The sequence below is a fragment of the Rhipicephalus microplus genome, chromosome 7 (genome assembly GCF_043290135.1).
Source record: "Rhipicephalus microplus isolate Deutch F79 chromosome 7, USDA_Rmic, whole genome shotgun sequence".
Classification (NCBI taxonomy): Eukaryota; Metazoa; Arthropoda; class Arachnida; order Ixodida; family Ixodidae; genus Rhipicephalus; species Rhipicephalus microplus.
The window spans coordinates 97,235,755-97,379,933 of record NC_134706.1 but is presented as its reverse complement, the minus strand read 5'-3'; the positions used below and the strand labels follow the sequence as shown (position 1 = coordinate 97,379,933).

General features: G+C 46.1%; 3 protein-coding genes across 8 annotated transcripts in view; all 3 read right to left on the bottom strand.

The window, feature by feature from the left end:
* Positions 1-19,625, bottom strand: part of LOC119179128 (uncharacterized) — a 240,185-nt gene extending 220,560 nt beyond the window's left edge. For all 3 annotated transcript variants that reach the window (XM_075869518.1, XM_075869519.1, XM_075869520.1), the window contains exons 1-4: positions 19,489-19,625; positions 12,597-12,691; positions 11,242-11,297; positions 147-290 (exon numbers count right to left, since the gene is read on the bottom strand). In XM_075869518.1, the coding sequence (XP_075725633.1) occupies positions 147-290; positions 11,242-11,297; positions 12,597-12,663 (267 nt within the window). In that variant the 5' untranslated portion in view covers positions 12,664-12,691; positions 19,489-19,625. The remainder of the gene's footprint in view (positions 1-146; positions 291-11,241; positions 11,298-12,596; positions 12,692-19,488) is intronic.
* A 5,034-nt stretch (positions 19,626-24,659) lies between these two features.
* LOC119162996 (transcriptional regulator protein Pur-beta) lies at positions 24,660-25,436 on the bottom strand. The gene is given in 2 exon segments (XM_037414889.2): positions 24,660-25,067; positions 25,070-25,436. Coding segments are annotated over 2 exon segments (741 nt in total). The 5' UTR covers positions 25,403-25,436.
* Positions 25,437-79,802: 54,366 nt separating this feature from the next.
* LOC119179129 (uncharacterized) lies at positions 79,803-142,462 on the bottom strand. 4 transcript variants are annotated; one of them, XM_075869514.1, is made up of 10 exons: positions 142,252-142,462; positions 125,859-125,953; positions 124,232-124,287; positions 118,587-118,730; positions 117,693-117,724; positions 100,531-100,592; positions 97,862-97,951; positions 92,005-92,055; positions 81,986-82,030; positions 79,803-79,973 (listed from the first exon to the last, which is right to left on the bottom strand). In XM_075869514.1, the coding sequence occupies exons 2-10, from the start codon at positions 125,923-125,925 to the stop codon at positions 79,822-79,824; spliced, it is 699 nt and encodes a 232-aa protein (XP_075725629.1). In that variant the 5' UTR covers positions 125,926-125,953; positions 142,252-142,462; the 3' UTR covers positions 79,803-79,821. The 4 variants fall into 4 exon arrangements, with proteins under 4 accessions (XP_075725629.1, XP_075725632.1, XP_075725630.1 ...); XM_075869517.1 differs by lacking the exon at positions 92,005-92,055 and adding an exon at positions 82,614-82,749; XM_075869515.1 differs by lacking the exon at positions 92,005-92,055.
* Between the last annotated feature and the right edge of the window lie 1,717 nt (positions 142,463-144,179).

The following is a 144,179-nucleotide window of genomic DNA, read 5'->3' as shown; positions in this document are numbered from 1 at the left end:
ATTTCTGCATGGAAGCCCTAAGAAGTCAGCCTCTGATATTATTCCATATTGCTAAACAGTGAAACCCAAATAAAATCTATAGCGATCAAAATTACGAACTATAATGAAGAGCAAAGAATAATCATGGTATTCAAACAAACACTTACCCTGGGTTGTTGCTCGAAATAACTTAACTTATGCATGTACCCAGAGAGTGTGAACATTTCGAAACGAGAACGCACACAGATGGGGTAATCGTTGTTCGAGTAGAAGGCACGGCTCACGGCGATAGGCTTTCTCTGCTCCAGAAGCTAGGAGAGACGAAAAGAACCTGTTAAGCAGAATAATTGACACACAATAATTCGGAGACATCACATTCAGACCTGAGTATGCGTCAGTATTGATGCCGAGAGATCCAGTTGTACTCTGGGCGGCATATTACTACAACAAAAATGGGCGTGTGTACAGTCGATCACAAAAGAATGCGGGTTACGCGAAGGTGTCGCTAAGTCATCGCCTGCATACTTTAGTGTCTAGCTGCGTGCTGTAGACCACAAAGTTCTGGCCCGACAATCACAACACGGATGTCCCACGCAGCCGACGGCTCGTTACTACACGCCGGAGACAGAGACTTTGCCACGTGCTCCCGTGGTTTGGATTACTTCCTGGTGCAGGGTACATGAGTGGCTAAGAAGCGTACTCATGAACGTTTGTCGCCAAAAAACATGAATGTGGGGCAGCAATACGATCTGCTGTTCGGCTAAGTTGAACGCAGCAATCAAACATAGCCCCATTGTTCTTGAACCACTCGTTGTTTGTGAACCTCAAGGTCATGATTAAACTGCTCTTACGACGTATTGGACGTTTGTAATATCTTTAAATCATCTGTTTTAGGGGCTAAGCTCATGAAGCCATGGTTCTGTCTCTCTTAGCTTGTGGGTTACACCCTAGTTCAATTAGTCACTCAGTAGGTGCGAATGAACGGACAGAGTTACAGTTAGTTTGGCTGAGCATTTATGGACATGAGAGTCAAGTAGGCCTGTGCCCGCTCATTCTATAGAGCTGCAAAGCTCTTTCGCGATCTTTATTACTGTAAACCAAGGTAACACAAAGCAATTTTCAATGTAACGGTCAATTAACAAGCATTGTGGCACTGAGAGCAAGAACCTTTTACATAGTAAGTGAAAACCTGAACGAAAATACAGTAAGCGTGGTTCACTTTCTTGCACCGCTGTTACGGCGCACTCAAACGCTACAGACATGCTGATATACCAGTGTGATTCACCTCAAGGCCATCATGGCGCGCTCGCGTCTCACAAGAACTCATGCAATGCAAGTGGGCCTACGCGGAGTAGCTTAGATGCTCGGCTGTACCGTGAGTGCTAGTGCCTCACACAGAATGGTCATGCTCGTACCAACAGTGCACGGCTCTGTGCGTCTGTACATGTTCGATCTGGTTGCCATGCAGTACTTTGGCATTGCAAGTCCCTATCAACCCAACACAAACAGCACTAGTGATTGTCGGGTGCCAAAATCTTTTACCAGTAGAAGATAGTGGTGCAATGGCAAGAAATCACTAGGAACTGGTACAACTGATAGTCAGTTAGGCAGCAGCTCGCAACAGAAACAAGGCACAATCCCGAATCTAACAGGCTGGGTGGCCCCGACAGCCCGTATTGATCGCGCAACTGACGTCACCGCCCTACTTGTCTCTCTCTTCCGTGCTCCACTCTTGCACTCCGCTCGCAACGGGGCTTCTTGTCGGTCAAAGTTTGGTCGTTTATACCGCCATTGTTCGTTCGAAAATTGCGAAAAAGAAAACATCGTAGCGTGGTTCTAAGAAGTCACCTATACTGAAGTCACAATAAGTTCAAGATTGCGAAACCACTTCAGTGTCGCTATAATATAAATGTGTCATTACCAAGTTCTTTACGCAAGATAATTGCAAAAAAAGCCGGAAGATCTCAGACATTGTGGGGGGTGATGTAACACGAGACAGCCAGCAACGAGCAAATTATGTTGTAGGTAACAAGCACTTCATGATGTGCATATTAGGACTTGTCAGTAATGTTTCCCATAGAGTCCCGTTACGCAATACCGATTTCGGCGCATATCAAGCAATCAAAACGGCTGTGAGCGCATCATGAGCGTAGGATGCAAATCCACTTGTTCATGACATGGATGTCATGATTTTATGTCACCACCTGTCTGTTATCTTCGTCATACAGTCCGGTAACGCAACGCCTACTTTGTTTATATCAAGCTAGCAAAACTGTAGCTAATACGGTGTATATAATGCAAGCAAAACGGCCGTGAGATTGCCCTAAACGTGGCATGCAAGACATTTTGCACGTAAAAAGCGATGATATTCTCATGTCCACTTGTCATTTTTGTTTGTGATAAAGTCAGGTCACGCAATATCAAATGTGTTGTATACCAAGCAAGCGAAATGGCCACGAGTGTGGCCCGCAATTCATCTGACATATCACATCTCATGGTTTCCGTATCAGCCCTTGTTGTTCAGTTTCGTCATAAAGTCACACCATGCAATGAAATGTTTGATGTATAGAAAGTTAGTGAAACGGCTATCAGCGTATCTTAAATGTTGCTTGTAAATCAGGCTGCACATTACTTTCACTAGATGATTTTCAGTTTACCGCCGGTTATTTACAGTTAGGCGGAAATGTCCCATCATGACACTTTTTGGATATACCAAGCTAAAAAAAGCCGCAGAAACGCGATAGGCACTGCGCGTAAAGTGAAGTGTTCATAAGAACTTTGTAATGATTTCTATGCTAAGCCCAGTCATTCATGCTATTCACACAGTCATATTACGCTATACCAAATTTGATATGAATAGCATTAACCATACGGCCTTGAGAGCACAAAACCGTACGTGGCTAGATTGATAGATAGATAGATGGATGGATGGATAGATAGATAGATAGATAGATAGATAGATAGAGAGATAGATAGATAGATAGATAGATAGATAGATAGATAGATAGATAGATAGATAGATAGATAGATAGATAGATAGATAGATAGATAGATACGTCCAAAGTCACCGAATTTCACTAAAAAACGGGGTCATACGGGGCAGTCAGTTTTTTTCTAATCAAGATATTCGCTAACGACGTTGCTTGCGTCGGTGTTGCGAGGCAGCATAAAGGAAGCGTACGAGAAGAGAGACATGGGACAGGATTCCCAAGCACTTGGGGGGGGGGTAATTCTTGAGGAAAAAAAAAGAAAGGCGGGAAGCTAATAAATGCGGTGTCTCTCACGTGAGTACACCTCAACCGATACACTCAAGGGGGAACTGGAATGAAGAGACAGCTAGAGTAAGGAAAGAAAGTAGGGTAAAAGATAGGGGGTGAAATCAAGGAGGAGAAAAAAGGAAACTAGCGCGATGGGAGGAGAACACGCTTCACTTTGGCAAGCGGACACTAAAAGTCCCTTGGTCAAGCTGGTGGCCTCAAGAAATTTTAGTAAGGCCGCAAGGGTGAAGTGGTGATTGTCCTTGTAGCCAGTGGACTGTATGACGTCATGCAGGGTCGCACATGGTAGCCTGACGAGACGGTATCCCTTCACCAGCCGCTTTCCCGCTTCACCGTGAGCAGGGCACTCGCACAAGGGCTGAAACAGTGTTTCCACCGCGCTGAAGCCAAAGCAGGTCGGAGAGCTCGTGCCACGCAGGCGATGCCTCCATTCAGCTGGCCACATAGAGCCGGTCCTCAGGACTAGGAGGAGTCCTCGCTCGCGGCGGGTGAAACCAGTTGCTGGTATGTAAGCAGGGGCGTCCGGCGGCAACCCGCGCGTTGGTATGCTCGCGCGTTTGCGTCCGGCGAAGGTTGTTGCGTATCGAGTCTTATGTGATTCTTAAAGGGAAAAGAAGAGAAAAGTGAGCCCCGTAACCGCCTGCATCAGAGTGCGACACCTCAACAGAACCTCACAAGGGATGGAGCTAAGGAGGGATTAAAAGGGTAAGAATAAAAGGTACATATAAAGAGATGAAGGAGAGAGCATTGTGCAGGGACAGCGAGCGACAGAAGTTAATAGGAGATAGAAAAGATGGACACTGAAGAGTCCGAGGACGGGGCACCACTCGGCGAGAGCTCTTGGCGTCATCACGGGATGGCGTAGGGGGAGCCCAGTCGGCCAGAACTGCGCTGTCATCGGAGATCGCTGGGTGATAACTGGTTGGCACAAAATCCAGCGAGCGGTACTGAGTCAAAAGAGCTTGCTTAGTCCGTGAGTGCCGTCTCGGCAGAGTGTGCTCGTCTAGCAAGTTTTACTGCAGCCTCGTTCCCCGCGATGCCAACGTGTGATAGGAGCCACCGGAGCACAAGATTACGGCCGCGCTCTTGAAAAGCCAGTTGGCTGCATGCAGCGCACCGAGCCTGAAGTGCGACACGTTCCGCCCTCGGTAGCTGACTCAGGGCAGGCTTTTTGTCGCAGAATATTGCTGCAATCTTGACGGCTGGTGATTGGCATAGGAGGTCAGCATCCAGCAAAAGCCCGACTAGCTCAGCTGTTGTCAAGGATGCGCAATACCGTAAGCGGCACTGTCGCTCTGTGCCAAGCTGAGGAGCTATGCAGGCAGCCGCAGCTGAGCCATACCCCAGGAAAGACCTTGCATCCTTTCGGGTCTGTAAACATGCGTCTTTCCGGCCAGGTCCCCGTACATTCACGCCGCAGCCTCCTTCTTCATGGCACGGAGCGGATTGTGGCACTTCGATCAGACTCCTGGCAAGTACAGGTTCACGGCAAGGAGCGCTCACCGAAAAGGCAGTGGCCAGCGCGAAGGACACGTGGGATCATCAGCCACAACGCCATCGTAGGCGTTCAGGAGTTGGCTCACACGAAAACTTGATACAGCACGTAACCGCGCGTGCAGGGGTCCAGCATCGGTTGCCCGGTGGAGCCGTTCCAAGTAACCCAGAACACGCAGGTCTGCCGTGAGTGACGCAGGCCACGCGCGAGCTTCCGCGAGTGTCTCGGCCACATGAGAGCTACGAGATATTCCGTGACACATGCGGACGGCGCGCCAGTGGTCTATGTCTATGAGTCGTCATTGTGGTACTTCAAGTTTGAAGATCGGCAGTGCCTAGTGCACTGTAGATACAGCCATCGCCTCGTATATAGTGCAGGTGAAGGCGCCGTGCAATCATTGCTACGGGCGAGTAGACGGCTCACCGTCGATTACACGCGACTGTGCTCCTGGAGTATGCGCAGCACCACCGGAAACCATCAATGACAATTGTGTATTGTGAGGCTGAGGTAGTGGACACGGCTGCGCCAAACTATCGGCGTACCATCTAGCTGAATGCACGGGAGACGTCGTCGGGCCTCAGCAGGAGCGTGAACAACGAGTGCCTTGGTTTTTTGTGCCAAAATCGTGAGACCGATGCTTCTAATAAAGGTGGCCGCACACACAGCAGGACCTGCTGCATACAGGCGCGCACCACTCAGAACTTACGAGTTGGTCTACACGCATAAAGAGCTACGTTTACTGCATACACAAGCGAGCTCACAGGAAACATAGCCGTTTCTGAAAGGCACTCGTTGAGCGGCGTGAAAACGAAATTAAACAAAAGCGAATTTATTACGCTGCCCTGTGGAATGCTGCAGCTGACGAACCGTGGCGCACTTGTCTACCCACACACGCGCAGTAAAAGTCCGGTCTCAGAGGAATGCCTGAAGGTAGTTCAAGCAATTGCCCTCGACATCTGGCGCGTGCACAGTCCTGTTGATGGACGTGTGGGGGAGCGAGTGAAACGCCGACTGTTTGTCAAGCAGGAGTAGAATGGCCATTTCTCTGTCGTGTAGGACTTGTTCAATGATGCTCACCATTACAGCGATGCAGTCGGCTTTCGCGGGCTGAGGTCGGAATCCGCACTGCTTGGGTGGGAAGGCGTTGCGAGCATCGGCGATTCACTGCAGTCGATATAGGGCCATCTCTTCCATCGTTTTGCCCGCCACTGAAGTAAGGGAGATGGGTCGGTCGGTCGGTTGGTCGGTCAGTTGGTCGGTCGGTCGGTCGGTCGGTGGGTCGGTCGGTTGGTCGGTTGGTCGGTCAGTCATACACTCAGAAACCCGTCAAGGGGTACCTTCTGAGGGCTTCACCCACAATGGCACAGGGACGTTTAGGCTCTCGGTGACTTCGCGGGCTCTCTGGAAAGCCCTTAGCTGCTGGTCTTTTTCGGAGCTGGTGAACACCTGGAGCCAGTTTTCCTCGTTGGAGGGAGACCATGAGCCCCCGCGCATGTCGCGACACTGCCACAGCATGTGCTGAAGGGTGCACCTCGGATGACCACAGCGAGGACAACGTGGGCCTATTCCGGCTATAAATTTTGAACAGATGAACGGGCATGGATACGTGTTTGTAACATTCGCAGGGTGATTGCCTGTGGTATGTTTAGGTGTGGGTGTCGAAGCGGAGACCTGCGACGTCCCAGCTGATAGTGCTTACAGACTCGTTAAAATAAGCAGAGGGTCCCTTTCCCACTGCCTTTCTTGGCCTCCGAGTGCCCACTTCCGGCACGGTGAGTTAAACCTTGCGCTTGGGAGTGTGCAAGCTTGTTACTGTTTGGGATGGTTTTGTGAGAATCACTGCCCACGTGACCAGGGAACCAAATTTTATGCTTTTTGCCTGCCCAAGATTCAGCAGAAAGAACGCAACCGGCTTTTTTGCACACCGAGCCTTTCATAAATGCTCAAGTGGCGGCTCGCGAGTCCACGTATATAGTAGAGTGGTTCGTAGTGGCCATGGCGGTGGCCGCTATCACCTGTTCAACCTTTTCGGCATCCGAATTTTTGAGCGTAAGTGATGTCAGCAGCTCTCCCCGTACCGACATAGCTTCTGAAACAAAGTGATTGGAAGCTGCGTATTGCGCTGCGTCAACAAAGGCGACGTTGTCCTCAATCGTAGCCGCTGTCTGATGGACTCTGGCCCTTGCTTTGCGTCCGCCGTAGTTGCATTGGGGGTGCATGTTTCTAGGTACCCGAAATACAGTATACGTTTCCCCTGACTTTGATAGGGAGCGCACACTCCCTCTGTCTGGCGATGGGAGACCGTATACCAAAATGCGCTAGTACCTGTCTGCCAGCCTCTGTGGAAGCCAGTCTTGCAATTAGGGCCACCTCTTTTGCCTCTACTATTTATGAAAGGTGTTGTGGACGCCCAACGCCAATAGATGTTCTGTACTGGAGCCATAGGGGAGACCCAGTACCTTTTACGTTCGTGCGAATTATTGTTTCTAATCGCACTTCATTCCTTCTGCTCCACTTGTGGGCTACGGTGATGTAGTTGATGTGGCTCATTAGGAAGGCGTGAAAAAGTCATCGAAGGTTCTCCTTCGTTAATGCCCCTCGTTTTTCGGCCACCCTCGTGAGTAATTTTGTCTTTGAATTAGCTTTCGCTGTGATCCGTTCTAACGTGTAGGCGTTACAGCCACCCTTTTCCACAAACATACCGAGGATTCTGACTTTGCTTACGATCGGAATAATAGAGCCGTTTGTTGTGCTGATCAAGATATTGGGAAAACTTGCTCTATTTGCACCGAGTGCTGGCCAGTAAAAGAGCAGTTCCGATTTATTAGCTGACAATCGGAGTCCTGCCTTGTGAAGAAAATCTTGAACAACCCTTACCGCTGTTTGTATTCGCTCTCCGATTTGCCCATCACTACCTCTCTCGCACCAGACGGTGATGTCGTTGGCGTAGAAGACATGACCGAGACGTTCAATCTCGGCGAGATTCTGGGAAAGTATTCTCAGTGATAAGTTAAATGAAAATGGGGATATCACTGCCCATTCTGGAGTGCCTCTGGATTCAAGATCAAACGTCTTCGAGCCGAAAGGTTCTAGGTGAATGACAGCTTTTCTATTCTTAGTAAAATAGCTGATGTAGTTGTTATAATGTTCTCTTAAAACCGCTTCTTTAATGGAATAAAGTACGTGAGAGTTTTTGACCTTGTGTAAGGCCTTTTCCGGCTCAAGTGCCAGAACAGGTCTAGTGTCTCTGGAGACCCTGCCAATGATCTTGTGTTTTACAAGCAACATTACATCCTGCGCTTACTTGGGCGGCCTGATTCCAAATAAAAGAAATGGAAATACAACTTTTTTCTCGGCGAATTTTGTGACTCGCTTGAAGATAACGTGCCCAGTGACCTTCCCGACACATGAAGTGAAAGATATCGACCGGAGCGAGCCAAGTTGCAGGCATTTTTCCGGCTTTGGGATGAGGATGACGGTCGGGTAACGCCACTCTATTGAAACCTCGCCGGTTTCCCATACCTCGTTGATTTTATTTGTCAGAAGATCAATATTCTCGTCAGGCAAATTCTTCAAGAGTTTGTTAGTGATCCCATCGGGACCAGGAGCTGATCTGCACTTGAGCTCATACAGAACCTCTCGTACCTCTGCGTACGTGAAAGAGGAACCAAGAGGGTCAGTTCCGTTCTCTGGCAGAGCAGAAGGGTAGTCATTGTGTGAGGCGGGTTCTGTGCAAAGATATATCGAGGCGAGCTCATCAATAACTTGTGCCTCTGTCAGACCAGAGTTGTTTAGTTTGTGGATAAGTATGTCAATTGTAAGCTGCTGATTGGCTTTGAATTGCTTATCTCACAGTAGATGTTTGAGGAAGTTCCACTTCGCACCACTCCTCATTTGCCCTTCGGCGGCATTGCATACTTCGCCCCATTGCTGTCGATCTAGCGTTTCACTTTGCTCATCTATCTGCCTGTAAGTTCAGCATTTTTTTGCGTAGGCGTCAGTTCAGGTTCTGCGTTTTTCATTGAGCCAGCACCGCGTTTTTAGCTCACAGCAGGTGGTATATTTGACTGTCAAGGCGCTCTATCTCTCTTTCTGTCTACACTTCCTTTGTGCAAGCAGCAGCGTCTTCTTTGAGGCTAGGTAAGAATTCTTGAACTGGTCATTAGTTGTGCTCGAAAATAATAAATCGAGGTGGTTCTGGAAAATATACCTGCATGAATCAAAGCATGATCGCATGCTGCGTTGTTAACCCACCTGTTATCGTTCTTTCCGTTTGCCCATTTCCGATTCCCGCATTATTTCTAAAATGCGTGAAATTTCGTCTATTCATGCGCAAAAAAACACAAAAAACGTATTCATTGAAGAAGCTGCTACAAACGCGTCGCAGAATTGCACATGTTTCCTTTTCTGTTACACTGTGCAGCTGGGACTTTGACGCGGTGAAGGCATAAGCCTCGAATCAGAAGTACCGCAGCAGACGACGCACCATTTCGCTATCTAACTATTTGCCTCGGCGGTAAGATGGACGTCTTGGAAGGGAGGGCGAGCCAAGATGGCAGCAGGAATGACTGCCAGTTGGGCGAGTTGGTAAAGGTTCATGATGAGACAAGCGCAAAAACACACACACTCAAAGAGGACTCAGACAAGCGCTTACTATCAGACAGGAACTTAATCACATTTCCCATTTTCTTTGCCTTGTGTGGGGTTACATTGCTAGACGAAAACACATTCACGCAATCAGTACTACACCTCAGTTTTTCCTTGTCCTTCACACGGCTTGCTACGGACCTGTCCACTTCCACCTTCTCGGCACGGGAGAGAACTGCTTCCACACAGAACTTGGGTCCGTGTTGAAGAAGCCTTTTATGAATGTGTTTTCGTCTAGCAATGTAATACCGCACATGGCAAAGAAAATGGGACCTGTGATTAAGTTCCTGTCTGATAGTAAACGCTTGTCTGTGTCCTCTCTGAGTGTGCGTATTTTTGCGCTTGTCTCATCATCAACCTTTACCAACACGCCCAACTGGCAGTCATCCTAATTGTAATTTCTAGTACAAAGGGCCCTTTTCCATGTGTTAACACCACTTTCCTTTCTAACCCTGCCACCATCACCTCGTTAATCGCTCTCTACGTTTGCAAGATTCGCGTTGCCTCTTGGTATAACCGAGCGTCGCTGTGCCCCCCTGGATGTGCAACTTTTGTGCGGGTTACTGGCTCCTACTCGTGGAAACAGCAGACGCTTATGCAAAAAACTGTCCTCGGAATGAAGCCATCAGGTTCGGTACTTCAAAAACTGCTTGCGAGTGGCCTGTCGCACTCAGAGTGGAAATGAACACCGACACTACCGAGAGTGGCTAGGGCTGTCGGAAAGTGCCACAGAGGCTTTGTGGAACCAGGCACGAAGAAGTCTACCCAAGAAGGAAAGACGCACAAGTACGGAAGGAAAGGTCGTGATCCTAGAAGATCTGGCTTTGCCCGACCATCATATAAGGCTTCTTCAACACGAACCCAAGTTCTGTGTGTAACCAGTTCTCTCCCGTGCCGAGAAGGTGAAAGTGGCCAGGTCCGTGCCAAGCCTTGTGAAGGACGAGGAAAAACTGAGGTGCAGTACTGATTGCGTGAATGTGTTTTCGTCTAGCAATGTAACACCGCACATGGCAAAGAAAATGGGACCTGTGATTAAGTTCCTGTCTGATAGTAAGCGCTTGTCTGTGTCCTCTCTGAGTGTGTGTATTTTTGCGCTTGTCTCATCACGGCAGCAGGGGCTTCCTAGGCTCGCTGAGTTGAAGCGGCCGGGGCTGAATGGCAGTGCTGGTGCTATGTTCATGGGGCCTGGGACAGCCGTAGCTGGTCGTTTGTGCTTGCATGGCTGAGCAGGGCTCTTGCAAACTTTGCGAGGATGACGGCGTGGTGACACTGGTTTTGTGGCTTCATCTTGCTAAAGGGTGTTGGTTTCTTCCTAGAAAAGAAGCTGAAACGCTCGCGAGCGTTTAGAGCTACCGCAGATGGTGAATTCCAAGGGAGATGTTGACCTGGGGTTATCACCCATCACAAGGAGTGCCAGGGGAGAATAAGTGAATCGGCTGGTTTGGGGTGATAAAAAACATTGCTTAAGAAAAAAAAAGCCGATCGAAAAAAAGAGGCTACGTGGGTCTGCATCGTGCTACTTGAGTCCGCAGAGACTGTGTGGGCGTTATTAGAAGATTAAACTGTATGACTAGGTTTTTTAAAAATCGCGGGAGAAAAAAAAGACAAAATGTGGAGCCAAGAAAAGTGCGTCCATGTAGTAAAAAAATTGCGCAGTCCACAGGATGGGGCAGCACGCGCAGTAAGGTGGTAGAAGAGAAGTGAAGAGAGTAATGTCAACTTGTTGGAGAGAGGGCATGAGGGCAGTCGCGCATGCGTATTGTGGGTGCGGACTACTCACGAGTGACATAAACCCAAATAAAAGATCCTCCTCACCTGAAAAGCTTCTCATTTCAAACTTACCGTTCTTACTTTCTTCAGGTTGATGTTACAATGGAGTGTGACGTTCGAACCGATGGCTAGAAAAGTATGTGCGAAAGATTTCATAAGAAGATTTGTTTAACCACGCGTAAATTATCAGTGATGCATATGTGCTATAGGGTAATAACCCTTTATTGAAGGATGCTCATTAGCTCGTACCTAAAAATAAACTCAGATAAAAGTTTGCCTCGCCTCAGCATTGAGAAACGTTATGCCTAAAAAACAAGGGGTAATTAGGGCTTAAAGAAATTATTATATAGGAGCTACATGTGTTGGTTATTCACATTACTTTTATGTACTCAAAGAAAAATGACATTCAGGAACATCACCTAATAGTTTGGTGTTGCCGCTGGCACGATGTTTTGATGTATTGTCTGGACCCAGAGTATGTGTGACGCGATACCGATACTCAAGCAGGTTAAAAAAAACTTCCAGGGCATACTCCAAAGAAGAGACAGCTTAAAATAACAGAGTACGGATCTAGTATTAAGTATTCATTCTGAAAGAGATAAAATGCAAGTGTGGATGCAAGAAGAAACTAAGGACATCCCAAATGGCGACTAAGAACTGAAACGTGCCCAACCGCAAAAACAAAAACACGAGATATTGTCAGCGCCTGGCCATGCAGTTAGGAAATCTGTCAATATGGCGTGTGTACCGCTTTACATATTGGATGATTCTTTCTGAAAGGTTGTCGATAGCTGACACGCGCATGCGCTAACACGATTATCAAAATGATTGATGCATGGTGTATTGAAAATACCAAAATGTGAAATGAGCAAAAGAAAATTTAGGTGCACATGCATATTGTTGCAACTGTGTTTTACACTTGCGAATGTAGCCATTTGTTTCTGCAATGGGCGTGTGCCCAAAAAGAATTCTATGCCCATCACAAGCAAAAGAGGCATTCCGGCACAACTGCGTTATTTATGTAGCCAGCGCTAAGCTTATGACATGGAATTGGTGTATTGTTGCTAGCTTGCTTTCTGAATTTTATATTACATATGTTCAATATGTAATATCGAAGGGGCGTGCACTGAAAGGAGCGTAAAGGTAACGTATTCCAACACACTGCTTGAAAGTTCTAGGACAGAAACTTTCACTTTTAGTGAGAAAATATCGGACTGCATTAAAAACTAAACTGAATTAGTTTATTGAATCAGAGCTATCGAAATTGTCAACATAATTGATTCTCAAACACTTCTGTCAATAAAAAGTTCGTGCTGCGAGTAAACCGATATTACTTTATGGCATACATGTGGTCAAGCTAATCGTAAATTAGATTTTTGAATGTTCCTTGCGTTCATGCTACATATTAAGGAAGTAAAACTACTCACATCTGCCGCACAAAGCCGACACAACAATGTACGTCAAGACAAATGTAAAATACAACTTTCTTCTCATGATGATTTTGTGGAGCCAAATAACGCATCTGAAGAAAAAGACGACAGTTTTTCATATGTAAAATTGTCGTTGCCTGTTTCATGCATTATCCAGCACGTATATAGCATTGTCAGAAAGAGCGCTGCATGACAATATGATTGCCTGTTTTATGCTATATATAACATGGTTCAAGTTTTGTGAGATAGGGTACTACACCTCAAGTCAGTGCCGAAATATCTTAAAAAGCAGGGGCCATGAAGCACATACTAAAATAGCTGAAAAATTGGCGTTGCAGTAAGAGCTAATACCAAAAAAATGTCAAGTCAGTTTGGTGCTGCATTACAAATGAAGGTTTCCCACCTTCATCGCTCATTAATCTTCCCAATCAGAAGCTCACCACTATCGAAGGGATCCGTGGAAGGGTTAGCCAGATGCTTTGGTTGACAGTTGGACGCAGTTAGTATGAGGTAACCTTTAGCGGCATGTAGTGTGTAGCGCAATTGATGCGGCTGATGCAGAGCGTGCAGCCAGGTCCCAATCCGTGAACTAACGAAGCTGATCCGTTCCGTGAAGGTGAACGCGGGAGAACTGCACACAGGAAATGAAGGAGACTCCTTCGTTCACATGGTTCACGAGCGGAGCCGCCAAGAACGCTCCCGTTTGGAACTAGAAGGAGAAGGCTTACTCGGAAGAGCGTCTGGCAAGAAGAAGCAGGCCAGGTGCCGCCATCTGAGTTTAAGCCATTGTTGGCATGCACGCGTGCCATTGAGAATGTCGCAGGGACGTGATCACTGGGCTGACAGAGACATAGTGGCGGCAAGGACACGAGTTTCTCCTCCCCCGCATACGTTATTACCGAGTGTTGTTAGGATGGCGGGGCGCCTCGCTGTCGCATGCACAACTGGTCAGCGCACAGGGCTAGACAGTGTAATCTCCGCGCTTACGGAGGTTTCTACGAAGCGACCTTAATGAGAAAGCTGATGGATCCCAAGCGTGAGAACGACTACTGACAGAGGTCGGCTGATACACGGCCTTGCATGAGAGAGAGTGCGACACAGGGAGAATCAATCCCCTCTCGGGTTGTATTTCGTGACGTAGTTTTTACCAACGCAGTGCTTGTTGTGAAAGTGTTTTTGCGATTGAGTGTCATGAGTCGAGCCTACAGGTGTGTTTGGCTTGGGTGTAGACCCTTTGTTGACCGACGGTTGAAAAGAGGATGTTTGAATCTGAAAGGGGGGAGCGGAGGTTCGGGCTTGGACTCGCGCAGGCGCCTGAGGCTGCAATAAAGCGTCTCTTCACCGGATCACGGCCCTTCCTTCGCACAGCCACCGTGCACTCGAGTCAAGGGTGAGACCTATTCCTAACCTGAAACATCTTCCCTTCTTAGCTAGTGTAGAAGCTAGTCGAGGAGGAGGAGATTATCTGACGCGGACCAACGGCAGAAAGAAGCTGGGCGAAACACTAGCGAATGCTTGTGATGATTGAAGTGCGAGTTTGTGCAACATTAAGAAAAGGTTGTGCTCGAAGGGTGGCCGAGTTGAAGACGATGACTTAAAAGCAATGCATCGAGGCCATGAGGCGCGAAAAGTGGGCGTAAAATTGACACGTTCAGAAATACTACGAAATATCTCGAGAGCCAATCACTAGACAATAACGATTTTGAAAGGTATCAGACGAAGTTTGAATAATTTCAAGAGAATAGTGGGCCGCTGAAGACCTGAAAAGATCGAAGAGAATGTTGCGAGCGGAAAGTGGTCACCGAAAGCAGAGGGAGCTTCACTGGTCGTACCTGCCTTTCTCACCATCCACCCCACCAAAAATCATACTACGCATTAAACTTCCACAAAATGTCGTTGGTGCTATGGTGACCAGCGTGTTTCTCTGCGGACATCTTTCGGTGTAGTCGTCGTATATCGGACGATGGCTTGTCAAAGGTTCGTGCTTTGTCAGAGTAGATAACACTTGTTAATCCTCTTTAAGCTGGCAATCGCCGTAAGCCCAGCAGGAAAGCCTCGGATGTAATTTTAGAAACGCACTTGAGGTGTACGGGCGTAGAAAAGCGCACGTGAAACTTACAACGTGACACTTCGTACTACCTGTTTTCGCGCGTGTGTAGAGGAAGCTAGTCAAGTCTATTTCTACAACTTCGAACAGTTTCACCGGTGGCACTCGACGACTTGCCAACGGAGCCGTCTCAGCTCTCCTTTCCCTAAAGTGCGAGTCTGACAAATCGTCCTCTTCTTGTGTGTCCGAACCAGTGACTATGCGGTCGACGTAAATTGAGACAGCAAAAGTTCGGGCTGTTTGTGCAATGACTCCCGGTGCTAATTTCACGTGGTTGAGAATAATACCTGTGAACAGAAACAGGCTACACGCGGCTCCGAATGGCACACGTTTCATTCTGCACTTTTAAAGCTTGGCCTCGTATGAATCTCCTTCTTCAAACTAGAGTAAGCGGAAAGCATATCTGCTGTCTTCCCGCATCGCCATCTAAGATATTGCTGTTCTATGTGAGTAATCATTGCCACCGGGGATGTTATTAGGCGCAGTACAATATGCACGAGATATTGACAAAAACTGTCAGCTTTTTCTGACAGTCGTTAAGTAGCTTGCATTATTGGCATGCATGTGACGAAACGTGAGAAACCACACAATTTTTCATGAGCGCTTGTTCCTTGTGTGGCGTATAACTCCGTCACGTCAGAAGCTACATCCCTAACGACTTCAGCGTGTCCTGCTCGCGAGTACTCTCTTTTGATTCAAAGAGCCCGTCTTAGCGCTGACGCGGCTAAGTTTGTCCAGTCGAGTAATGGCGACTTTTGATTGCTTCAAAGTTCGAATCCATCCTTCTGAGGGAGGGCCACGTCAAACCTTCCGTCGAAAAAGCTGATGGTTTTCTCAAATTCCCTAATGGCCTTGCTCAATCAGGTGATTTGCCTAAAGGGTCTGTAATTCCTATGCACTAAAGTCCCCCCCCCCTCAAAAAAAAGCACGCAGAAACTCTTCGGAATTGGTAGCTAGAACTTTGAGCACGGACACTATAATTCGTGTAGCTGTTGGCCACATCAATTGTGGTATGCTTCCCTGAAAGGTGTATTCCAGCATGGAGTTGAGCGAAGTTAGCGATCCGTTGCCTGCACATCACGATATTTGGCTGGTCAAAACTTGCCACATCTGATTTGACCCGATCATTACGTTGATACCAGTATTCGTTATGACAGATGTGTGGGTCAGTTCATCGGCGACATCCTTACTGCGCGTCATGAAAGCCGAGATGAAGGTGACATTCATTATTGTCTCTTAGATGCCCTTGCAGACGAGCGGAATCTCGATGGCTCGTATGACAATCTCTTCATCATAATACTGACTTCATAGTCTGAGTTCTACCAATTTTTACCTCTTGCTCTTATATACTTGCGAAAGTCTCAAAAATTTCGAAGAAAGACACAAGCTATCGAGACTCCATTTACGGGTCGTCTTCTAATTGATGTACCTACTTTGGTAGTTTTGTCGTCGTTAGGGTTTGCATAGTCTGTACGCTCCACACTCTTTTCGTGGTCACTCATGCTCTTAGCGTGTTGAGCTTTGCATCTCGAGCAAGCGAACTTCCTTTTACAGTTCTGTGCTTTGTGTGCTCTGGTGGTGCAGCGGAGACACCTGTTGTTTTTAGGGGCGAAGCTCCTTAAGACCTCACGATGTCCGCCGTCTCCCGTCTGTCCGTAACCCCATGTAACCTTCAACTTTAAGCAACAGAGGGCGTTGGTGGTAACCGTTTCACATGTAACCTTCAACTTATAAGCAACAGAGGGCACTGTGCTTATTTGTAGATGTAATGATGCTGCTGTCAACGCTATATATATATATATATATAACCACGTTCGATACCACAGATAATCTTCTCCCATATGGACGAACACGAACGCAGGAAAGTGCGACGTGCTGAGTATCAGCGTCGCCGTCGACGGGAAGCTACCGCGAAGACATAGGAGAAGGAAGCGGATGCCAAGCGGCGATGGTGACAACAAAGTTCTACACCACAGACTAGGGCTAAGGAAGCAAAGGCTAAGCAGGAAAACTGCCAAGCTGACGCGCAGTTGAGACAACTTGAAGCGGATGCAAGGCGGCAATACCGACAAGAAAGTTCAACACCGGAGACGGTAGCTAATGAAGCTGTGATTATGAAGTCAAAACGTAACCCGGAACTCGAAACCTCATATCAGTTATAAAGAACAGGGCCCGCTATATCACAGTTGGTCTCTGCAATATCTCTTTGAATAAAAAAATTATAAGTATCACAACCACAATCAGTCTCAGTACTATCTCAGCTTTAATCACAATAATCACCTCCGAAAGCTTTGCCCCATAATTATCTTCAAGCAGCTTAAAATGTAGTGATGTTTTCGTAAGTATTTCTTCCTTTTGCGTCACAAGCAACTCAGCTGGTCATGATTTACCTTTGTGTTTACTATACGAGCAGAAGGCGCCGTTGTCCTTTATTGTTTCTCGAGTTGCGTTGCTGTGAAGCACAGATTACGTGGAGTTTCCTCGGTGAGAATAGGTGGGCTGACTTGCCACAGGTTCTGTCCCAAGTTCTCGACCTCTAGTGTCCATTTAGTCAGTCTTTTGTAAGCTTAACAGTTTGAGGCACAGGAAGTTAAGCAGACGGTTGCATAATTGCCTCTTCAAAAACGCGTTACCTGGACGGCACACGATCAATGGCGCTGAAGAACTGTGTCCTGTGCAAGAGCACGCAGTGAATTGCCACAACGCATAGATTACAAGGCTGCCTTAGGCACACCGAGAGTCTCAAGTCCTTCGTTATTGATAAGAATTGGTATTGGTAGTGCAGGCCGCGCAGGGATTTTGTGTCATTTGACGGACAGACAGTGCGCAACATGCGTAGCTTCGTAAAATATTCTTGCTAAAGGCAGTCTTGTCCCCAAAGCGCTTTTGTAGTATGGTGATGGCGTCTTTGTAGCAGCTCTTCGACGTCAAAAGGTGCACTATTGTCGATGCAGAGTCTCCTTTCATATAATGTTGAAGGTAACGGGACTTTGTTGTGGCTGTTATGAGAATGTTGTAGCAAACTGCTCCCGAACTGCTCGCTTAATTTGGTCCACTTGTATAGTTCACTAGAGATTGGAGCTATTGTAAGTTCAAGTAGTTCAACTACAGTTCTGTCTCATGGTGGTGCGACTATTTCAGCCACGATCCCTTCGGTTGTAGTTGACGGCCGTAGCATGTGAACTTACTCTCTACCGAACTTTGTCAGAATCCGTGTAGCATTGTCTTCTTATTTTAAGACGGTGCCATACTCGGCCTAGAACTCTTGGTCAGGAATGTAATTTTTGATCTCGGCGTTCACTTTCTTAGGCTTCTCAGCGTTGGCATTCAGTCTCTCATAAATTAAATTGAGCTGGTCATAAGAAGCACAGTGCTTAGCGAGGAGAGCGCTTGCTTCGTTTTAATATCTTCGCGCTTCGTGCTCGCCGCGATGTCCACTTTGACTTCAACCGGTTCATGCCGGTGCAGTTGACTGGTAACTGTCGGCAGGCCTCTGTTTTTTCATTCCGGTTCTTTGGCACCAAATGTTCAAGCAATGGCCGCGATCCTGTCAGCGTAATCACACTCAACTCCATCGTAAAATCAATTGGCTAACAAACTTTTAATAAAATATTATTGGGAGTGCTGTGGCGTCGGTTCTGAGCGTTCCCACTTTGCTTGGATGCGCACTCGTCTATTTACTTGGTTCCTTCACCTATCCCGGAACGTACAAATAATCAACAGCTATTTAATCATTCCATAAGCACTCTCACTGTAATTAGCATGAAAGCTATAAAAAAGCTTGAATACATTAACAAAATTTATTTATGCAGTTAAATTAAAGCATTTAACCCGCCCCGTCGCGGTGGTCTGGTGCCTAAGCCACTCTGCTACTGACCCGCAGGTCGCGGTTTCAAATCCCGGCTGCGGCGGCTGCATTTCAGATGGAGGGGGAAATGTCTTAGGCCCGTGTGCTCAGAATTGGGCGCACGTTAAAGAACACCAGATAGTCGAAACTTCCGGAGCCCTCCTCTACGGCGTCTCTTATGATCATATGGTGGTTTTGGGACGTTAAAACCCCACATATCTATCTAAAGCATTTAGAGCTGAACTACTAAAGTTCCATTCGTATACTTTAGAGTATATTCAAATGTCACATTTTTATTGAAGTGCCGCCCGTTTTCTGTAAGCGAGCCCGCAGCCCCATGCATAGATTGTCCCTGTTCAAAATTCCACACCCTTCTTAACAAAACGACTGATCATCAACTAGTCCTTCAGAGCGTTTTCCGGTAGTCGCAAACGCACCTCACATATAGGTATGAGTTTGATATATACATGCTACTGTTGATGACTGTGGTTATTGACTATACTAAGTAGTAGGTTCCCACGTATAAAGCATATTGCCAAGAGCGCTTACTTATTTCTTCTCAGGCGATTAAAAATTACCTAGAACTGCTAGCAGCGCACTGTTTGCGAAAAGTGGCGATAGTTCCAGATTATATCGGTATGCTTACGCACAGGATAGGAGTAGTCGAGTTTAGTCTGGGCTAACGTGAGCACGAGCATTATACTGGTACGTTCTGGCAGGTATATGCATGTTGGAATGAACGATCAGTTTCACTGACGACTAGTTATTGTGTTCGTTGCTATTGTGTCATTGTGCAAGCTATTCTTGCTGCGCAAACGTTAACCCAATAAATAACAATCTTCCTTACCAAATTTTGCTCTGCTTATTTTAATGTCACGTCTACAGGACAATATTTCACAAAACAAAGAATATAGTGAACATAGATAGATACTTACACAATCAATAGCACCAAATACGCATGCACAGGTATACAGCGGACATATTGGATGCTGCTCTGTATGTGGACTGCGTGTGCACCTTATTTCACATCATGTTTTTTTTAACATCTTCATGCAGTGTAAAATTCATCAATACTGTGACCACACCACTTTGTCCAGCGGTTCCTATTTCTGCAGCACAGTAGCGTAGCGCACAAAAACTGTTTCGGTGCCTTTTTTCACAATGGACGTTGATGCTAACACTTGTGCAAAACTTTGCGCTCCTGCTAACCCAAAACAGCATAAAGGTGCTTCAATGCTGCATTATATTCTCAAAGAATAGGCGTGTGTTTTCGTTACTGAAATCAAGACAGACTACATTGTAAGGTAGCAGTGAGTGTAAAACAGCAGTAGACGCTTTAGAATAATAATGTATATTTTATAGCGAATGTGTACGGAGATAACATGCATGAGGTCATTAACTTCGAAGTATTACTTATGATGCACTCGTGCATTGGAGCACCAAGCTTATAGCAACATTATAATTCTCTGCATTAGGTCTATGGTTAATAGATATCAAAGGTGCTCCTCACGTGCTTACACTTGGCCTCGTGGCAGCGCCGGCTCACCCTTGTCCATTTCTCTCTTTTTTTGTTCCAATAAAGCCTTTCATCTAGCAAGACGTGATCTTTGCTCGATGTGAGCCACACCGCAGCAGTAAGGCTCAGAGCTCCAAGACATGGTGCCTAAAACCCGGGACCTTTGACGACGCCAACATCATCGACTTTATGAGCCGCAACACCTCGGAAGACGGTGCCTGCGATCTTTGCGAGATACCTCGTCTGCGGGCGGCAGAATGGATTGGTATCTTAGACGACGCCACAGCCTGCGGTCCCAGCTAGATGTCCTGTAGTCCGAGGCATAAGACCACTTGCGAGCAAATCAAGCCGTCACCGCAGCAGCACTAAGTGTATTCCTCGTCCTAATAAGCTCATTTTATGGTCAGATAGAGAAAGTAGATGAGGCAATTTTTGAAGAGACGCCAGATGACCTATTGCACAGCGAACCATTAGACGCTGGAGAATGCCTGGACAAGGTTGTTACTCTCGCAGCGAATCTACAAGTCAAGCTGAATAAATTTCTGGCTCCTCCAGCCCCACTCTTTACGAACGTTCACCCGTTATCGTCTGGCAAGAGCAAGCTTCCTCAACTAGAACTCGTAAAATTTGATGGTAACCTTAGACTATGGCCAACATTTTGAATGCAGTTTACATAAGCAGTCTAACAACAATAAAACAACAGCGAGTGAAGCACAGCTGACAAGTTCAACTACTGAAAAGTTTGGTTACCGTAGCGGCCGCGTAGGCAATGTCGGGATTACAAGCTACCGAAGAGTGCTATAAGGACGCTATTGAAATTTTAGAACAATCATTTCGGAGTTGAACAGAACATTGTGCACGACGATTTGCAAGGTTTCCCTTATATAAAGCCGGTGTCGTCGTCAGCAGACCTTCGTAAGCTGAGGCAACTTTACGACAAGGTGCAGGTTAATACTAGAAGCCTCAAGGTGCTTGGTACAAACTGGACAACTTATTGCTTCATGCTTCGAGAAATCTTGCTAAGAGTTCTACCGACGGACATGGTGCTGCGTTTGCACGAGACGCAAAAGGCATCCTCGTCGGCTGCATCCTCTTCGAATACAGATGGCAATTCAAACAGTGTAACGGTTGCAGAAGATAACAATCTTCGAATGCTTCTGGAATTCTTCAAACTTCAACTCACTTGTCGGTAGGTTCACAAAAGTAAGGGAATTGCGTCAATATGAATAATAAATAACAGAAAAAAAACCCAGGCGTCGCACATTGCGAATAGGGTAGCTAGTGCGTTGTCCAATGCTCCAGTATATTACAAAAGCTTGTTCTTGATCACCATCCAACTGCGAGACATATTCACTACGGCCATATTTCTTTAATATCATCAGCCACTGCATAAACAATCGGCGCTAAACTCCTTGTAATTGTTTTCCTCATACAACGCTTTTCAAAAGAATGACGGAGCATAGCGAATACCAGCTTACTACCAAAAAACTATTACTAATTTTACTGTACTGGGTACCCAGCAATTGCGTTTGCAAGTGTGCTTTCATTTATAAAATGCTCCTAAAGGCCGCTCTTCTAGCTTTCTCTGTTACTGTGCTGCGCCTTTTTCGCAGGATTGGCGTTTTCAATTTCTTAGACCAATAATATTGAGACCAGACAACAATACGCGAAAGTGTGACGAATTTTAGAAGTTGTATTTTTGTATATCTTAAAAACGAAAGTGAAGAAATATAAATATGTGCTTTAGTGGACACAAAAAATATAAAGAAATCTCTTTTTCTTTGCACTTTCAAATGTTAAATGTGCGGCGTTTTTTTTTTGAACCCTAATCAGCAGATTCTTTTAGTCTGTGCAACTGTTTTTGTTTAAGACTGAAACATTTTCCAACTTGTGCGATGGCCTGCTATGTCCCCATTGGTAAATAGCAAAGGATTTAGTGCTGTTAATGCTAAATCGTCAGCGCTATAGGTGGAGGTTGTAGTATGCGCACTAGGAGGCATTTCGTATATAGAGATAATAATGAGCCGAGAACTAATAGGCGTTTTTTGTGCCCCACGTTTAAACTGCACGGCATCCCTTGTTTCACACCATGCAGCAAGAATTTTCCACATCTATTAATAGACAGATGACTCCACTATGTACCGGTTACTTCTACTGCAGAAATATGCATTTCCAAGTTAGCCAAAAAATGAGTATTCACGCAATGAACAGCCAGTTATTATGATCAAATTTCTAGCCAGCAATAAAACGGTAATACAGTTCATCGAAGATTCGACAGACCTTACCTTCGGAGCTCATACCCACTCGTGAACGTGCAGTAACATCAGAATTATAAGTTTATTGTGATGGCGGTTGTACATACACTCTCACCTGCTATTTGCCGCCACTGTCATGTCCCGGTTACGTATATGTACTTGATATATAGGAAGGCATAAAAGATAAATCAGTAGAAAATCATACAAAGCAACAAGCCGGGACACGAGGCGGAAACCGCTCGCTCTACAGCTTATTGCGTTTGCCAACGCAGCATTGCACCATGCTTGTGCAGGTGACATAACCACGAGCTATACATATGCACTATATCCTGCACGCGGTACTCAGATTTCAGAGCAGCTTGACATCATTTTGTATTGCTATTGCTTCCACATTTTTATTCAGAATGAAAACTGCACTCGAGTCTGTCGTGTAATAATGTGGCAGGCTTCGATGCTTCCCAGAATGCCGAAAAAAACAGTGAGAGAAAAATAGCTACAGGAAGAAAAAAGCGCAACTTCTGCAGTCCTATTATGAAAGAGCGCATATCACGAGTATCCCTATGCACATGTCGCATCCACTAGTTCGTGGGGAGTTTTAACTTTGTTGAAGTAGGTGCACCATACTCATTCTCGTTATATATTCGTAGCGAATTGCTTTTGGTACCTTTTTGATCTGTTTTGCTCATTTTTGGATAGGACTACCAGCATAGAATTCAAACTAGCCCGACCTTTTGTATATATTGCTCGAATCACCAGTTCCAGAACCTTGTCACGTTGGAATTTTCATATTGTTATGGATTGTGCATAACAATATTTATTTCAATGTCTGAATCAATTACATATGATTAACTCAATTATTCTATAACATTATTTTCTATTCTCAGTGGTCACTTGCACGCAACACCTTTTTCGTAAGGCCAGGCCAGTATATCTTTTTAAAGACAATTCGTGTGCGCTGCCCTTTCCTGCTTCATAAGATAATATGGCGCGTTATTCATGAACATAACTGTGGTGGTTCTTGGGCCCTCAGACGCAGAAACCCAAGACAAGGACAAGAGAAACATCTATTGACTTCACACACAAAACAATCACAACACTGTGGCTATCTGTACAACACACTGGCTCCGTAATTCAGTCATACAGTCCTTATGTCTACGCGCCCGCGGGTAACCCACGCGTCCTCACTACTCGGAAGTCTAATTCCGTCGGGTGCCACTCACGCTCCCGCTGGAGACGATGGCGTCGACGACGCAACCTCGCCACGGGGAGGTTGCCAAGTGCACGGAAGCTCACGAGCAGACCATCAGCTGCTCGTGCTGGACCAGGCGGCCTCACGCTGCGGCCGACGCAACACCGAGGTCGCACCTTCAATTGGCGGTTGTGCCGGACCGGCTCCGACGTGGCACCGTGGCCACGATCTCGGTGACTGGTTGTGCCGGACCCGAGTCTGGACAGGATCAGCCGCTTGCCCTGGCCCGCACGCTCGTCCGCCACAGGAACAGCATGTCAGGCCCGGCCCGGAACCGCCACTCGCCTCAGGAACATGCCACGCTCGTCCCGGTTGGGTTGGTGACACCCGCTCGTTGGTTCGGTCCCCTGAGGCCCAACGCCTAGCGCTCTTGCTAGCTGGCCGCGTTCTTCCTCTGCCCGTCGCTGTTCCGAAGCTCACGCGCTCACGTTCGTCTGACCCCGTGCACACTTTCGTCTTCGTCGGTTATTTTCCGCTGTCGGTTTCACTTCCAGTTTCGATTTTGGTTGTGAGAAGCACTCTTACCACACTCCCCCCAACTTCCAGTACGTTGTACACACGTAACACACAGTTCCCGAATATAACAAAGGTTCCGCACACTTTAAATGTCACAGTTTAGATGTAAAAAAAACCAATTGCACTATGATGACAACATGATAAAAAAATTGTGTACAACGGCAATAAGTCACTGCTCGGTAAAAGCCGCACGACTCATATAGTCGGCACCAACGTTGTTCACACCACGAATGTGTTCCACGTGAAAGTCATATTCCATAAGAAGGAGACTCCACCGCAGGACTCGATTATTTAGGTGCCTAGCTGACTGAATATAAGTCAATGGCTGGTGGTCACATTGCAACGTGAACGGCTTGCCATAGAGAAAAATGTGGTATTTGCGAACAGCCCAGACTACGGCAAGGCCTTCTCTTTCAATTGTGGAGTAGGCTGCTTCGCGGGGTAGTAATTTACGGCTCGCGTAGGAAACTGGGTGCAGACGGCCTTGGTGTTCCTGGAGCAATACTGCTCCTAAGCTCCGCGAAGACGCATCCGTGCGCAGAACAAATGACTTATGCAAGTCGGGTGTCTTCAGCACAGGCTGCGTGGACAATAGATTCTGCACTTGTCGAAACGCTCTCTCATGTTCTTCACCTCTGAGATACGCATGTAGATGCCTCGGGTATTCTGCCCAATGTTGAAATAAAACGTCTTGTTTTCTACACGCATGTGGCGCCCTTCAGGTAGTTCTCCTTTGAAAGCTCCGTCGTCCGTGCCAAACTCTTCTAGTAAGTCCGTGAGCGCGTCGCGGAACTCGATCATACCCTGTGCAGGGATGGCGATCTGGGACCTAGGACCACCTCGTGCTATCGTCTGGGACACCCTTAGAAACCGCCCCCTGGAGTTTTCTTTGAGATCCAGGTAGTAGCGCCTATTGTCCTTAATCATTATCTCACTTTTCAACTTGCCATCCTCAGGCAGTTTCTCTGGATTGGGGGGGGACCCAGGGAAGCGTACAGCTCACTGAAGGATGTCAGGTGGTCCCGGAACTCAGCCGCTGTTGACATGGCGAGGAAGAGACGACTTTTCCTACCCACTACCCCGACCTGTTGTACCTCGGCCACCTTCATGAAGCGGCCCCGGCGGTTCTGCTTGACGTCCAGGTAAAACCTCTTGGACTGGATCTGGAGCATCTTGGTGGCCAGCTCCTGCTCACCCTGCGACATGAGCTGTCCTCCGTTTTCCGAAGCGCCGTCATCTTCACTGGAGGACCCGTGCCCTGCGGATTTACTTTGGGATTGATGTTGCTCACCGACGCTGTCCCGATCCGACATGATTTTCTTGCCAACCGCCTCGAAACACTTTCGCAAAGTTTCGTCATCCACTTGATAATTTTTAAGCGCCTCACTTCCCACTTGTAAAGCAGGCAGAGTCATCACAGGTAAAGAAGTGTGCTTCTTCGTTTCTCCTGCTTTTCCCACGAGGACTTCTTCAGGTAGGGGCCACTTTTCCATGGCTTCATGCGGTGGCTCATACGCTTTCTCCGCATTCGATCTTGGTTGGGTTGCGTGCAAATTGCCAGATACATCCTGCTCACCATTGACAGCATTCCCTTTGCTAGAGTCTGTGCATGGTGCACGCCTTGTTTCCACATGGCCATGGTCATGCTGTGGTGCTGACTCATTCATAGGTAACGTATCCGGCAATGCCGCGCCCTTGATGTTGCCCAAAATTACGTCGTATAATGGGTCGGTCATACACTTAACGAGTACTTCCCCAGTAAACAATGTACATTGCAAAAGGACTTTTGCCTCTGGGAGGTATCGCACAGTACGGTCCAGTAAGTACACTGGGCTCGTCGTTCCCGTGAACTTCTCCTTCGGAACCAAGGATTGCCGCACGACGACCGTGTTGCAGCCGGTGTCTCGAAGCACATGCACTGGTCTGTCCTCTAGGAACCCCTCCACAACAGGCATGTCAGCGACTCCAACGTTCGCGGATCGTCGACTTGATGTGGCATTGACGATGGGTATTGTTCCGCCGTCTTGGAGAACAATGTAGCCACTCTTATGGTGTTCAGGTGTCAAGTCTTCGCGTTTTTCCGATAGCATACATGATGCCTGGTCTTTGCCAAATTTTCTACCGGGGCATCTGTCACTGCTGTGTCCACTTTGTTTGCATACTCCGCATCGGCTGAAAGTATTCCCTTTCGTGCGGGACCAGCAGTCGGCTGCGCGATGGCCTGCCTTGTCACAAAGGAAACAGCGACTTGCAGGCTTCTCCGTCTTCTTCGCAGACTCCGGCTTGGACACCGAAGGTCCCGGATCCTTGGGAATCCGTTCTCTTCCTAAGTTTGTGAGCGCCTGTGCTTCCATGAAGTTATGGGCAGTCTCGCAAAGCGAACTCAGGGTTTTGCAACTTCTCTCCTTGAGAAAGATCCTGAGTGCCGGAGAACAACCCTTCATGAATTGCTCACTTATCATCAGATCTCGCAAGCTAGCAAAGCTTGTCTCCGTTTTTCCCACTTCAAGCCAACGGTCAAAGTAGCCGGAAAGTCTTGCAGCATACTGCAGACCAGTCTCGTTTTCTTCGGGCTTCGCTTTACGAAATTTTTCGCGGTAGCCTTCCGCAGTATAGCGGAACCTCTGAAGAAGCGCCGCTTTCAGCTGATCATAATTCAGCACAGCTGTTGGATCTAACCGGCCTATGACTGTTAGCGCTTCTCCTGTCATGCATAGGCTAAGCGAAAGAGCCCACTTTTCACGCGGCCACCCTTGACACGTGGCGACCCGTTCAAATCGCTGCAGGTACGCGTCGAGGTCGTCCCGAGCCTCATTGAAGGGCGGAATCAGTTTATGAGGACTGCAGACCTCTGTTATTCCTCTGGCGCTCATGCTGGATCCTTCTTGTTCGTCAGCCACCATTGGCTGTACCCTGCTTGCGCTCTCCTGAAGTCGAAGCTTCAGTTCGAGGATCTTCAGCTCTTGTTCCTGCACCTTCTGCTGCTGCTCTAACAGCTTCTGCTGCCTCTCAGCGTTTTCTTTCGCGATCTCGCGCTCCCTAGCACGCTCATCTCGAGCTTCAACGCACTCTCGCTCAACCCACTCTCTGAGTTCCTCGTTCTCCAACCCTAGCTGTCGGCCAAGTGCAATAAATTTCTCCCTGTCCATGACAAAGGCTGCGTCTGAGTAATGGCTTTAGATTTTAATAAGCCATCCTGGCAGGCTCGCCAATTGTGGTGGTTCTTGGGCCCTCAGACGCAGAAACCCAAGACAAGGACAAGAGAAACATCTATTGACTTCACACACAAAACAATCACAACACTGTGGCTATCTGTACAACACACTGGCTCCGTAATTCAGTCATACAGTCCTTATGTCTACGCGCCCGCGGGTAACCCACGCGTCCTCACTACTCGGAAGTCTAATTCTGTCGGGTGCCACTCACGCTCCCGCTGAAGACGATGGCGTCGACGACGCAACCTCGCCACGGGGAGGTTGCCAAGTGCACGGAAGCTCACGAGCAGACCATCAGCTGCTCGTGCTGGACCAGGCGGCCTCACGCTGCGGCCGACGCAACACCGAGGTCGCACCTTCAATTGGCGGTTGTGCCGGACCGGCTCCGACGTGGCACCGTGGCCACGATCTCGGTGACTGGTTGTGCCGGACCCGAGTCTGGACAGGATCAGCCGCTTGCCCTGGCCCGCACGCTCGTCCGCCACAGGAACAGCATGTCAGGCCCGGCCCGGAACCGCCACTCGCCTCAGGTACATGCCACGCTCGTCCCGGTTGGGTTGGTGACACCCGCTCGTTGGTTCGGTCCCCTGAGGCCCAACGCCTAGCGCTCTTGCTAGCTGGCCGCGTTCTTCCTCTGCCCGTCGCTGTTCCGAAGCTCACGCGCTCACGTTCGTCTGACCCCGTGCACACTTTCGTCTTCGTCGGTTATTTTCCGCTGTCGGTTTCACTTCCAGTTTCGATTTTGGTTGTGAGAAGCACTCTTACCACAATAACACTGCCAGGTTGTGGTAACGGAAGCAGCTTCTCGGCTTTGACTTTGTAGTTTAGAAGACAAATAGACAAACCATACCATCGGGGTTCGTACGTAGATTGCAAAGCGCTGTTTATTTACATCCGACTACGCTTACAATAAGCGTTGACCCACGTTTCGTCCGTGACAAGAACAGGTCTACCCTGTCGTCGCACTTACAATATTTAGTGCAGGTACCGGCAGTTACTCTAGACAATGTGCGTCACTAATATTAAGAAGGCGTTCCGAGAGCATTTCTTGTACTTGGAGCCAAGCTTTTTTCATAATCCTCTGCATCGTCGTCGTCGTGGACATGGTTGGTAGCATCTCGCCTTCTTTAAAACACTGCAGCAACTTGGCGATAGTTGGATTTTGCCTTTCTTCAAAAAAGCCATGCACCTCTCTTGGCAAGACGCTGCGCTGAAAATCGTCCAGCTTTTACGTTCCATTCCAGCCTTTCCAACAAGGAAGCTTTATTGGTGCCATGTCTTTGCTGGTGTTCACCATCTTTGTCCTTGCTGGTGTCCAACAATAGAGCGTTCAATTGCTCGCCTGGGTTAGGTTTTCGTTCGACTTGATAAGTGCATGCGGACACTTACCCCACACTCAACGCGAATCCGGTTAGAATATTTGAAACTATCTGCTTGGCCAGCTGGGGGAAACGACGCACACTCTGAAATTATCTCACTGGACGCACAGCTTGTGAGGCATCGTTCACAAAAACAACCAACTCGGGTGACGCCATGTTCTCATGAGGCGCCGCATCACCACTTCAAAACAAGCCTCCGCAGAGCTACATCTATACAAGATTTCTCTATCAAATTCACTAATAATTTGAAGCACTATTTACACTTTGGAAAATCTATCCCTAACAATCTTTTCAAGCTTTGTGAGTGTAGCTAGCAGAAGATAACTGAATAGCTGGAATAAAATATCTCGGACAGTATTTGATGTGCCCATACAGCTCTTATTGGATGAAAGATCTCTACCTTTGGCCGCACTGCCAACAGCTTGTCAAACAAGTCATAGTTGTAAGCATGACTCAGCCCCTGTAGTAAAATAGGATTGAGGGTACAAAAGATAAGAAGAGAGGAGAAATGGCTTGCGTAACCGACAACGCGAAGGACGGCTTCTGCCGCTCGTTGTCCAGTCCACTGTCCGCAAGCCAGCCAAGAACCGGCTTAAAGACCTCAGTGCGGTGCCGTGCGAAGAAGTGGAAGTCCCTCTCACTCTATAGTCGCCAGATGCCACTGCGAAGCAGGACGTGCAGAGGGTCGACCCATGGGCCACAGTTTAAAATAAAAAAAACAGCATCGACTGAAACGGCGTTGACCATTTTCAGCGCGTTCCCCAAACACAACCACATAACAACTATGACAGTTGTTACTTTACACTTGTCCTCTGTATTTTGATGCGTTGTTTTAAAGCGCCCATCTTTGTACTGTAACGCCGTACAAAGAGCATCAAACTATTTGTAGTTCTTTTTGTAACATTTTGATATCTTTCTATTGCATTTATTGGTTTGTCCTGGCAGCAAAACTGATTTTTTTACTGGGTATATTCGGAGTACTTTCGCACAATAGAAAGAAGTGCAAGCAAATGTTTAAGCTCTCAATTTAGTGCACGACACATTTGCTGGAGCAGCCTATAAAAAACGCTATATTTTGGGGAAGCGTTACAAACTCTAAAAAAAGAAAAACTGGGGCAGCTGCGCACTCCTGTTGTAAAGACAGTAAAGAGCAAAGCTGATGTCATTGCCTGTAGCATGCTCGCAACTACCAATTGGCCTTCGCTTAGGTACTATGTGGCATCCTGCATCTTGTTTTCCCTTTTTCTCACGCCCACACCACTGCTCATCACCCTCAAGTCCCTTTACCATTCCTATGTTATACAATGTCATGCTTAGTTTTACCCTCTCCTGTCATGCCTTTCAACTAATTTTTTCTCGTCCTAATATCAGTTTTCTTCGTCATCAGTTTTCGTTCTCAAAGATCGCTGTTTTTAGTATACAAGACTGTATGCTAAATCCACGATCTTCATGTTTTGATCTTCTTTACCTTCACACCTCTTCTCCTCCCTTTCATTACGGTTTACCGCACCATTATGCATTTACTTTCCTCCAGCTCTGCTAGAGCTGGAATGCCTAGCTATGCTTTACTTTCTTCTTCGGCAGGCCTTCTTCTCGCCCGCTTCGCCAGTTTCTCGGGGTTGACAAACAGTGCTACTCCAAGCCTACAGAGCTCTTCTACAAAAAAGTTCATTTGTCTACTTTATTAAGAGAGCAATTACAAATGCTCTCAAAAGTTTTAACCGATGCCAGTAGCGTCACCGTCGTTTTCCATAAAAAGTCGAATTCTATAACACCACCCCGCACACTGCATACTTCACCATTCAGTAACAACTTCCAAGCATTGACGACGAACGGGAAGAGCTTACGAGGAAAAGGTCGCATACAGCAGCAAATATGTGTTCGTATTATACAGTCATTCTACGAAAATGATAGCTAAATATAGTCAACACGACATTAGAGCTCAAAATAAAGAAACAAGTTGGATGTCGTACAGACTACTCAACAATAGATAACATTCACACTATCAATCAAGACATCGAGAAAGCCCAAAACAAAACTAACCCTTACACCTGATCTTCATAGATTACGAGAAAGGATTGCATGTGGTAGAGATATCAGCACTCATGTTGAAACTTTGGAATCAGGGCGTCCATGAAGCACTTATACACCCTGAAATAAATCCACATCGGATGCATAACGAACCATGACGGCGAAGTAACGAGAAGAATACGGAAAGAATGTAGTACATTCGGCAAGCATTTTATACATAAATGAAAGTATGCCTCATTCTCTCAAAAGGAAGGAATAATGGCTGCATCTTATCAGCACTTAGCTGCGGCGTGGAAACATTGATACTTACAGAGAGGGGTCAACTTAAATTGAAGCTTAGGCAGCAAGCGAAAAAAAGGAAAATAATTGTTCTTACCTCTAGAGACACGAAAAGAGCAGTCTTTGCCAGGGATCAAAGGGAAATGGTAAGTATTATAGTTTAATTCAAGAAAACTTCACATGGAACGGCCACGGAGCGGCTCGGAAGGATAACCACTGGTCACTAATGGTAACTGACTGAATTCTAAGCGAAGAGAAACGCGCACAGGTTTACAGAGAAAACTTGGCCCCAGAAAGCACAGGACCAGATTGATGAGCAGAACATGGAAGAATCTTGGAGTTTGCAGAGGGCATAGTCAGAATGATGATGATGACGGTCGTTTGTATGTGGACTAGTAGAAGACTTATGTGTACACGACATCACTTGAGCAAACTGTGCACAACACAAATTGGGCTTAATATAAAGATAAGTCCAAAAGACAGTGCACCCTTCTTTTTTTTTCTGACGATTCTCAAGGGCTATTCAAGCAATACGTAACCATTATAGAGTATTTTCACCGCTAAAGCCCAAAAATGAGTTTTCTTCTATCCCCTTGCAGGTACAGCGCCGAAGCCCTCGAGCGAATCAGCAAAAACTTGTCACTGCAGCAAGAGGTCACACATCTGCTACTAGTGAGCGAAGCGGCCGCCGCAGCTTTAACGCGAACTGAGCTGAAGGCCATGCAGTCCTTAGACGGGTTCACGCGAGCGGCCGGCGTTGTCAAAGATGGCGTGTCCTGCCAAAGGCGTGAGGACGGCAACATACAGTTGGAAGATATCAACGAAGATTGCTGGAGTCTGATCATCTTTCATCTCAAGCTAGAAGACGTGACAGAACCCGCAGCTACAGCACTCACCGAAGATTTGTGGCACCCCATCATCGCATCAGCTTTAGTGACGAACAAAAAAACGCATGCTAAGACGGCTTTCTCTAAAATGACGCCGATTTTAGGCTGAAGCAGAATCGCTTTTCCGTATTTAGGCAACAATAACGTGCCAATAGCGGATAATATTGGTGCGACTGCGAAAGTCACTTGTACCTGTGTTTGCTGTTTGCTTCTCCGACACTCTACTTTACATTGTTAGCCCACGTATATGATTAATAAAATAACAATTTCGCTATGCAAATTGTTCTTGTGATAACGGGGTATTCGATAATTGTGCCCTAAAGTCGAGACGTGAACAAGGGATGCAGACTGTATGGCTAAGATGAAACTTTATTTGGCCAAACTTGTCGCCCGAAATCAGAAACTCAGATTGCAGCGATACACTCTGGTACAGATAGTCGTAAACACAACGGCGGCTGGCGATGTACTGAAAAGCGGTGAAGCGCATCGGCATTTATGCATGTGATGTCGAACAGTCCAACGTTATTGCTAGCAGCCACGTAAGTTCCAGAATAAATTGTAACGTTAGCGGTGCACACGTAATCTTAACAAAATGAACTACTACAGTCCCAAAACTTCTAGATCACTTTGGCACGTTTCGCACCTAACATTAAATACAGTGTAACGGGGCAGCAACAAAATTTCAGGAAGGATTGTTGCAAAAGTATTTTATGAAATTGTTGTCTATGTCGGTAAATAAAAAATAGGGCAGTAAATAGAGGCAAGTTTAATGTTTCATATGATCAGTTACAAAAAAGGTTCTTATGATCGTGCACACCGACAGACCCTAAACAGGGTCCAACCACTTCGGCACTATTACATACCTAATCATTAACAAAGAAAGTACTGAGAATACCAGGGCTTGATTACCACAGTGCACATTCCGTACACAAAAAGAGTGCATAAATTACCCAAAATACCTTACAGGGTATTTTCCTACAGATTGTGGCTATTGTATGCAGGAGGTTTCTATTCACGCTTATAAAATTAGTCCTTGTTTTGCAAGGAAACAACAGAGCACTGCAGTTAAGAATATCCTCCAAAGAAGAATGAAAATGAAAATACCAAGTAAAAATCATGTGACCAACGCAGCATGTAACGGGCTGCTTTGTTCTCACAGAAGCGTCATCCTGCAGAGCACAATGCCATGTACTTGCGAACATAGTGAAAAAACGTTGCTGTGGTAAGAACGTTCTCTGTGCTCATTGTAGCTCTACACGAAAATGGCGCAACTGTTCAAAAGCAGTATTACAATTTCATTCAGGAACTATGTGCGGCATACTGCCTTACGCGGATTACAATATGAGTGGGTCTTTTCTAAATCATCATCATCAACAGCAGCACCACCAGCATTAGCCTGATAAGACGCACTGAAGCAAAATTAGAGCCAACATCACCCGCCCTTACATGGTAGTGTCATTGCTGCTGCCTGTGGTCAGCCAATCTCTCCCTTACCCCCCCGGGCCGTCGGCTTCCTTTGGAATCCAGTGAGTTACGTCTATGATCAGCGGTCATCTTGCCTACCCGATACGTGTCCAGTCCAACTCTAATTTTCGGGTTTGTTTTCTGCTAAGGTTTACAGACCATCAATTTGTTTTTGGACCACCTCTGCTGTCTTTTTTTTCTTATAGTCGACCTATGAATTTTGTTGTGAATATGCGGTGCATTGAAGCGGTTTATAATACAGTTATATTAACAACACAGTTTGTGGACACATTTGTGTGACTAAAAGCAAAATTTTGGGTGCTCAATACTCCGACTACAATAAGGGCACTTGGCAAAACATCATTATATCTTCTGTGGTTAGGGTGCAAAAAAGCAGCTGGTTGCTACGCTTTGTGTCATGACAGTGGTTGAAAGACAAGGACAAACTGTTGGAGGGAAGGAACTTGCAGGCGGCTCAGGGAAGTTTTTACGTCAAGAAAATAATTCTGTCTCAAAGGTCGTTAGAAATGCCTAGCCTATGCAGGCTAACTTCATTGCAGCAAATAGAGCTTTCAGCGTGGAAATTGTATATATTATGTCGCGCAATGGGAATTTCCCTTTTCGATGTGATCTCTCTGATGGATGAATTGATTTCTATATAAACACAATCTGTATTATGCCTCATTTTCGACTTCAAGTGTAGAAGGCGTGTGAGGCATCCGGATAGTATCATAGCGTTTTTTTTTCATTTGTTTAGGATGCTTTACTTTACGGTGGACACCTCAAAAACTTGAAGGACTTTTGAGTTGTGCGTTCAAGAGTACAACGCATTGGGGCAACATGTCCCATGCTCATTGCTTTTTCAAATCTAAGCGTAGTTTCAGTCTGGCCTGGGCAGGGACACTCAAAATCAGTCTTCCTGACTAGATATATTGCAATTCGTGGCTTGAAGGCGTTAAATATAAACATTAGGATATATATACAACTCTCTTAGCAATGCATTTTGAAATTTTTGGTACGTACAATTGGCATGGAGATGAAGAGGAAAAAGGAGGTACACTGGCGCGAGCTAATCTGTATCGCTGGAGACTACCTAAATGCCTGACTTAGCACACTTGATAATCCTGCCGCCCGGTTCTTGGCCAACCCCCCTTTATGGGCGAGTGCCAGCAAAGCTGAAGGTTCATCATCATCATCATCATCATCACCATCAGCCGTTCGCTTAACCGGGTGTGAATATTGACACGTGTATATATGAAAAAGAACGACGATAGCAATGTTTTGTAGATTCCAGCTAGTGGGTTGGGCGGTTTTTGAGACGACAACTAAGCAGGCATCTTGCTGTACAGCTGACCCTGAACACGCTCTTTTTGCTGTCATAAGCTGCTGTCATTCTTTGTTCGCGTTGCATGGGGACACTGATGGAGGTGCTGGGCCGTGACGCTGCCCAATGCTTCACACCCCTAGTGGGAGCCGTTCATACAGCCCAGACGTGCCTATTGCAACCCCTGTTCATCGATTCAGCCGTCGGCTACGAGGTCTTCATCCCGAGTTCAACCCCTCGCAGAAGCCCTCTACAAGACATCTAGAAACGGTTAACACCAGCCCCCAGCCTGTACTTCTCGGCACCGGTCCTCCTGTTTTATCTAAGGTAATGTTTTTTCAATCGCTGGAGCCTGAACGCTTTGTTGGCGGCGCACACGAAGGCGTAGAGGACTGGTTAGATCACTAATACCGTGTTGTAAATATCAACCAGTGGTCTGCTCACGGAAAGCTCTCCCGGGCCTACTTCTCATTTCATAACAGCACTCGCACTTCGTGCGAGAACGGAGAAGGCAGCCTGTCCACATGAACCGACTTTCCCCAGCGGATGGTTGAAATTTTCGCCAATGTCGACAGCCGTGACCGTGCCCACCAACTACTAGAGCTAAGGGTCCAAAAAACCCAATGAAATGACCGCCATGTTCACCGAAGACGTGGCATGTTTATTTCGAAGGGCTGACCCGCAGACGACCGAAGTTTGGAAATTGTGCTACCTCATGCGTGGCGTCAAAGCGCAGCTGTTCGCTGGACTTCTGGCCAACCCGTCAAGCACAGAAGGAAACTTCATGAAAGAAGCGTCAGATATCCAGCGGGCACTTCACCAATGCTGCCTACATTATGACCGCTCATGCAGCAGCCCCCAAATTCATGCCGCCGCGGTGACGTTTGACAATCATAGCTCTTTGCGTGACATGATCAGAGAGATTGTTCGTGAAGAACTGCAGAGATTGCGACTCTGGTAGTGGTACACCCATGGCATCTGTCGCTCAAGTCGTCCGCGACGAAATCTACCAAGCATGCTCGACAGCTGATTCTGCCCCCAAGCAATGTCCCATGACGTGCGCCGCCGCCCTTCGAAGACCCCCCCCCCCTTTCTGCCTTCATACTACAAACCACCTACAATCGTTCCTTGGTCACCACCACACAGGGAGACTTCGTGGCGCCCACCCAACCAGCCTCCATACGACCAGTCGTCTTCTGGCCTGCCATGGCCGTTGTCACGTGAGGAGCCACCACGGCATCCACAGCTTCGCCGAACAAACACCTGGCGCACTGTCGACAGGCATCCACTCTGTCTCAACTGTGGAGGTGTGGGCCACATAGGCCGCTATTGATAGTACCACGTCGATCTGTTTCGCCCTCTCAGGCCACGGTTTGACAGTCAACATGCCAACGACTACCTATCCTGTCATGGCGAAGTTGGTTATCAAGAACCTCTTGTCTCTGGTCCCTCGACCCCCCTTCGACGGCCGCCGTAACATCCATGACGAGATAATAACTGACTACCAGCCGGGCTTCGGACATCGACCACGCTCTTCTTCTCCTGCCGTCACCTTCATTGCAGCGCCGCACTTTTGCCGATACCAGAGGAGCGAGGTCACCGAGCAACACCGGGGAAACTGAACGCCGCAACCTCAGGGGGTAAGGTTGCAGGCTGTCAACACGAAGAAAAAAAGCCTCCAATACTCCCACCTCAGAACGCTGTAAAGCTGACAAGACGTGATACCGTCGAAACTGTGACCCCAGACGTTACCGTTCTTGTGCACGGACAGCCAGTGCGAGCTTTAGTTAACACCTGGGCCGACTTCTTTATTATTATTGATGTCCCTGCCGTACGCCTCAAGAAAGTAAAGACAGCATAGACAGGCCCTCACCCAAGGACGGCAGGCAGCCAATAACTGATGCCTGTTGGAATGTGCACAGCAAGGCTCCACATCGGTGGCTCTTTCGTGGCGACGTTCGGCGTTCTCGCTTTATGCTGTAAAGACCTGATTATCGGATTAGAGAGAACATGGCGCCGTCATCAACGTCCCTGACAGTGCCATTACGTTTCGCAACAACAGCCCTGCTTTAGTCGATTGCTGAGAGCCGAGACATAACACTTCACGTCTGGCGGATGACGACGTGGTCGTCCCACCACACTTATTATGGTGGCCGGAGATGAGCCGTATGACGGTGACAGTATGACGGTGACAGTACCAGAGAAATGTGACTTCTTTTTTAAAGAACTGCTGTTTCTTGGTCATGTCGTCAGCTGCACTAGCGTTCCCAGTACCGTCTGATAAGAAAGCTGTCAGGCGCTTTCTGGGCCTATGCGCCTACTATTGCCGGTTTCTCGTCGACTTCGCGCAGATTGCGTCGCCGTTAACTCGCCTCAATAGAGACGACGCCACCATTGAGTGGAACCACGAACAGCAAGCAGCGTTTAATGACCTCCGCCAACGTCTCCCAACACCCCCAGTGCTTGTCCACTTCGACGAGCAAGCGCCAAAAATGCTTCACACTGACGCAAGCAATGTAGGCCTCGAAGCTGTGCTTGTGCAGTGGCAAGAAGGATCGCCTTCGCAAGTAGGTTGCTAACTCGCTTTGAGGCCAATTATTCAACAACTGAGAAAGAATTCCTCGCAATGGTCTGGGCAGTTATGCAATTTCGCCCGTATTTGTATCGCCGCTCCTTCAGATGTATTAGTGACCATCATTCACTCTGTTGGCTAATTTAAGAGATCTAACCGGCCAATCAGCGCGGTGGTTTCTGAAGTTACAAGAGTTCGATATGACGGTCATACACAAGACTGGGAAGTGACTTACGGACGCCGACTGCCTGTCTCGATCACTAGTACAGTCAGCCTCTCTTTCTGACGACGACAATATGGCTTTCCTTGGTGTTCTCGACGCGTCCACAATTGCCCAACAACAACGAGGTGACCCAGAAGTGCTTGATTTATATTATAACGTGGACGGACGTTTTTCGAGGGCACCCCGAGTCTTTGCTATAGCATTATCATTATTTTGTTTACGCAATGGCGTCCTCTACAAAAGAAACTTTTCATCCATCAGAGCTCCCAGTTTGCTCGTTACTCCTGCCCCCCAGTGCTTCAAGCATGTCACAACGAGGTAACGTCTGACCATTAGGCTACACTCGCACATTGGCAAGAGTCCAGCAGGGATACTACTGGCAACAACTCACAACAGCCGTCAAGCACCGCATTCACACTTACCTCGATTTTGCTAGTGACGCAAGTCACCTCTAAAGGCACCCGCTGGTCAGCTGCAATCAGATCAGGTTCCACGTACACCATTCGACCAGATAGAAATGGATATTTTGGGACCCCTTCCTACTTCTACTGCAGACCATCGCTGGTTCATAGACGCAGCAGACTACCTAACCAGGTATGCCGAAACAAAGGCTATCCAAAAGAGCTCCACAGCAGAATCGGCGAGATTTTTCATAGATATATTTGTGCTACGTCACAGTGCCCCGACTATCGTGACAAGAGACCGTGGAACAGCATTTACGAGAGATCTTTTAAATCAGGTATTGATGCTAAGTGGAACGACTCACCGTAACACCACTGCGTACCACCCGCAAACGAAAGGACAACTAGAGCACCTCAACAAGACGACTGAAGACGTGCTGTTGATGTACGTGGATATCCACCATAAAAATTGGGATGAAAGTTTACCCTATATCACGTTACAATACAATACGGCTAAACAAGAAACGACTCGCATGACTCCATTCAACTTGGTTCATGGACGGGAGGTACAGACAATGCTGCATGCGATGTTGCCACATGAATGGGACGCCACCTACGCAGGCGCTGACATGTTCGCTGAACGCGCGGAAAAAGCTAGGCAGCTCGCCCACTTACGCATCCGCCAGCTACAAGACTACCACGCAGGCCGCTACAAAGCTCGCCATAGAACAGTAACGTACAAAATCAGTGACAGATTGTGGGTTAAGACACCCTTACCAAAACGTGGACTCTCCGAGAAGCTGCTAAGGCGATATTTCGGGCAATATCGAGTATCGCGACAGCTAAGTGACGTCACCTACAAGGTCGTCCCAGACAGTCTCCACTGCCCGAGGTGTCACGAATACCAGCCTGAACTTGTGCATGTAGTGCGTATGAAGCCATATGTGAACAACTAACTGCACGTTAAAAAATACGGTGGGTCTGAATCAGCATCCAGGTGATGGTCCTATAAGGAGAGGCAAGTGTGTATATGAAAAAGAACGACGATAGGATTGTTTCGTAGATTCCAGCTAGTGGGACAGGAGGTTTTCGAGATGACAACGAAGCAGGCATCTTGCTGTGTAGCAGATTCTGGACACGCTCTTTTGGCTGCCGTTAGCTGCTGTCATCCTTTGTTCTCGTTGCACTCCGACAATATATTTGTGTCTACACTTCCGAATCAGTCTCCTTCTCGTAAAAAATATTTCTCAAGAAGTACTGTGGTTAGGGCTAGCTGGGGCATAGTACTCACTTAGAAAGGGCTAAGCGAACACACGTGGAAAAGAAAGACAGCCGAGACAAAAGCACTCTTCGTCTCTACTGTTTAATTTCCCGTGTTCTTGCGCTGCCCTTTCCAAGTGACAAATCTTTTCATAAACTATAAAAAACAATTTGAAAATTCAGATGGAGCAATACGTGTACTGGAGTGTTTAACGTTTTTTCGATGTGTGAATACAGCTAAAGACATTTACCAACACAATCACTATGAACAAGAAGAAAAATCTGCACTAGTTGGGGACAGTTCATTTTCGATAACTCACAGCGCAAGAAGGACGCAGACGAAGTATAAAACAACACGAGCGCTGACTATCACCTAAATATTTAATAAATGAAGGCACGACTGTATACACAAGTTAGCCCGCTTCAACAGAGCAACTACGCATGTGCAGCAAAGCCATTCACGTGATAGCACTTTTTCGGGACAGATGAAGCATCCATGTGCGTCAAAAAACAAAAAAAACTATCTGATAACAGGTCAAATAACAAAAAACGGACTTGTGAAGCACCCTAAGAAAGTTGGCACTTTAGAAATTGCAGTTTCTTTTCGCTAAGGGCAACAGATGGCAACAACACGCAAAGCCAGCGTGGAGTGGCTACAAGCTGGCCGTAAAGGCAGGTCAGCCAAAGAAGACAAGTCAGCTGAAGAAAGAGCTACACAACCTCTGAAGCCAGACGCCGAGTCTTAACCTCAGTTTCAACACAGCACTAAGATGCGGTCATTCTCTACTGATGACTTCAAAATTGTATTCTGCCTGCAACCAGAACCAAATCTTTAAAGCGAACACGCATCGAGGTTACTTATGCCATCGGAAGATTCAGTGGCTTGGCCCTAAAGACTTCTATAACCATGAGCTAGTGCAGGTACAGAAAGTAGAGAATGTGATCATCGCAAGCACAGCAACTACTGAAAGAGCTTCCAAACTGCAAAAAATAAACGCTATACAGCTCGGCAGAGTAATATATCAAGTAAATCCGCACATTCGACCCCTCGATGATGTGTGGCGCAGAGTGATCTACGGCCTCGAACCAGGAACAAGCCCCACGGAGATTGTTGGAGGACTTCGCGTAAACCCATGATACCACGTTCTTGGCGTGCACATGCTGGGATCTTCCACTGCTGCAGTTATCACTTTCGACAGGCAGCATGTTCTTTTTTACGCAACGTACCTCAGTGAGCACTACTGATTCAAGCCATACCAGAAGTCCATCCAATATTGCTGAGCCTGTGGTGCCATAGGTCGCCTACAAGACACCTGCCCTCAGCCGAAAGCGAACTTTTGCTACAATTGCGGCTGCGACAGGGGCACTGAACAACACGACTGCCAACCGATATGCAAGATCTGCGGAGAATACTATGACTGCCGGAAAGGAATGCAAGAAGAAACTCCGCCACAACACCATTCCTTATCAAGTAAGACGCCAGCAGCTTGATAACGCTCGCGCCCGTGAGATTCGCTGGAATGCTCTCACCGATGATTTACCCGGGTTGGTTATCAAACTACAAAGTTCACGAGCTCCTTATATTCCCCAAAAATCTGACTGAAGGTGCTCTTGCTGAAAAAAAGCTTGCTCTGGATCCCGCACGCCATCATGGTCTCGCTTCGTTAGAAGAATCAGTAACGCCGTGGTGACCGCTAGGGATGAGCCCAGTTCTCTAAATACCACAAGTGCCTCGACCATCTCCCCTGTTCAGACAGCGATCATCCGGGCTCTAGAAATTGAAGTACAAAATATACAACGAAGGATACAACAACGCCCGCCAGCCGAGTGTTACACGCTAGAACTTGAGGACAGCATAATAAACAAACGGAAGTCGTAATAATGAAGCGGGTAGAAGAAAGGCTGCAAGCACATGAAGCAAAAATGCTCGACCTCGTCGAACCACGCCTTGAAGCTTCCGAGGAAGCCCTCACTGTGAAATTCCTCGCATTCATAGTCATAATCACAGAGAAAGTGGTTACTAAGTTTTTATAAAAGGTAGACCCACTGACCCGGGCTCTAAACACGCTGGACGCCAAGCTTGATAGCTTTACGGCACAACAGCATAACTTCATAACATATGCATACAAAACTTTTGTTACGCATGAGCAGCTTGCGGAGCAATAGGGAACCAAGCGGAAAGAGCGAAAGACTTTGCGGTATGAAATTGCAGCGGAAATTCGATTGACAGCACCAAACGACCAGCACCAGGCGAAAATTCATTGCCAGAATGGCAGCACCCACGTGTAGACAGTCTGATCCACTCCCCACTTTTCCGATTTGGCACTGGAATTGCAGATCCTAGACACCTTGTTCTGCAAACTTGCATGAATATGTTAAAACAAAACAAATAATTTAGATAAAATCGCGTTGCAGGAAATTCACACAGAAAAAATCAAGCTTTTTGGCTACAGCACTCTCACATGCTCAACCCGCACCACAATTCTAGTCAAGAAGACTCTAACCGCACAGGCTGATGAAATTGAAGACATTGGCATCGAACACATCATCGTGGATAAAATTCTCACTCGGAAGACTCAACAGCGCTTATACCTGACCAACCTTTACAGCCCTCTATGGGAGCAGTTACACCAATACGACCACTTCGTCTACGACCTCCGTCAGAGAGTTCACGACAACCGACTTGTCTTAGTTGGGGACTTCAATGCTCCACACGCGGCCTGGGGCTATCACAGCAGCACCAAGAAGGGGGCGCTGTTCACGACACAGCACAGCAACACGGTGAGACGGTGTGGAATGACTTGCTACATCCAACCCGAGTGGGGAACAGCGTGTCGAGGAATACTAATCCTGATCTCACGTTCACTAGAGACGTGTACAACGCAACGTGGACAAGACTGCCGGACACTCTAGGGAGCGATCATCACATCATTAAAATAGAGGTCGAACAGGCTCATGGCTTGCTCAAAACAGAAAAAGCTCGGCTCACGGACTAGACCACCTACAGGAATGACCTTGATGATGACTAGACTATCGAAGACATTAAAGCCTGGTTAAACATTATTGTAAATGTCGCTGACGGTCATACCAATCCGATACACTTGAACGAAGACAATCCTGCAGTCGACAATCATCTAGTTCACTTATCGGAAGCTCTAAGATTGCTTATCAAACGATGGCAACGGCAAAAGCTTAACCGGAAGCTGAAGCGCCACATTGCCGTACTCACTAGGCAGGCACAAGAGTACGCTGAAAAAATTGCGAACCAGAACTAGCGTTCCTTCAGCGACAAACTTCAAGACATAGTGAGCACAAAGAAGATTTGGCGCTTTCTTCGAGCCCTGATCGTTGACACTCACACCCAAACTGTGAGGGCGCAGAGTTAACGTCATTTACCAATTCTTAGCACTAATTAGCACTAAATTATTTGAATCAAAATAATTCATGAACTGAATTTGCTTCGTGAGAACGAAAAAAATCACGGTTGATATGTTTAAGGCAATGCAACCAATTCAACTTGCTCCCTGAAATACACTAAGTAAACAACTTTGGTCATCCAATTGTTTCAAGCAACGGCCCAGTAACAGAAAGAATGTCAAGCGCAGTAGACTTCATCATTAAGGATATATTTTTAACTATCCCCTTATACATTAAGGACACTAACCACTTTCTCCGTGAAATCACCGGACTCGAGGTTCTTAACGATAGCATCCTTGTGACAATGGATGTAGTGTCACTTTACACGAACATCCCACAGTCAGATGGCATTGATGCAAGTCACAGCTTTCAAGAAGACCAGTGGGCCGGTGGGCTTAGATGAGGGCACGCTGTCAACTTTGCTGCGTTTGGTTCTCAGTCACAATAACTTTTAGTGCGATAATAAGCACTTTCTACAGATAAAAGGCATCGCTATGTGTACAAAGATGGCTTGTAACTACGCGAATACTTTTATGACATCCAGTGAAGAACCTTTTCTCGCGACCACGACATTGAGGCCTCTCGTGTACAAAAGATTTTTGGACGATATATTTATGATTTGGCAACCTCAAGAGGAAAGTCTGCTGTCACTTATAGATGACTTTATTTCAACTCACTCATCAATCTTGTTTACACACACCTACTGCAAGTCAACAATAAACTTTCTCAATCTCACTGTTTAAATTAATAAGAAACAAATTCGTACGAACCTATACAAAAACCAACGGATCGCCATCAGTATCTTAATTTTAAAAGTACCCATCCGCATCACTGCAAGAAAGCCATCCCGTACTCGCAAACACACTGATACCGGTGAATTTGTTTGGACGTGCAAGATTTCGAAGGTCATGTCAAGCATCCTAAAACGGCCCTTGTGGCAAAAGAGTACCCAGAGAGAGCTATCAACGATGCTATCAGCCGGGCGCGCAGTTTAGATAGGAATGAACTTTTCTCGGGCTCGAAACCACGCCATTCAAAAAACTAAACTAACCTTCTTGTCACATACTCGTCCACACTACCCCACCTCAACAATATCCTTTCAAAACATTTTAACATTATACAGCGTAGTGCGCGTCCATTCTCCATTTTCACGGAGCCGCCACGAGTGGTCTACCGCCGCGGAAAGAACATGAACGACATTCTAGTTAGAGCTAAGACGACCAAATCTGAAAGCAATGAATCGGGTTGTAAGCCATGCGGTAAACCACGTTGCAACCTCTGCAAACACGACCACCACCTGTGTTGCCAAGGCTTCGTCCTCAGACTTCAAATTCAAAATTAAGGACTCGCTGAATTGTGACAGCCAGAACGTGGTATATGTGCTGCATTGCGAGGCCTATGGCCAACAATATATTTGTCAGAATGGTCTTGCGTTTTGACTACGTTTCAATATCCCCAAAGCCCACGCACACACACTACCAAATATCCCTTTTTCCAAATCTGAATTTGCCAGAACACTCATTCGATGTAATACGAGTCATCCTCCTCGAGTCAGCCTTCCGCAGGACTCGTGAACGGGAACAAAGGGAGTCATACTTCATCCACAAATTCCAAACACTCACGCATGGCGTCAATGAAAGCATCGGCAACCTATCGTTCCTCAAGACGTGCAGAGGTGAGATGTTACACAAATTTAGTCTGGCATAATCTATATCTTATTCCTCGGCATGCTCAAAGGATGTGCCCAATAGTTATCCGGGGGGAATCGACCAACCGAACATTTTTTCGTGTTTTGTTCACATATGTATTCCTTTCTTTTATTACTGTTTTCATTTACTTTTTATTCATATTTTTAATAATATTATTTCATTTTGTATTACTGTTTTGTCGGCTTGCATTTCTCTGAGTTTCCAGAGTTGTGCACATATCTCTCGCACAATATATGTGGTTCCATTATCTCTTGCTTATATTTGTTCCATTTCCACATTTCTTTCTACTCTCGGCCATGCGGTTTTCTTATGTTCTCTCTATTACATGTAACTGGGAGAACGCAACCAGTACCAGCTGGTTGCATTTACAACCGCTTTGGGGAGTGGTACAAAAGGGCCGGATATATGCACGTTTTGATATTACCAACATGTGCCTTCTGGTCCAAAATTTAGCCTGTGCTTTTCAAACGTCCTTGTGTGCGTGGCAGCTTGGGCTAGTTGGTATGGCATGACGATTGTTATAGCGCGAGAACAAAACGACGACACAGAGACAAGAAGGACACGTGTCCTTCGAGTCCTTCTTGTCTCTGTGTCGTGGTTTTGTTCTCGTGCTATAACTATCGTCAGTCCTTGTGTGTTTTCACCATCTCTGCCCCGAAATATACCGCCCCCCCCCCACACACATATGGAACGTGTCAGTGTGGTCTCAGCGAAACACCTCTTTGCCCCTTTTTTCTAACTGACAACATAAGGGGCTGCATCGGGAGCTCTCTGCCGGAGTCGCCCCTTTCGCTACGAAAAATTTTATGCCACGAAAGCTCACGAACAATGTCCGTCCATGACCTTCAGCGGTGCGTCACACAAGCCGCCTTTCTCTCTCCTTCTTTTTTATTTTTTTGTTTTTGCTTCTTTTGTACTCTTTTTATTCTTTAGATGGTTTATTTGGCTTCTGGTGCCTCTATTACTTATGGTTTTCCCAAACATACGACATGTGCCCCACTCTAAACAGGACATCTTTCACCCTTCTCTCTTTTGCTAGCTCCTACCAATAAGACGAGAACTATTTGGCACAGCATACGCCACCACTGTAAAACATTACAATTTTGTCACTCGCTCCCGTTTCTTTCTTGCACCACCATGTTTTGCCACATGTTCGCATAGCGTCGCGCTTATTCGTAAACTCTGACGAAGACCGGCCCACCGGTTGAAACCGTCGGAAATAAAAGTAAGACAACCACTAGGTTGTGTCTCTTCTCTTCTCAAGCACGTTTGGCCTATTGGAAAAACTTCTTCAGTATATATATATATATATATATATATATATATATATATATATATATATATATATATATATATATATATATATATAAATATTGCACATTTTATAAGACGATTCTTCGTCACATGTGCATAACCATCATCGCATTGTGTTCTTTATCTTCTTCGTTGTGGGGACATCCTTGAGTCTGTGCTGTGCCTCAAACATCACTGGTTTGGTCACGTCTTCTAGGCCTAACAAAGGCGTACACACGTAAGCACTACGTCGCAAGTGGTGGACTATTCTCCTCTATTCGCCGTCCGTGCAAACCATCTGCTTCTCTCCTGAGCATCGCTCAGGTTGCCGTTTTGGCCACTTGTCCATCAGCATGTCACAGAATGCAACCTCGGGCACCTCGTCATCTACCACTACAGCTGTGATTGCCGCAGCTCCTCACACTTGGATTGTCAGCGGACCCCATCTTGAGCCCCCTTTGTTTTCTAGACTTCACTATGAAGACTTCGACAATTGGCCACGCCAGTATGACATAGTGAGTGTGTACGACCATTAGGACGATCCACACAAGCCCTGCCACGTCTCCTTCTACCTTACCGGTGTGGCAAAAACTTCGTTTTCTAACCACGAGGTCAACTTTCCTGACTAGACCGTTGTCAGAGAACATGTCTGACTGGTCTTTCGTGCTACTACAGTTCGATACAGCCTGGCGAAGAAGAGCCTTGAATCCTGCAAACAATAAATCGGTCAGTCTTATACCTCGTACATCGAGGATGTTCTCCCACTCTGTCGACGCGTCAACACGTCCATGACCGAGACGGAGAAAGTGCGTCATCTTTTTAAAGGCATCGGGCCTGTTGCCTTCGATCCTTTTGTTGTAAAAGGCCCCACTACCATCTCTGGCATTGTAACTACGTTCTAGCGCCTGGATAAGGTTTAATCAACACGACTGCCACCGGACACCTTCCTGCAGTCATCCCTGACAATACTACTGCCGACCCCTCGTGGCGAGCCATGATCCGCGCAATCATACGAGAATAACTGCAGTCGCTCGGAATTTCAGCGCGTCCATTTACTTTTGATACTTCCGGTATCAATTTGCGTGACGTCGTTAAAGAGTAGATTGCGGCTATGACTGGTGCTGCGTACCCAGAACCTCACGTTCCTCGGGACCCACTATCTTACGCGCAAGTCGCCGCTGCTACTCCGGCTGTCGTTCCATCAATGCCAATGACACCGACCACAGCCCACTTATGTCTCTAGCTCTCAGCCTACACAATCAGTCTTATTATGCAGTACCGGCGCCCGCATACCTAGCTTCCATGGCACACAATTCACCTTCCTATCTATCGCCAGGCCCGACGAGACCTATCTGCCACTATTATGGTTATCGCAGATACATCAGTGTGTTGCAGGCGTCAGCAAGACGAGCGTCGTGGGTTCGACACTTACGAATGGGACGACTTTGCCACTGGGACCACTTTCCAGCGCCGTCTTTACGCTACACTTTATGGTTGCTTTTCATCTTCACCAAGTACGCACGAAATGACTCCTCGCTACTTTGATGCTCGGAATCACTCACCATCCTCTCTTCGTCGCTGTACGTCTCCATTTCAACTAGCCTCTCAGTTTGGCGACCATCGCACGTAAAACTATATTATGCAGCTTTTGGAAAAAAGCTGCATTTAGGGACGTTGGAAAAACTCCTCTGTGACATCCTCATAACATCCCTATTGGAAAAATTGCCATGGTGGATGCTGGAAAACATGGTGGGCGTAGTGGAAATAATAGTGGGCATGGTGGAAATATTAGTGGGCATGGTGGAAATAATGATGGCTATGGTGGGACGTAGTGGAAAATGTGGTGGTTATGCCGGGACATACTGAGTTGTATGGTGTACAGGTGATGGGTAAAGTGGAAATGATGGTGAAAAGCAGAGGCTAGATAGTGGGCAATAATGGGACACTCTGCCCACCATTGCAATAATGCTGGGAAGCCCTAAGCATATAGTGGGTGGTGCTTATCATGGTGGGCTACATGGTGTACCAAGCTGAGAAACTCTTCCCACCATTGCGATAATGCTGGGAAGCACTAAGCAGATGATGGGTGCTGCTTGTTATGGTGGGCCACATGGTGTACCAAGCTAAGAAGCTCTGAACACCATCGCGATAATGCTGGGAAGCAGTAAGCAGATGATGGGTGGGCTTATAATGGCGGGCAATTTATATAGTGTACCAAGCTGGGATCTGTACACTACATGTTCTACCACCATGATTTCCACCAAAGGTTAGGCCTACTGACCGAGCCCGTACAATTGTGTTATCCGTGCTTCTGGGTTTCAGAATACACAATTACGACGATAAAGTATGACAATACAGTGCATCCATATGGCATCAATTAACCTAAATGAAGCATTTTTCATTGTGTATGGTGTCCACTCAAGAAGCAACAAACATCGCTGCGACGCGATAAAAGCACTCCCAGAGAACGCAATTAAGTTTCCTCTCACCGACAGCCGCCGGTCGCACTCGCCGGCACTTCTCTAGCCTTTGTACGAGAACTCAGACGGGGCAATTCGTGTGCTTGGTGAACTATTATGATAGCGTAATGTTTCCGGCACACTGCATTCGTTTTGGCCAAGCCGTTATGTAGTTGTTGCTTTAGCGAAAGAGCTACAGCATTGCGCTGGCACGACCGCCCTCTACATTGTGCGAAAAGCATCCCAATACTCAATCAAATAAATTAGGCGGGCGTATCTATGAAGTAAGCCTAGAAGCGTCATAAAGCGTGAGCAGATGTCACCCTTTAGAACGAGCGCGAAACGGATATTAAACTTGGCAGACCCCGCCGGTAAACTGTTGCTGCTCCCCAGTCCACTTGGTTTTTTTTTCCCTTGAAGTTGTGAACTGTAAAAAAAAATAGCACTAGTGCCATTAACATAGTGGCAATCGTTACAGGCCGCAGTTGCTTGTGTTTAATAAATGTGCAATTTTTAGTAGCAGGTGTAGATCTTGTCTATGTTGTGTGCACGACAAACATAACTTAAGTTGAACCTTAAGTTTGTATGCCAACTAAATATTTAACGCGCAATGACCGTCATGTTGGTGTGGCGCAGTGGGGCCTAGGCCTCGGTCACCTGTTTTTACGGCAACTTGTGAACAGGTTTTTGTTTTTTAGAGACCTTACTGATCCATTCCTGCGTACCCTGTGTCAACTGCACCTCAGTAGATTTCTCCCTGGATATGTTGTGACTACTGAGGCCTGTGCAGGAGGGATTGGTGGGTTCTATCGAGAAGTTGTGTCTAGTATTAGATTCCTTTCTGTGAGATTTTCAAACGAATACCTGTGGAGCGTAAAAAGAAAAGAGCTTTATTTCGCATTGTGTGACATTGTGTTTCCAGTACCGCTTTATCGGGCTATACACAGTGGAGGACCAGGAAGCAAGGTTTTAAAAAGGGTTAAAAACATGCATGTACAGCCTGCAAGCAAAACATTCTTCTTTAAGCTGCACTCGGGCACATTGCCAGTGAAAGTGTTCATGGAAGCAAAGGGATGTTTTTCCCCTTGGGGATCCCATTGCATAATTTGCAAGGCACCAGAAACAATTGACCACGTCTTCTTGCATTGTTGGGAGGGCGTGTATTTTTGGGACGTGCTGCAGAGAGCTATTAAGAAAGACCTTCCATTGGACCCGTATGGAATCCGGTTCCTGAATGTTGAAAACGAAGACGGGGTACCATATGATGCAATCATGCTCCTGGGCCTCCACTCATTGTGGAAAGCGAGAATGGCGGGCTACCATTTTGACAAAGATGCGCGGCCCGCTCGAGCCTATTTTCGTGAGAGCATAGACTGGTTTCTCTCTGTTCAGAAAGCTGTACCCGAGCCACCTGACTGGCTCCCGCGGGTAGATAATCTTGTGACTCTGCCCGAATTTTAACGCGACACCAGCAATATGTTGGTGCACTGGAGACACTACCTATGTGCATTGTACATGGCGCAATTTGATTGTCTGTGCCATTTGAGTTACATGTAAGATTACCAGAACCAGGCAATAAAGAAAAAAAAAAAGTTGGTGTGGCGCAGTGGTTAGCGTCTTCGAATGGAAATCCGCAGGTTGCACGTTCGATCCTCCGTGGCGCCTTGTTTTTTTTTTTTTTTTTTTTACGGAACGGGTGTTTTTTATACCGTTTTTATAGAATTCTTTTTTATTTTTTGTGGCAGCTCGTCACGGTGATTCTGACGTCATTTCGCGCTCAAGTGTTGCCGGCACTGCAGCACCCACCATACCCACCATGCGCCATGGTGGGCGTTTCCCACCATTCACCCACTACATTAATCCACTATAATGGTGGGTGGTGGTTTCCACCATGCCCACCATTCGTTTTTTTCCGATAGGGATAAATCTGTTTTAGTAGAAGAACGCGTAGCAGTGGACGCATTATTCACACTGGGGCTAGTTTGTCAGTTATTCATCGTGATTTGTGCACGCGCCTCCGCAATGTTACTACACCATACGATGATACTACGTTGCTCGCTGCTCAAGGAGATGTCATTCGACCTTCCGCCAAGCTCACTGACCAGTCTACATTGATGTAATTCTGCATTATATACAATTCGTGGTTCTTAGTTCATATGCCCAACAGCTTAGGTTAGGGTAAAATTTTCTTTCAAAGCGTCCACCTCTATCTGCTGCCGGCAACGCGTTCTCCACATAAGCTATACCGCCTATTCGCTTCGCGCAGATGACGCACCACTTCCTTTTGTTTTCTTCTTCACTGCAGAAGGCACTGACGTGCATCCGCGCAGTCAGCGAATAGTTGCAATTACGTGCAAATTGTGTCAGCAGAAAGATATTCCTCGCATCAGGAATCGCCCGTTTCAACACTGATTTTGCATTTGCTTGTGCAACAAACCCGACTTCCGAAAAAATTCTAGTTCATAAGGGCAAAATCTTTGATCGCGTCACCACATCAGAGCCTCTATCTGTGGCTACACGTGAAGAGGCTTCTCCTGAAAATCCGGCTATTGAACGTTCAACATCCAATGCCACCCTCAAAGCTACCATCATCTTCGACCTTACTTCTTCGCAAACACAACAGCTGCTTGCTTTGCTGACAAAGCACAACTCTTCGTTTGACGTCTATTCTCCTCTATCAGGACAGACATGCCTCACCACGCGTTGGATCGAGACCGACGTTACGTCTCTTGTTTGTCGTCGACCACATCGCGTATCTGCGGCTAAGCGGAATATTATTGAGGAAAACATTGACTACATGTTGAGACAAAACATTACACACTCCTCTTCTAGTCCTTGATCATGACATGTCGTCCTAGTTCGGAAAAACGAAGGTTCTGTGCAGTACTGCGTAAATTACCAGGCGCTAAAGAAGATCACGCGCAAGATTGTATACCCTTTACCGCGTATAGACAGACAAGGCTTTGGATTCGCTATTGGGACCCAGTACTTCTTGAGCCTCGATCTATGTTCGCAATACTTGCAGATAACGATGCGTGAGGACGATGAAAAAACAGCGCTTGCAACAACATACGGACATTACGAGCTCAATTTATTGCCCTCCAGCCTCTGAAATGCGCCTGAAACATTCGAGCGCATGATAGATACCGTTCTGCGTGGCCTGAAGTCGAATACTTGCCTTTGGTATTTGGACGACATTGTTGTTTCCTCGTCAACTTTTTCTCAACACCTGCACTTTATAGAGAAAGTCCTCACATGCCTTGCCAACGCTGGCCTTCTGCTGAACACAAAAAGTGCCGTTTCGCCTGCAAGACAATCAAGGTCTAAGGCCACAGTGAAGCGCGGCACTCGTCCTGATTCTGATAAGAGTTCGGGCATTGTTTATTTGCCTCGTCCCGAAAGGCCCAATTACTCACGCACTTTCCTTAGCCTAGCTCTATACTTCCGCTGATTCATTCTATAGCGGAACCTTTGCACAAATTACTCGGTTCCGGTGTTTGCTTTGTCAGGTGCGCTAGCGGTTGTTCCGCAAGCTTCACATATACCAAATTTGGTGTTACGGGACATCAATGGATGACGAATGTATATGACTGGTGTAAACATGTTGATCAAGACATGCGTGTCATGTAACAACATGGCAACATACCACACTCATGATGCCCTCGCGGTCGTTTCGCTAGCTTTACATACAAGAAATTTAGTATTACGTGATGTGAGTGGACGACGTTCAAACATGTTAATCATGACAGACTTGTCCTGAAAAACACGAGAACATGGTACGCTCTTAGCGCGCTCGCTGCCATTACGCTAGCTCCACATATATCAATTTTAGTACCATATGGCGTGAAAAGAAAATAAAGGTAAATGACACGTCAAAACATGATAATGATGACATGGAAGTCACGTACGGCATACCTTACGTTGGCATTGTAACGTTGTGCTGCTTTTAAAGAGGCATACCAACCTTTCTCATTCGTGCTTCGCATATTATCGATTCTCACTGTGCGTGGTATCTGTCTTTTTTTTTTCATTCCGCATTACGAGTGGATTAAGAAAGAGCCACTCTATTGTTTGCCATCTCAAGGATAGTTTTCAAATTAAAAAAAAAACTGGCAGATCCCACGTACAGCGGGAATCGATGATACGCGAAGCACGACTGAGGAAGGTTGATATGTCATTTTAGAATCACCACACGGTTACGAGGTGGAGGTAAATTATGCCGTAAACGACTTGCGTGTGATGATGATCATTTTTGGATTTGTCGTTTACCTTCGTTATCTACTCACGTCACGTGATGGCATATTTAGTATATGTGGGGCTAGCGAAACGGCTACGAGCACGCTATGAACATGGTATGTTGTTATGTTCTCACATGACACGCGTCTCATGATGATAATATTTGCACCAGTGATATACCTTTGTCATCCATTGACGTCACGTTACACCAAATTCGGTATATGTGGAGCTAGCGAAATGGCCTCGAGTGCATCATGAAGGGCCCAATACTCCAACTTAACGTTGGCGTGTGCGCACGCTGGGCGCAGGATGCCACGTTAGCAAAACGCGAGCATCCTAAAGCCTGACGACAGGCACGACCGGCGCGACCAGCGTCCATCAGCACGGCCCGACAGCAACAGGCGCGAAATGCGACATACTGCATTTGACGCCGAACGTTATCCAGACAGCAATGCGTCTGCCTCTTCTCGAGAAAGAGGGACGCCAAACGCACTGAAACGCGCATGCGTCAAACCAACGCAGCACGGCGCACGCCTGTGAGTATATGGCAGGACCGCCGCCTTGGGTGGCAACGCCAGCATGACGCGACATAACAAACGCCTGTGCACACGCACGCCGGGTCAAGTCGAAGTGTATTTGCGACTTTACTGTGGCATGTAGTCATGTTCTCACATGACAAGCATCTCATGATTATCATGTTTGTACCAGTAACATACATCGCCATCCATTGACGTCACGTAATACCAAATTTGGCATATGTTAAGCTAGCGAAGATGCCGCGAGCGCATCAATAGCGTGGCATGTAGTCATGTTGTTACATGACACGCATCTTTCGATTATCTTGTTTGCACCAGTCACATACCTTCGTCATCCATTCAAGTACCATACTACCAACTTTGGTATATGTGACGCTAGCCAAATGGCTGAAAGCGCATCATTAGCGTGGCTTGTTGTCATGTTGTTTCATGACACGCATGTTATGATTTTCATATTAGTGTCTGTAGATTGGGTTCGCCATGCAATCATGCCATACCATACCAATTTTGCAACATGTCATGTGAACGAAACCACATCAAGAGCAAGACCATGAAATGCAATTCATGACATTCATGACATACATTTAATTATTTTCGTGTTATGGCTAGTGAAATATGCTCGCAATACAGTCATGTTATGCCATACCAAGTTTTATATTGATAGCATTATCCAAATGGCCAGGAGAGCTAAAAGTAGTAGATGGTTAGATAGAGAGATAGATACGCTCAAAGTCGCCGAAGTTCGCTAAGAAATGCTTCGCATTTGAAAATAAAAAGCGCTAGCTTTGAAGAAAACATGCTGAATAAGCTAATTGGGGATCGGCATGCTGCCCACGGTAAGTAAGAACTACTATGATTAGCTTCGCACTTTCATGCTGACGCATGTATGGCGTGTGGCTGAAGGTTTGATTCAACGTGCTGGGGAACGAGGAGTTGGTCGCTGCATTGATATCTTGATCGGCGCAAAGATTTCAATTTTTCTTCCATGTACATATATATGTGTATATATATACACCCTGAGAGTGACGGTGACAGTAGCAGTCACCCAAAAGTGTCCACTCAGTGCTATTTTTATAAAATTTTGAGGTTTTCTATCGGCCTAAAGATGCTGACCTATTTAAATACATTATTCACCGCAGGTAGTTCGCAGGTCTAAAAGAAGCTTGAGCGTGTTTTTTATCACGCAACACCTATATTTTCTTTTTGATTTGAAAATAACCTTTGAGACGTTTTTTTCGTGCTCCTACATGTGAAATTAAACAAAAAGCACACTGACCATGTTTTGGACAATGACTATTGTAATAAATGTAAATTTTTGGACAATTGCACAAAAATATCACAAGTATTTAATGAATTCTGTCCCTCAAAAGGCACATGTGTTCTCTCTGATAAAATGACATTTAACAAAAAGTATAGGGTCCAGAAACTACGCAACAAACTTATACACCATTTTTACATGGGACAATAAGTTAATTAATGCAGCAAATGCTGACGCAAGTAATTTTATTAGGAGAAACAATCATAATTCCACAAACTGCCTTTGCACCCGCAAAGGCTTTAAAATGAACTAGGATAATTGAATATATTAGAAGTAAAACTGCGGCCGGTCGCGATAATATTGTGGTTTTTCCAATAAAAGCTGTAATATAAACAGTAATACTCTCTTTACCTAAGTTTATAACTACAATCTGAGAGATGGTTACTCTTTTCATGAGCAAAAAGTTTCTAGCGTTATTCCTATACAAAAATGTGGAATAAGTGGTGATTTAGAAATAGTCGTCCCATCTGTGTTTTTAATATAATCTTGATCGTAATGGACCGTGTTATAGTGAAAAGAATAGCTCCCTCTGTTAAAAAAAACACACCAGCTGATAGTATTGCCACAGTTTGTATTTAAAGAAGTCCACTGAGCAATTACAAGCCTTTAAAAAAGTTGGTTGAAAGCACAAAAAAAGAGCAGTTCACGGTTCAAATATTCTCAGATATAGAAACGTACATTGTTCATTATTCACAGCATAACTAGCTTAGTTATGTTATCATGATTTGAAGTGCCAGGCTGACATGTTAATCAAAAGCTGTAAAAAATCGTGAACTACTCGGCGTGCGTTCCAGTGATGCGGGCTGTAGAGATGGTGAAACGAGAAGGACGTTTGCAGCGAGCAGTCCGAGGAGACGGCAGCTGCAGGCGCGGCGGTGAAGCAAAGAGTGACCTCAGCGCACCACTGCGAAGGAAGAGTGCTTAGCACCGCTACAAAACCTGCGGTGAGGAGAATACGTTGAAGCGCGTCCGTACGGAGGCAGGTACTTACAGCGTTACACACGTGAGTCAAAAAAGCTGCTTCGCATCTAATAAGCGGCAAGCGCGCACCAAAAAGGCTGCCTGCCCCATACACCGCATGGAAAAAGAATCTTTCAATTGCTTGTTCATAAACGACTGGCGCTTATTTTTTCCTGCCTGAAAGGAGGCCTTAACATGGCACACTCACTCGCTGGGGGTCCAGTTGACGGAGTGGAAACAACACATTCCATCGCGATTCATTTCCTTTGAAGGAGCAGCTTTGAGCTACCGGGGTCGTTCCCCATGTAGTCAAAGGTTTTTACATGCCCTGACAAACGTTACCATCAGCCCTGCCGCAGTGGTCTGGTAACTAAGGTACTCAGCTGCTCATCCGCAGGTCGCGGGGTGTAATCCCGGCTGCATTTCTAATGAAAGCGGAAATGTTGCAGGCCCGTGGGCTCAGATTTGAGTGCATGTGTAAGAACCCCATGCAAGTGGTCGAAATTTTGGAGCCATCCACTACGGCTCTCGCATATTCAGATGGTGGATTTGGGACGTTAAACCCCCAATATCAATCAATCATTATTTGAACGTTGTCATCAGTGATGCTCCTGGTCGGTCAGCCGTGCCAAGTTGTGATTCAGCAGCACGTCACGCGTATAAGTCCAGGGATATAAAGTGCGATCACTCCCAACTGCGCCCACCTGTTGCGGTAGCGGCAAATGCTACTCTGGTGATCCTTATCCATTGCGCAAAACTCACGGATACTTGCCACATACAGCGCAGTTCAAGAGCCTCGCTGGCTGCTGGTGGTGGGCGATAGTTGCGCGTAGCGGTGATGCCGTCTTGAATGCACCTTGCCTTGGACGCCAGTTTCTCTAAATCTCGGAAGCGAATGTCGCACAGGTATGCCGAAAACGTCGGTTGTGCTTGCCTTATGCGCTCCTCAATCGAGGCTCATAGCTCACGATAGAGAAAATGTCTTCTATCGCGTGTACATACTCCTGGTGAGACTCCTCAGCAGGTTGTGTGCGATGCTGAACACCACATCCTACCCTCGTGGTCGGCGGGTAAGAATTGGCGCAGGAAGGCCATGCGGAACTTGACTAGGGTGGCTGCTTCATTAAATCAGTGCAGCCGGGACAACGCGTTCGAACACCTCCTCATCACCAACGCCCATGGCTGCCTGATAACGTGTGGGGCACTTCAGGTTCATTAAAGGAAGCTGTCGGTGCATTAGCGGCGCCCTTGTGCGATAGGGAATTGACTATCACTGAGTTCAATAAGCGCTTCAATTTTCAAAAAAAAAAATACACACGCAGCCATGACTTTCTGGAAGCACTTGTCAGTCACAGCTTCTGCTTTAAACAACTCCACATAACGCTCTTGCGGCTTGCGATACAGGCGTTTGCTCGAAGTGAGCCAGCGCGCATATTTCGGCACCGGTTTAGGCCACGTTACCGATCCACGTCCCGGAAGCGCCACTGCAAGCAGATAAATAGCGTCTAGCATCATGCTATTTGGGGGTCGGGATAAGGGAAAGAACTGAATTTGAATCGTCGAAGTTGGCACTGGTCCTGTTCTCTAGAAATGAGGCATCTCCTAAAGTGATAGTGGACAAAATTCATGCCTAGCAATATAAACGGGGGTAATACGGCGAGCCTCATTCTCAAACCCGTGCTCACTCGGCGAAGTCCAATCAAAGCTTAATGAGCCTCTTATATTACATTGGGTGTTTGCAGGGCCTGGTTAACAGAGCGCAGGGCATGGTTAAAAAAATAAGGGGGCTCGTCGCCCCAACCCATTTCTTTCCCACTTTGTCACCTGGTCAAGCTAAGGCTTGAAGATTTTTAGATTTAGCTTCTAAAAACTCAACCAATATTCATTTTAAGCCTCTGAGTCTTTATTGACACCTAGGCATTTTCTTTCTTGCAGCGTAGTGTGTACACGAAATTTTTTTTACCGAAGAATACGTCACAAGAGCTCCGCTGCCTCGTGCATCGCTGAGCGCGGCAGGGGTGCTATGTCAGCTCGGAGAAGCATGGTGTTCACCTGAGACGTTCGTAGTTGCTATGCTATACGATCATGCGAGTTTACAACTGATAGTCGATTGGAGACCCCCAACACAACGCTCTAGCAGTAGCGGTGAGCGTCTGCTGGCATAGACACTTCCTCTGCACAACCTTTACCAAGTGATAGTCAGTTTCTCTATATAGCCACCAAGCAGAAATTAGAAAATAATGGCAATGCCGAAAGCGAATAATCAAACCATTATTCCTCCGGAGTCTTTACATAATCACGAATTTCCGTACCTTGTAATGTGGACTACGCAACATGAAATATATTAATCATGGTGCGTTTTTACAATATATTAAAAGCATACTATAGGATACCGATGCATCAGCTTCATACCGGTTATTTGCTTTCAGCGCATTAAACATTATTTTAGACACGAAAAACTCTCTATGCGCATTAGCATTGTGTTTTGGACCGTAGCTGCCGGAAACCTCGTCAGGCTGTTTTATGCGCGTGTCCATCCCCTGGATCAGCTTCTTCCCTCTACACGATGCATATTTTTGGGCAAGTGAAATGTTTTCACCACAGACTGCAGAACTGTGAGCTGACTTCAAAATTATGCTCTTTATGCAACGAAAACTTCTTAGAAGCATGCATATCGCTTATTTAAATAGACAACTTCTTTCTATAAGGGGAATCCTGTAGGAGGTTTCCTGTAGGAACTTTTTCGAACAAAACGACGAAGTCAGTGATTTTTTCTAGCCCTTGGCGGGGCCCCTAACATCGAAGGGCCCGGGTCATTTGAACCCTAGATAATCCGCCCTTGAGTGTTTGTGCGCAATCTCGCTATTCAGCATAGTGAAAACTACTGCGGGTTCAGGCTCGTCTCACCACATGACCGTGTTTACCATATCCTGCTCATGTAGGTGCACTGCTCCATGCACGTTCCAATTTTCAGTGTTTAGGGTCGCGCGAAAAAAAAAAAAGAAAATCGTTCACTCTAACAATGCATACACACACTTATTGTCTTTCGCGGCACCGCAGATGCGGTACAGTGTTGGCTGTTGGGAAGCAGGTAGCAAGGCGCCCCTGTCTCCGTTTCCAATAAAGGGAAAGCGCGAGAACCCCACAGATTATAAGGCCGAGCTTTCACATGCTGCTCGGGAAAAGCACTCTCGCGGCTGTGCTGCCCACTCCCGCCGTCACCACTGGGCCTGTTTGCTAGGGATAGGACAAATCTTGTTTGCGTAGGCCTCCTGTAGGTGCTGTTCAGCGTAGCATGACCATGCACGAGCACGAGGCACCACTATTTCACTTATTTTATGGAACTGCAGCTAGCACAAATGTATACACACCTAGCGAGGCTACCGAGGCACCTAGGCAGGCTACAACTTGGTGATACCCAAAAGGAGCGTGAACAAAAAGGCAACATACGTTTTGTTTACTGTGCGCTGCTCGAGGTGAAAGGGAGAGTGTCCCAGCATGCACGTGACTCCATCTCAGTGACTCTCAGCAGCTACAGACCTCACGCTATTAGACCCTTTCACTGTTTTCAAACACAGGCCCTTGAGTACATCTGGTTTTGAACACCGATGTAGCATCGGTGCGCAAAAAGACCTTTAGAAAATAGCCCGCAAATTTTTTGCACTTTCCTTTCTTCTTTGGCAAATTATATTCAAATAAATATTATTTTGAGCTACTTTAAACTGTAAGAAATTCCCTTGAGCTGTGTTGTATGTCTTGACCGTGCCTCGCTGTCTGGTGCTTGAGTGTACTAGAAGTATACTAATGCCTATCGCGTTTCTGTAGTGGTGGCGCTGCAGCCGAATAGTACTAAAGCGCCGCGCGCCACTCGCATTAACTATGCGCTTCCGGCTCCTCCGGCACGCTTTTTACATGCGAAGCATTTCTTAGCAAACTTTGGCGACCTTGAGAGCATCTATCTATCTATCTATCTATCTATCTATCTATCTATCTATCTATCTATCTATCTATCTATCTATCTATCTATCTATCTATCTATCTATCTATCTATCTATCTATTTACGACTTTAAGCTGTCCTGGTCATTTCGATAATGGTATCATTACAAAAATTCGTATCGCATAACATGACTGTGTGACGAGCATAAGTAACTAGTCATAAGATGAAAAGAATAAATACATGTATGTAATGACTTACATTTCATGTTCTTGCTGCTCGTGTGGTGGTTTCATTCACATGACATTTAAAACTGGTATGGCATGACTGTACAAACACAAGTGACGGACCCCAACATAGAAATTACGACGTGCGCGTCTTGTAACAACATGACTACATGGAACACTCGTGTCGCGCTCACGGCCGTTTTGCTAACTTCGCATATACAAAATTTCCCCGCCGCGATGGTCGATTGGCTAAGGTACCCGGTTGCCGACCCGTGGTAGCGGAATTGAATCCCAGCTACGGCGGCTACATTTTCAGTGGGGTCGAAAATGCTGTAGACCCGTGTGCTTGGATTTAGGCGCACGTTATAGAACCCAAGGTGCTTAAAATTTCCGAAGCCGTCGACTACGGCATCGCTCAAAATCGTAGGGTGGTTTCGGGACATTAAACCCCACTTATCAATCAATCACTTCCTTCAATTATACCAAATTTGGTATTAGAGGACGCGATTGGATCACGAAGGGAACTTACTGGTGCAAACTTGATAATCATGAGATGCATGTCATGTAATACCATGGCTTCATGCCGCACGATGATGCGCTCGGCGCCATTTTGTCAGCTTCACGTATACCCAATTTGGTATCAAGGGACATGAATGGATGAAGAAGGTAAAGGACATTTTCAAATATGATAATTTTGGCCTGCGTGTCATGTAAAACACTACTTCATACTACGCCCATAGCACGCTCGCGGCTGTTTTCCTAGCTACACATACACCAAATTGGGTACTAAGGGATTTCAAGAAGGGCAAAGATATGTGACTAGTGTAAACATGATAATCATGACACGCGTGTGTTATTAGAACATTACAACATAGCACACTCAAGAAATGATCGTGGACATATCGCTAGCTTCTAATATAACAAATATGGTAGTACGTGACCTATTGGACGACGTAGTAAAATGATGTTTTAAAACATGATAATCTCGGAATGCGTGTGATGTAAAACTTGATAACATGCAACGCTTATAGCGTGCTCCAGGCCGTTTCGATAGCTCCACATATACAAAATTTGGTGCCACGTGACATGAATGGACGACGATTGCATAAATGACACGGCTGAACATGAGAATAATGATATGCGTGTTATGTAAAACATGACTACAAGCCACGCTCATAGCACGCTCTCAGACATTTTGCAAGCTCAAGATATACACAATTCTGTATTGCGGGACGTGAATGAAAGAAAGTAAATGACGTCTAAACGTGATAATCATTGCGTGCGTATTATGTAAACATGACTACATGCTACCCTCATAGCACGCTCACCGCTGTGGGCTAGCTTCACCTATAGCAATTTTGGTGTTAAGTCACTGGAAAGGAGGACGAACACAAATGCCTGGCACAAACATGATAATTATGACATGGAATTGATGTGCGATATAACTTACGTCCGCCTGGTAACGTTGTGCTCGTTTTAAAGTTACATATCATCCTTCCTCATTCATGCTTCGGATGTCAACCATAACAACATGAGTATCACCTACACAATTGGCATAATTCGCCGAGGCTCTAATAGGCTGTATCAAAATTTATTTTACCATGGAGCGGCTATACAAGGTGTTTCAAAAAATTCATCCATTATAGTTAAACAAAGTACACAATAGACGTGAGTGCAAACCACCTTTATTTTGGCAGGGAGCTCTCCTTGAGATATGTAAAAACATTAATTATGGCAGTGGTTATGAAAATTACGACAATTAATTTCAAACAGTGTGAATAAGCGTTCAACACTAATGAGTGCATTCAAGTCCTTCCTGTAAAAATTCTTCAGCCAATTTCACATATTTGAATAGCAGCACTTGGTAATCACCGCGGAGCGATAAAATCTGGCTAATCTATCAGGCGAAAGGCAAACCAGCACATTAAACAGCGCGTCTATTGTTCACTTCAAAAACGCTCTCAATACCAACACACGTTCCCTTGGTCTTATCGCCAATCTACACACTTCGTTTGGCAACAGCGTTTCCTGTCGCCTGATCGTTTATAGACGCTCGCTTATTCTCCACCCCCGGTGCTAGAGAAACAGTGAGGGCTGTTTTCGAAGTGAATGGCAGATGCACTTTTTGGCTGGTTGGTTAAGGTTGCGTCAGCTAAATTAGCCAGATTTTGTCACTCCGCGGTGATTATCACTGGCCTGGTTTCAGAAGTTTCAAAGCGACTATGGACCATTCGCAAGAAAGAGCACATGACATACTGCAGAACTGGTATGGTGTGACATGACTGCATGACGAACATAAGTGAAATGCCCTAACGTGGAAATCATGACATGCATGTCATATAAGTGGTGAGTACACTCATGGTGTGCTCGCAGTCGTTTCGCTGGTTTCACATATACCAAGTCTGGTATTACGAGACCTGAATGAATGATTAAGATGTGAGAAATGAAGAAGGGGACCCGGACCTGATCGTCTGCCTACATCGAATGTGAAGGGATCAACTGAGTGAGCCAGCGCCCGTGGTTCGTGCCCGCCACCCCTTCTTTCTCCTTTATTTACAACACACTCCCACGGCCACAAAACATTCTGAAGTACTGCCTGGTTCGTGAAGGTAGTGTTTTTGCACCGGTCGCCTGATGATGGATTCGGATGCCAACCTCAGCTGGCACGCTTGCGCGATGTTGTCGCGGCTGGGCAGCAGTTGGGTTACGGGAGCCATCTTCCACATTATTTGCGGTGAATCGTCGTGCACGAGGACAACGTCGCCAACCGGAAGTCGCGGTAGTGCTTCGAGTGCCACATCGCGGGCTGAACGCAGAAGCAACAAGTACTCCTTTCTCCAGCGTTTCCAAAGGCGATCCGTCAGCGCTTGTCAATGGCTCGCTCGACGTTGCAGATCGGTGCTCGTCGACTGAGGTATAAGCGCGTCGAAATGTTGCGGCAAGCATGTTGCGCGTTTGCCAAGCATGAAGTGTGAAGGGGTAAGTGGGCTTGGTTCCTCGGGATGGTTAGGTATATAAGTCATAGGGTGGCTGTTGAAGTACACTTCTACTTCGCTGATAACCGTCTTTACGTCTTCGAAGGACAGATGGCTGCGACCCAGTGCATGTTTCAACATGTTCTTGGTGGTGCCTACGAGTCGCTCCCACCTTCCGCCCCACCTTGCGGCACGCTCGACACTGAACTTCCTTTCGATGCGAAGGCTACTGCAGAAATCTGCCAAAGTCGATGGATTTCCGAGTTGTTTAGCCCTGTGATGGAATGCCAGGGCGTTGTCAGAGCAGATGGTGGACGGTATTCCAAGACGGGCGATGAAACGTCGAAAGGTGGCAATAAAACTGGCTGCAGTCGTGCTTGTGGTGAATTCAAGGAGTAGAGCGCGTGTCACAGCATAACAAAATCTATCTATGTAGGCCTTCGAGCAAATATTCTTTACCATATCAGAGTAAAGTGGTCCAGAAAAGTCAGCGCCGACGACTGCTAGTGGGCTTCCTTCGGTGATTCGGGCGCGTGGTAAAAGTGCTGTAGGTACCCTTTCTGGTGCAATTTTGCACCGTCGGCACAGCAAACAATCTTTCAGTGCAGACTTTATGGCTTTTCGAGCTTTCAGCACCCAGAAACGTTCTCGTAACTTGATGAGAGTGAGCTCGACGCTTGAGTGAAACATTTCTTTCATGAGCTGACCGAATCAGTAGCTCGGTGACAGCATCGTGAGGAGGAAGAATGGCAGGGTGACGAACTGACAACGAGCAAGGAAGTGGTTGGAGACGCCCTCCTACTCTTAAAATCTCTACGTCAATCATGAATGTACACAAGAGTAGGCGATGCGATGATGTAGATGGAGGTTTTACGACCGACAGTGCCGCAAGCTCATCCGGAAAGTGTGACTGCTTGACTTGCTTGACCCGGTAATGTTCAGCTCGTGCGATTTCTCAGACACTCAGTGGTCCGACTTAGAAGTTTTTCTGGTTCATTTGATTTCAATGAAACGGTATATCCATGCCATTACTCTTAGAAAGGGCGAGTACCGGCTGAAGTCGGTGACCTTAAAGAACGCTTGTTATTGCGAAAGGGGGACGTCACAACCAGCCTCAGGTACCAATTCCTCAGTGGGTGTCTCGAGCCTTGTAGCCCTTGTGTCAGGTTTCCAGATGTGTCCAGGATGAGAGAGTCATGAAGAACCTTTCCACCACAGAGATGAACGCAAAATCGTGACTGCCGTGACAACTCTTGTAAGCAGATCGGCCGAATTTACCTTGCTTTTGCAGTACTGCCACACGTGGCCCGCTTTGTACTGCTGTATTTCTGTGACTGTTTCTTACATACACCTCGCGATGTCTTGTATCTTGTAATATCCAGTGGATGGTAATCTGCGACTCGTTCTTGGGTTTAGGAAACATGGAATGCTCTTGATGTGGTTTTGGATGCGGGTTGCTGTAAGACAGGCAGGCAGCACCAAACGAGGCCGAGATAGAACCTTTAGTGGTGCGATTCGTCCCTTTCTCATGATAAGGTATGTATTGCGTGCTTCCGAGTGCTGCACCGTACGCTGCACCGTACGCCGACGGGCTCATATACGCGAAGACGTATAGCTCAGTAGTTATGATTAGATAACCTAGCGCCCCCTTGACCTGTCGTGGTAGGTGAACCTCGTTTACCGTCGGGAGCCCGGCACACGAGGCGTACCATGCTGCTTGCTGTTCTTGTGGTAGTGCACAGTCTCAAGTATGCTTTAGTTTCTAGGGATATAGGAAAATCAGTTTACCTCGAATAGTGACCGGTACAAGAAAGCCAAGAAGATACTATAACCTTGCGAATGCTTGAAGCGTTCTTCGTTTCGTAGAAGGCAAACTCGACAGTAAATTGAAGGTGTTGTCGGTGCTTACAATAACTGAGTCATTGTTTCTTTTCCAGCAGAGTCCAAGTGCCTTCGTTATATTTGAATCACCACCGTCATCTTCCCACGATAACTGATTCGTTTGGAACTGTTCTCCTTGCAAGGAGCTCTTTGATGGCCACTTAAGAATATCCATACCAGCATCTGCTAGGATGGTCTTTGCTTCCGAGCAAATTTGTTGGGCTGTCAGCAGGTTGCTCGTCCCAACCACTAATTTTTTTTACGTAAATTGACTGTCGGAGACACTCGACTGTTTCTGGGAATCGCCTTTTGAAGCGTCTTAATTGGTGATGCAACGTCACTGTGAGCAGAAAACAACTCGATTTGGCGCCGAAAGGTACGCGAGTCATTCGACTGTGAACAATTGGTGGAAACAGGTCCCGTTGTGTCGAAAGATGATCGACCAATAGGAAGCACAGTGCATTCCTATCGTCTGGGCGAATACTAAGCTGAAGGTAGGCCTTATTGATGGCAGCTACCATTATAATTGCATGCATTTTGAAATTAAGTAGAAGCCTAAGTCCGCATCCATCTTAGGCCTCTTCATGAGCACGTTGATCAGGGATGGTTCATCGGGAGCGTGAGATGACGCGTCGAAGACGACCCGCAGCTTAGTGGTGACCGCATCCCGACGAAATACTCCATGATGCGGCATGTAGTACGTGTTGGGCTTCATGATTTTCATGAGATTCATGAGAATATATTATATATACTAAAACCATCCTGGTATGGAGGTTATGTAAAATCGTTCATTTATAAGTTACAAATAAATTATCTTCCCTCATTGGGAAATTACGATATATAGTGCAGGCTGAAATAACCATTCTTAATAATTGATGTAACATTACAATTAGATCTCTAATTGGTTTTACGTCACACAAAATAACACTAATCATAAATCTCGTTAGTATTATCAGCCCCATTCTCAGCTGATCCCCCTGAAAGGGCAGGGGCCTATATACCAACGAGCATCATCATCATAATCGTCATTACAGCAGATGTGGCGTGATAGCCCCGGACTTTGCAACTACGACAGCGCGCATCAATATATATGTTTTCATTTTCTGAATAGGGCCTTCAGTTGATAGTAAAAACGAAACGCTGGTATCATTCCCTCTATTAGGCCATGTGTCAGTCTGTGCTAAAAGTAAGTTATTATGCAATCATAATATGCATAAAGGATGTTTAAGGTTATCAATGAGTCCTTCGGCAGTGAGCAGAGTATTTTTTTTCACAAAAGCCTCAAATTACCTTAAGAGCAAGGTAGAGGGGGCCATCTCGACTAGTAGATTGTGCCATCAGCAACAATAGACGCTGTAAATGACACCGGTAAAGTCTACCTTGCTTTATTTCCGGAGCCTTAGCACGCTCATGTGATAGTGAGAGTCCTCACTCTGCAGCACCCAGCGTAAAGGCCAGCCCAAGGAAGCAAGGCGGAAATGATAGTGGTTACATTAACACATGTTCAACAGCACTACACACTTCACCCTAAGACCGCCCTCGAACGAATGCAAAGGTACCCAGTGTATACAGTGATGCTTTCCTTTAGCACCAAATATGTTCCACACCCTTGAACTCTGTGACCGATTTCATCCTACACTCTAAGCTGAAATTCAGCAAAGTTGGACTAATAGCAGTCATTAAACAAACGAACCAACGGTTCGTTCAGGGACTGATTGCGTGACAGAGCGTGTCGTGCGCAAACGCCCGGCAAAGCAGTGTCCAACGGGAAGAGTAACTGCGCTGCGATAGTGCCGCATCTCTCGATGCTGATCAGGCTGGCCAGTGCAGTGCAGCATCTCTCGATGCTGCACTGCACTGGCCAGGCTGGTCAGCTATCAGGAAAACGAGTTAAATCGACAATGGACCACAGTGAGAGCGAAGGACTATCGAAACGAATGAAAACTGTTATGAGAGGCAAGTTCAAAACACGCGTCAGTGCACACAGCAATTGCCCTCGCGTTTCAAGTATGGCGGCAAGAACTGGCCGAAAACAACTGAAAGCCTGCGAGCATGGACAATGCGAAGAACTACGAACACTGACAGGGCTAATAAATGTAACCTGTTCGTCAGCAGAATGTTCACCCGCACAGTCACTGCCCACAACTTAAAGCGATATATATGAAAAGTAGGCTTCATACGTCATGGGTATCAAGTTGGCCGCCGGTGTTACTGCGTTGCTGGTACACGCAAAGGCAACATTGCATGCAATTTTTTCCACAGAAAATATTGTTTCTTGCATAAAAAGACAAATAAAGGTGTGTCTCTGTCTCCACGTGACAATCATTGTCAAATATCAAGTGTGAAAGGCACCGCATATACGAATAATTGTGAGGCCAGCGGTGTGCAGTGAGCAGCTTACCAGCAAGATAAAAGAACTGTGCCTGTTAGCGGTCTCGTCGCTTCAAGTATGCATATGTCAATGTCACTACGTAATACGCCGCGAACAGTGGGCATTAACCTATTGTTCATTTGTGTGCAAAATAACGACGACGAAAAATTACACACAAGCCGCATCTTTGGTGTTTGTTAAGCTGTATACTCCTCGTAATTCAGCGACGCTGTCTGCAAGCCGACACTGTAATATCCGTGGGGCGCCTGGTTGTTTCGACACTTTTCCTGAAGCGCCGCTGCTATGCGTTGGCGGACTCGTCCACCAGCACTGCGAACACCCGTTCGGCCGACCCAATCGAATACTGCTGCTGAAAATTCGTTTTCTCTTACTGGAGAAATGTTTAGGATTTTATGGATTCATACATAAACATCGGTGTGCTTCAGCGGTGTACGTTAAAACGTACGTTTTAACGTACCACGCTATCAATGTTTATTCTGTTGCGACGCGCACCTCCGACGACGTTACGAAGGGCGCCTCGAAATCTCACTGCTGCAACCACTGTTTCGAAAGACGGCGACGCCAACACGGTCCCGAAGGCGCCACTGCTTCGAACTCCGCCGGAAAGGTCACCTGCCGTTTGGTAGCGAAGGTTTTTCAGCTCGCGACTGCTTCTGCGCAGAGCTGATAGACGAGCGGACGAGACGACGGTGAGTTAAACAAGGTTTATGCACAGCATATATACAGAGGCGTTACAAATTCGGCACTGGGGCCGACAAAGACTCGAAGAGCCGAGCTCTTCTCTCTAACACATAGCTCTACTCTCAAATGGGTCTCTGTCAATGGGGGTCTCTCTCGACGCGCCGCAGGGCTTCTTTTATATGACCCGGGTCCAACCCAAACGTCCAACCCGAAGCGCCGCTGGTCGCGAGGTCCGAATCCTCCGATGAGGTCGCCGCTGGGCCGCGTCCTTCTTTCTCCTCAAATCTGGAGAGGCTGCGCTGCAGGTGGCTGCACCCAAGGACGAGTGACGTCGCAAGGCATTGTGTCAGACCCGCTAGACAGGAAGGCGCCAGTTGTTTACTCGACGGGCTCGCTTGCGGAGATGACTCACTGCACGTGCACGCCAGAAAGGCGCCGTTGAGTTGTTGATCGCGTCCAGCGGGCGACGCCGGCTTGCCTTGACACAGATTGCCTTTTTCAGAGGCACGGACGTTCGTTGTCGACTCGCAGGCATAACAATTGTTTTTTTATACCAATAAATGTCTCTCACCAGGACTGTATACATGGGATGTCAGACTACTGCGCTATATATTCCCAATGGTTACTTCTCTGTAGTGTAGTGCGGGTGGTCAGTGTTTGTGGTGTTTTATTTTGAAATAGTAATGGGCATGTATATACATGTGTGTGTGTTAAATGGCCAATATACTGCCCTCTTCAGTGCTGATTAAAATAAAATAAACATAAAGTATATTCGACATAAGGAGGGTCACCTTTTTTTTCTTTATATGTCCGTAAGGTTCAACTATTAGTCCTACTGGGGCAATCTACGAAGACCAACGTATACACCAAGTGCCAGGGGTAACTATCAAACTCTTTCAGTTGCTTGCAGCCCATTTATTCCTCTAAAGAACCAATAGCGTACCCCAGTTTAGTCTTTTTTGGCTTATAGTGCACAAAATATCTTGACTGATGAATTTCTTGCAAAAATCAATGAGGGGCCTGCCTTAAACGTGGGAAGGCTCCAAACAATTGGACCTACCTGAAATGCTCTGCCTATATCTGTCCCTGTGAGATGATGCTCATTTCAGCACAGCGCTGAATGACAAGCGAGAACTCAACCGCCGCACCAGAAACATGGAAGCATGCAGTGGTCATCTGTATACTGAGGTCTCCACAGTATGGTTGTCAGCAAGCAAAACAAACCAAAGATGTCCTAAAGTTATTAGATGCGGAATGCATCAAGAATGCATATCGCACGCGCATGCGCCTACTCACACACAGACATGTAGTGGGTGTGTGGCGGTCTCTAATTAACATGCAAGCATTACGTGTATACTATTCCTGTTTCGTTAAGGCATATTTACATACCCGCATAAATGTATATTCGTCTTTATTATAAAGTCTTGCTTCTTAGCGCATTTTAAACCACGTCAATGACAGACTTGTTCGGCGCAAGCACCGTATCGAAAAAATGTTCATGATAGCATGAAAGAACCGCTGGAAACATTTTTTTCCATGAAGTGTACGGCTGCATTACTCAATCTGCACTCAATATTTTTACTACGTGAGTTCAGTACAATCACACGAAAAATCTCCGAAGCAGACTTCCCTAACGTATTTGGGATATATTCTCATGAAATTTTCTTCCTGGACTAATTTAGTTAGAGCTTCAGAACGTGTTTCAATCAAGCGCTTTTGAATAGCGACTAAATCTGTAAAAAGCGGGCAAGGGGCGTCGACTTAGGAAGCCAAAAGTTTTCCTCAGCACAGCAACAATTGTAGAAATATTGTTAACTAATTTATTAGGCAGAACAATACACTCAATTATAACCCATTGGTTTTGTGTATTTTCTGCTTATCTACCGCTTCCCGTTTCGTTTGAATACCACAGTTTCTAAGTAGAACTTATGGTATTGAATACCAGTTTCTTCAAAAGAAATATTCGCATGACCTCCAACTTCTAGCGAAGTTGTCAAGGGCTAGGAGCAAGTTGAATTTGTCGAAAAATTTTTTGCTACAACATCACCACCACTAACACATCCACCCAAAAACGAGCACCCATCTATGAACACACCCTGTGACATTGTGATTTTAAAGCTATCGAACACGCATTTGTCATCTGACGAAGAAGACCTGCTATCCAAAGCACCAAGCTTCTGCCCAACCACATTTTTTTGGCGGATTTTACTTGCTCCGAGACCTCGACAACTTCGCTAGAAGCTTTGCGCGAATATTTCTTGGACAGGACTTCTAAACACGTAAAAATCTCCGTCGCAGAACAAATGGTTGCACACCTAACAATAATCAAAACAAGTGTGTGGACATTTATATCACCGCAGAACAGAAAGGTACAGTACACAAATACCACAGACGAAAAGGGAAGCGAAAAGAGTTGAGAAAATTTGAAAAAAATGAGTATGAGAAATCTGTCGTCTAGGACAGACATAACAATAAAACCCGTTGAAAAAGAAGGAGCCACTGTAGTCCTTATTACTACCAACATATTACAAGAAGCATACCACCAACAAGAACAGAACTAAAAAAAACTGTTGGATGCAGAAACAAAATTGCCAGCAGCTTCCCTCGGGGGAACACTGAGGAGGATGCGGAGCATATAATTGGTTAACGGGGTGTTAAAGTGCGACTTACTTGGGTTGATGGCTAAATTGGTTAACGTGGTTGTGAAATGGGGTGTTAAATTGCGACTTACTTGGGTCGCTGGCTAAATTGGTTAACCTGGTTGTAGGAGGGGTGTTAAATGAGTTAACACGTACGACACGTATACGAAAGGGCGGTGTTTATTTATTGCGACGAACTTTGAGCACGATGGCTTTTTGGTCGGTAAAGTGAAGAGTGAGTGGATCGGGTTGCAGCGGTCGTAGGTCGAAATTTGCATAGACGTGGTCGATGCAGGTTCCGCGAATGGTGGTCGGCTGGTGGTGTTTGCAGTCATCGTGCGTTGCGCGTTTCAGCGAGTGTCGCGACGCCATGTATTCGACTATCCAATCGTCCTTGATGACGTCGACGTTGTCTTCGGACGACGACTTGGTTGCGGTTCCGCCAACACTTTGGCCGGCGCTGGTCGAAGGGACGTCGATCATTGCGGCCTCGGACGTCGACGCGCCGTACAAACCAAGCGACGAGCGGCAACTGAGCGAGCGAGCACCGACCTTGAGTATATATACAGCGCGACGGCGCATGCACTGTCAGCTGTCGAATGTTCGAGAAGGGGGAGAAGCGCAACGGCGCATGCGCGTGCGTCAGCTGCCGATGTTCTCGAAGCGCGACGGCGCATGCGCTCGCGTCAGCTGCCGATGTTCTCGAAGCGGGACGGCGCATGCGCGCTACATTATACAGCTAGCGAATGTTCGTGAAGAGGAGAAGCGCACGCGGTGTGTAGAGGAAGAAGGGTGCACAGATGGTGGAGGAGTGAAGCGCGGGGTGTGTAGAGGAGGAAGGGATGCACAGATGGTGGAAGAAGGAGGAGGAAGCTTGCGGACGGCGCCGCACTACAAGCCTCGAGTATTAGATGCTCCGCATCTAAAAATAACCAACACTGACCACAAACTATTGCGAGCAGCATACCCTCGTCCAGGTCGCTTCTACATCCTCCAAAAAATTTATAAGCCCGGTAACCTGGGTCGACCAATCATATCAGGCATAGGTACAAATACTGAACCCATATCTGGGTGCGTGGATAACCTAATAAGCCACATTCCACGCACCCTCGCGTCTTAGATCAAAAACACACACATTTTCTTCGATACATTGGAGGTCTGTGTCGAGACATTGCACCCGTTCGTCCCTCGTACTAGTCATCGCGCGTAACCAGTTTTACGATTCGACCTCCAAGGTGGCGCTGGTGAGAGATTTTTCCTGTGCGTCGTTGAACAATAAAAAATTCGCAGCGTGCGCGTTCACTAAAAGCCAAATTCCCCTGTCTCTCATTCCCTGTTAGCAGTTGTTGGCATGCACATTCAGCACTATCTGACAAGAAAGGGTTGCTAAGTTATACTCGCTGTGCGTAACCTCCTTGGTTTTAGAAAGGTTTAGCGAGCGTTGGGCCGCAGTGCCATGAATACAGTGAACTAGTATATACCATGAACTCGAGGTGGTTGAACGCGGGAAGTAGACAACAAGCGCAAGCCGTGAGAAAGTGTGCGTGTGTCACCTCTCCGTTAGTCCTTGGAATGTCCACTGAATGGTGGTGCTTCTATATGCGGGATATATGATGAGAAGATGCGAGATGGTGGTACTTGGAGTGTTGACTAGACACACAGACACACAGACAGGTGCACGGACGGACGCACGGATGGCTGCACAGAAGAATGGGCGCATGGACGGACGCAGATAAGGATGCATGAACGAACGCAGGGACGAACGCATGGATGGACGTGTGGACGCACGAACAGCCACACGCACGGACGGGTGGATGGACGCACGGACGGTCACACAGGCGGACGCATATATGTAGAAAAGATGTGAGATGGTGGTACTTGAAGTGTTGACTAGATGGATGAACGAACACACAGGCAGATGCACGGATGGACGCACGGATGGCTGCACGGACCGATGGACACATGGGCGGACGCAGGGGCGGATGCATGGACGAACGCAGGGATGGACGCACGAATGGACGTGCGGATGCAGGAACAGATGCACGCACTGACGGGCGGATGGACGCACAGACGGTCACACAGACGGACGCATATATGATGAAAAGATGTGAGATGGTGGTACTTGGAGTGTTGACCAGATGGACGAATGGACACACAGACAGACGCACGGACGGACGCAGGGGCGGATGCATGGATGAACGCAGGGGTGGACGCACGAATGGACGTGTGGACGCACGAACGTTCACACAGACGGACGCAGGGACGGACGGAAGAAAGAACGAATGGACGCACGGATGCTTTGCCCCACTCTCCGTCATTCACCCCGCGGATATGCTGCCATTTTTCCCCCTACACGGACAAGCGGAGCCATGCGGTGCCATCTGGTTGGGAGTAATACGTTAGTGGAAGGAAGTACTTGCAGACCGCGGTCATCCTAAAGCTGGTCGTCGGTAAAGGAAAGCGAAGGAAATGAAAGGAAAGGGAAAAAAACCGCAAGGAGAGTGACCTGGAGTGGGGCGGGGGGGTTCTACATGATATTTGAATTTTTTTCTTCGCGTACCCTCTCTCCTTCAAAACTGTATAAAGCTGACCTCCATCAAACTGTACCGTCATTCCTGATGAAGGCAAGACTCTGGCTGGAGCGTTGCGCGATGCTTATCATAAAACTTTGATCTGGTTAGTTTTGTTTGTCAATAAAGTCTTTATAGTCCCATTTACACAACTATTCCTTGTTGAAGTTCACACTGTACTTTAGAAGAACGTGTAATAAAAATAACATCTATTCAATCATGCACAACATATTTTTGAAGTATATCATAACTACCATTAAAATATTAAATGATAAAATATTGTGAAGATATCTACCAAATGAAATGAGGTGATTATTCAGGTTAGTTATCGTCTTCACGAGCCAAACTTGCCGATCACAATGCCTGACACAATGCTTACACAAATGTTCTTTGAAATATGATAGAAAGTTGCATGAGTTGAAATTGATGAAAGTTTGAAAAAGCAGTGCAGAACATTATGCACACACAGGAAAAGAAACATAGGAGACAAATGTTTTCTAACAAGTGAGATTTATTGACCAAGCAATAGGAACGAAGAATAACATTATGCCTGCGCATGTTTCTAGGTCACTATAAAAAGGGTGCCTTTAAGCTCAGCCTGTGTGAGTTAAACGCCTATTGCTAGAGAAATTTGCTATGCGGATTGTTATGTTATCCATAAAACTGAAAGTGGCTAGTGTCGGGGAAGATTTCGCGTATGATTGCAGTCTGTGTAGTGGAAAACATGATTTCAACCACGAGAAAGTACGGGCGGTAATTGTCGCACTTGCTATGTACCCACAACCTGGCTTTAAGGAAATTGGCGCAGTAACATGTGTGCTTTTTGTAAAGTATGTGTGGTCATGCTATGTAGTCGTCGTCGTATTCACAGCTTCTTAAGACCGATCGCAACGTACGCTTATACTACAAAATATTACTCGATATTTCATGTTGTATTGTGGAGGCTGTGCTCAGATCGTTTATTTTGTAAGAGGCTGCAGTTGTCGATGTGATCAACTGGCCAGAATGTGGCGACAATTTTTGTGCAAAACAACAAGCTCATACATAATATAGGAGTGTCCAATTCGTCAGCAGAGTCCCCATGAGTTGAAAAAGATATTCCGTGGTCACAGAACATTGTCATGGTCGTAGAAATACCTCTCAAGCGGAGCAGCTTTAATGACATCTAATGAAAGAAGACGACGACAATCGTGTTGTGGGGCTTAGCCTGGCGTGCCCTGTTGTCTGGCATTCTGTGTGCCCTGTGCACTGTGATCCCGCTCTCCGACGGACTCACGACCCCTGAATAAATACTCTCCATAGCAATATGTTCGGATATTAGACAAGATCTCATGTTCTTTGTTGACAATACTTAGTAAATCTCCGAGATAATATATATTGTCACAGGTAATGGGTATGAGCCATCAACTGTAGGTGGAATCCCTTGGAAGGGAAGAAAGAAGAGGGCTTTTGGCGTCCTGGTCTGAGGGCAAGCAAGACGTATTTTCGTCGCTGTCTGTTATTACGTTCGCGGCACTGGTGGAGGTGCTGGGTAAATGCGCCTTGGCTGCAGATTTTCAGCCGACACACCGAGCTACTTGGAGACAGCTACAGCTCCCATGGCAAGAAGCAGTCGCCGCCTGCGAGGACCATCTCCCGAGTACGGTCCCCTCTCTCAAGACGAGATGGCAACTTCAACTAACAACCAGGCGAGTCAAACCAACGACGCCTATTCTTTTCTCCCGCATGTTTTTCATGCGCCGCAAACACCACGCTCATTTCATGGAGACATTTATGAAGATGTTGACGACTGGCTTGACCACTTCCATCGAGTTGCCAACATCAACGAATGGGATGAAGCTCGCAAGCTGCGGAGAGTTTACTTTGCATTAGAAGACTCTGCGAAAACGTGGTACGAAAATCACGAGGGTTCCTTTGCGATGTGGCATGAGTTCAGCCGACAGTTTCGTGATGCGTACCGCAGCACTGAAAGGAAAGAGATAGCAGAGCAGGCTATCTCGTCTCGTAACCAACGACCCAACGAAAGAGTTTCGATGTTTGTCGAGGACATGCTGCGACTCTTTAAGCGTGCTGACCCTGCAATGTCCGAGGAAAAGAAGGTGCGGCATTTAATGCGTGGGGTAAAAGAGCAGCTCTTCGCCGGAATCGTGCGCAATCCACCGACGACTGTGGCAGAGTTCATAAATGAGGCAACCACAATGGAGCGTACTCTCCAGTATAGGTCGTCACAGTATGAACGCCATGACGTGACCCCTGCTGCATGCTTTATCGGGGCTGACAGCGAGAGGCATGCCCTCGCTGAGTTCATAAGAAGCGTCGTGCGGGACGAGCTGCGCCAACTCCAAGCAGCGGGGCCCCAACCACCCGTAAGTGCTCTCACAGACTTAATCCGAAATGAGATCCGACAGGTGGTCACCCCACTCGCGCCAACAAGGCCTGAGGCCCCTGTACTAACTTATGCGGCGGCTCTGCGATTTCCTGCACCACATGGCCCTGATCCCACCATGGGGAGAATAGATCAGGCTAGCCATCCATTCCAGGGCACCTCTTCGACTCCGCCACCTTCCTCAAGGTTTCCGAGTGCACCAACTTATCGTCCGTCTGGATCGCGGCAGAACGCCACAAAGGCCAGCGTGTGGCGTACGTCCGATAACCGTCCACTCTGCTACCACTGTGGCGAAGCGGGTCACGTCTACCGTAACTGCCAGTACCGCCAACTGGGTCTCCGTGGCTTTCACCCTGATGCTCGGTGCCCGCGTTACGGTGAGCGTCCCCGCGACATCGAAGCGTACCTTACGGGCCAGCAAGCTCCTCGCCTTGGTGAACGCCCCATTTCAAGATCGCCATTACCTCGCCGCCCCACGTCACCTAGTATTCCCTCGTCATCTTTTTCTCCTTTCAGAGGCCGGTCACCGAGTCCCCACAGGGGAAACTAGAAACCGCGTCCCCTGGGGGTGAAGCCGCGTCCCAACGAACTGTCAAAGAGCCTCCTTCGACGCAAAGACCCGACGAAGACCGTTCTGACTTTCCAGTTGTTTCCGAAAGTCATCAGACTGTTTCCGCCTACATCACCGTACACGTCGATAATCACGTCGTCACTGCCCTCGTCGACACCGGCGCCGATTATTCGGTTATGAGCAGCACCCTAGCATCCCCACTGAGGAAGGTAACTACCCCTTGGCAAGGACCGCCGTTGCGCACGGCAGGGGGCCACCTCGTCACGCCGACTGGAATGTGCACAGCCCGTGTTTGAGTCCGTGCTTCGACGTTCACAGGGTCTTTCCTCGTATTACCTGTGTGCTCCCGTCCACTCATTCTAGGGCTGGACTTTCTTCGCGAACACGGCGCAATTATTGACCTAAGAGACTTGCAGGTGTCGTTCGAGGACCCGTTTCGTCCTGAACCGGAAAACGCCCACTCATCGAAGGCTGCCCTACGTGTATCCTCCGAATCTGTTACTCTGCCTCCCCGCAGCAGCCTTTTTATCAACGTTGAATGTGACCAAGACGTCCCCGTTGCTGTAATTGCAGAAGGAAATTTGTCCCTACTTTTTGCACAACAAATCTGCGTTGCCCGAGGTATTATTCAGCCCAGTAGAAAGCACGCTTGCCTATTCGTCACGAATTTCAGCGAGGAGTATCGCCATCTTACCAAACACACTGCGATGGCATACCTTGAGGATATGGCCAACGTCCCTGGTCCCTCAACATTATCTGCTCTTTCGTCGTGCGACGATTCCGCCATGACATTTGCAAGCACTCTCGACGTAAACCAAGGTCTACCATCTGCACAACGTGAACGTCTTTTGAAGCTACTCGGCTCATTTCGGGACGGCTTCGCTACGACTTCGAAAGTTAACCAAACACCGCTTGCCAAGCATCGTATCATCACCGAGCCTACCGAGAGACCCATTCGACAGCATGCCTACAGAGTCTCGCGAAAAAAACAAGACGTTATACGCCAACAGGTCCACCAGATGCTCAAGGACGATGTCATCCAGCCATCGACCAGTCCCTGGGCGTCCCCTGTTGTGTTAGTAAAGAAAAAAGATGGTACTCTGCGATTTTGCGTCGACTACCGAAAGTTGAATAAGATCACAAAGAAAGACGTGTATCCTTTACCACGAATAGACGACTCGCTGGACCGCATTCGCAATGCTCGTTACTTTTCTTCCATAGATCTGCGCAGCGGCTATTGGCAAATATCTGTTGATTAGCGCGACCGCGAAAAGACCGCCTTCATTACTCCTGACGGACTTTACGAGTTCAAGGTCCTTCCCTTCGGCTTATGCTCGGCACCAGCTACTTTTCAAAGAATGATGGACACGGTTCTTTCTGGGCTAAAATGGCAATCGTGTCTTGTCTACCTTGACGATGTGGTCGTCTTCTCGGACACGTTTGAGCAGCACGTCCAGCGCATACAGGCAGTTCTTCGGGCGATTCGAACAGCTGGACTTTCTCTCAAACCTGAGAAATGCCACTTTGCATTCGAGGAACTAAAATTTCTTGGTCACGTCGTCATCCATGCCGGTATACACCCAGACCCTGAGAAAACGAAAGCTGTTGCCGCATTTCCTGTCCCAACGAACAAGCGCGACCTCCGCTGATTTCTGGGACTCTGCGCATATTACAGACGCTTCGTCAAAGGCTTTTATAAAATCGCTGAACCGCTAAATGAACTTACGAAAGACGGCGTACCGTTTGTTTGGGGTCATGATCAGCATCACGCCTTTGACACGCTACGAAACCATCTCCCAGCCCCACCTGTACTCGGTCACTTTGACGATAACGCTGCCACAGAGCTACACACGGATGCCAGCAACGTCGGACTTGGAGCTGTACTGGTTCAATGGCAAAATGGCGTAGAGCGCGTGATTGGCTATGCAAGTCGAACACTATCACCTGCAGAGAAAAACTACTCTGCAACAGAAAAGGAATGCTTAGCCGTTGTTTGGGCTATAACAAAGTTTCGCCCTTATTTATACGGTCGACCATTCAGGGTAGTTAGCGACCACCATTCTTTATGCTGGCTCGCCAACCTCAAAGACCCTTCCGGTCGTCTAGCACGCTGGAGCCTTCGGCTGCAAGAATTTGACATTACCGTCATTCACAAGTCAGGATGCAAACACACTGATGCTGACTGTCTCTCGCGTGCACCAATTCGAAGTACGAACGCGGACGTTGAAGAGGACAATACATTCCTTTCCTCTGTGTCAGCAACCGACTTGGCTCAACAACAACGTGACGACATGAAGCTAAGCCCGCTGATTGACTACCTCGAAGGCCGAAAACGCAGTCTTCCTCGAAACTTTGCACGTTCGCTGGCCTCGTTCTGCATCAGGGATGGAGTCCTCTATAAGAAAAATTTCGACCATACCCAGGCTACTTACCTACTGGTTGCGCCGACCTCGCTTCGGGACGATATTTTACATGCTTGTCACGACGAACCATCATCCGTACACCTTGGCTACACGCGCACATTGGAAAGAATTCGCCGCTCATACTACTGGCCCCGCCTCGCGAAGACAGTCAAGCAGTACGTCCGCACATGCCGCGACTGCCAACGCCGTAAGACTCCACCTGTCCGACCAGCAGGCCTATTACAGCCTATCGCAACGCCGGAGAGACCATTCCATCAAATTGGCATTGACTTGCTCGGCTCATTTCCCACCTCTTCGTCTGGAAACCAGTGGATTGTGGTTGCCACCGATTATTTAACGCGTTACAGCGAAACAAAGGCCCTGCCCAAAGCTACCGCAGCCGAAATTGCACAGTTTTTTGTCACCAGCATCGTACTTCGTCACGGAGCGCCAGCTGTGATAATTACTGATCGTGGTACAGCTTTCACCGCAGAGATGCTTCAAGAAGTGCTGAGACTAAGTGGTACAGAACATCGGAAAACCACGGGTTATCACCCTCAAACAAATGGACTCACTGAACGGTTGAACAAGACCATTGCAAATATGCTGTCAATGTATGTGGCCATTGATCACAAGAACTGGGATGATATACTCCCTTACGTAACTTTTGCTTACAATACAGCAGTCCAAGAGAGTACAGGTTTCACCCCATTTCGCTTAGTTCATGGTCGAGAGGTCACCACAATGCTCGACGCAATGCTCCTTCCCAACAACTTGAGCATGTTCAACACGGACGCTGAATTGTTCGCTCAACGCGCCGAGGATGCCCGTCAACTCGCCCGATGCCGTATTCAGGCTCGCCAAACTGCCGACGCACAACGCTACATTCTTACACACCGAGAGGTTACCTTCCAACCAGGCGATGAAATTTGGGGGTTGACTCCCATTCGACAGCGTGGTCACTCTGAGAAGTTGCTTCGGCGCTACTTCGGTCCTTACAAAGTTTTGCGCCGACTCAGTGACGTTACGTATGAAGTTCTCCCTGAGGGCGCCTCAAGACGTTCCCTTCGGTTTCCACAAAGTGATGTGGTGCACGTGTCAAGACTCAAGCCATATTTCTCGCGTCATCCATCGAATGTGGACTAACTTACCATGCAATGACTATTTTTTGTCACTTTGGTTTCTTTATTGTCTTGTGTACTTACTCCTTTCTTTATTGAGTACTTCTAGGACGCCAGCCCATTTTTTTTCTCCCTTACGACGGAGTTGTTGGGTTCCATGATAGCATTTTTTTCTCATTTGTTTTCTCAATGCTCATTACCAGCATCGAGCCGATGCTTTTCGAGGAGAGGGAGTAATGTCACAGGTAATGGGTATGAGCCATCAACTGTAGGTGGAATTCCTTGGAAGGGAAGAAAGAAGAGGGCTTTTTGCGTCCTGGTATGAGGGCAAGCAAGACGTATTTTCGTCGCGGTCTGTTATTACGTTCGCGGCAATATGTACCAAATAAGGCATCACACTACATATGCGAGCTATGGGGAACTCTTTCACGTGGTTCGATAGGTAATGTGATTCGCTGTTCTAATTCCCGCGAATAGTGCCCATGATGTGCACATTAGCAGTAGTTAGCCACGGTACCCTTGCCAAGCTCGGCCCGCCGCGGTGGTCTACAGCTTACGGTGACCGACTGTTGACTGTTAACATTTCAAATGAATAGCGAAGGCTATATTTTCCCGGAAACAAACTTACACCTACACCATAGGTGGCCATCCGTCTCAGAGCATCCACTCTAAAACAAAACTGTCACCGTATTGCTTTTCGCAGGGGCTTCATTCATGCATTTTGAAAGTGCTGTGAAATTATGCAATATCTATAGAAAAGTACGCGTGAATAATAGAAGTAATGTTTCTTAGTCAAGTGTTTCAGGCACACTAATGTGAACAAGGCAACAAATTTTGGAATTTTTTTTAAATTCATGGCAAAAAATAATGTGGAACTGAAAAATAAGAAATTGTCTTTGTTTTGGTCACACGAACAAATCCGGTAGCTTTGCAGTGCGGATGAAAGATACTTCATGAAGTTCATTCGTAATTGACCTGGATATGAACTTTTATTCATTGTTGTTGGAGCTGCACTTATCTTTTGTGTAAACAAATTTATGTCCGCGATATCCTCTGCAATGTCTTCGGAAGGCTTGCCTGCACAGATCACGCTGCCTATTTGAAACACGTGCTAGCCTCCAGAGAACGCACTGCGAAGAGGCTGAAAGAATACATAACACATTCATTTACCTACTTTACATCAAAAATCTATCTATCTATCTATCTATCTATCTACATTTTATTAGAGAAAAAAATTAACAGAGAATAACAGCTAGACAGAGTTAATATAAGCCCGTTCACATGAAAACACGAAGAAAACAACTATAAAGAATTCTATTTCATAACTCTACTGTTCTCATAAGGTGCATTTACGTATTAGGTAGCCGAAGCAATGGAGTTGGCTGAATTTTTATTGACTGATGGTTATATGATATTTAACGTGCCAAAACCACCACATGATTAGGAGAGACGCCGTTGTCGAGAGCTCCGGAAGTTTTGACCACCTGTGGTTCTTTAACGTGCGTCCAAATCTAAGCACATGGGCCTACAGCCTTTTTGCCTCCATTGAAAATGCAGCTGCCGCGCCCAGAAATTGAACCCACGACGTGCGGGTCAGCAGCCGAGTGCCCTAACCACTAGACTTGCACGGCGGCTCCTAGCTGAATGTTTTGAGTTGGCTGCAGACTAAGAAAGGTGGCCTGTAATAAAGTCAACCATATATTTTACTCATGTATGAAAGATTTAACAGTGCCTGTAGGACCTCAGGGCTTTAAAAGTACCTATAACAATCTTCTACAAATGCTTATTCACAATCTTGCATTGAAGGAGGAAGAAAATGCCTTTGTAACTTGCACATAAGCATAGAGCTTTCTAAATATACAACCCAGGGAGTTCTGTCGCTCGTGTCTATGGGAGCTGCAACGAGTGGCACTTCAGGGAGCATGGGAATGATGGGTAGTTCACTCATTTCTGTAATCTTGTACTTCTGGCTCCGTGTGTGTTCATGTGGCTTGAAGTTGTTTTCTCACGAACAAAAATCAGCTAATTTTCAGTGGTAGCGCTTCAACACCAAATTCTTTTAGACTTGTCAATTCAAATCGGATCACAAAGCTCAGAATGTTTCATGATTTTCCTTTTAAAAAGCCGAAACGCGGCAATAAACGAAGCCACAAGTGCGATTCACCACCTGCAAGTACAAAGACTAGGCGAAGCCGTGCATTTTACCCATCATTAACGTTGTCGATCGCAGTGACAGAGTCCTCTCAAGTTAATTTTTGGCTACCATATGCTCACAAGCACTACGTGCAGCACAATTTGCTTTTAGTGTCCAGCATAAATGAGCTTAATGAAATAGCACGCGCATACCAGCTATGGGATGCAAAATATAAAGGTTACTGTACCAGCTCAATAACACGTGGATGGAAAAGAACGTCAAATAGCACACAAGCATATACAGGATGCAGAGTAAGCTACATTCGCAGGCTACAGTACATATCCCCGCAATGGTGTTCTAGTGGCTAAGGTACTCCGCTGCTGACCCGCAGGTCACAGGTTCGAATCCCGGCTGCCGCGGCTGCATTTCCGATGAAGGCGGAAATGTTGTAGGCCCGTGTGCTCAAATTGGGGTGCACGTTAAAGAACCCCATGTGGTCGAAATTTCTGGAGCCCTCCACTAAGGCGTCTCTCATAATCAAATGGTGGTTATAAGACGTTAAACCTCACATATCAATCAATAAGGCTACAGTATACAATATATCAGCCAATCACTGTGATAGTCAGGGCATTTCACTCCGCGTTTCAATGAGAAATTTTATATTCGAAAATAGCAGCTCGCAGTAAAGTTTCGATACACGTGAACCTATAAGGCTGAACCAAAAGCCAGAATTCTTATTACTGTGTGTTTACTTATTCCATTGTAGTTGCTCCACGTTGAAACCCAGGAATCGCTTCTTGTATGCATATTCCGCCTGATGTGTGGGAGGAAGTTTTGAGCTCCTTTAGCCTCGAACTCTAGATCCAGCCCATACAAAGGGTCGAGGGCTGGCCTCCAAGCTAAGTCCGTTGGATTCCCTACCTCCACGAAAATGAACTATAAAGCTTTTTTTTCTATGTTTCTATGAAATTTAATCGTTACAGTGGTGATCACTGAAAAGTTTTCAACGTACACCTCACCTTTTGGTAATGGACGAGTGCTGTTTCCCCATTCATGTGTATTTTCTGAAAAATATTTCAAAAATTGTTGCATATTGTAGCAATAGTATAAAAACCCGATCGTCACCGTATGTGCCCATCATGTGTAAAGCTGTAGAGTGACCGACGGTAGGTGAAAGACCTTCCTCGAAGAAAAATGCGTAAGGGAAGTCCCAAGCGTACGGAACGCCACAGTTAGAGTTGTCAGCATGTGCAGCATTCTATATATCGCATAGCCTGGACACTTTCTCGTCAAGTGCTGGTTGCGTGTGCAGCTGCGGGAACAGATTGATCTTAGGCTCCATTGTGCAGCTACAGGAACAGAATGATCTTAAGGCAACATGTTGTGTGCTGTTGGCCACACACCCGCGTTGCGGTATACCTTGCAACAGCTGAGACAGTGTCCGTGACAGACAATGGGCACAATCTTGCGTGTTGTGTCACGTACAAATTTCGACACCACGTAATGTACAATCACTAGTAAAATGTCAGAAAAAAAGCATAAAGTTAATAGCTTGTTTCCTTTGTTAGACAAACTATTGATAGGAAAAATCAAAAATCACAACAAAACTGCGTGAAAAAGAGACGAGAGCACCGAAGACATACGCACAAGTGTTGTTGTTTTTTCGTGTGTGTGCTTTCTCTGTTTTGCTCTCTCCCAGCGTTCAGTCCTCTTCTTTCAGAGGACTTCTTGCCATCAGGGATTGATGGTGAGAAGGTATAATGGTTGTTATTATAGGTGTATTCTAAAAATAAAGAACGAAAAGTTGATAAAAAGGTATGTACTAACCTTTTCTCCACTTTTCTTTCTTCACATTTACATTGCAAATACTTTTAACAATCCATGAACTTTCTTGGTGTCATTGTACGTTTGTTCTCATCATATGTAGAATGTACAGTAACAATTCCTGCTGTCACCCAAAGCATGCTTTTTAAGAATATTCAACCAAATTTCAGTATATCGGAATCTGACTAATGCTGTCAATGTTTCACCAATCCTGCTGAGCTAGCTAAATTTTGCGTTATAATACTAGTGAGAAAACTAATAGACTGCCTAAAAGTACAGTAGTAGGCGCTTTGGGCGTACCGTACACATACAAGATGAGGTTAGCACCTAAAGGGCTTCTGAAGCAGTTTTTTTTTAAGTAACTATTGATTGAATTCTCCGGAAGAGCTTATGGCCTCACGAATTCAACGCCGCAAAAATTTTACGAATTTATCCCGTGCGAGTGGAGGTAGAAAGGTTTGTCACATGCTGCATTTTTATTCTGGCTTTTCTCGTCCCGACAAAGCACTGCACGCTAAGCAGAAACAGACGGCAGGGCCACAGAAAAACGTCACGCGTGCTTCGCGACCTTGAGCAGTTTTTTTTTTCTTTTTTTCTTCGAATGCATGGATTTTTTTGTGTGATTGCGCGCGCGCACGTGGACAAGTTGCAGCCTCCCATGGTAATCTCTGTGACGAGCGAGCACGCCATGTTCAAGTCAGACAATGGCTTGACAGACAATGGCAATTGAGTGGATAGTTGCTGACGTGTGATTTTTGGGCATATATTGTGGTTTGTCGAGAAAAAAGAAAGCAGGTTTGAGCTGACTTTAATAATTATGGTGAGTTCCAGGCCTGGTAATGTGCTCTAATGTTTCGCTAGCGTGTTGTTGGGAGCATCTACTACTGATCGGCAGCGTTTCTGACAACGCTCGAAAAGTGCTGCAGGGCCCCGTTAAAATTGATCGCATCTGCACCTGTGTAACGAAATGTGCTAGGTAACTGAGTGCCATACTGCCCGTTTGTGCGAGCGCAGGCTGCTTCGATGCTCGATTAAAATGGAGATACCAACATTTTGAAGCCTGCGGTTTCTCATGCCTTTTCGTAAGCAGGCTGAAAGACCAAAGCCAGCTTCCTCTTCTTCTTCATTACAATTTCAGTGAAGGGTACCCATTCCCTTTCCCCTCTCCCGAGCCTAATGCTTCCTGCACGCAATGTTTTTCACACTTTCTTCTTTAAAGGCCCATTGTAGACAAAGCGACAAGTGAAATTATGACGTCATCATAGGATATAATAGTGAAAGTATAGTGACGTCATGAATTCGATAAAATAACAACGTCATCACGACCCTTTAGGCTGACTATATTTCCAAATAATGAGTAGTGCATCACTCATGTTGACGCCTAAGGTCACTTTATGTGTTCGATGAGGCATTAGATTATTTATCTTTATTGAATGCCTATTTCAAATTTCGAACGTATCAGTAGACGTAATTTTGCTGTGAATAAGACGAACAATAATGCTTAGAAATATTTTGGCCTATAATCTCGAACAATCTCCGCATTTTCTCTTCTCACCAAACATAAAAGTCTACTTATCATCAATACGTATCTTAAAGCTCGTGCAGAAGTTAGATGGGGCAGCATGTACACGTATATGCTATTATTCTCTCACCATTTAGTGGTTAAATATTCCTACTAACATTAGGCAACCTGTACAACAAACTAGTCTATTGTATTGGTTTAACTACCCAAAACCACCATATGATTATGAAAAACGCCATAGTGGGGGGCTCCGGAAATTTTACTACAACATGGGCTTCTTTAACGTGCACCTTATTGTAAGCACATGGCCCTGAAAACGTTTTTGTCTGCATAAAAAATGCAGTGGCCGCAGCGGACATTCGATCCCGAGACCAGCGGGTCAGCAGTAGAGTGCCTTAGCTACTAGACCACCAAGGTGGGCAGCACACTGACTATACAAGCCAATCAGTATGTCTATAACCAGAGGCAAGGTCAGTATTCGTGCGTCATGGATTCTTCTGTAATTCATTATGAGTATAATATGACTGTAACTCACTTCGCCTTTACTGCGCATTCACCAAATTCTCTGCTAAGTTGGTAAAAAAAAACTCATTTCATATCAGCCTATGCCAATTTCACCTGCTAGCCAAGAAGACATTGGAAACTTTCAGAATATTTATGCCGTCGAAATGATAAGTGGAGTGATTGTGGCAAGTTACTAAACAAACAATTCAAATTGTGTTGACGCACGGGCAATCTCCCCTTTTGTGCCTGCAAAGCAAACACTGCGAAATACATGGAGGTAAAAAGCGAATTTGCAACGATTACGGTACTCCGTGGGCGACAATTAGGGCGTAGCTTTACGCATGTCTTGATTACCAATACTCACGGTGCCCAAATATCATGCAGCCTGGTTTAAAAAAATGAGAATGGTGTTACGAGAAAGAAACCTACTATGTAATCTTCTTAGTACACTTCAGCGCCCACTACAATCTTGATTTGTTACGTTAGTGAAAGTTATAATTACTCACCATTATAATATAACTAAAACATTACACATTTAGTAACAAAATGGCAATATAGCATGCGTGCGCGTGGTGAAACATGTGAGTACTCTGCTTTCAACGGCATATTAATTGCATGATAATTTTTCCGGTGATAACTAAAGCCCGTGACATCCAGAAATTATTGTGTGGCTAGACTCTTTTGCACATCGAAAAAGAGCGCTCTGAAAAAAGCTGTCACATATCTGTAAGCGTCTGCTCGCGTGATACTCTGTCACGCGGGCCGTATGGCAACACCCTCGCCCACAAGGTCAATAAAAGCACTTAGCGTGCGGCAGGGTGGGGTCACTTTCGCTTCAGCACTCTTGGTTAGCGCTATGTTTCTGGCATGCCAATAAAGCTGGCTTAAATAATTTTGGCATGTTCATTTCTGAAATCCCGGAACACGACCAAGTTGTTGGCGGCAAGGCAAGGTACTTAGAATCCTGGTGAACGGCCACGATACAAGCCAACGACACCATGTCGGCTTCTTGGAGCAAGTAGACCTATTCAATGACTCTGCAGCAGATTGGGCTAGTTATGAAGAATGCTTGCTGTAATGATGTTGTGGGTCATGCAAAGCTCGCCAACCTCATCGTCAATGCTAAGCACAAGATGCTCGGCCCGAAAGTTATTGCTGTTTCGCAGGCTAGGCCTACGCTTCTACCTGGTCTCGAATAACAGTTCTCACTGTCTCAGTTCTTTATTATATTTGGTTGAGGTGCGTGTTGGTATTCTCGCCCGATTTCCCACGCACCTTCGTCACTTGGAACAGGTTCTACGCAGCCTCTCTGCAGTGGCCCTCCAACTAAACTTGAAGGAGTGTCCCTTTAGAGCACGCAAGCTGACCATTCTCGGGCACGTCGTATCGAAGGATGGCGTTCTTCCTGACGCCGCTAAGTTACGTGCTGTTCACGAGTTCCCGTGGCCCGCATCTCTCAAGGAGCTGCGTAGTTTAACTGGGCTTTGCTCATACTTCCGCAGTTTCGTCCGGGATTTTGCCTCGATCATGGCACCTCTGACAGAGCTACTTCAGGAAGACCGCAATCTATCTGCGTTGTCTCCAGCCTGTGAAAATGCCTTTGCGAAACTCCGTGAACTGCTTACAACACCAGCCAGACTGAGTCATTACGGTTCAAGCGCTCTCACAGAAATCCACACGGATGCTAACTGTGTTGGTATTGGCGCTGTACTCGCCCAACGAAAGCCTGGTTACCATAAAATATGTTGCTGCATACACGAGCCACACTCTCACAAGAACAGAAGTAAATTATTCGGTAACATAAAAAAATGCCTAGCAATTATCTATGCCATTACAAAATTTCGGCCTTATCTGTACGGCCGCACTTTCGATGTTGTTACCGACCACCATGCGCCCTGATGGTTATCCTTCCTGAAGGATCTCTCCGGACGCTTGGCACGATGGGCTTTATGGCTTGAAGAGTACGACATTCGTGTCATTTATCGCTCAGGCCAGAAGCACACCCATGCCGCTGCTCATTCGCGTTCACACGTTTCTATTGATATTGCGAGTGTCTTCAACCAAGACAACTTCCTTCCACTATCAGGATCCATCCACCTGGCTGCGGAGCAGCGCAAAGATTCGTGGATTGCATCTCTGATGAATCACCTATCCGAAACACTCGCCCACTCGCCAAATATAGCGCTACACCGACAAGCCTCTCACTTTGCCATCCGTGATGGAATTCTTTATCGCTGCAACTACCATCCTGAAGGCCGCAAATGGCTACTCGTCATACCCGGGCATCTCCGTGCCAGCAAATGTGCTGCTTTCCTTGCTGATCCGCAGTGTGCACATGCCGGTTTTCTTAAAACCTATGTCAGACTACGTTTTCGGTTTTATTGGCATGGCATGTACACATTCGTTTAAAAGTACATTCAGTCTTCCACAGAGTGCCAACCGCGCAAGAGAGATCCTAGCGGTCCTAATGCACCAATGCAGCCGTTACTGTGCCCAGTGGGACTATTCAACCGGGTTAGAATAGACCTCTATGGTCCTCTGCTATATACATAAACTGGGTATCGCTGGATTACTGTAGCAATTGACCATCTCACGAGATATGTAGAAACAGCCGCTCTACCAGCCGCGATGGCAGGTGACGTTGCGTCTTTCCTGCGGCAACGTTTTGTTCTGCGTCACGGCGCGCCACGTGAACTTTTAAGCGACCGAGACCACGTCTTTCTCGCGGATGTTATTCAAGAACTTCTTGCTGAATGCCATGTGATTCGCCGCTGTACTACAGCATATCGCCCTCCAACAAGTGGCTTGACCGAACGTTTCAACCGCACTCTTGGCGACATGCTTTCTATGTATGTCGCCTCCGGTCACACCAACTGGGATCTTATCCTTCCTTATGTAACGTACACTTACAACACGGCACCGCATGTGACGACAGGCTTTTCTCCCTTTTTTTTTACTTTATGGTCGAGAACCATTACCTCTAATCGACACCATTCTCCCCTACGGACCCGACTCATCCGAAGGCACACCAGTTTCCGAAGCCGCTCGGTATGCGGAAGAATGTCGGCAACTATCTCGCACCCTTACAACACAAGAACTAGGGCTGCGGAAATTCCGTCACGACGATGGGCGGTCCAACTACCAGTTTTCGCCCAACTCTTTTGTTTGGCTGTGGGTGCCTCCCAGTGCTTCCCCTGGTACCTCTACAAAGTTCGTCAGCAGGTACCATGGACCTTATCTCGTCATAGACCAAACTTCCACTGTCAACTACCTCATCGAGCCCCTCACGGCCACTGCAGACCTGCATCGCCGAGGCCGTGAAATCGTACATGTGGATCGTCTCAAACCGTATCATGAACCACTTGTCCTCACGACACCTTAGAACACTTACTTGGGTCCGCCTTCCGCGAGGGGAATTATGTAATGAGGAAGTGGGTCATGGAAAGCTCGGCAAACACATCGTCAGTGCTAAGCGCGAGATGCTCGGCCCGGACGTTTTCGCTGTTTTCGATGGCTAGGCCTACGCTCCAACCTAGTCTCGAATAACAGTTCTAACTGTCTCAGTTCTTTATTATACTCCAATCCTTTTTACGTGCTGTCCAAGTTTCGGAGGAGCATCAAGTTTATAATTTGATAAGCCTGGTGGATGAAAGACTTACTCATTCTTGAAGTCGTTAATGTCTCCTGAGACTCCCGCAAAGAAGTCCTTTGCAGAAAATCTTAGCTTACTGCGAAACCACTTTGTTCCCAAACTGTTCATTACGGCGAAATTGCAACATTTTTTGTCGCTCTCAACTGCCGGAAGAGACTATTAATCGGTATGCCGCAGAGCTGTGTAGACTTGTAGAAACTTGTGAGTTTGATACTTTTTTGAGCAAGCTTTATAGGACAGATTTGTTTGTGGTTTTCTATTGTTTGACATACCATGCAGTGAATTTGCAGAATACCACCAGCAAAGATTTTAGGCTGTTGTAGGCCCGTGTGCTCAGTTTTGGGTGCACGTTAAAGAACCCCAGGTGGTCGAAATTTCCGGAGCCCTCCACTACGGCGTCTCTCATAATCGTATGAAGGTTTTGGGACGTTAAACCGCACATATCAATCAATAAAGATTTTAGACAACAGTTCATCGGGCGAAAGCCATCGAAGCTTCTATTTAAAGCAAATATGCTACATGCTCAACAACGCATGAAGAAATTTAGGTGCGCAAAGGTAACCGCACTGCGCAAGCTTCGAGCTCGTGTTATCGCTGCGGGTCAGTGAAACACATCATCCGCTCTTGTCAGTTCATGAATTCCAAATTCTCTTATTCCAACACAAAGGACCACATCAAAAGTGCTTGCAGGGACAAATAGCTGAAAGGATAGAGGGTTGAAAATAAACAGCCTCTTGGTCCCTTGTCACTGCCACACAGTAGCTTGAAAAGTGTAACACCAGCTGCAGACGCAAGGGAAAAAACCAGTCATTGTCGAGGTAACCATTGAAGACGCCCCAGTGAGCATGGAACTTGATACAGGGGCTGATGTATCAGTTTTGTCTGTCTCACAGTTCCGTTTTCTTTTCCCCAGTGTTTGCTTGCGCAGGACAAGTCTCACATTGAAAACCTACACGAATGAATCAGTGATGCCCTTTGAAGTATCAATTGTTGTAGTGCCTCACAAAAAGCAGCCCCAACAGTTATTGTACATTCAACGCCGGGACTACCAACTGCTGCTGGGACGCAGTTGGTTGAAACACATCTAGCTTAACTGGGCGCAAATAGAAGGTCCTCATGACATGCGGGTGGAAAATTCAATAGCTCTGACAGGCCACCTAAACTTCAATTCTTGCTAAACCTCTATCAGAACCTGTATAGAGACGAATTCGGCATAGTAAAGAGAGAGAGAATGGTACCCTGATTTGGGGCGTGATACGAAGCCAAAATTCTTCAAAGCCAGAAGTGTGCCTTTCAATCTAAAGACTGATGTCGAGCAGGTATTGGCTAAGTATGAATAATTAGACATAATTACACCCGTTGCAACAAGCCCGTACGCTTCACGTGTTGTGCCACTTGTCAAACGCGATGGTTCAATCCTACAGTGTGGTGGTGACAAAGTTACACTAAACCGGATACTGGACATCAAAAGGTACCCTCCACCGAAAGCAGACAAGCTATTTGCCGGGCTTTCTGCCGGACAACACTTTTGGAAGATTGACCAAAGCAGAGCATATCAGCAGGTCAAAATGGACGATGAATGCAACGAATACCTCACGTTAGACACGCACAAGGGCTTGTTTTTGAGAAGCCGCCTACCAATCAGCATTTCATCTGCTCCCGCAATGTTTCGGTGTAATATAGATATGCCATTAAACTGCTCAGTGGCATAACTTGTTATCTCGATGACGTAACTAATGACGGGTCACACAGTAGCATAATAGTTGCTCAACCTTGAAGTGATACTGAAGCGACTATATAAACGCCTACTTCGCGTAAGGCCATCGAAATGCGATTGTTTTTGCAATGAACTGCAATACTTGAGTCATTTAATCAAAAAGGACGGTATTCGACCGACGGAGGAAAAGTTGGTCGCTATTGCAAACGCACCAGCTCCTATAGACAAACCGGAGTTGCATTCACTGCTGGGAATGATAAATTACTCTTTGAAGTTTGTTCCGAATCTCTCATTTTTTAGTTTTTCTTTTTTAAAAAGCTTTTGGGTAAGGACGAGCTGCGACTTTGGAACACCACTTGTCAAAGCGCGTTTTTTCACTTAAAAACAAAAAACAAAGAACTGCTATCGTTAAAGCCTATTCTGATTCACTAAGACTTTATTTGACATTGTAGTTGTCATGTGACGGTTCATATTAAGCTAGATTCACCCGCGAGAGTGAAATCCCACTGCTCCGCGCACCAAATACTCATGCATTTGTTTAATCGGACGCAGCAGCGGAGACGTCACATGCACGCAGCCGGAGCAACGCTCGCGCAACCTTCGGGCATACTCTCAACTCCTATGCTTAGGCAACGTGCTTATGCGACAAAAAACCACCTGGCCCTTCCATTGTTACACGAAGTACGTTCGGTCGTTAGCGCAAAACTAAAACACGTGACTTATAGACCACCAGTCTGCCTTTCTGGTCACGCCAATCCATCTTATTTTGACAAATTTGGGGCAGAACTCTCTCGATCGAGAACAGATGACAGACAAGCGGACGGATAAAGATAGCGGTGACGCATTTTCATCCGTGCCGCGAGTGGAGGCAAGCAGATGAAGCGAGGACGGAAAGTTTCGTTGACACGCACATCACGTGATATACTGCACACTGAAAATTTCTCCCGTCTCCCCTCGTGTAACTTTACCTTTGCGGTATAGGCGCAGTTTTCTCACGCATTTGTATTAACCATGTTCATCCAATAGCTTATGCTTCACGTTCGTCAACGAATGTTTAGCAAGGTTACAGACAAATGAAGAAAGATGCATTCACGCTTGTTTTTGGAGTCAAGAAATTTCATTGCTACGTTTACACATGAAAGTTTGTGTTTCTCACAGATCACAAGCCGCTTGAGACAATGGTAGTCCCGAAAATGGGCATTCCTGCCATCGCAGCCTCCGGACTGCAAAGCTGGGCAGTCATGCTTTCTGCATATTCTTTTTCCTTGCAGTTTCCCCCTTCACCACAGAAAGTGGACGCTGTTTGCTTGTCGCGTCTCCCAATCGAGCAATCGCGAACAGTCAGGGCAGAAGAAAGCTTTCTGGCTTTACGTTTGGACAGCTTGCTCATCTGTAGTAAACAGATTGCAGAAAAAAGAAATAGCACGGGATGTAGCTTTCCGTCGAATAGTGCTGCACAGTATTTCTGGCTGGCCTTCCTAGGTGTCTGAAATTTGAAACATTTTTTTCCACAGGAAACGAGTGCTTTAGTTATATCAAGGTTGTGTAATGTTAGGAATACGTGTTATTGTACAAAAAAAGTTCCACAGATTTTTCCTAGGTGAATTGCATGAGCGGCAGCCCGTAATGGCACGCACGAAAGAGGTTGCAATAAGTTATGTGTCGTGGCCAAATATTGATCATGACATTGAGAGATGTGTTGGGTCTTGTCACGTATGCGCACAAACACGCAGTTTGCCAGCGAAAGCGCCGCTGGTAGACGTGTCCGCGGCAACGCCTGCACGTGGGCTTTGCCTGTTCAATAAAAGTTATAACGCACCTAATATTTTGATGCCCGTTCGAAGTGGCCAAGATGGTCCCGTCAGCACCACTGCATTAAAGACAATTGCTTGTGTTCACGAACTTTTCTTCGGATTTAGATATACAGAAACACCAGCGTCTGACAACGGAAGCCAGTTCATTTCTGCCGAATTCCTAGCCTACCTTAAGCAGTAGAGCAAACAGTACGTAAAGACCACACTGTATCACCCAAGAAGCAATGGTCTGGTTGAGCGTTTTCTTCAGACTTGATTGATTTGTGGGGTTTAACGTCCCAAAACCACCATATGATTATGAGAGACGCCGTAGTGGAGGGCTCCGGAAATTTCGACCACCTGGGGTTCTTTAACGTGCGCCCAAATCTGAGCACACGGGCCTACAACATTTCCGCCCCCATCGGAAATGCAGCCGCCGCAGCCGGGAATCGAACCCGCGACCTGCGGGTCAGCAGCCGAGTACCTTAGCCACTAGACCACCGCGGCGGGGCTTTTCTTCAGACTTTGAAGTTATCACTGGCCAAAACTAGTCGCAGTTAACACAAGAAGAAGCTAGCTGACTTTCATTCGACGTATCTAGATACACCTGATGCTACGACAGGTGAGGCCTCTTCCTGTGTGCTCCTTGGTAGACGGCTGCGGAATGGACTATACCTGATACGACCAGTGGTCGATAACAGTGTGTGCCAACGCCATTTTATCTAAACAAGGTGTCACCCGTATCACCACGACGTATTCACTGTTGGTGATGAAGCTCGGGTGCGCTTTTCCATATCGGGACCCAAGTGGCTATATGTGCAGCAGTCCTTGCCAGCACGAAACCAGTGTCATATCACTTGAGCATACTTACTCTGCAGGGTGTGCGGGAGAGGGTGCGCCACCAAAGTCATATCTGCAACGACATCACCGCGGAGTTCGAACTGCCCTTCGGTGGAAGAACGCAAGAGATGCTAGCAGAATTCTCACCCCCTGACTCATCATATCACATCGACAGCACGCCCACCACACAAAGTGAACCGGCGGACACTTCAAGCACTACCAGCGAACGTCGCTACACGCAGAGACTGCACCGCCCACCAGATCACTTTGTACCGCTGATCGCTTTGTGATCAAGACAATAGAGATTGGGGATCTAAATAGGTGTGTTCGATGTCGCATGTCGGTACGCGTGTGCTCACAGGATACTCTGTCACGCGGACTATGTTCCAAAACTATCGCCTACAAGGTGAATAAAAGCGCTTCGCACACAGCAGGGTGGGGCCACTTTTCCTTCAGCACTCTTGATTATCCTCATGTTGCTGGTATGCGAATGAAGTATGCTTAAAGATTGTCGGCATATTCATGCCCGCCATGCCCGTTCAGGCACTACTTGTGCCTTTTGCCATCGTGAATCACTTGACGTCCCATATGAGCTGTTTCAACTGATCGGTCTTCACATGCTTGGTCCGCTTCTTACGTCTCGGAAAATTGATAAATCGCTGTCGCCACGGACTACGCAACATGGTTTCCAATTACTCGCGCACCTCTTACCAAATGTGCGACAGACGTAGCAGGCTCCTTGCTTCACAACGTGGAGAAGCTGCCGTGGTTCAGCGTGGAACTCCTAACACAACTCCTAAGCTCTTAACCAAGGCAGCGCTCAAGGCACCGAGCCAGACAGGTTCTTTCCAAGGTCATAAATGATACTTTGACGTTTTGCTCTAGAAAACATAAGTTAAGCACGACCTACAATCTGCAGACAGATCTCTTGACTGAGCAGATAAACTGAATCATTAAAGCTGTGCTGGCAATGCACGTGTCCGCCCACAGCCAAGATGATATATATCATTGCTTTTTGTCGCGTTCGCGTATCACACGTGCCGACATGACAGGGCTGGTTATTGTCTTTTGTTCCTTTGATTTCAACAAATTCTTACGTCACTTATGGACACGATTATGCCCCGTTCACTGTACCCACCTACTGAGTACGGTCAAGATGCCATAGCACGTGCCGACCACGCACGTCCCATTGCGCACACTTGGCTAACCAACTCGAAAGCATGCCAACAATCACGTTGTGACAGCTGTCACCGAAATGCCCACTATCTCCCTGGATATTGTGTCCTCGATACTGCGGCCTCCAGCATGGTGGGCTTCCTTAGAAGCTACTCTTCCCGTACACGGTCATACCGCATGCGCCACCAAGTAGTCGACGTCACTTATAAAATAAAACAATTGTCTTCGTCCTCGTTGACTAAGCCCCACACCAACATCATTCACCTTGCGCATCTCAAATCCTACTATACAGCTGAATCCACCACCACTTGCGTTAAGTAACTCGTGCCGTCTTTCTCCGACAGCACCGAGTCGTCGCTTTTGCCGCAGAAGGGTAATGTTATGGGCCGCTTACCAAGAGCATGAAGAAGTGAAGGGCTAAGTGGTTCCTGTTCTCGCCATGTGGGATTCAGAAGCGTCTGTGTAAGTAATTCAGGTACATCTTTTGTCTGTCATTCCCTCGTAATATCTAATGCGATGCTCACTGCTGATAGTTTTGCACCAACTGGACTCCAGATCAATTTTTTACAGAAGATGCTTGGACCTTCAACGTGTGCTTGAATAGCACAGAAAGTACCTAAAGCATTACTGAACCGCCTTAACTCAACAATTATGAGCGACCTGCCTCTGCTACTCCTATATAGTGCTCATGACTGTGTTATTTTTCATATATTTCTTCTCTTTCGCTTCTATCTCATATGCCCGTGCAGGATAGCAAACCGGACATGCGTGGGGTCCACCTCCCGTCCTTTTCTTGCATCTCTCTATCCTAACCTGCAATGTAACCTGTAATGTAGGGCCGGTGAGACCATTCTTTTCTTCGTAGTTGAACAACAAAGATTCGCAACGTGAAATTTAACCAAAGCTAACTGTTGGTTTCCGTGTCTAATTGGAGTGAATGTGGACCTCCAATTTAAAAAATTAACATTTCATGCTTCGGCCCTCCCAAAATTTGACGTTAGTGGATCTGAGACACCCTTTCCGACATGCTGATTCTCTACATTCTTTAACGCGAAATTGTTTTTTGCTGGGGTATACAGAATTTTTCCGGGATCTACCGGGGTCTACAAGGGCTTTTCCTCACGGTAGTGACGTAGAAAAATACGTATGATGAGATAACAAAGAAAAATATCCACATGCAGTTGTTGAAGCCATAACCTCTCGGTATACGTGAAAACATATTGCGTTCTGCATTCCGGATACTTTACAAATCCGCCTATTACATAGAACGCTGTCATCCCACAGTGTTCTTGGTAAAACAAACTAACTCATCACGACCGGTAAATCAGCGATTAGCTTCATCAAGGCGTAGTTTTACGCACTCGTGCATTCAGCGTGTTTCCTTTAGCAAAAGTGCAATTTTCACAACGCCTTAACACACCATCAGGAGGTAACCTTAGCGGAACCGTTGGCCTTACTGCCTCGATTGAAGCATATATATATGTTCTAAATATGACTACTGGATGCCGCTATGCATTGTCTACTTCCGCTCGCCCATTTGAAAATATTAGCCTGCCGACAGAACAGATACAGCACACGCTGCGTTTCTCTCTGGTCCGGCAGTGGGGTTTAATAACTCTAACATGCCGTGAGTAGGCGCCTTTATCCTTAGTTTGGGGTGTAGTCAGTGATGCTCTTCTGGCTGTCACACTATTTTCTCTGGTTTCGCTCTCACTGTGAACTACCAAAACTACCACACTAAACTAAGACCGCGTAGGTTTCTTGTATCATTTATCATGAATGTTAGTCGTTGGGATGGACATGTATCGCTAAATATCAAAGTGAGTGCATCCACGTTAAACAGCGCTATAGCTGTCAAATACCAACATAAATATTGGAAGCTCCTTTATATCAATATACCATAAATGTGCAACTAGTTCTGTAAGGTCACATCTTATTTTAGTGTGACACCAATTCCTTCAACGGAAGGATAAACCACGTGTTTTCATTAATTGGGAGTTATTTAAATGCTCTATTAGCTGCTGGAACCATTATTGGCAACGACAAGAGATACGTGCGCACTTCTAGCGTGAAAATAGCGGAGTAAAAAAAAACAGGATTTTGAAGCGTTTCGCAGCAGACGCAGAAGCAGACGATACAAAAAAAAGGCCAATGGAGCTCCTGCATCGCACATTGGGTGTCTCGCTTTCTCGCAGCCAGAGGAACGTCTGTAAAATGGCTCTTGGATCAATTTTCTGAACGGGAAAGAACGACTAACGTGTGTGGGCCAAATAGTTGACGCATGGTGGCTTGAGAAAGGCCAGCGGAAAGCTTTCTTGTCGCTAACGTCATCGGGTCTTTGCATATTTCTACTTTAGAGCGACAGCACTAAAAAGCCATCGCGAGTGTCATGTTTTTGTCTTCACGGGTTAATGGCAGCTGACTACTTAGTAAGCGATCAGCAGCTGTTCGCCGCCAGCGAGTACAAAGCGGGCATGCCAGGCAGAGTGCTGTATTGTGCCGCCCATAGGACTCTGCAAGTAATGAATTTTGCATACGCTTACGGCTGAGTTTGTAAAAAAAATTATGGCTTACCTACAAAATGAAAAAATGATTAGTATAGGCAAAGCAGTGCTACCGCGTGGCGTTACCGTAAATTATCCGTGACATCGACTCCTCACACATGTAAATGAGTGCCAAGCGGTGTGCAGTTATACAATGTTTATTGTTCATAACTGGTAAGCTGTGTTCAGTTGCAAATTTCAATTTCTCTTCCCTAGTCCTGCTTTGTGGTATCGTATCTAGCCTGAAGTTGGGAAATACGAGGTCTGGGCACAATCCCTACTGGTTGTTGGCTGTTTTTGTCATAAGAAATGAATCATAGAGTATATCAAACCATCCTATACTGCAAAAACTGGTCATTGTCTGTGATCATCATCGTCATCATATTCATCGGCATCAACGTCATTGGCACAATCATGGCGTATAGTGGGCACCTTCCATCCTTGCATCTCCTGTGCCGTGTTGGCACAAATAGAATGTGTTGTCTGGAAGACGCTTGCTCTTCATCATCAGCAGCATCATCGTCTCGCTCATCGTCATAGTCAGTGGCAAGTACAGCACACAACAACAACAAACAAGCCTCGGCCTTAGGTATGCCTTTAAAGGAATGTTTGCTCTGGAATGCGCCTGTTTTTCATCATCAGCAGCATCATTGTCTTGAGGGACGACGGTACACGCCTCTCAACCACAAGCAAATTCGCCCCTTAAAACGGAATCCAGGTACGGCAAAGTACGAATAAACAAACGATTCTGCTTTTTGCTCCACCTGAAAGCTGATGGAGGTGCCATCATATGAAATCACCATTTGTGTCGTATATTTTACACATCGTAAAACCGAATGGAATTTATTTGTTAAAACAGTTAACAGAAACACGTCATATATTCCAGTTCATTTTTCACAGTGCCATCCTGATTAGTCCAACTGCTGCCCAGCCGTGGCGGTCTGGTGGCTAAGGTGCTCGGCTACTGACCCGTAGGTTGCGAGATCGAATCCCTGCTGCGGCGGCTGCGTTTTCGATGGAGGCGAAAATGCTGAGACCTGTGTGCTTATATTTGGGTGCACGCTAAAAAACCCCAGGTGGTTGAAATTTCCAGAGCCCTCCACTACTTTGTCTCTCATAATTATTTGGTCATTTTGGGACGTTAAACTCCACATATCAATCAAAATCGGTCCAACTAGTGTATCAGGGTATACAGCACACGCTCACCTAATTATCACATATTACTAACGACAGTGCATATACATATAGCCATTATTTTCAGTTACTGCAGCTGTAGTTTAACCAAACTTTGAAGTTTGTTGTAACTGACACAATAGATACTTACCATCTTTTTTTGTCCCAACAATAAAACACATATTCGCCGCGTAGAGAATGTCGAAGAGTCCAGACACCCTAGGGTCTTCAAAACCACGAGCTGTAAATAATGCATGGTTACTGTGTCAGCAAATTAGTGCAAACCTATTGCGGTATTCTCCTTACTTTCACAAAAGTTTACTGACTATCATTACACACTGAAACTAGACGCATGAAAGTTTAATAAAATTCTGTAGAGCACAAAAACCTTCTTTAGCATACATATACGCAGTATTCTCACCAAACCACGCAACTGAAGAACGATCTTAGTCGATCTATGCTTTCGAGTTATCTATTCATATTTTTATACGGCGAAAGCAGAACCTCTACCATATTTATTGGAAAGCTTTCGGTTCATTCGTAGAGTTTCAGTTTTTATTAAATGGTACCGTTCTTTCAATTTAGTGTCACCTTATTTCACTAGTTGCCTGGTAATGTAACTGAAAAATGGCTTCACCACAAGGCAGTAGAATGAAAGATAGCTAAAACAGTGAAATTCGAGTCACAAATGGCCCCCCATGGACGAATTTTGTCATCTGTCGTAAAGAAACATGACTGGCAGGAATAATGAGTTTGACGCTTATATTCACAGAGTACTTGCGTGGTTGAATATACGCTAGGATAGTCCCAAAAGTGTTGTTCAGTTTGAAGTTTCGTCGTCTTTAGATATAAAACCGAAACAAAAGAGTTGCAAAAGAGAATCCGCTGCAGTGTCTTATGTACAACTGCACAGAAAGCAGCCACAGCTGTCACTGTGCATAAGCAGTACCATGCATTTTGCCGGCTTTCATAGTACCAAGATCGCGCAAAAAGTTCGCATCGAAATAAACCGCCTATCTCAGGTTCATGCTTCTTTGCAATCGTTCGAGCAACACTTTCCTGCACATTCTGTTTTATCTTTTTTTATGCATAATGGTGATTCAACACGGTGTTGCATGAATACTTGGGGGTTTCACAGTGTTGCTGGTACTTATCCAACTCATTTGTACAAGCAACAGGATATAGATTGAATAAGTGGGAAAATTTCAGTTAGTGTTTTGTACGCTGTACGATACACTCATGAAATAAAACACACTTCCTTAAGTTGAATTCGCTCCGCCGCGGCGGTCTAGTGTCTAAGGTACTCGGCTGCTAACCCGCAGGTCGCGAGTTCAAATCCCCGCTTCGGCGGCGGCATTTCCGATGGAGACAAAAATGTTGTAGGCCCGGGTGCTCAGATTTGGGTGCACGTTAAAGAACCCCAGGTGGTCGAAATTTCCGGAACCCTCCATTACGGCGTCTCTCATAATCATATGGTGGTTTGGGGACCTAAAACCCCACATATGAATCAATCAATAAATTAAGATGCATCGGGCTTATGTTCTCAACAGTGTATTGTGCTTTTATTATATATGAGTGTTGGGGACGTTTCTTCCATCCTTCTTCCTCATCTGTACATTGTCGTAATTTTTCTCGTCTCTTTTTCTCTTCGCTTTAATCATCGCTGTCTCAAAGAGCTTTATTTGGTGGTAGAAGAAGCGAGTGCCCCCGTAAGGAGGTAGTGTCTGCGTGTCGCCCCAAAGATGGCATTGGCAGGTTTAGACTCTCGGCAACTAGCGGGCTCTCTGGACATCCCGGAACTTCTGTTCCTTGGTGAATCTGGTGAGGAGATGGCGCCCGTCTTTCTCCGTAGACAGAAACGTTGAGCCCAGGCGAAAGTCGGGACACTGCCACAGCATGTGCTGTACTGTGTACATGGGATGTCAACATCACGTACAGCCCGTGCCCATGCCTTCCACTAATTTAGCCCCGCCGCGGTGGTGTAGTGGCTAAGGTACTCGGCTGCTGACCCACAGGTCACGGGATAAAATCCCGGCTGTGGCGGCTGCATTTCCGATGGAGGCGGAAGTGTTGTAGGCCCGTGTGCTCAGATTTGGGTGCACGTTTAGGAACCCCAGATGGCCGAAATTTCCGGAGCCCTGCACTACGGTGTCTCTCATAACCATAGCATGGTTTTGGGACGTTAAACCCCACAAATCAATCATCAATGCCACTAATTTATTTTTATGAAAGCTGACGGACACCTATTACTCGTGTGCGCAATTCGCCTCTAGCGGCCTGTTCGCTGCCCAGCCCTCGGCCATAATGAACGTGAATCTAATGCCAATCAAGAGCTTATAGTATCTACAACATAATCGAACACGAAGCTACACAACCACATATTTCTGCTGATCAGGCGTTGAAAATAGGACACCAAAAGTTATACTAACCCAAAAGTGCACAATCAAGAAATATGAAGACATGCAGTAAATGCAATTCATTTGTGGATGATAGGTCATGTCACATAATAATGAATAAATACCGCTCGGACACTGCGCTTCTCTACTGAATCAATTTTGGGATTTGTAAACAATTGTCATGAACTTCAGACACACAAGGAACCACGAGCAGATATAGCATTATCACCCCAGAAGAATATACTAACACCCCAGAATATACGTAATCCCAGAATAATATACGTAAATCCCTTAATCAAATCTATTACCGAGCGGTACGCATAATAAAATTGTGTTCACCACAATACTGATTACAAAATGACTATTCACACAGGCAGCATTTTTTCCACGTATTTACACATGAAAGTGGAACATGGGTGCTCACCCAAATAACCAGTGATGCGAAGGATGGCCACCTGTTTGAGCTCCACTTCAAAGAAGGCCCTCCTTAAGAAATTAAAAATTATAAACTTCATCAACTCAATCACAATATTGAGATGCATTAAGCAAATCATCACGAGAGATCTCGTATATTTCGCATATCTCTTATTTTCTCATTATTATTCTTTATTTCTATTTCAAACTTTCTATACAATCACAGGGGCCAAGAAAAAAAGCTGCTTTAGGCAGCTTGAGGAGCTCTTGGACCCAGTTCTTTATGGTGCCAGCAAATGGCGGAGGTGGTAATGGACAACCTTGGGCTAATATTAGGATGTTATCAACAATGAATGACCATTACACAATACAAGCAAAAACTTAAAATGCACAATGCAATGTGCAGTACATAAATATAGGTGCGAGTGAGGAAACAATCTCTTCCATAAATGTGAACTGAATACATGCTCAAGCACACTGTTCGCAAAGACAGTAGTAGTATCTAGAAACGAAAAACACACAAATAGAGTTACTGAGTAAGTGAACCTTGTTGATACCGCGTTATGTGTATTTATTGAAACACGTATTTTTGAGTGTACTAGGCAGTCTGGGTAATCTGATTTTTCAATACTTGCATGCGTTACTTTGTCCGTGATTGGGGTATAGACCATGCTTCACTGTGATGCGTGGTATATGTACCTGTGTGTTCATTTAGACCGTCTGTATTGTTTAATACACATTTAGACACCGTTAATAGATACACCTACTTCATTCGTTAAAATTGTCTGCATGAAGGCTGTGACCATTTCTTGATTAATCCTGCGCTTCACTTGCAACAGGAATGCGAGCCTTTTCACGTTAAAAAACAATTGCCACGCTTTTTAAATGATCTTAGATAATAAAGAAGGCTTCTTTTTATTAGTGCACTAGTAAAAAGGTGCTCGCAAGAGAACCACTACAAAAAAATTACGAAAAGCTTATCATCGTAAGAAGCTCTCCAGCAAAGAGTTCAGCAAAAGCAAAAGCATCATCTTGGCAAAGAACCAACCCACCTCTCAGCTTAAATTCCTACCAGCTTAGCCTTTTAGGACTAATTCCAGTGTTGATTTTTTCGAGAGTTATGGGGGTCTAGCCGATGATACAGAATAAGTACCGTCAAGCACGAGGAGAAACGGGTGAGATCTTGGTAGTCAGCAGGGCTTAATGGCCTCAGTAATGCTTAATGAACGTATCTTTTAACTATTCTTTGGTAGGATCAAGTTTTTCCATGGCTGCTCCACGCTATATCCCACACACCAGCATATATATATTTTTTAATTTGGCGGAGTCAATAAAGTTTTGCTTACAATGTTTGATGTGATTTCTTCATTACTGAATATATGTTGCTTGTGTTATTGTGTCTTCTGCTTTCCCAACTTTTCATAGGATCGTCATTAGGATTCTTTTTTTAAAATTCACATAAAAAGTACAGCATATCTACGGGATGAATGATGATGAGCGGGAGAAGCTCCGGAGGTTTTGGGGGTACGCGTGAGTCTACATATAATTTCGCCAAGTCGATGATCATGTAAAGACGACGAGCAAGCACTGCAGCAGTTTTTCGAGCACTCCAATCCGCGGAATTGTTTTGTCACTCATAATGAAAACACACTCACTGCTGGAAAACGTGCTCTCCCATCACACGAGCGCATGCAGTGAGCGCCGCAGCGCCATCTTGAAGTCAATACATCACCTGTGCCACGCGAGTGCCATCTAGTGATCTCTGTTTACCCTATGCGCTACCTTGTATGACGCCGAATCGCCAACTGGTGAACACTCCGGAAAATAGACATGGCTTCGAGAGCACCGGACTTGCTTCTGACTTAGCAAGCTTCGCCCCTAAAATGCAGCAAGGCCACTCTAATGTGGCACAAGCCAGATGTATTGCGTGGAACTTGCAGTATATTGTCATTATAAATGAAAGGCACATGGACCTAACTTGTAAATAGGACGGGAAATGTTACCACGAATTTATTTGAAACCGCATCTAGCTTGGAGATTCTACCCTGAACTCTACGATCCGAAGGTGAGCCATTCAAAAGGTGAAAAAATAAAAGTGAATCAATGTACACAACGTTCGTGCGCAGCTATCGGTGCCTATATGAGACCTTAACAATTGCGTATCACAGATCAGCTGCGATATATGGCATAATTGTTCATTTATTCAATATATTTAAAGGTCAGAAAGATGGTGACGCTTCATACACTTAGTCTTCAGCTGAAGACGGCCCACGGATTCAAAGAGTTCTCCGCTGCGTCGCAGGTCTGACCGCCACCTCGGACACTTGCATCACAGCTACTGAGAACTGAGGGCCAAATGTTCATTGATGCGTTGATTTGGGAGGTAGTGGCCAAGTACCGCACCAGGGTCACCAATCCTGTTCTGGTGAAGAGTGCATTGCCGGCAGGTATCGCCAGTGAGGTCACACAGCAGACCTCTTCCTTTATTTTTATTGATTTCTTCATCAAGCGTTTCAAATAAATATACAATGAAAATGGTCTGGCTTCGGCATTCGAACGGAATTTTGTCCTTGCAAGCTAAGGTAATGCGCTATCGCTAATGCTGAGTTCTTTTTCACTTTCTTAGCACTGCAGAATACCACCTGATTGCCTGTCAGAACTCGATTGCACTTTACTCATAGCTCGCCTGGCCTTATATGAACTGTCTGAAACTCCATAGTTGCTGAAAAAACGGTGCGGGTACAAACTTCCACCTTTGCGAGCTTAGCCCACCTCAGTGCTTTGAATGACTCTCCTTTTCACGCGTTTATCCTGTGTTAATGTCTTTCTGTCTCACTCGTTTTCTTCTTTGTTGGCTCCAAAATCTTCGCAATGTCAAAATTATGCTGATTCGGAAGATTGGCACTCCCTACTTTGACGTTTCCTGGGGATTGACGAGTTGCGCGCTTCTGTTTTGTGAACTAATCGGCTACTTATGTAAAATTGTTGCATTGAGTGTATGCGTCCGGGTGGCACGAGTGCATCAAAAGTAAACGGGAAAAGTTCCTAAATGCTAAATAATAGAGTGCCGCTGCGTTCAAGGCAGTATCGTATTTCGTTGGGTCCGGACAGGCCCCATTGCAATCTCAACTTGACTGCGTTTAAAGCAAGTACGCTATCTAAAAAGGCTAGGATAGCTGTGCTATTCGAGAAAATAGAGGCTGTTAAATATCATGTAGTAGGCCTTAGTGAAGTTAGGAATGCTTTAGAGTACTGAAAAACGAACCCGTCTAATTCTGCCGTGGAATAGTGCGGAGAAGAGAAATAAGGAGTGAAATTTCTTATAAATAAGAAAATCGCAGGAAACACGAAGAAATATTGCAGCATCAATAAGACGGTTGCAAGTATCGTGAATCATAACGTCAGCCATAAAAAAACGAAGACAAGGTTTAGTATAGAGATGAGCGACTTTAATGCTAGAGCAGGCAAGAAAGAGACTAGAAATCATGCAGCAAAGGAATATGTCCCCGTTTCTAGAAATGTCAAAGGGAAGTCATTATTAGAGTTCGCAGAACGTAACAATTTGCAGATCATAAATTCTTTCTACAGCAAACAGGCTAACCATAATTAAACATGGCGGAGTCCTGATGGCGAAACTAAAAATTAAATTGACTTCATTCTGTGTGCACACCCAACAATTGTACAGAATGTACAAGTAGTTGGCAAGTACGGGTGCAGTCACCATAGAATGACGAAATCTCGCAGTCACCTAGAGTTGAAAAAAAGTAAAGACAAAAACTGATACTCTAGAAGTTAGCTGAAAAACTAGCGTTGAAAGGGCAAGTAAGGGTATTTAAAGTTTCACTTCAGAATATATTCGCGGCTCTGAAGGATGTAACCGATGTTAGCGTTCCCACGCTGGAAAATAATGTCATCATGTGACTAGTGTCATCAAAGAGCGTGCAATGGAAGCCGGAGGTACACAGTCTCTAGGCAGGACACTGGTAAACTCTCTCAAAGACGAAAAATTTCATTAAGAGACGACAAACCATGAAAGCGTCAAATGCAACCGAAAAAAATAGAGCTAGTGGAGCTCTCAAAGTTGGTTGGTCGGCGCAAGGTAGCTGACATCAGAAGGTTATCCAGGGAGAGAATTGAGCAGGCTGTAATTGTTGCGGAAGCCTCAAAGCTCCGATGGCAAACTTCTGCACACTAAAAAATTATGTATGCATCAAAGGACAGGGAAGGCAATGTCATAACCACTATGAATGGGACATTAGAGGTGGCGGGTGAGTTCAAGAAAGCTGTACAGAAACCGAAACAAATAGGATGAGATTCTTCAAAGCAATAATAGCTCAGAGGAATTCGACATCCTACCAATAACGACAGCGGAAGTAATGAACGCTATAGAAGAAAATGCAAAGAGGCCCTGTAAAACAATCGAGGTGAAAGATTACCGAAAAATTGTGTTATAAAAACTGACCACCTTATATACCAAGACACTCTTGACGGGAAGGGTACCATAATCTTAGAAGATTGCCAATAACATCTAAATTCATAAAAAAAGAGATGTTAAGGACTTGTAAAAATACAGGCCAATCAGCTTACTTTCTGTACTCTACTAATTATTATCATAAATATTAGCCATAGAATCGGGTTACATTAAAGTTACATTGGACACGATAGTCCACAATACACCATACTTTAGGTGATTGAGAAATTCCTCGAATACAACCGACCCCTATACACAGCCCTCATAGATTACGAGAAGACATTTGACTCGGTCGGGAAATCAGCAGCGATGCAGGCACTACGCATACGCAATGAGGACATCGATGAACTGCACATAAACATCCTGGAAGAAATCTACAGTGGATCCACAGCCACCATGGTTCTCCATAAAGAAAGCGACAGAATCCAAATAAAGAAGGGTGTAAGGCAGAGAGACACGATGTCTCCAATGCTATTCACCACGTGTTTAAATGAGGTAGGTATTCAGGGCCCTAGATTGGGAATATTTAGGGAAAAGACGTAACAGAGAGCATCTTAGTACCTTTAATAGGCGTATCAGCTGGGGTGGGGAAGGGGGATTCCAGACCCCTATAAGAAAAGTTGGGGTTGCTGAGCCCCCCCCCCCCCCCCAACACACTTTTGATAATGGTCACTCTTGCTGCGCACTGAAGAACCCGAAAAGCAAGGTGAAGTTTTCCTTCACAACAGTAATCGTTCAATTATGTTCTTACGGCAGAATGAAAATGTTACGAGGCGATGTTATAGCATAGTGAAATTTTCCAAACCTTTTTTCTGTGATAATTTTCTCTGTGGGCTTTTTCTGGAGCTGGTCGCCTATGCGACGCCTTTGCGTCTTGTGCTGTATATAGTATTGCAGAGGAGGTAAGCGCTGAACAGAGGCCTTTTAAAATTACATCAATAGTTCATGCTTTTATTCTGATGTTACTTGTAAATGAACTTACGAATAGGAACAAGCAAACTTTTTAAAGATCGCTCAAAGCATTTGCTGCTTCCGTAAAATAACTTTCTTCAAAAGGAATCTATCGTCACCGCTTCTCAGTCGAACTTTTGCGAGCCGATGAGTGTGACAAATTGTTTTTGCCGCGGAAATCGGGCTAAGGGCGCCATTCCCGAGTTAAAATGGGATTCAACTTCATGGTACCTAGGAAAGCGAGTAGTGTCACCTCTTTGTATGAAATTCATATTATAGTGCGAGCACATGAATGAAGTTCTTTCTTATATATATATATATATATATATATATATATATATATATATATATATATATATATATATATATATATATATATATATATATATATATATATATATATATATATATATATATATATATATATATATATATATAACCACAGAGCCCACGCATGCAGTCTGCCAAATCTGTCTCTTCTTCCAAGCATCTGAACTTGCCAGGGCACTCATTTGAGAAAATACGAGTCATCCTCCTCCAGTCAGGCTCCCGCGGGACTCGTAAGCGGGAACAAAGGGAGTCATACTTAATCCACAAATTCCAAACACTAACACACGCTATCAATGTAAGCATCGGCAACCTATCGTTCCTTAGGTCGTGCAGCGGTGAGTTGGGACAGGAATCTAGTCTGGCATAAATATCAGTTTTTATTTTTTTTCTTTTTATATGTTTTAATAATATTTACACTTTTAAAAAATTTTCATTTTTAACCGTAATTGTTATTTTATTATTATTATTAATATTATTATTATTACTATTCCTCGATATGCTCAACAGAGGTGCCCAATATTTATCGGACGAATGGACCAACAGAAAAAAAATTCCATGTAATGTTCGTATGATTAATTGATCGATATGTTGGGTTTAACGTCCCAAAACCACCACAAGATTATAAGAGACGCCGTAGTGGAGGGCTCCGGAAGTTTCGACCACCTGGTGTTTTTAGCGTCCACCCACATCAGAGCACACGAGCCTGCAACATTTCCGCCTCCATCTGAAATGCAGCCGCCGCATCCGGGATTTGATCTCGCAACCTTCGAGTCAGCAGCCCAGTACCTTAGCCATTAGACCACCACGGGGCCGTGTGAGCTTATTAGAACCGACAGCTGACCATTATTTTCTCGTAGACAACATAAAGGCACCAAGTCTGCCAGTACGAGACCCTCTTTATTGAGTAAGGAAAAGAAAAGTGTATACTCAAGGGCTCATGTTTCAGGTTTTTGCAAATAAAAATGAGCTCTAATGGACTATAATACCAACGAAAGTATAGGGGAAGTTATTAGACCGAATTGTATTTCATATATGAAGAAAGAAAAGTGGGTGAAAAGATAACTTGCCGTGGGCAGGAACCGGACCTGTGACCTTCGAATACCGCGTTCGATGCTCTACCACTGAGCTACCAGGACGGCTATCCCCCAGCCACTTTATTGGGTTTATATTGAAATTCGAACGTCATATATATATATATATATATATATATATATATATATATATATATATCGTCACGTGCTACGAAAAGTCTTTTACTCAGAAGAACTGAGCCGGCAGGGAGACGCACAGAAAACTGGAAAGATGGCGGACTCAAAAACAACAACTACCCAGAGCGCGCGCTGCCCCGTAACGTCTTCTTCCATTCTAGCGGGCAGCCATGGCTCGCGCTCGCCGTACCTAGTGAGCAAGTGGCCTTATTCCCACTCTGAAAAAAAAAGCCACCGCTCGGATGCTCTAAAGTACAAAAATACGCGGTGCGAACCACCAGACAATACGTGCCTGCACAATAACAGAGCAGTACCGTTCATGCGCAGTCGCATTACTGCGTGAAGTATGGCTTCAGTCGCACTACGTGAACAATTTCCAGGGTTGCCTTCGACACCGCTGCGAGAATGCGCCGTCATTGGCCCTCGTAGTTCACATACCTCACCCGTCGCAACACTTTGTACGGTCTAAAGTAGCGACCAAGCAGTTTTTTTGACAATCCCTGGCGTCGGACTGGAGTGCACACCCAAACTTGATCGCCTGGACGGTAGTCAACTTGTCGATGGCCAGCGTTGTAGGGGCATGCGTCGGTACTCTGCTGGTGCGTAATATGTAGGCGTGCTAACTGGTCTGCTTCTTTGGCGTACTGCGTAAGCTGCGAAGCGTCAGGCATGATCAGAGCGTCACAATTGTGTGGAAGCATCGCATCCAGCATGGTCTGGCCTCACGTACATAGACAAGATGGAAAGGCTTGAATCACGTACGGAGTTTTCTGGACGACAATAGAGTAGGCAAATGTGACGTGCAGTAGCACCTGGTCCCAGGTGTTACGGTGCACATCTACGTACATGGACAACATGTCAGCGGTGGTTTTGTTGCGCCGCTTTGTAAAGCCGTTGGTCTTCAGATGATAGGCTGTGGTCTTGCGATGGTTCGTGTAGTGGAGCTTGAACACGTCATGGATGAGCTGGCCGTGACTGATTTTTCTCTGTCTGGGATTACGCATGTTGGGCGCCATGTCGAATAATAATTTGATTCATAAAAAATTGGGCAACATCAGAAGTGGTACTGCGTTGTAGTGCCTTTTTTTTTTCCGGCGTACTTTGTCAAATAGTCTGTGACTATATTGGTTGACTTGTTTCCGGCAGATGTCAGCAAAAGTACTCCAGTAAATTCATTCTTATTTCACCAAATGACGTTCTAGGTGGTTCAAATGATTGGAGAAGCCTCGCGGGCTTCAGTGGCGGGGGTTTGTGGCGTTGACAATCCCGGCAGCTTATCACGTATCGCTTAACAGATGCAGAAAGCTTAGGCCAGTAGTACGCTTGTCGATCTCGAGCGAGAAGAACCTAAGTGACTAGATTTAGGCTCGTCACGGCAGGCGAGAAGAATGTCAACACGCATGTCAGATGGCACGACTCGAACAGAGGTTCTTTTATGGTGGTTGGGGTTTTTCTTATACAGAACCTCATCTCGCAGGCAGAACTACGACAGACTTCGAGTAATACTGTCACAATGCAGAAACAGCAGCAGTCGAATCCAGGGAACTAACTTTAATTGTATTAGACTACTGGTAAACTGATCAGAAGAGAACCTCGTCTTCTTCACTCGCTGCGCGTGTTCTTTGTTGTTCTCTTCGTGCTGCATATTCAATGTGGCATTTGCCCCCCTCCAGAGAGCAGCGTCCCGATGCTCTTTTACAAAAGATGGTGTAGTATATGTATGATGTAAATCAGTCCGAAAAGTAGGGCTTCATTCGCACAACATGCACGATTTCTGGTTTTTGCTGGCGAGTTGTCGAGGGGTTGTCAGGTACGACCACGTAATTAACGTCGCTCAGGCGTTGTAAAACTGTGTAGGGGCCAAAATACTTCTTCAGCAATTTTTCAGACAGTCCCCGGCGGCGGATAGGACTCCATACCCAGACTTTGTCGCCGGCCCGATAGACGACATGTCGGTGTCGCAGATTATAACGTTGGGCCTCATAATTTTGCTGCTGGGTGATTCGGACGCGCGCAAGCTGCCTCGCTTCTTCTGCTCGTTGGATAAAAGATGCAGCGTCCAAATCGCTGTCATTGCAGTCGTGCAGTAACATGGCGTCAAGCATCGTCGTCACTTCACGGTCATGAAGGAGACTGAACGGCGTTCTTCGTGTAGCTTCTTGCTGCGCTGTATTATAGGCGAACGTGATGTACGGTAGAATGTCGTTTCAGTTCTTGTGATCCACGTCAACGTACATACTCAACATGTCGGCAATAGTCTTGTTGAGGCGTTCTGTTAAGCCGTTGGTTTGTGGATGATAGGAGGTGGTTTTCCGATGGGCGGTTCCACTGAGCTCAAGCACTGTCTTCAGGAGCGCGGCCGTGAAAGCGGCACCTCGATCCGTTATTATGATTGCTGGAGCACCGTGCCTCAGGACGATATTTTCTACGAAGAATCGTGCGGTTTCAACGGCGGTGCCACTTGACAAAGCCTTTGTTTCGGCGTAGCGCGTAAGATAATCAGGGGCGACTATTACCCACTTGTTGCCAGCATGGGAAGTCGGATATGGTCCAAGGAGATCCATTCCAATTTGGGCAAAAGGTACCGTGGGCACTTGAATTGGTTGTAATAGCCCAACTGGTTTTAACGGTGGCGATTTTCGTCATTGGCAATTGAGGCACGTGCGCACGTAATGCTTCACAATAGCTGGAAGTCTTGGCCAGTAGTATTTCTGTTGGATTCTGGCCAATGTGCGTGTGTATCCGAGATGACCAGACGTAGGCTCATCGTGGCAAGCACAAAGTATCTCCTCACGAAGTGACGTCGGAACGACAAGTAGGTGGGTGCTTCCTCTGGGAGAAAATTTCTTCTTATAGAGAACACCACTACGTAAGCGGAATGCCGGCAGGCTCCTTGCAAATCTTCTAGGGACGGTTGTTGTCCGGCCATTCAAAAATTCAATAAGAGGAAGCAACTCACTGTCTTCTTTCTGCTTGCACAAAATCGTAGTGGTGTCAACGACTCCTACAAACGCCATGCTGTCATCTTCTGTGACATCGTCGTGCTTTATCGGTGACCTTGATAAGCAATCGGCGTCGGCGTGCTGCCGTCCGGACTTATACACGACCGTCATATCAAACTCTTGGAGGCGTAAGCTCCACCGTGCGAGCCGACCAGACGGGTCTTTCAAGTTGGTCAGCCAGCAGAGGGAATGATGGTCGCTGACTACGTGGAAGGAACGACCATAGAGGTACGGACGAAACTTCATAACCTCCCATACGACAGCAAGACACTCTTTTTCCGTTGTGGAGTAGTTGGACTCGGCGCGGGAAAGCGTCCTACTAGCATATGCGATCACACGCTCGGCTGAGTCTTGCCACTGGACGAGTACAGCGCCTAAACCCACGTTGCTGGCATCTGTATGGACCATGGTAGGAGCATCCTCATCAAAGTGAGCAAGCACAGGCGGAGTCTGCAGGCGTTGTCGGAGATCGTCAAATGCCACCTGTTGATCGTCGCCCCATGTGAACGAAACGTCTTCTCTTGTGAGTCGTGTTAATGGCGAGGCTATGTGGGAGAAATTGGCAATAAACCTTCGGTAGTATGCGCATAGGCCAAGGAAACGCCTGACTGCTTTCTTGTCTTTTGGTACCGGAAATTTTCTGACGGCCGCAATCTTATCGGGATCAGGTCGAACACCTTCATGGCTCACCACATGGCCTAAAAATTGAAGCGCCTTGAAACCGAAATGACACTTCTCGGGTTTCAGTGTCAGGCCGGCAGACCTTATTGCCTTGAATACCGATAGCAGCCTGCTCAGGTGCTCCTCAAATGTTTTTGAAAAAAACAATGACGTCGTCCAGATAGACCAGACATGGCTGCCACTTAAGGCCTGACAGAACGGTATCCATCAGTCTCTGAAATGTTGCGGGGGCTGAGCACAATCCGAATGGCAAGACTTTAAATTCACAAAGCCCGTCAGGCGTTACAAAAGCCGTTTTTTCTCTATCTCGCTCGTCGACCTCAATTTGCCAATACCCACTTTTGAGGTTCATTGACGAAAAGTAGCGTGCATACCTCAGCCTGTCGAGTGAATCATCGATGCACGGTAATTGGTACACGTCTTTCTTTGTCACACGGTTCAGCTGGCGGTAGTCGACACAAAATCGCAAGCTTCCGTCTTTATTTTTAACCAGCACTACCGGCGATGCCCAAGGACTTCTTGACGGCTGGATGACGTCATAATCGAGCATTTTCTTCACTTGTTCCTGAATTGCTTCACGCTCTTTCGGTGCTACGCGGTATGGGTTCTGTCGTATTGGCCTTGCCGTCTCCTCCGTTATTATCTGATGCTTCGTCAGTGGCGTTTGACTGACCCTCGAGGTCGATGAAAAACAGTCTTTGAACTGGTGAAGAAGATCTACTAGACGCTGTCTCTGCGCTGGGGACAAATCCGAGCTTACGTCAATAGGTGGTGGGGCTGACGTGGCTTGCGGCTCGTCCTGTTGTACTATACAACACTTGCGGATTTCAGTGATCTTGTCGAAGTAGGCAACTGTAGTGCCTTGTGTAATGTGTCGTCGCTCGTTTGTAAAATTCGTTAACAGAACCTCTGCTTCACCGCACACAACGTTGACGATACTTCTGGCAATTGCAACACCGCGAGAGAGTAGAAGCGTCAATACTTGTTCAGCGATTCCTTCTCCAGTATTCTGCTCACTGCACGTGACTGAAACAAGGCGGCACGATAACGGAAGTACGGTCACATCGTCATTGACTCGCAGGGATTTTCGGTGTAGCACTGCGCTTTGATCCGCTGAAAAGGTCAGTACACCGTCCGGAATATTGATGATGGCACCCTATTCACGCAAGAAATCCATCCCCAAGATTGCCTGTTTGCAACACTCAGAAAGGATTACAAAAGTTGCAACGAAAGATGCATCCCCTATCTTCATTCTTGCGGTGCACTTTCCGGTAGGTGTGAGTAGCTGCCCTCCAACTCCTCTAATTTGCGGTCCTGTTCATTCCATTCTAACCTTCCTGAGCGTGTCTGCCAGACTCTCACTCATTATTGAGAAGTCCGCGCCAGTGTCGAGCAATGCCATGACGTCACGTCCGTCAATCGTAATTGCAACTTCGGCAGTAACAACCCCATCTTTCGTCGATTCATTGAAAATGTGTCTCTCTTCGCTCGGCAGTAATGGGGGATTTTCAGCACTTCGACGATTCGCAACCTTCACCCCTGAGGTCGCTGCTTTTAGTTTCCCCGGCGTGGACTAGGAGATCTCCCTCTTGGCATGTCAGTGGTGCTCCGTCTAGAGGATGGAGAATAACGCCCAGGAGAGGGTGAGCGTGACCGAAACCCAGGAGGAACATCCCGCGGGGTCATGACACTCGTGTCGACGTCAGATGTTCCATTGAAATGGCGCCGAGGAACCGTAGAAGGAAATCCTTGGTACCCTGCGGCATGATACGGGCAATACCGAACGATGTGGCCTGCTTCCCCACAGTGAAAGCACAGGGGCCTATGATCAGGGGTACGCCAGATGTCAGTTTTGCGAAGTGGTGGCCGCCTCGGCATCGAAGTTTCTCTGTAGTACCAAGGCGCTGTCGGCGGATGTTGCTGGTGGTACTGATGTGGTGTCGGTACGTTCGCTGGCTGTCGGCGGACTACATCTGCATAGCTTGCCCTGGGAGTGCTCGTGTTCGGCTCAGGAAGTGAGAGTGCTTGCCTGATCTCCTGGCTTACAACTTCCGTTACTGAGGCGATCGCGCAGTCATTCGGTTTGGCGACGAGTTTTTTGACCTCTTCTTGTACGATTTCTCGTATTAGTTGGCGCAAAGAACCTTCGTCGGGTGTTGTTGCTGTGGTAGAGGCTGCCACGCTGATCGGTGCACTGTGGGTTGGGCGGTCATACTGGCGATAACGTAGATGCAGTGCGTGTTCGAGAGATGTCGCCTCCTTGGAGAATTCATCCACACTTGTAGGCGGGTTTCGTACGAGGCCAGCGAACAGCTGCTCCTTAACGCCCCGCATGAGGTGGCTAACCTTTTTGGCTTCGGGCATATTAGGATCTGCTCGACGAAATAGCCGCGCCATGTCCTCAACAAACATCGTAACGGATTCATTTGGTTTCTGAATCCTTGACTCGAGGAGACGCTGTGCAATTTCTCGTCTTTCAGTGCTCGTGAACGTGTCGAGAAACTTCTGCCGGAACTCGTCCCAAGACAACCACACGCGATTCGTGAATCATGTTCGAGCTCCGTCTTGAAGCGGAAAATAAACGTAGCCCAATTTCTGTGTGTTGTTCCAACCGTTAACATTCGCTGTGTGCTCGAATTCCTCGAGCCAGTCATGTGCATCGTCATATGCGTTTCCGTGGAAGTCAACCGGAAGTCGAGGGTTCAAAACAGTCACCTGTGTTGTGCTTGGGCTGGACATGTTGGGGCCAGTGCTTCCAGGCGCCGTCATGCTTTCTGGCACAGTCACGCTTTCCGGCAATGGACCAAACTCCGGGCTGAGGCCTAACAGGCGCCGGCTGCTGCGGTGAACGGGGGTGTCGATGCGCAGAAGTCTTTCTTGACCAGATGCGGGGCTGTTGTCAGGCGTCCCGATCATGTACCCAGCGCCTCCACCAGTGTCACAATGCAGAAACAGCAGCAGTCGAATCCAGGGAACTAACTTTAATTGTATTAGACTACTGGTAAACTTATCAGAAGAGAACCTCGTCTTCTTCACTCGCTGCGCGTGTTCTTTGTTGTTCTCTTCGTGCTGCATATTCAATGTGGCAATACATTGAGCTATGGAAGAGTTTCGTTTCTCAAGGTTTTTGATAGCTTAATAAGACAGATGCTTGGGCTAGTTGGTGATTGGGAATCAACGTATTTGCTCAGCACAAGACAACGAGTAGTTACGTCGTAACTACTCGTAGTCATGCGCTGTGCAAATGTGTTGATTCCGAATCATCAGCTAGTCCAAGCATCTGTCTTATCAAGTAACAATTCTAGTACGTCGGGCTCTTTCTCATGTTTTCCTTCTGATCCGTGTCACCTCACCAACTTCAATGCCATTGCTGAGTGCCAAGCGCGCACTTTTGCTTAATGCTTACGCTTCAAGTTCATAGCACCTGCAGTCAAGCTGTTGTTTGGAGGCCTCACCCCTTCAATGGTACAGGGCATTCGAATTTGCAAAATTCTTTGTTCAGAATATAAACGTCGAGCGCACCAGCTTCGGGACGTGCGATTATTTCAAGTGAATTGTACCGACAGCCCTCGATGGGCCAAGAAAAAGTGGCTATAGTTTTGCGTCTCCACTGGCAGAACGACTGAATTCATCTCGCAACATACGCTGGCGCACCTTCGGGCCTTCACTCCCAGGAATAAAACCTCATCGAGCACCGCAATTCAAACTGTGTGTGAGGTGCCCATCCCGGACTGTGTACAGCGTGTTTTAAGCTTCGGTCCCAAGTTCACCACACAACCTCAGCTGGCACCTGCGGAAATGCTGACTCTTGTAAGGCAGGTAGCCAAACGGGCTCCCGAGGCGGAAACAGATAGATGTGTAGCTGAAGGCAGTGAGGTTCTGTCGCAGTCGGCACCAGAGAGCCATAACTTGCCTTTTCACCGTGTTGTCACGTTATTGAAAAATAATTCACTAGCTTTGTTGACCGCTGATAAGTATGGCGGTTTTGCTGGGTTGCCGATTGCAGTGCTGCGCTCAAAAGCCAGCAATACTAAAAGTTCCGTGTTCCAATGCCGAAGCGACTGAACGCTGACAAAAGTAAAAACTGAAGCCAAGAACTTGTACAATGCACTGAAAATAAGTAAGCTTGCAAGATATTTTCGCAAACACAAGAAGCTTAGGTTAGATTTATTCTTTACGGTCAAAACTCACAAAGTAGACTCGCCACTTCAAGTCATTGTTTCGGAAAATGGGACGTGACAGAAGGAAGTGGCCTCGTTTTTGCAAGATAAGCTAAACTTGCTGACCATCGACGACCCTGAAAGACTGACATCACTGCATTTCTCTCGCGTAACAACAATGGCTTATGTGCCGGCTCCGTTGACGTCAAGGACCTTTACTTCTCTTTTACCACATGACACGCTACCACAGTGCGTTGAAGACTGCATTGACAACTTCAATTAGTTGCGTTCCATTATGCTGCGGGTATAACAGATACGATCCCGCGACCTGCGGGTCAGCAGCCGCTCGTTAGCTTTTGCCTAAAGACAACGTTCGTATCATGGAACGAAGGTACTTTTATTCAAAAAAGTGGAGTGTGCATTGGTTCAGCATAGTACCTGTTTACATGACAATTTTCTCGCTCACCATGACCGACTCTTGGCTAGCCGCCTCGACGAAACGGCTGTCGTAAAGGTGTTTCGTTTTGTTGACTATTTTCCTGTGCTTTTACACTGTGACGATTGGGGCTTCGAAGCTGACGTTTCAAACATATTACGCCTCTTCGATGAGTGCATGAAACCTCGTATTATGACGCATGGGCTTCCGTAGAATGCTTTGTGAAGGTTTTTATATCCAAGATTAAACATCTCAAGTGATCACCTTTGCTTGAAATATGAACCTAGAGGAAGCAAACCTTTTCTATCGTACTTGTCGCTCATTCAAAAGTCAAAAAGAGAGGAATTGCTAATCATTCTTTAAGAAATGCCCTCCTAAAGTCTTGCAGCCAATCGTTAATCAGCAGATTCGCTGAGCAGGCTTCTCGTCTAATCAGCGATGGTTTCTCCAACCATGTGCTGGTTTCGGTGGCGGAAAAGTTGCTTAGCAAAATTAAACAGGGACGAGAAGCACCAGTGAACTTCATGGCTAGTAGCTCAAAACACGTGGTTGTGATTCTCGATTTACGTAGGATTTCTCACAATTTGAAAAAAGATAGGTTATAACGTAGATGTGAAGGTTGTTTTTTCTGCCCCAGAAAAGCTTTTAGCGCTCTGCAAACGGCTGAATGGACAGTCCGCACGAAGGAGCTGCTGCATAATCAAACATAGAAGGCCATTCGTAGCATGTGTGACAGCCGTCGCTTATTTGCTCCCGTTGTCACAAGGCAAGATATATGTCGGGCAAACGGGCCGGTGCCCGTTCATGCAACATCATGACGCTCTCGTTCGGCATTTGTATGCGTGACTGAATCGCTCGCTCGGCTCGTTCACGGTGATTGGGATTCGCCCAGCTTGCCAGCAACTGACGGCAAAAGCCGCTCAACGAGAAAAAGGGCTCACGGTTTTCGCACCAAGTACGAGCGCCATCCTCCAGCCAGAAATACACGTTTCTCAACTTTTCGAAGTCGGTCTAACCTTTATAATATGAGACCCGTTCTGAGACCCGTTCGAACATCCTCCAAGACGAAACCGCCTAACACCTTCGGCGCAAGTAACTTCCGCAGCGTAGGAGGCGCGGCTGCACGACTTCCAGAGCATTGGAGGCTGCCGTGCCTTTCAAAGCGTTCGGAGATGTCACTGACGTCATCTCAGGCAGAAGTCGAAGCTCAGAAGGTAGCCCTCGGAGTCTTCGGCTTGCGCGGTGAGCAGGTGTTGTCACTAACAGCACAAGGCTACCTAGGGGTGTTTGGAACATTGGCTGGGGGACCCAGCACCTTCACCAGTTGTCACATGCTACGAAAGATCTTCTACTCTGAAGAACTGAGCTGGCAGGGAGACGCACAGAAAACTAGCAAGATGACGACCTCAATAACAACAACTGGCCAGAGCGCGCCCTGCCCCTAAACATCTTCTTCCATTCTAGTGGGCAGCCATGGTTCGCGCTCACCGTACCTAGTGGGCAAGTGGCAACATATATAGCTTTTGCGCGTAACCTCCTGCTTAACGCGTAACCACTCCCTTGCTTACGCAGAGCCTGAATATCTAGCCAGATACTGTAATTTAATAAAACAATCTTTTCTTAAACGTTGCACGCAGGACGAGAACGACACTACCTTGCACACAAGTGACACCGCCACCAACGACAACAATGCTATCTCTGATAACACGTGTAAGAATACCATACCACCTCACCGCTGACTGGATTGCCAACGGCCGATGATTGGGCGGAAGACAATCGTTGCACTGAGCGTGCGCGACGATTCTGGGCACGACATCACTAATGATGTGGTGTTTTTTGCTCGCTTGCTACAATGTGAAAACCACGTGACAAAAAACCTTTTACATAAGATTCTGATTATTGTACAATATCACAAATAAATTCTGACACTCACAACGAATGCCGCTGGCCTCGGCTTTTCGACCCCTGAAAATCAATCCAGAACAAGAATACTCTGAGCAGGCAGAATAACATTTCCGCTTCGATCTTACGCATGATCACATAAAGCAGCCTAACTGGGCATGTAGTTGCTGTAATCTTGTGAGAAAAATCAGAAACTACATGATAATTCTCTCTGGCTTATCATGCAGTTAAACTAGATTTCGGACCTACAAACTGCGTGGTAATCACTTACTTCAAATATTGATACCGAGATTATGTAAGAAAAATGGAATTGATGCAAATTGCGTGCGTATCAAATGTCCGCTCACACAGCGCAAATGATTGCTGCTTCTTCGGTCATTAGTTTCATTGCAGCATGCTAACAATATATCGATAATATTTATTTGGGTTTAAGGCCCAAAAACACTGCCACATGAATAATTGCCAGCAAAACAACAAAGGGCAATGCGTAAACAAAGTGTAAACACTTGGTACTACGCTTGGTCATTGTCTTTTCCATTTTACGCGCTGAGCATTTGTCATAGAGGGTGTTGAAAGAAGTGTGTTCGGATATCGGCAAAAAAAAGAGAATCAAATATTTGCTCACTGCCATCATAGCTAGTTTTGCTGTGGTGGAAGACATCATTAGGTGACTATATGTTGAAAGTGCAGTATTTCTGAATATAATAACAAAGTTTGAATTACTGGAAAGAGACAATTATTTCATTTGAGATAACTGCTGTCATTCCTCCTAAATCTGCAATGTCGGATGGACGCCTTGACAATTCAGCCTTTGGTATTATTCTGTATTGCGATATAGCGAAAGCCAAATAAAAGTTCTGGCGAGCAAAATAGTGAATTATATCTAAGAGCGGAAAATAACCATGGTATTTAAACAAACACTCACCTTTGGATATTGTTCGAAATAGCTTAATTTATGGATGAACCCAGAAAGTGCGAACGTTTCGAAACGAGAACGCACACAAATGGGGTAATCGAACTCCGAGTAGAAGCCATGGGTCACGGCGATTGGCCTCTTCTGCTGCAGTAGCTAGGACAGACCAAAAAAAACCTGTTAACCAAAGTAATTGAAGTACGGGAATTTCGAGACATCACAGTCATTACTGAGTCTGTGTCACTAATGATCTTGATGAATCCAGTTTTACTTCGGGCGCTATATTTCTACAACAAGCGTGGGCGTGTGTACAGTCGATCACAAAACAATGTGGGTCCCACGAGGGTGCAACTTAGTCGCCGCGTGCATCCTCTACTGACTTGCTTCCTTGTGTAGGTCACAATGCTATGGCCCCGCAATCACTTCACTGATGCTCTGCGCAGCCAACGGCTCGTCACTACACGGCAAAGAGAAGAACTTTGCCACGTGCTTCCATGGTTTGTATTATTTCGTGGCCCACTGTACATGAGTAGCTAAGGAGCATACTAATGAACGTTGTTCGCCCAGAACACAAACCTAGGGCGCCAGTACGATCTCCTATTCAGCAGAGCTCAACACGTCAATCCAACATAGCCACCCATGGTTCTCAAGTCACTCGTAGTTTGTATACCTCAGTCAGAGTCATCATTATACTGCTCTTACGATGTATCGTACGTTTGCTATGTGTTTAAAGTGCCCGTTTGAGGCTCAAAGCTCCTAAAACCGAGGTTTTTTCCTTCTAGCTCGTACGTGATAATCTTGATCGATGACTTATTCAGTAGGCGCAGATGAACAGACAGGCAGGTAGCCAGTTTCGCCTAACCTTTAGGTACATGGGAGTCAAGTAGGCTCGTGCCAGCTTATGCTATAGAGAACAATATTTCTCAAAATTATCCGAAGCCATCTTTTACAGCATCTCTTATATGCAAACCTGTTTAACCGTCTTCATTTCTAAAAACCAAAATAAAACCGAACAGTTTTCAAAGGTACAATCATCAACAAGGGCTGTGGCACCGAGAGCAAGAACCTCTTACACACTTCGCGGAAAACTGCACAAAAAATGCAGTAAGTGAACTGTGCGTTCCTGCAACGCTGTTGCGGCGCATTCATTCCCTACAGGCATGCTGATAGATAGGTGTGCTTCACCTAAAACCAGCATGGCGCACAAGCGTTTCACACGAGCTCACACAATGCACGTGCGCCTGCACGGAGTACCTTGGATGCTCGGCCGTACCATGTGTGCTGGCACCCTGAAGAGCGCGGCCCCGCTGCGCCGCGCCCGTACCAGGAGTGAACGATACTGTGCATCCGTATATGTTCGAGCCAGTCGCTACTGTAGGAGTGACTACCATAAACAATGCAAGCACCGTGATACGGCACAAGAAAGCCAGTCCACACGAGCTACCTTCACCCGCGTGGGAAACATTAACAGGTACGTGTAAGACACTTAAGTTCACTGTATTAAACTGATAGAAATGGTTCGTTCGAATGTATATTATAAATTTCATAAGGACGAGCAGCGTCGGCCTTCGCTTTTAGCAGCATATTAGCATAGACGTGTTGTACGCGGGAATCGTGCGGAAACATAAGCTGCTCATCTATTTCACAGCTCAGAGGGTAGCTTTGTTGGTTAAGTCAATATCGCCCTTCGCCGCAGGCAAGAAGCATGCGATGAGTCAGTGTACTATCGCAAGAAACAGGAGAAAGAAAAGCCACAAGAGTGTCGCACTTTGCGCAGTGGTGACTACGACCAGGAACTGTGCTGAAAGCTTGCGATGAATTGGTGGCTAACATAATTCAGTTCTTTTATTATCCGATGCATTTATCGAAATTTTGACCTGTCTACTGTGATGAAGTGTTAATATGCAAGTGGTATATTAGCTGCGTTTGAAGCATGTGACTGTCGCGTAGAGCACCTGACTTCGATGCTGAGTACTGATATCTGTGTACACGTGTTTTCACTACAGGTGTTCATGTAGGCACGGTCTCCAAAAAGGGAGGAAGGAGGACACATTAAAGAACAAGACGTACCTCAACATTCACGCCAGATTATTATTTTGCATTTGCTCATTGTATATTTCCTGTGCAATGCGATAAAAATACATCACCATCACTTCAGTGTACCGATATGTAGCACGTCTGGATACATCAATCTCTGCACTACACTGTCATAACAATCTCCATTCAACACAGTGTAGATTGTAAGCAGAAGAACAGTTTTGCACAAGCCGAGCCTCTGAACAAGAAATCTAGGCACGTGAACACTTCAGCTGCCAGCATTACTGTCACTTACAATACGCGCATTCGAAACTGTTTACTGCTATCGAATCTTTTATACATTTATAATTGAAATCGAAAAAAAGACTTTATTTAGACAAAGTAGTGCTGCGCCTACAGGTTCGACGAAGATTTTGTTTCATGTGGTGGCATTCGGCAGTGATGAAATGTTGTCTGGATCATCGTATGAGAGTTATTATTCAATGCATAGATGATTCTGAATTTTTATAGAAAAAAACCTGCTCGAGTGAAAAATTGAAAAGCAGCACTTGTGATACAGGGTCACTATCGTTCACGAGCAAGGCTGGCTTTGATAAGTAGTTTTTTTGAAGGCGCTGTATGAGGAGCTGTAACTGGAACGGGGATATCACGGCCTACTAGGTCTAAACCCCGTATTCTAGAACACCCCTTCACTCAACGCTCCATCTTCACTTGAAAAATCCGATGGGAGCGCCATCTCTAGTCAGGGAAAGTCACCCAAATGAGTGGTAATTTGCTGCTATTGTTGAGTAGCGCAGCGTCATTTTCAGCCGAGCAGCCGCGCAGTGTGCAACTCTGTCAAGTGAAGGGTGAAAAGTCGAGTCGAGGAGCGTTTGTGAGTACGGGGGTAAGATAGAGGACGGGTTGAGTGGCCCCGGTAGCCCAGCTCTATCCCGCAACTGACATCATCACCCTACATGTCTCTCTCTCTCCCAATCTCAACCTGTGTGCTCTGCGCACACCATTGGGCTTTCCCTCGGCCAAATTTTGCTTGCTTATACCATCATTGTTTATTGTAAAATTGTAGAAAAGAAATCGTTGGGTTGCCCTAAGAAGTCGCAGATTCCTAACTCACAAGAAGTTCGAGATTACGGAACCGCTTCAGGGTCCCTTTATTGAAAAAAAGCCAGCATCTTCTCATGAAGGAAACTTGACTAAATGGGTCGCAGAGTGGTGGGGGTATCTCGTGAATGTTGCGTAATTGAGTATGGGATGAGGCTCAGCGGGTAGCGTTCATCTCGGGCAGGTGTGCAGGTCGAGGCAGGTGACGATAACGGTAGGTCATGTTTATCGAAGGTACGTTCCCACGTACCAACGATCCCTTACACGATGCGCACACCAAGTACAACTTCAACGGCTCCAACAGTCTATCGTCGTCATCATTGTAGCTGTTTGCGTTGTCGTTGACGCCACTGCCATTCAAGTCGACGTTCCCTAACAGGCTCCAAAGAGCCCGTAACGCGCTGGCCTGCTTCGCTGTGTTCTTGATGCTCGCGACTAGCGAAAGGTCGTTGTCGAACTGCAGTTGGTCGCACACCTTATAGATGTGTCCGAAGCTGTGGTTTTCAAAGTCGCGTTTGAAACGAGTGGCCGGCTGCGGAAAATGCTTTGCTCACCCCGTCCCTTTCGCAGCACGATCGCGTTCACGAGCAGTTGCCATCTGTCGACATCTGTTGCTTCCATCACATCTACTTGAGTTAAGCAAAGCGTGAGGTCAAGCGAAAGAGGGGGAAAGAAAGAAGGAGTAGAGAGGGAGGGAGGGGAGAGAGCCGAGCACACGCAGTGGGGGTGTGGACGCTGATGACGAGTGGCATGGTGTGACTAATTAAAAGAGTCCATGCCAAGTTTTTTACGCAAAACACTTGCAAATTAAAAAAACGGCAGGTCGCAAGCATTCTGGGAAGCAATGTGATGGGGAGCAGCCAGCAAAGAGCAAATTATGTTGTACATACCAAGCAGATTGTGATTTACAGTTTGGGACTTGTCATTTAGGTTTCTCATACAGTCGCGTTACGTAATTTTGATCTTGGAGAACATCAAGCTAGCAAAACGGTGGTGAGCACACCATCCACGCGCATGCGAACCCAGTTGTACATGACATTCATGTCATGATTTTTATGTCAGCCCCTGTCAGTTAGGTTCCTCATACAGTCCAGCCCCCTAATGCCAATTTTCGTTTATATCAAACTAGCGAAACTGCCCCGAGCATGCCGTGAGTGTGGCATGCAGTTCATATTGCTCATGACATGTCATGATTTCCACATTACCACTGGTACTTTATGTTGGCTATGCAGTCACATGAAGCAATACCAAGTATGGCGTATATAAAGCTAGTAAAATGGCTGTGAACATGGCATACTAGACATCTTGCACTTGATATGAGACGGTATTCTCATGTCCACTTGTCACTTTTTTCTTGATACAGTCACGTCACGTAATATGAAATTTATTTCACATCAAGCAAAGGAAACCACCGTGACCGCGCCATGAGCGTGCCCGGCAAGTCATGTCACGCATGGCATCTCATAAATTTCATATTAAGCCTTGTCGTTTAGATTCATAAAGTTACATCACCCATTATGAACTTTGCTGTACATCAAGCTAGCAAAACAGCCGTCAGCGCACCATGACCGTAGCATGTAAATCAGACTGTGCATGCCTTTCACCGGATTATTTTCATTTTACAGCTGGTCATTTATGTTGCTCATGATGAAATGTCCCTTCATGTCTTTTCTTTTTTGATATATGAAGTTAAGCAAGTGGCCGTAGGAGCACGATGGCCACTGCATATGAAGCATTTTTTCATGACAAGTTAGTGACGATTTTCATGCTACGACCAGTAATTCGTGTTATTCACATAGACATGTTACGCTATAACCATTTCGGTATCAATTTCATTCACGATACGGTCTGGAGAGAACAAAGTCGTAGGCCGATACAGGATAGATAGATAGATAGATAGATAGATAGATAGATAGATAGGTAGGTAGATAGATAGATAGATAGATAGATAGATAGATAGATAGATAGATAGATAGATAGATAGATAGATAGATAGATAGATAGATAGATAGATAGATAGATAGATAGATAGATAGATAGATAGATAGATAGATAGATAGATAGATAGATAGATAGATAGATAGATAGATAGATAGATAGATAGATAGATAGATAGATAGATAGATAGATAGATAGATAGATAGATACGTCTAAACTCACCAATTTTCGCTAAAAATGCGGATCACGGGTTGATGTGGCGCACCGCGGAAGTAGAGTGCGAGCAGTCAGTATTTTCTTATTTTTTTTGACGAATCAAGAAGCTCGCTAGCAGACGCTGTCTGCGTCGGCGTTGGAGACAGCAGAAGGGGAGCGTAGGAAATGAGAGAGATGGGAGGGGACGCCCGTGCGCTATGGGGGAGCAGGTAGTAGGAGAAAAGTGGAGAGAGTAATAAGCAGCTGTTGAAGAGAGCGAATGAGGAGAGTCGTGCATGCATAATGTGAGTGCGGACTATTTACGAGTGACATATGCCCAAGCAAAAAATGCATCTCGACTGAAATGCTCCTCATTTGAAACTTACCGTTTTCACTCTCTTCACATCGATGTTACATTGGGGTGTGACTTTCGAACGAAGGGCTAAAGAAGTACGTGCGAAAGATTTTATCAGAAGGTTTGTATAACCACGCGTAAATTACAAGTGATGCACATACACTACGGAGTATTATTGGTTTATTAAAGGAAGTTCATTGGCTTATACTTCAAAGTACACTTAGACAGAAATTCGCCTCCTCCCTGCATTGGAAAAGGTTATGCCTGAAAAGCAAGTGGTATTTACGGCTTAAAGAATCTATTACAAACGAACTAGGTGTGATGCATATTCACATTGCTTTTATGTACTCAGAAGATAATTACATTCAGGAACATCACCCAAAGTTTGATTTTACCACTGGCACAAATTTTCAATGTATTTCCTGGAAGCAGAGTAAATGTGAGGCGATACCGACACCCAAGCAGCTTTGAAAAAACCTCCTCGGGCATACTCTAGAGAACAGACAACTTAAAATAACATAGTAGGAAAATGCTTGTTAGGTATTCATTTTGAAAGAGAGAGCATGCAACTGTGGATGCAAGAAATAACTAAGGACATCAAAAATGCTGACTAAGAAATGGAACGGCGCAGAATCGCAAAAAAAAAAAACACGGAAACTTCTCAGCGCCTGCCAATGTAATAGACTAATCTGTAAGCATGGCATGAGTACGGCTTTACGTGACAGATAAATACTAAATTATTTGGTATCTTCTTTGCAAAAATTTATCGACAGTTGACCCATGCATGCGAAACCATAATTGTTTAAATATTTATTTGCATGGCGTATATATTAAACCGAAATATGAAACCTGTACAAAAAAATTCGAGAGTGCCTGTGCATATTGTTACGACTGCCTTTTATATTTGGCTATGTAGCCAGTTTTTTGTAGAATTCTTGTGTACTCATGAAAAATTATATGCCCCTCACGAACCACAAATGGCGTTCCCGCACAGCTGCGTTGTTTCTGCAGCCACTCTATATAGCCATCGCTATCTGATGACATGTGAATGGTTTATCGTTGCTTGCTCGCCTTCTGAATTATTTATTACATCTCTTCATTATGTGATATTGAAGGCATGTGCACTGAAAGCAACGTAGAGATAACTTATTCCAACACACTGCTTGAAAGTTCTAGGGCCCCGCCGCAGTGGTATGCTGGCTAAGGTATACTCGGCTGCTGACCCGCAGGTTGCGAGATCGAATCCCGACTGCGGCGGCTGCATTTCAAATGGAGGTGCAAATGGGGTAGGCTTGTGTGCTCAGATTTGGGTGCACGTTAAAGAACCTCAGGTGGGCAAAATATCCGGTTCACTACGGCGTCCTTAATAATCATATGGTGGTTTTCAGACGTTAAACCCCACGTATCAATCAATTGGCTATTCTGGGACAGTAACTTCCACTTTTAGTAAAAATCTATTGAACTGGATTAGTGTTACTGAATCAAAACTATCAGAACTATCTTTATAAATGATTCTTATACTCTTCTGCCACTAAAAAATGTCGTGCTGCAAGAAACTGGTAATAGTTTTATGGGCACAAACGGTCAAGGTAAATTAATATGAATTTTTTAACGTTCCTTGCAAGTGTTTTACATATCAATGAAAAAGAAGTACTCACATCGGCGGCACATAACACACACCGCCATGTACGTCAATACAATCATAAAATACAACTTTCTTCGCATGCTGATTTCTTGTGGCCATAAAACGCATCTGAAGAAAAGTATGGAAGTTTTGCGTATGTAAAGGTGTCTTTGCCTCTTTAATGCATTATCTAGCATGTATCTAGCATTTTCACAAAGGACACTACATGACGATATTATTGCCTTTTTCGTGCTATACCTAAGAATTGTCCAACGTTGTGAGAGAGGGCCCTACCGGTAGGTCAGTGCCAAATTAACTTAATGAACATTTGGGCTGAAATACATACTAAAATTTTGCAATTAAGTAATTGCTAACAGAGTAAAGAAAACATTAGAATTCAATCAACCAAAAGAATAAGCAGGATTTCGAACAGGCTACTCAACAATTGACCACATTCATACTATTTATCAGGTAATAGAGAAATGCTCAGAGTATAACCAACCCCTATACATAGCCTTCATAGATTACGAGAAGGCGTTTGATTCAGTAGAAATATCAGCCGTCATGCAAACACTGCGTAATCAGGGCGTAGATGAAGTATATATAAACATTCTGGAAGAAATCTACAGGGGATCAACTGCTACCATAGTGCTTCATAAAGAAAGCAACAGAATACCAATCAAGAAGGGTGTAAGGCAGGGGGACACAATTTCCCCAATGCTATTTACCGCGTGCTTACAGGAGGTTTTCAGAAGCCTACAATGGGAACAGTTAGGGATAAGAGTCAATGGAGAATACCTTAGTAACCTGCGCTTTGCCGATGACATTGCATTGCTGAGTAAGTCAGGGGACGAATTGCAACTCATGATTACGGAGTTAGACAAGGAGAGCAGAAAGGTGGGTCTTAAAATTAATTTGCAGAAAACGAAAGTAATGTACAACAACCTCGGCAAGGAGCAGCGCTTCGAGATAGGTAATAGTGCTCTTGAAGTTGTAAAAGACTATGTCTACTTAGGGCAGGTAATAACCGCAGAGCCGAACCACGAGATTGAAGTAACTAGAAGAATAAGAATGGGGTGGAGCACATTCGGCAAGCACTCTAAAATTATGACAGGTAGTTTGCCACTATCCCTCAAGAGGAAGGTATATAACAGCTGTATCTTGCTGGTACTTAGCTACGGAGCAGAAACCTGGAGACTTACAAAGAGGGTTCAGCTTAAATTGAGGACGACGCAGCGAGCAATGGAAAGAAAAATGGTAGGTGTAACCTTAAGAGACAAGAAGAGAGCAGAGTGGATTAGGGAACAAACCGGGGTTAAGGATATCATAACTGAAATCAAGAAGAAGAAATGGACATGGGCAGGGCATGTAGCGCGTAGACAGGATAACCGCTGGTCATTAAGGATAACTGACTGGATTCCCAGAGAAGGGAAGCGGGTTAGATGGAGACAGAAGGTTAGGTGGGCAGATGAGATTAAGAAGTTGGGGGGTATAAATTGGCAGCAGCAAGCACAGGACCGGGTTAACTGGCGGAACATGGGAGAGGCCTTTGTCCTGCATTGGACGTAGTCAGGCTGATGATGGTGATGATGACATACTAAAATGGCTGAAATATTTGCGCTGAACCTCAAGTAAATACCAAAAAAAACTCAAGAGATTGTGATTCTGCGTCACAAATGAAGGTTTCCCGCCTCCAACGCTTAATGAGCTGCTGAATCTGAACCTCACCATTACCTCTTGCATGTAAACACCAGCGTCCCCGAAGGGACCCAGCGAAGGGTTAAACAAAAGCCTTTGCCGATAGTTGGACACGGACATACGGGAGATATAAGCGGGGCGAAACGCCAGCAAATGCATGTGATGTTTGAAGTGCGAGTTTAAATTATCCGCCATTCAAGGCAGCATTGTGAAAAGAAGGTTGTGCGCGCAGGGTGGCCAAATAGAAGACAATGACGTAGGAGCAACGCATCGAGGGCGCGAGGCGCGAGAAGTTCACGTAAAAGTGACACGTTCAGAAATACCACGCAACATCTCTGGAGCCAATCACTTGACAACCACGATGTGGAAATGTATTCGCAACTTTCAAAGATGGTGGCGTCACCATACGGCATCCGTCATTACTGTAGTTTGGGGAATGCCCCCGCAGCCAGCCCACGCCAACGTTCAGTCGGCCTCACTGTGGCGGCTCGCTAGTGCTTTTGTCACTGGCAATTTCTACTATGGTTATTCTGAATTCGGTAGGAAACTGCCGAAGTCAGACAGGTAGTGCGAGTCGTAGTAGCAGTGATTTACTCTTTATTGTTTGATTGCGGAGGTAGCGGAATCGCGAAATATGTCGGATGCCACTAAACAGACGCCTTGCAGTGAAAGGCGAGGTTCTTTGCTTTGCACAAGAACGGCCGCTCGATCTTCCCTGGCCGTGTCACGAGCATCGTTCACAAAGCTGTACGTGCATTTCTTCCCACCACGCAGACGATGGGCCCGGCGTTCAAAACGTCTTTTCCTTCAATGTACGCCGTACACGCCTTTTCCAACACGCAGTGGGGGATATACTACATGCTAAAATCAATGACCTTCTCAGCAAATCCTTGACAACATGGTGGCTACAGTTGAAAATACTACGCAGTTCGTAGTGACGGGCACATCGACGACGGCTGCTGGCGCGCCGGCTGCACGACCCCAAGACGACAGCCATGCTGGGCTTGATTTAGCGCCCTCTCCAGGCGGTAAAAGTTGCCAATCCGATGAGGTGTGGACAAGTGTGCTGGGGGGTGAATAAATAATGGGCTGCTAAGGACCGGGGGAGCTCGAAGGGGACGTGGCCAGCGGAAAGTGGTCACTGGACTGCACGCTGAATATGGGCCATTGGATTGCGGACTCGAGCCATCAGCACCTCCTCCGACCGGGCCCTCCTGCCGTTGTATTACCCATCGAGAAGACCACAGCTATGCGGTCGTGAACTCCATCCCAAGGCGTGCGGGCTTCAGTACCGAAAGGGCAGAAACAGCCTTCGGGCCCAAGCTCTGCATCTAATTATGTGTCCAGCTCTCGGACAAGGTTTTCCCTGTATGCTCAACGTGTCATTCTCGAGCCATGAAACGTAATCGTGAGCAGGTATGCCACGTCTACCTAAAAGCCGCAGCAACCATGTTTTGGTTCCGCATGCGTCGACCCGCCCTCAACGTTTTAGTGAAACTGAACTTATATCACCTGGTTGCGTTCGAAACGAGCAGCTCAAATTAGTGAATTGACTTTATTGAAGTGGCCATGCTGAGTGTTTTACCGCATGCAGTGAACGTTTAATTGAGTGTTTACTTCGGTGTTAGTCTTTTTGTTTCAGTTTCTAATTAAAGTATCATGTGTGTTGAAACCAATAGATTTGTCCTTTATAGATCTCTCAGTCTCTCCGCCCAAGTGAGCTTATCAAAACAATAGAAAAAGAACCTGCATCACAGCGAGGTAACCACCTCTTCTTGTCCCCTTCATCATCCTTAATTCCTCCTTCTCTCTCCCTTCTCTGATCCGCTCTTTAGAGTAGCAGGCTTGAGCGCACTAGCTATGGCTGAACTCTCTGCCTCCTAGTGAATTCCCACTCTGTCTGCTAACGGTCCCATATACTCTGAAGTAACGTGGACGCGCGCGTGCGCTAGGCGCAATGACGCTACGCAACCAAAACGCAACGAGTCACCGACCCCACCAACTCCTTTCGAGGCGACGTGGCGGCGGCCGCATGAAATGCAACAAGCTGCATTTTGCGCCGACGTTGTTACCCATACTGACGTGATGTACGGGTGCAGGATGCACTCAAACGCGCATGCATTAAGCAGTGTTGTATTCGTTACCAAAAAAAGTAACTATATGCGTTACTCGTTACGCCAACATAAAAAGAACGTGTTACTTGCCTTCGTTATCAACAAAAAAAATGTAACGCGGTACCGTTACAGCTACCGAAAAAAAAGTAAGAGACGTTACCTCGGTCGTTACTCAGCTATAATAAATATCAATCATCTCTTTTTGCTGCAGGAACCTACAGTGGGAAAAGTTTAAGCTCACACTTTTCACACAAAGCTTCTAAGCCAAATGACAATATTTCCAGAAATACTGATTCACCTAGAATTGCTTGTAGAAAAATGCACTGCACCTTAGCAATGTCATAGAGCTTATACTTAGTTTCCTCTATCGTTGCGTGCGATGGCTTCGGACTCCAGCACATGGTGAAGGTATTTGTCACAACGTCACATCATGCACAATACGCGATTCAATCATCAGCGCCCTAACATAAATTCCCACAAACTAACCCAGTTATCTATTCTCGTAAAGATAAACGCTCTTTGCTAAAGAAGCCCCACTGGAATCTAAACAAATTTACGGCAATTCTTTTAGCGTGCTTTTCCTGGCAAAAAAACGCACGAAATTTGTAGTAGTAAAGAATGGTTTTAATGGCCTTGTCGCCGGGCAATATATTGCCGTAAAAACATTTCTTGTTCATTTTACCTGGTTTATTTATCGCAAAAATAGGTAGCGTTTATGTGAAGGTGTTCAAGATTAGTCTCACTCTCGCAGCATTTTTTTTTTACTAGAAACGTTAACTAAAACGCAGTCGGCCGTTGCTGCACGGATTAAGGTCAGCATATCGAGAAAAAGATGGTGATCATCTGGTCGGCAAAAAGGTTGGGCATACCATCGGCAACTTTCATGTTACAGGACAGAAGGACGCAAAAATGCTTCATTAGCTTTCTACGCCTCCTCAGCAGGAAAAGGTCTATAAGACCTTTTTCATAAAGAGAAGGGTTACTTCCTTTCTTCACTTCTGGGCGGAGGTCCAAAAGCTAGATTTTGTCACTGTGCCTGTACAGAATTGTGATGCTGTAGAGCATGGGGTCATTGTTATCGCCTCAGCGATCACAATGAATAGCCAGAAAGCCGTCGGTCTTTTTCCGAACAAAATTGTCGTGCTCTCGGAGACGGTAATTGAAACACCTGCCTGTCTGGCTGATGTTGCAGGCTGCACGTGACAAAGGGACTCTGCAGACAACGCCTCCTTTCTCCGCACAGATTCCGGAAACCGATTACGATGCCTTACCTGGCATCTAACTTCGCGTCTCGTGACTGGACTGCTCCTCTGTGAGCGCGAGGCTAACTTGTGTGGGGCCTAAAAAAACCACATAGACACCAACGAGGCCACCGATCTTTTTCAACCTTTGTGGCGAAAGCTGATGTTTGTAAGAAATGACAGCGTTTTTTTTTCGCGTCTGCCCATGCTTTCCTGTACGCCATTATCTGCTGCACGTCGTACGTGCCGCTGAGCTCATAGATGCTTTCGGCCACAACAAGCAGCAACGTCTCAGGATAGCCCGCCTTATCAAGACGAGCCGCAGTGCGCTATACCGTCTTATGCCCGCGCAGGGAATCAGTGCCTCCTGCTAAAGATACCCTTCCTCTCCCTCACCTCCAAAAATTCCTGAAACTAAATTCCGCCCACGCCATCTTTCTCAATGCCTGGTAGTTGACAGTGGTCCAACGCTACAACAAAGCAGTCGTATAGGGGCGAGTTATGGGAATGTGGCACCTTCGGTATGGAAAAGTAACGAGTAAAGTGGCACCTCCGGTTACCCAAAAATGTTTAGTAAATTACGTTACCCGTTACAGTTCTAAAATTGTAATAAGTATGTTACTAAGTTACCAAAAAAAGTAACCCGTTACCGGTAACGACGTTACATGTACCGCATTGCCGGTAATGACGTTACATATAACGCGTTATTGCCAACACTGCGTCAAGGCAACGTAGTTTTGCTCCAGTTTACTTAAACAGCGACTGGCATAGGCAACGATGTGTTCAGCAGCTGCATGGCGTGGGACCAAGACGGTGCCGATACCTACACCACTGGCGTCGGTGTGAACTTCCGTGGCAGCAAATGGGTCATAGTGGCGAAGCACGGGCCCTGACGTAAGAATAAACTTGAGTTGCGAAAGAGACCACTTGCATTCCGCTGACCACCAAAAAAGTGCAATCTTGTGTAGTAGGCACGTCAAATGGTAAGCAAGGTCGGCGAACTTGGGCATGAAGTGACGGAAGTACGTGCATAGGCCCAAAAAGGTTCGCATCTCTCGTACAGAGTGAGGTTGTTCGAAGCTGATTGATTGATTGATTTGTGGGGTTTAACGTCTGAAAACCACCATTTGATTATGAGAGACGCCGTAGTGAATGGCTCCGAAAATTTGAACCACCTGGGTTTCTTTAACGCTCATCCAAATCTGAGCACACGGACCTAACAACATTTCCGCCTTCATCGAAAATGAAGCCTCCGCAGCCGCGATTCGAAACCGCTACCTGCGGGTCAGCAGCCGAGTACCTTAGCCACTGGACCACCGCGGCCGGGCAGGTTGTTTGAAGCTGCTTACTGCAGCGACTTTGTGGGGGTCGGGTCGAATGCCATGCTTGTCCACCAGGTGATCGAGAACAAAAGTGTCGCGGCTGCCGAAGTGACACTTCTTAGAGTTCAGGGTGAGCTTAACTCTCTCAAGGCAGCTGAGTAAAATGTCTAGACGATGGTTGTGCTCATCGAATGTACGGCTGAAAATTATAATGTCATCCAGGTAGCAAAGATGATTTTCCCAATTTAGTTCACAAATTATAGAGTCCATGAAGCGCTCAAACGTGGCTGGAGCATTGCATAGGCCAAAAGGCATTGCATTAAATTCAAATAGACCATCTGGGGTTGTGAAGGCCGTTTTCTTTCTGTCATTCGGGTGCATCAGGATTTGCCAATAACCAGATCTCAAAACTACGGAGAAGAAGTATGGTCCCCAATGTAAACAATCGATGACGTCATCAATCCTGGGATGTGGGTAGAAATCCTTTTTAGTAACGAAGTTGAGCCGTCTGTAGTCCACTCAGAATCGCCATGCACCACCCTTCTTTCGGACAAGAATCACAGGGGCCGCCCAAGGGCTACACGACCATGGATAACCCTTTCCTTTAACAACTCTTCTACCTGTTTAGCAATGACCTTGCGCTGCGCAGAAGGGACACGGTATGGTTTCTGCCTGATGGGGTGAGCGGATCTTGTGTCAACACCGTGGTGAGTACGCCACTCGGGTACACTTATTTGCTTTTCACTCTGCGCAAAGTCAAATATAGTAGCGTGCTTCGCAAGGACTTTGACAAAAGCTTGACGTTTTTCTGATGATGGCGACTTTTTTACTATACTCAGAAAGTTGGCTTCTGTATAGTGCGTTATCGAATAGGATCTACGCGCTTGTCGCTTAAAGATACAATAAAACTGTATGCATTTTGTTCGAAGAGGGCGAGTCACTATCCGCAGGGTAGCATGACCGGTTCACTTGAATAGTTCGACACCCACACGGCCGATCGCCTATAACTGATGGACGCAACATGATGTGGAACGAGCACATTTTTCTTGGCGCAATTGAGAGGAATAGGCTCCACAAGAACATCCAACGTGCCGGCGTCCGAGGCAGAGGCGTCTACGCGAACGTTCTTCATCGAGTTGGGTGGCAAGACAACATCCCCAATGACGGTGATAGATCCTTGGCAGCACTTGGGATCGGCAGCAAATCAAATGCCGATAGCATAATCTCGCCAGCACCTCAATCTAGAGTAGCACCGCACTCGCGTAGGAAATTGATCCCTAAGATGATGTCATGGGCGGAGCTGGTCACAACAGCGAGTTCAGCCTCGAACACCTTGTCGCCCAAAAGGACGCTTACAACACACACACACACCGAACGTGCACAGCGTCTCCTCAAACACTGCACGAAATGATGAGCAGCTGTCTCAGCGAACCATCACTTTATGTTTTAGCCGCAATATGAAGTTAGGACTCGTCACTGAAACAGCTGCTCCAATATCTATCAAAGCCATTGTAGGAAGTTCATCAATGAGCACGGGGACCTTATTGTGCGCCATAATAATAGATGAACGCATAGGTGGATGTAGTAAAAAATGTTCGGTGACCTCACCTCTATTGGCCGCACCACCTAGTTTCCCGGAGGTGGGGAGAGGAAGGGTCGACCAGGAGATGGTGAACAGAGCCGGCGTGTCCCGGGAGTGTCAAGCTTCGCATGAAGGAAGGCGAGTCGTTGTGGAAACTTCAGTGGAAATTGCGTCTCACTTGTGTGTCACTGTGGGGGGTTTTCTAGAAGCCGTATTCAACGTACAAGTCCCGCATCGAGCGCAGACCACGGCGTCAGCGGTTTTGTCGAAAAGAAGCTCAGAGTCCCTCGTAGTAGCACTGCGGGGGGCAACGCCTATGACCACAGAATTGAGCCACATGTCCACGGAAACCACAGTTATAGCACAAAGGAGACTCACGCACATTGCAAAACTTTTCACGAGCCGCCATGTACCCATGATTGCCCCACAAAGACAACATTGTAGGTGGTTGGCAGGAGGAGTTCTGGAAACCGCGTTGATGATGTAGGTTGTCGGTGGGAGGCCCTGGTGCTCTTGATTGGGGCACAGCACATAGCGTGGCATTGACGGCAGCACACATTGCGTCGTATGGCGGGGAGGCGTTGCTAGCTTGTGCCCTCGACGGGTTGACAGCCTCACGTCGTCCGAGTTCTTCGCGTACGATTTGCCTGATTATTGAGAGAAGACCTCAGGATGAAGTTGGATGGACATCGACACTTGCAACGGTGGTGACGTTACAAGTCTACCAAATTTGGGAGTGATGCGCCTAGCCTTGAGTGTCTCAAACGTATGACAGTTTTGGATTACTACTGCTACAGACACCAAAGTGTCCTTGCCGATGAGAAAATTGTAGATATCCTCAGCAACCCCTTTGAGGAGGCAGGACCTTAGTTACAGCGCGACAACAAAATGACGACACAGAGACAAGAAGGACACGAAAGACACAAGCGCTAACTTCCAACTGAGTTTTTTGCGCAGAGCCCAAAAATATACAGAGAAGACAGTAACCATGTGATAAAAACCATATGGCACAAAGAGAAGAACTCAAGTAAGAAAAAAAAACAAAGACAAGAAACAAAAGCACAAAAAAACGGCAAAGAAAAATTTATAAAAAAACGAAACACAAAATAAAGATAACTACTTGCGCGCACCAAAACCTTCGAGAAACCTGAGTTCCTTGTCGGACATAGCCACGGTGGGCTTGCTAATACAAGGCACCTGTTCGCGTGCCATCTGCGCGGCCTCGACAATGACTCGGGTGCGCTCATCTCTGTGCTTGTACAGCATGGCTATGTCTTTGAAAAGGGGTGCACTATTGCACTCAGTGCAGCGCTGAGCAAGAAAACCATCTTTTCTGTTTCTAAAATTGTTAGCGTGTTCTCTCAGCTGATTGTTCAAACACCTTCCGGTCATCCCGACAGATCAAGCATCGCATGAAAGGGAGTTCTATAGACAACTTTCCGGGAGCAGGCCGCATACCTGTTTTTATGTTGAACTCTGCATTCCGTTGAAAACTGCGTTTTCAGGGGGTTTGTAGATTTGGTGAGGCTGATTAATTTGAACGGTGCCTAGAACAGGAGACGAATTCCAACACTTTTTCCGATTTTCTTAAGCCTGTGTGATATCTCGTGTTTGTATAAAACCACGGCTACCCTTTCACGTTCTGTATCCGTGTTGCTCGGATTTTGTCGCTGCCTCTGCTCTGCCTTTTTAGTCCGCAAGATAGTCTCAGCAACGAAAGCTATAAACGCCTCGGGGAAACCCGAAGCCTTAAGTCGGGAAACTTGAGCTTTCAAGCTCGCAGAGATATTGTGGGCGCACAACCTATTTAGGCATTCTCAAGACAGGTTCATATTATGCCTCGCTTAACTAACTTGCTGTGAGCGGAAGAAAAAGGAAGTAGACGTTTCTGCTCCATGGTTCAAAACACCAACAGATGTGCTGTGAGTTAAAAACCAGTCCTGAATCTAAAAAGCGTAACTTGTCATTCTCGGGCACTTCATCTGTCAATACAAGAGGCTCTAAACAATCTTAAAACACACCTATCGTTTGAGTCGCAACCGAGTGGAACATGGAAGAATTACAATTTAGAAGAACCAAGAAATCATCCACGTATCTGAATACTTTGACGACACGCGAGCCTTCTAACTTTTCCTGCAGTTTTTTGCCCATTTTTGCCAATAGAAGATCACTGAGTAGAGGTGCTATGCATGAGCAGATTGAAACACCCTTTTTCTGCAGATAAAGCAATCATTCCATTCAACGAAAGTAGAGGGAAGGTACAGCAAGACCAGGTCGAGAAAATCGCGCGCACTGATTCCCGTTTTTAATTGGAAGTTCATTTTTCCGGAAATTTCTATGTTATCCCTTATACATTCTAATACCTCATCGTGAGGCAGAGAGTAGTATAGGTCTTTTATGTCAATTGAAGAACCGAAAAGATTAGAGTGATTTGACTGTTTGAAAAATTAAATCATAGCCTGCGAGTTTTTGATCAAAAACGGGTCATCAATCTTTAGATAATTTAGATGGGTCTGAATAAACAAGCCGAGTTGCTTTTGCCACGTACCACTTTCTGTCACAATGACGCGGAAGGGCATGTCAACCTTATGTGTTTTGGCAGAAAAACATAGTGAGCCCATTTTTGTCACTTTCGCTTATCTGCTGCACTAACTGTTTTAACTCTAGTTTATGACACATTTCCTTGGCCAGCGTTTTTTCTCTATCTAGATGAATGTTGGTAAAACATTTGAAAACAGAGTCGATAGGTGTGACCGCCTTTTCTAGGTACAAGCAATTAGGAAGAATGGCGAAACCACCCTCTTTATCCGACGGCAAGACACAAAGTTCATTGTCTCTAAGAAACTTGGTCTTCTTCCGCAGCGGAAGGCTGTTGCTGGTAGGCTTACCCCGTAGGGTCACGTCGACGCCTTCTGAGATGCACCTGTCCGAATACTCTGGTGAAGCGCAGCCAGCAACAGAGCGCAACATTGAAAGAAGCTCGGGTGCGGACCTCTCTCGGTCGACGGCGAACTTCGGACCTAGGGCGAGGGTGTTGTGGACGTAGTCTGGGAGGACAACGTCACTGCATGAGTGCACCACACCTGATTGCCGGGGCTTGGTTGGGCGCTGCGCACGAAGGCTAGTGAGCTCACCTGACCACAGGCAGTTTGCAGTGTACTAGATTCGGTCGCAGTACTCTCGCCATCTTCTTTTCTTCACTCCCGGTGTTAGATCTGTTGGTTGAAGCTGTACATGCAGGGCGTCCCGGTACGTGCGCTCTTGGCGGTTCCATTCAGACCGAAGAATTTTGCAAGAATTTCTCACATGAAATGCACGAGAATGACAAGTTACGCTTTTTAGACTTAAGACTGGTTTTTAGCTCACGGCACGTATGTTGGTGTGTGAACCACGGGCGCAGAAACCTCTACTTCCTTTTTCCTCCACTCACAGCAAGTTAGTTAAGCGAGGCATAGCACGAACCTGTCTTGAGAATGCCTTAAATAGGTCGTGCACCCACAATATCTCTGCGAGCTTCAAAGCTCAAGTTTCCCGGCTTAAGGCTTCGGGTTTCCCCGAGGCGTTTATCGCTTCCGTCTGAGGCTATCCTGTGGAGTAATAAGGCAGAGCAAAGGCGGCGACCGAATCCGAGCAACACGAATACAGAACGTGAAAGAATAGCCGTGATTCCATACAAACACCGGATATCACACAGGCTAAAGAAAATCGAAAAACGTGTTGGAGTTCATGTCCTGTTCTCTGCACCGTTCAAATTATTCAGCCTCACCAAATCTACAAACCCCAAAAAACGCAGTTATCAACGGAATGCAGAGTTCAACATAGAAATACGTATGTGGCCTGCTCCCGGGAAGTTGTCTATAGGACCCCACTTTCATGCGGTGCTTGTTATGTCGGAACGGCCACAAGGTGTCTAAACGATCGGCTGAGAGAACACGCTAACAATGTTAGAAACGGGAAAGATGGTTTTCTTGCTCAGTACTGCACTGAGTGCAATTGTGTGCCCCTTTTCAAGGACACAGCGACGCTGTACAAGCACAGAGATGAGCGCACCTGAGTCATTGTCGAGGCCGCGCAGATGGCACGTGAACAGGTGCCTTGAATTAGCAAGCCCTCCGTGGCTCTGTCCGACAAGGAACTCATGTTCCTCGAAGGTTTCGGTGCGCGCAAATAGTTATATTATCTTGACTTTTCTGTTTCGTATTCTTATATATTTTTCTTTGCCGTTTTTTTGTGCTTTTGTTTTTTGTCTTTGTTTTTCTCTTGCTCATGTTCTGCTCTTTGTGCCATATGGTTTTTATCACATGGTTACTGTCTCCTTTATATATTTTCGTGATCTGCGCAATAAACTCAGTTGGAAGTTAGCGCTCGTATCTTTCGTGTCCTTCTTGTCTCTGTGTCGTCATTTTGTTGTCGCAATATAACTATCGTCATGCCATAACAACTAGCCCAAGCTGCTATGCGCCTTTGAGGAGATTCGCAACCTTGTCGTCTTCTTTCATGCGTGGGTCTACAAACTTGCTAAATTTCAGAATGCCTTCACTATTTTTGCTCAGTGCGCTTCTTCCTCATTATTAGGTCCCCGAAACCCCACTGCGGTGGTCTAGTGGCTAAGGTACTCGGCTGCTGACCCACAGGTTGCGGGTTCCAATCACGGCTGCGGCGGCTGCATTTCCTATGGAGGCGGAAATGTTGTAGGCCCGTGTGCTCCGACTTGAATGCACGTTAAAGAACCCCAGGTGGTCGAATTTTCCAGAGCCCTTCACTAAGCGCCTCTCATAATCATATGATGATTTTGGGACGTTCAGCCCCCCATAACAATGAATCAATGGTTCCCCGAAGCAGCTCTCTATTTCTTTCTCAAACGGCTGCCAGGTCGTTATTGTTTCATCGTGGTTTTCAAACCACACCAACGCCGTCCCTTGAAGAAACAATACGACGTTGGACAACCGGGAGGCCACATCCCAACACTTGTATTTACTCACATGGTTGAAGTGTTTCAGCTATTCGTCGACATCTTTTCCGACACTCCCAGAGAAGCTTCGTAGTATCATGTGTCGGGGCCACGTAGCGCCAGACGAAGAGTGCGTGGTGTCACCTTCAGGAGTTGGGTACATAGAGTGGTAGTAGACCAGCCAGTCGGTGGCTTCGGCGTAGTTCTTGAAGTAGCGCTTTCGTGATCGTTCACCTGGGATCACTCCGGTGTACCCCGCACCATCACCATTCTTGTTTTTGTGAGATGCCTTTATTTACAAGAGATGGTGAATGCGAAAGTCCAAGGATCTGGCTAATCACCGCTCGTGCCAACCTCATTCTCTTCTACCACGCGTCCCCTCTGTATCGTAGCATTAGGTTTTGCTTGCAAGATTTATGCATATACTTTGCATCATTTCATGACCTGTCGCACAATAACAAAATCGCAACATGGTCACCTTCCCTCCGCATGCTTCGCTACGGTACGTGGGATCGGCCAAATTTTTGGTCGTCAGTGCTTATTACTTTTGCGGCATATAACTTTGTCACGTCAGAAGGTACATCACTGATGATTTCAGCGTGTCCTGCTCGCAAGTACTTTCTTATGATATGGTCACATGATTCGAAAAGTTCCTTCTTGGCGCTCAGACGGTTGACAAGTTTGTCCAGTCGAGTAAAGGTGACTTTTCTGTTGCTTGAAAGCTCGGATCTATACTTGCGAAAAAGTACCACATCAAAAACATTCCTTCGAGAACACACATGAATTTCTCAACATCTATCATGGTCTTGCTTGTTTCAGGTGATGCGCCTAAAGGGTCTGCAATTTCTATGCTCTCAAGTTTTAAAAAAACGCATGCTGAAACTTGTCGGAATCGGAAGCTAGAAATTTGAGCACACACACTATCATTTGCGCAGCTGTTGGTCGAGACATCAACTGTGGTATGGTTCTCTGGAAAGAGCATTTTAGCTTGGAGTTAAGTGCAGTCAACGATTTGTTGTCTTCATATCTTGAAATTTCGCTGGTCAACACTTGCCACATATGATCCGACCCGAGCATTACGCTGATACCTCTATTCGTTATTATAAGTGGGTGGATCATTTATATTGCGACATCATTTTCGATCTTCTTGAAAGCTGTGACTAAGGCTACGTCCAGTGTTGTCTCTTCGATGTCCAGGCAGATGTGTGGTATCTCGATGGCTCGTATAACTGTTTCTTCGTCTGAAAACAGACTTGGCACTCTAAGTTCTACTATGCGACGCCTTTTCGGACCTTCGTCTGATATACTCACCAAAGTGTTGACCGCTACGTAACTGGTCTCCACGCTATTCACCTGGAGACGTTGGAATAGAGCTTTTGTTATGATGGTTCTCTCACTATCCCCATCAAAAACTCCTCGATGTATTGGCAGGTGTCATTATTTATGGCAATGCTCGGAAATTCCGAAGACACAAGTGATAAAGCCTTCCTTTAAAGGTCGTCTTCCAAGTGATGCTCATACTGCCGTAGATTTGTCGTCGTTTTGTTTGCATAGCATGCATGCCCCACACTCATCTCTGGCTCACACATGCTCCTAGCATGTTGAGCATTCAATCTCGAGCAGGGGATCTGTCTTTACAGTCCCCTACTTTATGTGTCTTGGTGGTGCAGCTGGATCAGCTTTGATGTTCAAATGTAGATATTTCGCATCTCAGCTGGACATGATTCGGCTTTGTGTTGCCTTTACGAGCGGAAGATGCTGTTATCCTTCATTGGTTGCCCAGGTGCGTTGCTGTGAAGAAGAGATTACGTGGGTTTTCTCCGGCTAAAATGCGTGGAATGACATGCCACAGGTTGTGTTTCGAGTTCTCGACCTCTGGCGTCCTAAAGTCACTCTTTTCTAAGTTTTCCAGCTTTATGGACAGGACATTGAGCAGACCATCCAGTCAGACCTGGACGGTACACAATTGATGTTACTGAAAGACTGTGTGCCGTGCAATCGCACGCCGTAAAATGTCACAAAGCATGAATGAGGAGATGAGTGAGGCACACCCTGGGTCTCTTGTTCTCTGATAATAGCAAAAACTGCGTCGAAGAATTCGCGCTGGGTTTTTGAGTCATTTAACAGACTGCCATGGCTCAACATGCGTAGTTTCGCAAAACAATCTTGCTCGAGGAACGTCTTCTCACCAAAGCGCTTCTGTAGCATGGTCATGGCGTCATTTTAACGGCTTTCTGTCATCGAAAGGTACGCTATTACCAATGCAGCTACTCCTTCCAACGAAAATGTCGCAGGTAATGGAACGTTTCTGTGGCTGTTATGCCGATGTTACTGAACCAGAGAATGGAGGTATTTTCAGTTTAGGTAGTCTAACTTCAGTTCTGTCTATTGGTGCTTCGACTCTTCGAGCCACCCTTCCATCGGTTGTAGTTAACGGCCGTAGCATGCGAACTCCCTCTCTACCAATCTCTGTCAGAATTCGTATATCATTGTACTCATACTTTAGGATGGTGCTATACTCTGCCTCGAACTCTCGAACAGGAATGCGCTGATTGATTTCGACGTTTCCGTTATTCACCTGCCTGTTGTTGAGATCGGGAATGCTCTGCGAGAAGTTGAGACTGGGAACGATCTGCAGTCGGTTCTGAGGATCCCCGCTTCGCGTGCAATCGCGCTTCTTCCTCCAGCCCAGAACGTACAGTTAATCTATAGTTAATTATTCATTTCATAATTATTCTCATACTTATTTAAGAGAATCGAATAAAGTGAACTTGCACCCATGAAAAAAAGCAAAAATTATGCAGCTAAACTAAAGCCGAGTATACCTGATCACTCATGTCAAATCCGTATAATTTGTAGTGTATTAAAATATGGCCTTTGTATTTAGGTATCGTTCATTTTCCGTTAGCGAGTCTTGGGCCCCCATGCATTGTTTGTTCCGGTTTAAAATGCCACGCCATTTTTCACAAGAAACGGATCCTCAACTAGCTCAAATGATAATTTCCCTGTTGTCGCAAACCCACCTCACAAATAGGTACGAGTTTGATATATACATGCTACCTGTGGATGACTGCGAATATTTGATTAACTGAGCAGTAGGTTCCCGCCGTATGAAGCATCTTGCCAACAGCACTTACTTTTTTTATGGCAGTGGTCAAAAATAACCTAGAAGAAGTGCTAGAACCCCACTGAGTGTGAAGCTCCGCGATAGTTTGGCTATATTGTCATGCTTGCGCAGAGGACATGAGTAGTCGAGTTCAGCCTGGGCTTACCCGAGCATTATGCTGGAATGTTCTGGTAGGTATACGCATGTAGCAATAAATGACAAGTTTTACTGATGGCTAACTGTTGTGTTCGTAGCTATTGTGTCAGTATGCAACGTACCTCTTTCGCGGCTCAACAGTTAAATCAATACATAACCATCTCCTTTCCGACTTCTTTTCTCCTTATATAATCAACCCTACTACAAGACATCATTCATCAAAAGAAGAAATATAGAGATGATAAATATGTACTTACACGATCAATGGCACCAAATACGCATGCACATGTATACAGAGAGCATACCGGATGGTACTCTCTATCTCAAATGTATGCGCAGCTATTAGACATCCTGTTTTTCTTTCTCTCGCTTCACCATGCAGTGTAACATATATGAATACTGTAACCGCACCGATTCGCCCAGCTGCTCTTACTTCTGGAGAACAGTAGCGTAGCGCACACAAACTATGCCGGTGTCTTCTTTCACAATGGTACAAAATGGTCACACTTGCGCAAAATTTTGCGCTCTTGCCAACTCGAGACAGCATAAAGGAGCATCAATGGTGTATCATATTCTCCGACAATATACGTATGGCTTTGTTATCGAAAGCAAGGCCGACTACGTGGTATAAAGCACCGAGTCTAAAACAGTAGCAGACACTTTAGAGTAATAATGTAGTTTTTACCGTGAATGTTTACCTATATAACATGCACGAGCGCATTTAATTCCAAGTATTGACTCTGCTGCACTCGTGCGTAAGAGCAAAAGGCTTGTAGCAATATTTTAATTTTGTGAAAGTAGTTCTTCTGTGTTTAGATATCAGAAGTCACATGAATAGTGGTACTTCCAGAGTGGTCTTTCTATAGTGGTGTTCCCCAGCCCAATATTTTTCAATAGAAGTACAAGGTCAACGTCGTTGGCCTAAAAATGGTCAGCTCTAGTAGTTTTCACTGGACCTCGTTTTATTACAAACGTACGTTCTGAAGGCTATATTTTAACACATGAGCTCATCGAACAAGGCCTTCTTTTACTCTACGGACACTGTCGACCTCTGGCCCACACTGAGACCATGATTGTGCCTAAACTACCATTTGTATTGGAGAAGCCCCAATTGCCTCTCTACAAGGTGTGCATAAAAAGGTATCGATAAAACGTTTGGAACGCATAAATTTAAAACCGATATTGAAGAATTGTCCCAAGTGCACTCCTTCAACCTCGACATACTTTGGTAGCAGCTTTTCTACTGCTCAAACACCCCTGATAGGCCGATTTTCGGTGACCATCTAAGGACACAATTGCAACCTTCTTTGGGGGCATATATACATTTGAAGCCCAGTAGGCTTTTCTTTGAAGTTTGATTCTTAATGCAAGAATATTATTTAACCTACACAAATAACACATTGCACGTACGAACCATAAAGTACTACTTGTAACAAAGTTTGCAAGAGTAGGACACTGCTGATGATTACCATGCCGTTAGGGTATATGCACTGCACATGTGTAACAGGTCGTTTTCAACGTAGCAGCCTATTTTGCGCTTTGCACAGGACGAATGACTTCTTGTGGAATTCTGAACAGAGTTTCTTTTTTTTCCCTTTCCATAGACAAATGTGAGACTTTGTAGGTTAATCTCCCTACTTTTCACTCAACCTTATTCTCTCTTTCTCTCTCTCTGCACATTTGACTCATCAAAATTGTTCCGTATCAGTGCGCCTTTGTGCTGCGATTGGCGCACACTCTTTACTTTGCGGATGCTGGGACGCTGTTGTACGGATCGCAATGTTCACAAAGAGTTTGAATTTCTTTAGTTTCGACCCTGCGCCAACAAACGACTTGCGTTTCTAATGGGAGAACGAACACAAACAGGTGGTAGGAGAGAAGTGGAGAGAGTATCACGCAGCTGTTTGAGAGAGAAAATGAGGAGAGTCGCGAATACGTAGTGTGAATGTGGACAGCCGACGCGTGACATACTCGCAAGCAAGGAATGCTCCACACCTAATACATTGTGGCCGCGGTGTCACAGGTGGTTTTCATTGGCGGTATTACCAGTTACGTCTATACTGAATAAGAAAGACGTTGATACCATCGGCTCAACTATCATCAACACAAGAAAAAGGCACAAGATAGGTGATCGAGCAACGTCATCTGGGTCCGTCTGCGTTCCTTTTGAGCTACCACCCACTTC

Bases quoted from the DNA above. Each gene is read 5' to 3' on its own strand.
- LOC119179129 (XM_075869514.1), bottom strand. From the start codon at position 125,925: ATGCGAAGAAAGTTGTATTTTATGATTGTATTGACGTACATGGCGGTG. The intron at 118,731-124,231 runs GTAAGTTTCAAA...GGTCTGTCCTAG, and splicing joins ATGTGAAGAGAGTGAAAACG to CTACTGCAGCAGAAGAGGCC. The intron at 117,725-118,586 runs GTGAGTGTTTGT...ATTGATTTTCAG, and splicing joins ATTTCGAACAATATCCAAAG to GGGTCGAAAAGCCGAGGCCA.